Below are 141215 nucleotides of genomic sequence, written 5' to 3' on the forward strand. Positions count from 1 at the left end.
CTGCAAAAAAGCTGATACAAACAAAAGTTTTCGGTTCTTTTTTATGTAAATTTACATGACAGGTAGTATTTGTTTCTTGCTTTATAGTAACACATAAAATTCATACCCTAGTGGCCCTGTAATTTAATTTGGTTCTGTTATGTGTTGTATCGTAACAACCGACTAGGTTTACGGTTGTCTGTCTATTTGCTTAGACTAGGGGTATTATATCAATTCGTTTGTTCGTTGGTATGAACATATTTCAGTAGCCCAGTTTAACTGTGTTAATAAAAATATTGGTGAAAACAATTGTTTAAATTTTAGTAACTTTCCTTCGTCGAAAGTCTGGCCGTCTGACAGCCTTTAAGCGCAACGCCTAAGTCGGAAGTCGCCAGGCTAAAAATAATTCATCTATTAAAATATTAACAACTTATGCATTTTTGTTATTTGGCTTTGTATCATGGTAGTCAGTGTACAATTTTGCACTTTTATAGCTATAATTACATGTATGTAGTTATTTAATATGTTTGGGGTCACTAAAGACGTGGATATAGGAATTACTGTGTAGGCAGAAGTCTTAATTTTTTTAAATAGGACTTTAGTTGGTTATTTTTAGGGTTTGAATGTTGGTTGCATTATCTGAGGTTTATTTCTGATTGTCCAATATGGCAAAAGTGCACCTGTGCCAGGTTGGAAAGTAAGGCCTGTTTTACATTTTACCCCTCAGCCGGGCGCATTTAGTGTAAAATCAACGTAAAATGCGGTCAGCCGCGAAAAATCGCTTAAACGCGCAAAACTTTCGTCGCGCTAACGGTTTTCAGTAAAGTACTACATTTTTAGCTGTGCAAATTTTACAAATAAGGTGATTACAGCCGCATAAATTTGGACGAAAATGTTATTACAGCCGCGCAATTTCAAGCTGCAAAATCCAAAGTTTGACCAATCCTGTACCCTTATAAAATAAAACAACACCTCAATTTTTTATAAAGTGAACAAGGAGGTGCACCTTTGATGCATCCAGTCATCCTGATTTTTGTGGTCATTCTCCCGCAAGATCGGTAGAACAACACTTCTATTTGTCATACCAAATGTTTATATTTTAGCAGGCATATTTGGTTACCTTAATGCTGGACTAGTGAAGCTCAACATTTTGCTAAGATGCGTGTCCCTCTTTGTTTAATTTATTTGGGAGGTTAATTAACAATGAAAACATAAACAGCATCATGAACCGGTATGTGCAAATGAAGCCCCTTGGTGATGGGACATATGGTTCTGTCATTTTGGGAAGAAGCAACGAAACTGGAGAAATGGTGGCCATCAAAAAGTGAGATAATGTACCATCTGAGCAACATGCATGTAGTGCTTAGAAACAACTGTCATTTGATGACCTCAAATTACATTCACTGGTTGTTTAATGTTTCTGCCACCGCTGTACTTGCAAATCTTAAAAAAAGATGGATCAAGTTTGTTTTATGTTCATATTGTCTGTATTGATGTATATTATTGTTGTGGATTAGCGGCGCTGAACTTTCAAAGGTTCAGGGTGATTTTTTTGAACCAGTACAAATGCTTACTAATCACCAACAAAACCTAACAGCACTCGTGATGAAACTCGATTTTGCGCTTCTGCATATTATTATTGAAACAATGCGACAGGTCTTGCGAACTTTTAGCAGAACAAATTGTTGTTTGTCAAAGTGAATGTGCCTGGTTCTGCAAAAATAAATTAAGTTATAGTGACAATTTACTCTGCTCAAAATAAAAAAATGGCCCATGCGATGTCTGATGCTAGAAAAATGCCCCAAACATACTCCCTATACCCAATTTTCAATATATTTTGCTGACTAAGGTATATACTTTTTTACCGTTTTTTACTATGATCTACCTAAACTATATAGGCTCTGTAGTTACATTGTCTTTAAAGTACTGCATGCTCAATCGTATAAGTGGAAGTTTAATAAAAAATAGAGAATCCAGGCAAATGAATCATCTACACCTTGGGTTGTGTATGGTTGTGCATTGTCACAAAAATCGCATTAAGACTTATGATAGGTGATGCTTTCCTAAATGTTGACAGGGACATTATCTGGTATGGCAGTAGAGTGTGTAGGAAAAAATAAATGTTTAGGGCTGCTTGAACAAGATATTGGATACTTTCTGATGAACAAAATCACATGTTCTATTTGTTTCCTGCATTTCAACAAGATAATTAATTATGTTATTTCTGACCAATGAGCATTTCTACTGCTGTGTCTTTAAATACCTTTGTAAATTTTATACTAGAAAATTCCTATTATTATTTCAATATGATGTGGTATGTAAATGTTACAAAATTTCAGAAAATTCATCATGTATTTCTAAGTTTGTTTCAGTTTGCATGCTCTTTTCTAACTGAATCGCATAAAGTACATCGGAAGTCATCACAGCTTCAGAAGGGCAGCATTTTTCGAACACTTATGTGTTTGCATCTTTCATTGAATTGCATTTACTTTTTTTTTATTTTTGTTAAATCCATTATTGCACTCACATGTTTGGTAACTTATATTAAATGTATTTGTGTGCAAACAGTTTAGCAGTTGAATATGTAAATCTGAAACTGAATTGGCCATACATTTTTCCGAGACAGCTTTGGGCTCGGAATATTCCATAGAAATTCTTCTGAAAACAACATGTCAGCAGTGGCCATGCAGACACAAACCAAATTGCCTGTAGGGCCTATTCCGAACTTTCCACAACTGGCTAAAAGCAAGGGCCTATCACGTTATGAATTTATTAAGCAGCTTGGTGATGGTACTTTTGGTGCCGTGCATTTGTATCGCACAAAGGACACAAATGAAATGGTTGCCATCAAATTGTAAGTTGAGAGTTTCAAGTGTGTTTAAATGTTCCCTTTATGGCATTACAATTTAGGTAAAAAAAATTTTGCTTACAAAATTTAACACACAGCGATAAACTTTGTTGGATGTAATTTGTTAGTAATACTTACATAATGTTATTGTAAATATATTTATAAACATTTATTAAAATCCACCTACGGCTAAGTTAACATAAAAAATGCAAAAATTGCGACTTCTTGCCTAAAGGGAACAATGTTGGCCTGATTTTTTAAGTTGAAATTGAATTTCAAACAATTTAGTTTTGTTCAACCATTCGTTTATTGTCATAATGTGTGCTGTTATTGGGGTTTTAAATATTTTACGTTAATTTCTTACATCTAATTTATTTTTTCCTGTATTGTGTTAACTATTGCATCAAAAAAGTAGTTTGCATGTTTACTAATTGTAGTGTGGTATCTAGTTGGCTTTTAATTAGTGTGTCTATATTTTTTCTTGAGATTCATAGCCTAACCTTAACTCATACTTGATTTGTATTGCTTTGGTTTTAATTTTTTTGTGTTGCAAATGGTGAGTTTTGATTTATCATTGGCTATTGAAGTTACAATGGGTTAAAGGATAACCCACTATATATGTTTGATGCAGAATGAAGAAAAAGTTCTATAACTGGGAAGAGTGTGTTAATTTGCGGGAAGTTCGGTCACTAAAGAAACTCAATCACATTAATGTTGTCAAACTTAAGGAAGTTATAAGAGAAGATAACCAACTTTACTTTGTGTTTGAGTACATGAAGGAGAACCTATACCAATTAATGAAGGGCAGGTATGTTTCTTTAATGTTTTAGTACCATGTAGAATTAGAACCAAAATGTTCTAAGCAAAACTGATATTAATCGAGTTAAAACAAATTATTTTTAGTAAAAGCCGTTTCCCTTCAATGGACTTCAATGGACGATTTTATTTTTGGTTAAACAGGTTTCTCAATGTTCCTTTAGTATTTTTCATTGAAAACTGGCAGATACCGGTTCTCAATATTGTTCTAGTAAACTGTTTAATTTCCAGTTTACTAAAATCAAACCAAGAAAGTTTATAAAATTATTTGTCAAATATTCTCATGATTTATTGATCAACAACGTATATAGTAAATAAAACATGACTAAGTGAGTTTCCATGGAATTTTGAACAGGTGTATTTTTTGCCTAGGGCTTGTCCTTTGAGGCGTTTGTATGGTTCCAATTTCATTGCGGACGCATAGTGTTTGTGTATGATAAGCTTTTGTTTCCATTAAGTTTATCAGGGCTATTCATTTCACCAGACAGAGAACAAAAGGCCATAATATGTCAATTGTGCACTTGTAAAAATAATAGCTATCTCTTGAACTAAAGACAATGCTATGCCCTCGAGAATAATAACGGTTGATTTCTGAAAGGTCGATGTAATTGTAATTTATAATTGTTTGATGTTTTATCACAGCTGTTTTATTGTTTCTAGTTTCCAGTTGTACCTTTTTATAATTTATAATACTTCACATATATAGTCACAAAAGTGCAAAATTATACACTGACTACCATGATATTTTATAACTCTTCATATATATTGTAAGTCTGTAAATTTCTTACATTTCTTAATATTCCTTTGTATTTTTGTTTAAAATTTGTTTAGTATATGCCTCACTTGTTCTAAGATTATAAAGCACTGTGTTATTATTGCCTAAGAATGGGTCGTTGTTTTCTCATTAATTATTCATGATGCATCAATTCACTCACACACACGCACTGCTCTCCCACCAAAACATGTTTAAAAATATAAGGTTAGACCCTTTCTACCCTGACCTTAAGGTAGACCGAACCAGTATAATAAAATATGTATGTGTTTTTAAGCATACTCCCAATCTCTTGTCTAATGTTTAAGCTTTACATTTTTTATTACATCTTTGCTATGATATTTAAAATGTTTTATGTTAATAGTTCTTGGTAGGCTTTAAGCTTTAAAATGCCCTGCACTTTTTATCATAGTAGGGTAAAGTATATTTCATAAACCTATATTTAGGGTTAAGTACTGGTAATCCTACTGCGTCTTCACACTAATATGACCAATGAGCTATTTTTTATATCTTTTTAGTAGTCTCTAATGTTTTTACCTTGGTATATATGACATAAATATTTTTAACAAATTTTAAGAAGTTTGATATAGAATATATACCTATTTAAATCCTATTCCGCTTACCTCAATTCAAAAGTCACAACTTATTTGCTTTGCGTCGTCGCATTTCTATTATTTGAGAGACCCGTGTTTGCAGTTGCTAAGGCTCTTAAGTGTGTTTGTCTTGTGGCGGTGACAGATTTGTCATCAAACAATGGTCAATGTCAGCTTAGAATATTACTGATTTTTTCTTGCAAAACAGGATCACAATGTTGTTGTTTATTTTTCTAATTTAATAGAAGTATTTTCATAAGTTGGAACTCAATTTAGATACAACATCTTCAACTGAAAAATTCACCTTGTTCTTATCATCAACACTTTATGTTGTTTCAGGGACAAATACCTTCCAGAACCTTCAATCAGAAACATGGTATACCAAGTACTACAGGGTATGGCTTTCATGCATAAACATGGCTTCTTCCATCGCGATATGAAGCCTGAAAATCTGCTGTGCATGGGCCCTGAACTGGTGAAAATTGCCGATTTTGGCCTTGCAAGAGAAATTCGTTCCAAGCCCCCTTATACAGATTATGTCTCAACTAGATGGTAATTTTTTTGTAATTGATATAAATTTCATTGCTTTACCCCTGAATGTTTTTTATCGGTTGCCAAAAATATGTATGTTTAATTTGAGGCATCCTGGTGGGAACATAGTTGAAATAAATAGTAAAGCATTCAGGCATTATTACATTTTCAAAGTTTAAATTAAAGCTTATAATTTATGAATTTGTGTTATTATGATCCATCTCTATACAGTAACAATAAATTCCTTGCTCTAAAAAGTTAAGAGCTCACAACTTGATAAACCTTTGGCACACACCCCAAATTTTAAAACAGATTGCCTTCTGTTATGTTTTAGGTATCGAGCCCCAGAAGTTCTTTTAAGATCATCCAACTACAGCTCTCCAATTGACATCTGGGCAATAGGTTGTATCATTGCTGAGCTGTACACCCTAAAACCTCTATTTCCTGGCACTTCTGAAATGGATGAAATCTTTAAACTCTGTCAAATCCTCGGCCCACCAACCAAGGTATAGTGCACGTATCTCATATTTGTATACCTCATATTTGCAGTATTGTTTAAGAAAAATAACAATATGCTGTTAACTAAAATTTAAAGTGATATGTGATCTACCAGTAATAAAAAAATCAATTTTATAACTAATGGAATATCTATTGTTTTCGCAAATAAATGACGATATGAATAATATGTGTCTGAACGTTTGTGCTTTGACCTTACCAGACACTTATCTCATATTTGTATACCTCATATTTGCAGTATTGTTTGCAAGGAAAATAACAAAAGGTGTTAATTAATTAAACTTGATGTTTTTGTTTGTGCTTTGTAAATTACCAGTAAAAAAGAACAATTTAATAACTTGGCATTGGAATATCTATTGTTATCTAAAATAAATGACAATATGTAGAATATGTTTCTGAACGTTTGTGCTTTGGCCTTCCCAGACTGACTGGCCCGAAGGCCACAATCTTGCCAACCAGATGAATTTCCGGTGGCCACAGGTGACTGGAGCCAGTCTCAAAGCAAAAGTTCACAATGCCAGTCCCGAGGCGCTCCAGTTGATTGTTGACATGCTCCAATGGAACCCAAAGAAACGGCCCACTGCTAGCCAAGTGAGTCCAATGTCGCTGAGCACTATGCTGTTGGTTTAAGGTATTGATTTTTTCTCAGAAAAATGTATAAGATAAATCCGGAAAACAGCCATTAGGCATTTACAGAATGATTAAAATTGAACGCACGATTTGTTATTAGATTACAGAGCATCAGCCATTGCTATTATAAAAACAAACACATAAAAAGGTGCATGTTACTAGAGTTAATAATTTCAGAAAATAAAATCTTCTACTATATGCCAAAAGTCATGAACAAACATCGATTTTTGTTACACATCACATTTATGCCGAAATGGTGCGCTTATCACCTATGATTAAAATTATGGACATGCCAGTCAACGCCTACAAAACACGGCCGTTGTTTTTTACCAGGCACTCCGCTATCCTTACTTCAGCGTCAACCAGGACCTGGGTCCAAAAATAACGCAACAACAAGCGCTGCATAAGCTCTACGAGCAGAAGCAATTCGGTAACATCAGCCCGCCTGCGCTACCGGCTGCCACCCAGGAACAACCTCCTTCCCTTGATGTGAGAAAGCGCGTTTCACCCGCGCAGCCGGCGGTTCCAAAGCACCAACAGAAACCTCATCCTTCAATTCATAAGGCCGCCGAGCCCGCAAGGGAAAACGGCGACGCCAGACACAGGCCCAACGGTATCCGCAAATCTTTACCCCCTGCTAACAAGTGGAATCCCAAGCCGCCGCCGCCGAAAGTCACCGATGACCTCGACGACGATTTCAATTTAGATTTCTCGCTGGAACTCGACAAGTTTCCATCCAAGGAGAGCGCTGCCCCAAAGTCGAAACACGCCCCCGAAAAGCCAGCCGAGCACAAGCACGCAACGAACTTGGCCGACCCGGACGGCTTCCTGCAAGAGCACAAGCAGCAAGACGCCAAGCTTCCCGGCGACGCGAAAGTCAAGTCGCGCCCACATCGGCCCACGCACCTCTCCACGTTCAAAAGCCTGCTGGACGACGACGAGGTCGACTCGATCATCGGCAGCGGTAGTCCGCCGAGGATGCTGCATCGCGGCGCCTCGATCGAGCGAAAGGACAGCAGTGGAAGCCGGGACACCAGTGCAATGAGGTTCCGCTCCAGCGTCGCCAAACACGCCACCTACTCGCGGCTGCCAAACCCCGGCGCCGCCAAGCCCGTGGCCAACGGCGGAGTGCACGGAATGGCGCTTAAGAGCAACAAACCACCTGCTAGAGCGGGCGGCTACCATCACAACTCCGGAACGAACTACGATCCTTTCTCGTTCGACTCCGACTCAAACCGAAACAACAATAACAGCGGGTTCGATTTTAATCACAACCCCCACGCCCACGTCCACAAACCACCGATGGGCCGACGCCCCTTGGGTCAGCGAAACGCCCACTGGCACGACACCTTCTCGGACAATAAGGCAAGTGAGCCGCTGCCACCCCTCGGAAAACAGTTGCACCATATGGATGAAAGGTAAATACTACAATTTATACCAATTATTGAGATGTGTACAGCTTTATGGGTTGAGTGTCGTGTTTTGTTTATTTATTATTCTGTGATAAGGTCTACATTTAATTGTTTAGGTTAGAGCTATCCCCATTGGTTAACTTTCAATCGAACACGTGTTATTAGTGAAATATTGCATTGTTGTATTGTGTCTGTTTGCTTGCCACCCCCGTATATAAATAAATGTACATTCCAATTCCTAGGTTTTTGCTTTGCCGAATTATTTTCGGCGATCTTAACGCACAATATCTTCGCAGCTCGACCAAGACAGACAGCATAGGCAGCAAGCCAAGCGGGCGCAGAAGATGGGTGACGGTGCCCGGGGTTAACAACAAGTTAACTTCTCTTGAAGATTTCGGCCTCGACATCAAACGACCACCTAACGCGAGGTTCGGCGGTAAAAAGAAGGGAGACAATATGGACTACCTGTTCGGGTTAGAAAGAAGCTATACGTTTTTTTTTCATTTTAGAGAATACGAAATCCCAGTCGCGCGATTCATAGATTTTAAATTTGTTTTCGAGAATTTTTTGTGCTTGTTGAAACGCATGGACAATTGGAATTCAATGCCAAGGTTTTCGTAACAATTTAATTAAAAAATTTAAGTCGATAATATCAAAATATTTCCGTGTTTTATCGTTTAAAAAGTATTTGTCGATTATACGTAAAGTTCTGGCTGTTATGGTTTTGTCGAAATTGTTTTTCTGTGTAAAAATGAAAAAAATTGGGATTTAAACAGCACCGACTCGCATTTTAGCGTAATTTCGAGAGCACAAGTTCTGATTAAAGTGCGGGCGGTTTGTTTCGTACGTTTAAATTGGTAAAACTTCGCTCCGCAGAAGTCCCGAGTCCAAGTACGCGCCAAGGCAGCGAGACAGTGGAGTTCCGTCGTCCAAAGTTTCACCCCAGCGTCTGTCTGGCAAAAAGAACTACTACTTGTCCAGTAAGTCGTCGGCCGTTTTCGAGTTGTGATAGGGCCCGTATACAAAGGCTATGGATGTTGTTTTTACGCGTCTCGCGAATGATGCGCGCCTCATTTTTTGTGTGTATTGTAGGCTTGAAAATGAAAGGCAACGAGGGCAGCGCCTGGACCAAACAAAGCACTTACCAGTCACCGTACAAACAAGGTTGGTGACAGGATTAAGTTTGCCGAAAGTAACTCGGGATTGCGCCGGTTTACCGAAAAGCCTATTTTTGTCTTTTTGATTAATTTTCTTAATAATTTCTGTTCTTTGTTAGGTGCCACACAATAAGAAACCGTTACAAAAGCGTAGCCTTTCGACCTTTTGTGTTTACTAAGATTATTATAATACGCGTCGCGCAAGTCTCAAAATATTAAAATTAAACAGGTTTTTGACTCATTTGTTTGTCCGAGCTTCTGTGTTTTTTCCTTTTCTCTTTTCAATCCACATCTATGTGCATCAGCGATTCTAATATTTCTTTGCCCATCGTCCTGTAGTAACACAAACGAAGGAGTATTCCGTCGGTGCACCTTACTTACCGTCCTTTGCTACCAAAAAAGAAGTGGGATCAGCTGGGCAGCGAATTCAGCTCCCCGTGGCTCCTGCAACCAGTAAGTTGCACCTCTTTCTCTTTTAAATATTGTAATGTGTACATGTTTTTTTTTAGGTTTGGCTTTAGTGATCACTAAAAGTTTTAGGGGATATCTTTTTCACGTTTTAAGAGTCCGACATTTCATCATACCCCGGGACACACCGTTTTTCAGTTTTTAAATTCGCTATTTCATCATTCACAGAACTGTAGCTACAGCTATATTTTGGGAGACCTTTAGAGATTTGGTCTTTTTTAACACCATAAAAAGCACTGACTGCGTATATAAAAAAAAACGACTAACCATAAGCGGAAATCTAAAGTAGTTAACGCACCCCATCAGATGTTTGGATTTATTTTGTGCCAAAAATATTATTAATTCTCGCTCCACATTATTCCTTGTTATTTATGTAATGCTATTACATTTAAAGTCATCAATGTTTATTTAAAATTCACTGCCACGCCCTAAGACAATCCCTTGCCAATCAATATAGCTTTTGTTGGATGGCCGTGTGTTTTTCGCTCACATGCAAATACCCGCCATTTCGCGGCATTACAAGATTCGTTTTAAAAGAAACACATTTTAGATCTTGCCATCCTTTTAAACACTTACGTCACCGGGTCTCCGAGTGTTCGCGTTACACCTTAAAGCAAACCCTAGCGCCGGCCTTTGTTCAGCTTTGGTGACGCACATGGCCCAACCCCAATTAAAACCGCAGCGACGCTAAAGCTCCGTACCTTCCTTTTTTCCAGGCTTCAGCACGTGGAAATCCCGCGCTATGGGCTCCCAACTTCAGCCGGCCGTGACCAACAAGACGAGTCCACCTACTATGCGACCTCAGGCCGTCAACGACCATATCGGCCGGACCGATTGGAAAGCCAAGTGAGTGACCTAAAAATCATTTCTCAACCGCATTGCTCGGCCGTGCACCGAGATTAATCGCAGATTAACTTGATGTGCTTTAGTTGATTCGCGTGTTCCCGTTTGGCACTTGAGTAGCCAATCGTAGTCCAGCTTTAGCACTTTTATGTCGCTAGGTAATGAATTTTTAAGTCGCAGGAAATGAGACCCAATATGCGTCGACTACTCTTTTCGAGTGGCCACGTATACTAACCCATCACAACTTTAAAAAATCGCGCCTGTTTAATACTTATCCTTAATTTTTCATTCGGTTAGGAAAAATGGCAGAACAAAGTAGACCTCAAAATAAAAATTCTACCGAGTACATTCAAAGTATCATACTTTAAGCCATGCTGGCTAAAGTAACACAGTCACTGTTTTTGAATATACGCGAGTGTGCGCTGTTCGTCAAAGGCAAAAAGGGATCAGTGGACCAGTATTTAAAGCAATTACTTTTTAAACCACTTGAGCGCATGTTATAATCGGATCACTTGCGTTGAATGACCTTAATTATTTTCGATTGTCCCATACCAGTGGTATACACTGTAGTATAGTATTTGACCGTTTCTCCATGAGGGTGACATCGTTGTTTTTGTTTGCAAACCACGTAGCCATTGCTGATTAACAATTCGCAATGATGATTTGGACGACATTTAAGTAGAACGTCGAGTTATTGTAATGTGGCGTCACGTTCAAGGCATCATTGTAGTTCGTCGACCTTTTGTCTTATTTGTGAGTTGTGACACACGCGCGCACCACGGTTGTCTGAGTGGCAACCTGGGTTTTGGCCAGCTGGGCACTTAACTAAAGGGCAGACGTCGTCATTTTGAAGTGCCCTTAATTTGCAGTATTCTCCTGTTTGAAATCCCACGCTAATCTTGGTATTTTCATGAAATATATACAATGCTTAAACGTACGCCCTTAAAATAATGCGAGTTTGTGAAATTACATATGTCTGTTGCCAGTGGTTCTTAACCTTTTTAGCTTACGGACCGTAAAACTTTCAAAACAAGTTTTGCGGACCGGTGAACCTTCAAACATCAAGTCGACCCAAAATGTAATTACGACGAAAGTATATGCAACTTAAAAGCAAAAAATGGAAACGTCAATTTAATAAGCAATTTGCTTCTGTCTTTTTAAAATCATACGTGTTTTACATGGTTCATTGAAGTTTTTCACCTACAACTGGTTTTAAAGCTTATGACTTAAACGAGTTGTAGCCTACTACAACACTTGCACCATTGTGACGAACAATAAAGTCCAAAGTAGACCATAACTCTATGTTGCGTCACAATGCAGCAAATTACGGAACTAGCGAAGTTCTACATTTGATGGACAAGGTTTTAACATCTTACAACTAAGATAAAACATTGTAATATATTTGGCGGACCGGCAGGAAAGTTGGTGCGGACCGGCGGTTGGGAACCACTGTGTTATACCATACGTGTACTGTACAACTGTACATATACAATACACTAAAAAGGCTCATCAAATTATCGCGTTGGTGCCTATTGTGCAATTGTGCCGTTTTGCATGTTTTATTTAACAGTCGTTTTGTTTTGATATTTTCAGGTATGGAGGTCCAAGGTAGAATTTGACCTTGGCAACACCTAAAGCACTTGAACGACGCACGAAACACTGTTCCTGTTTTGTTTTTCTGTAACGAATTTTAAACACATTTTCTGCAATTCTGTGTTTGTGTGACGCAGTTGCTGAAGCGTGACCATCGGCTACTGTATTCTTTATTGTATTTTTTCTTCTTTTTCTCATTTTCGCGACATTGTGAAGCGTTTTTTTTAAATGTAGCTGTAGCAAGTTTTTTTGCTTCTATTTTGCGTCGATACACTTTCTTCAGCACAATCCCTTTTACAATCTCTTGTACTGTTTTTTGACGGCGCTGCAAGATTTTTTCTACGGCACCTTTATCTTTTAAAAAAGGTTGCTGGGTTTCGTTCAAAATCCGATTACATTTACCGCAAATAGTATTACATTGCATTTTAAAACCTTTATTTATCGTTACTGGTTCAACCCTGCAATTGGTCTGAAGCTTAAATAAATATAATTAATATTTTTTTATCGCTCGATATCGTTTTGTAATAAAGCAACTTATTAGTCATCTGGTGTTATTTGCAGTGTTCTAAAGAATTATACCAGACAAGTTTATCCTTTTTAACAAATGGCAGGTTGCAGTTCAAGTCATTGCCATATCAGTTCAAATCCAGGTCACATCATTAGCATCAAAAATCTTAAAAAAAAAGTATAAATGCGTTTTATTCCTAACGAGTTTTCGCACAGCAAACACCAAGCCGGATTAAAAGAGAATGTATTTAATCAAAGCACCCTAATAAGTCCTAATAATAAGAGTCATTCAGTAAATAACCTACTCCAAGACAAGTTATGTGTCAAAATGAATTGAATGATTTTTGCCTGTAAGATTTAAGTCGGGGTTGCACAGCCTGCAGCCGTTGATTATAGCTTTTGCGGCCGTAAACGTGTTTTGGGAAAATGCAAATGTTGGCGGCGGTAGTGCCCACTTAATGCGGAAATTGGGATTTTGAAACAGGTTTAAAATTAGGCAGGGTTTTTATGCCAGGCAGAGATCCATTGCTGGTCATCAGGCTAAGAGCTTGTCCCATAAAAACTATATTCTTCACCAACTTATATTATATAAATATTTTTTTCGTGCTTCGCGCAAACTTCTATCTCCCTTTATTTTTTTGGCCGTTTCAAGTAAATCTGATCATTTTAAAGGCGCTATGTATTATGTAGAATGTTGCGCCACCTAACCAACAAAATCTATAGAGTAGAATTTCTGTTAAATCAGAACCTAAACGCCTGTATTTTTAACAATATGAGATCAAAGGCCCATTCCAGATTTCTTTTTTTAAATTAATTGTTTTATGACGTCAAGTTATGACTTAACCTTCATCTACTGGCGGCCGTGAGGAAAATAAAGACTGTCAATATGGTCGTCAACAGCTACAAGGTTGTGCACCCTGACTAAAGTCAAGGAATTTGAAAACGCTGGGCTACTTAAGTCCAATCATTTTTTTTTAGATTAGATTTTAAATTTATTTCGGAACAACGGTACCGGTACATGCATGCAAAATTTGAAATAATAAAGAAGCGTCCCTAGTTCCCAGGGGGCGACGAAAGATTGTTAAGTCATCTGGTGGCTGCCCCCTGGCTGTGATTCAATTCAAGTTCATTATTTTTTCATATAAAAGAAAGAAAATACGAACCAGATAGGCTACATTACAAAAAGACTATTCGTAAATACAAAACCAAATACATTATATTAAACACAATTAGCGTTACATTTGAAAACTTATTAAACATTTTACTGGTACGCAGCGCGCCCACTGTGGAAAGATATAGTTAAATAGATTTGAAACTGTTTCGGCACAACGGTATATAGGCTTACATGCAAAAACTAAAAACTCGTCCGTAGATTTCAGGGGACGGCTAAGCATTTTTACAAGAAAAAAAGAAAACGAAACAAGATACTTTACAAAAAGAACTATTCGTAAGTACATCCAGCTGGCGACCGGTGCGCTCGCAGAAGCCAAAATGCATTCTATTAAACACAATTAGCGTTACGTTTGAAAACCTATTTAAACACTTTACTGGTACGCCGCCGAGCCCACGGCGAATGGATAGATAAATAGATTCATAATTCTTTCGGAACAACGGTATATAGGCCTATATACAAACACAAACAAAGCGTCCGTAGACCCCAGGGGACGGCTAAGCATTTTTACAAGGAAAAAGAAACATTTAACTATTAAGGTCAAGCCTCAATTTTAACGAAACGTCACTGGTTTATAAAGTCTAACCAAAACAATAGTCCACAGTAGTTTGAATTTAAAACAATTTTAAAGATTGCGAAATACTGAATTTTTAGTACAGATTATTGCTCAAAATTTGGTGTTACTGTCTAGAAAAGTAGTTTACGATTGCGGCACGCAAACGTGTGCATAGAAACCACTGTTTTATGGTGTTAAATAAATTGAGTTAAAGCAGTTAATGCACAGGCTCGCAGCTTTTGTATTCGCAAAATTAAAAAATGCGCTGAATAAAAATAGGTTTAAAAGACAGTGTAGCCCAAACCGTATTCAGTGATGACCAAACGTAAAACTTGTATAACCCGAAAGATACTCCAACGTTCCTTGGATCCCTTTTTAATGTTGAAAACATACGCATACGAAAAAGACATGCAAGGCTTTTCCACACTATCCATTAGACATTTGCTTATATTCAATCTACCCACCTCCTCGTCATATAAAACAGATAGTTGTCTATAGTTGTACAACAGCTTTAAACTGCCATTTAGGTCCAGATGAAATGATACAAGTGTATCCTTCAGCTTCATGGATCCCAGGGCTTCCTTACCTACTTTATGAACTTAATGCCCAGCACTTCTTAACCTTTTATGCGTTTCCTATATTAAAGAGCTGCTCACATTTAGTGCCCCCATGATTATAGCTTTTGAAAAAAATGCCTTATGGAGCGTCCCAAGGAAAACCTTTGAAGTCATAATGAAAACCTCGATTTTTAGATAAACTGTCTAATTAATGTATGCTCGTGCGCCAAAGGGGGCGATCTTTGGGTCACCGTTAAGAAACGCTGTATTAACCAGTTTAACTTGGCCACTTGGAATCTTGCGAATAGAATGTTTAATACCGCACATAAACAAATTCGACAAGTTTATAATGAGGTCAGAATAAGCTCAGCAGATCAACCTCCTTACTAAAAACACGCCAAGCAACTTCTAACGAACTCCTTCCCTGTTGCGGTTCGAAAAGCAAGACACAAAAAAGTAAAACGCGATTACAGTGGAAACCTGAGACAAAGGCAGCGAGGAATCAGAAAAACGAAAGTAAATAAAACACGAAACGTGCAATAAAAAGACAAGAAAGGGAATCAGGTCAGGGAGAGCTCTTCCCGGGACTTGAAGAGTAGCGCGGCGTTGTAGATTTTAATGGCGGGACCGAGTTTGATTTTCAGCTGCTTGGTGAGGTCGTCCTGTGTGAGAAGGAGCAGCGCGTCGCCGTCAATCTCGTCGCGGACGAAGGCGTCGATGTTGCCGGCGCTGTCGGTCAGGACGCCCACGAACGTCGCGGTGGTCTTAATGTCCCACTTGGACACGTCGCTGGCGCGTAGCGAATCGACGCCGGGCAGCAGCTGGACCACCTGTTCCCAACACTCTGGCAGCGGGGTCTGGGTGTGGGGGTAAACTGGGGCGGGAAGGGGGGTGTGGTTTACCGGTGCGTGTTCGCTGGACAGCCGCAAAGACTTTTGTCGCGAGATGGACTTGCGCGACGCGGCTGCCATCTTACCATTTCCGTTCGGGAGTGCGCTGATCTTCCGCGGGCGACCCCTCTTTGGTTTGCGGCTGACGCCCGTCAGTTGACCTACGACAGGCGCGCGCGATGAATTGTCCTTGAGGTGGTCCTGGGTCGGAGGCTTTCCCTCGTCGGAGGAGTTGCCGCTGAGGCTGAACCGGTTAAGCGGCAGCTCGCGGGCAAGGTTCTGCGGCGAGTAGGGACAGCCGTGCTCGCTGAAGTGCTTCTTGTGGTAGAAGTGCTCGCGCGACAAGTTAACGTGACCCAGACCGTAGCAGCCCGGTATCGTGCAGCCCTTGCGTAGCGACGAGCCGGTGAAGTCCCGCGCGTCGATGGGCGGTTGCAGCAGGTGCCCAGTTTTTAAACACCAGGTGGGCGGATGCAGGTCCAGGCTGTCGGCGTCCATCCAGTAATCGAAGAGCTCACTCCATCCGTCAAATCGCACCTTGACACGGCACTCATCGGTGTCGACAATGCTTGCCACACGTACAAGAATCGGGTTGCGTAGGTCGACAACCTCCAGCTTCATCCCTGGAGTGAACAGGTCGCTGGGGTGGTAGGCGGACGCGAAGCTCTCAGATCGAGCAGCGCGCGACTTTGTATTAGCCAGGTACTTCGGCCAGGAGAAGGGCCATTGCGTGTCGTAGTTGGGTGGCGACGAGAGCTCCTTGCCGTGCTGCGTACACCAGCCGAGCGGGTGCAGGAAGGGCGAGTTGTCGCGCGCCCAGAAGTCGTACTCGCTCTGCCAGCCGTCAAAGTGAACCAGCACGCACTCGCCGACGGCGTCCACCACAGTAGCCACGCAGGTCAGCTCGCTGTGCTGGCGATCGACCGCCTCCAGCTTGTCGCCGATACGGAAGCGCGTCGCGTTCTCGAAGATGGCGGGCGCGAACATAGCGTCGGGCGTGGCGGCCGGGTGGAAGCGGCGAAACTCATTCGGCGTCAAGGGCGTCTCGTCGTTCCGCGGCGACACGAGCGACAAATGACGGCCGGTGCGCTCGCAGAAACCGCAGGGAAAGAGCAGCGGAGAGTCGGCGTTCACCCACTGGTCGTAGCACGCGTATTCTCCGTCGATGTGCAGGCGAAGGCGGTAGCCTTGGATTTGTGCGATGCGCATGCGGCAAATGTGCGACTGGTGCGCGGCGTCCACCGCTTCCACGAACCAGCCCACCTTGAAAGGGTTGGGGCGCGTCGGGAACGCGGGCCGGCCAGTGGTCTCCTGAAACACGGCGTCCGGAATCGGCGCGGCTCCCTCGCGCTCCAGGTACTGACGCCAGGAGAACTTTTTGCTCGGCGCCGCGATGATGCCTTGAGCGTTGCTATTGTTGTCACTCTGTTGTTGCTGTTGCTGGGCGCCCGTTGTCTTGGTGACGGCGGCGGTCGAGTGCGCATGCGCGTTCGGAAGTCGAATGGTCATCTTCAGGTCGCCGGCAACTGAAAGATCGTATGCAGAAAAATATTATATATACGTCGAGATTTGTAATTGCGATTACGTTTCAGGTAGAAACAGTAAATTTATTTAGTTGTATAAGTGAAGTATATAAACACTGCTAAGACTGTAAATTAAATTATAAACCTTTCAAGTGAATGAAAGATGCACACAGATATGTGTGTTAACAACTGTGATCTAGCCCTTCTGAAGCCGTTTTGACCAACGATTACGGCTTACGTATCATTAGTACATCGAAAGCCATTGCACACTCACCGAATCTGTCGATCAATGATGCAAGCCGAGCAGACTAGAAAAACAACTAGCCTGCAGTAACCGTGGCTCTACCAACTGAGCTACACAGGCTCAGAGAGGAGAGAGTCGAAACAACCATATGCCCTTTCATTGATTGACAGATTCGGTCGATGGCTTTTCGGTGTACCTCTTGAAGTGCTTTTACTTAAAACTAAGTTTTAAAATAGGGCGATGTTGCTGTTACAAAAAAGAGCAATGTCGTTACCAAGTAAGAAGCCTTGGTTCAAAACTTCAAATTAACAAAAACACAAAACATAAAGTACAAATCGCGTGCGCAAACACAACAAACCGACTTTTCATTGCAAGACAAAACAGAATGGCTTACCTGAAACTTCGGGATTGGGCGCGGCTTCGTCGTCGTCGTCCGTGGACTCGCTGCGCGGAGTCGAAAATGCGCAAGTGACCGGCGCACCTGAGAGCCTCCGCTGCTTGGTGGCCGACGTCAAGAGGAGAAGTTTTTCCTCGCCGCCTACGCCACTCCTGAGCGCCCCCTCGTGGCGACGCTTGGCGCCGTTGTGCGCGCTCCGCTCGACGCAAGGGTCGCTGCACCTCGACATTTCGCTGTCGGTGTTTGGTTTGTTAGTCGCGGCGCCTGGTGGGATGTCGTTCGATTTTGCGACGTGGGGTTGCAGCCGATTAGTTTCTGTTTCTGTTTCTTTCGCTGGAGAAGCCGCGCTCGAAAAGGGCTGCTGCACAATGGCGACGGCCACGGTTGAAGCGTCTTTGGCCGGCTGCAAACCGAATTCTTGCGGCACGATGGCAGACGGTTTTGAATCTAATTGTCTGGGCGGCGTTTGCTCAGTTTCAGGCGACGGCTCATTGAAGCCTGGATTTTCACATAACGTTTTTAACAAGTATCTATGAATTGTATAAAAAATATTTTAGAGCAAGGCACAGCGTTATGAATCTTTTGTTGGCGCAGGGTTGCCACACACTTTTATGAAACAAATTAAGCAAATAAATATTATGATTTCAAAGCCTTAAAATTGAATTACTTAACGTATTTTTAATTCAATTCGAAAACAAAAAAACGATTAATGCCATAGTCAACACAATAACAAGTAGTTTGAAAAATAAGGCTTGTTCTTAACATGTAACTTACGATAGACATGAAAAAATTTAATGACTAGCTATTGAAAGACTGTTGAACTTCTTATTCAAGAATTTTCTTCAGGGCAAAAGATATTTTAATTCGCAAATTGATTTAAAAGATAATTAAATACCATTGAAGATTTAAGACTTTGTGGTAACCTTATTGGGCAGCCTCCAATTATCGCAAAAAACCAGCTGGTTTTGAAAGCACCCTGGACTTTGATCTTACCGTTGCAAGTGTCCGCGGTTGTTAAAGAGACGTCTCGCACATTTGTTGTGGGGTCACTTTGTAGATTGTCAGTTGAACGAAATTGCCCTTCATCCTCGAGGATCTTAATTAAAACTTGATTTTTTGTAAATAGTCACCCACAAGGTTGGGGGTTTAGTATTACAAAAAAAGTGTTTTTGTTTCGTTTGACTTTTCCAAGTTGCAAGAAATACGTTTTTTTACACTTAAAATTCAATAAGAAGTACTAAAACTTGCTGTTACAAGTTTGTTACTAAAACTTGCTGTACAGATTGTTATCTCTTGATTATTTTACTGGAAGAGCATCCAATGGAAATTGGGAGGTTTACTTCAGTTGGTTACACCGACGGCTTCTAATATTGATTACGGTGAAATTTAACAACAGATGAGAGTAGTCGCTATTTGGTCTTATAAATGACGTTTAGCCGAAAACACTTCACTTTGGAACTTTATCTGCGACTATTATGCGCTGGTGTCGTGAGCTATTTTAGAAGCCTCGCGCGAGGGTGTGCGCGTATAGATGGCTTCTGCCTAGTCTAGAAATGATAATAGTGAGCAATGCAATGCAATTTGTATGCAAATAAAATCATAATTGATGACAGAGATATTTAAAGCGATGTAAGCCAGTCAGTTAAACGGGTGGGCAAATATGATGCAAACCGAAGGAACGCGTCTGATAGTAAGCACACACCTAACGCACTAAACTAGGGTTACTCAACCGTGGCCCGCGGCCCGACTGGGGGGCACGGAGCGGTTGTTGAAGGGTCGAAGGAATAACTCTCTAGCAAGGTATTGCAAAACCAAAGTGTTATTTAATTTCAAATTTGCCAGTTAACTTAAATTTGAGGTATTTATTATGACTGTAAACCTTTCTTGTAACATTTTATTACACACTAGACCAGTGGTTCTCAAACTTTTTTAAAAAAATTACGCAACGGTCCCCTAGCAATATTTTATTTTGCTCACGGTCCCCTTAAAAATATACACAAAATAACACGTTGTTTTGAATGGTTTCAAATGGGACGGGTGCTATTGCAGTCTTAGATATAGGCTTGTTGATACCGTTTTTAGTATTGTAACGCTAACGAAATCACTTTATTTGAGCGAAGCAATCACGATAAGTTTTAAAACCGTGACACACGGCAGCGCAGCAAGCTGTAAAAAACGTAATTCTTATTAGAACAAAGCAATACTATGGCATCACAATGCACAATTTAACTCAAAGCATGCAATCACGTGAATGGACAACTAATCTTAGATTGCGACGACGCTAACACGTTGGAATTACGTTAGCGTAATGTCACTTTGCGCGTTAAGGTCGAGACAGAGTATGGCGTTCCTTTGTTTTTACCCACAATTAGGCCTATGTACGACATCGATGTATAGCATTGTTATTATTATTGTGTTTGTTAAGCTTGGTTTGGAAAAGTAAGTTGGCTGACAATTATACTTATATCTCGCTTTATAACCAATAATTTAAAAATTACTTGTGGCAATTGAGCATGTAACCGAAAGGTAATGTTGCACGATTGACAAACTGTTTGAAAATTTACAGAGCATCGCACAGCGCGATTAATATTTGTAATCTTGTAACTTTAGCAAAACTGTGACGACGCCCGCTTGAGATACGCTACTTTCTCTCATAGAAAGAGACAATTTTTTTCTGTCTGGGAGGAGTTTCTTTCTATTTTACACTCTCGCCCGGAGTCTTGCTGACGAAGGAGCAGTATGAGCGACGTTGCTCTGTCTGTCTCTTTTTTTTCATGTCAGCGACCGAGCGGCGAACATGTGTGGTCGACCGGCCGACAAACTTTCTCATTTATATAGTAGATTTTTCTGACACGTTCTTTGATTCGTCAGTAGGGGTGTTTAATGTGGAACATTACATCCTTTTTATTAATTTATCGCGGAAAATCGCGAGTGACGCGAAAGTATGTATAGAGAGTTCAAGAACAAGCTGTGTAATGACTAACTAAGCTAATTTAAATTAAAATGACTAATTTCTTAAATTCATAGAAAGTAAGTGTACTTATTAGTTCATTAATGGCTGTATTTGTTACTAACGCGAATAAGTAAAACACGTGAAATCACGTTAAATGCAATGCTAGGTACTACAGCCACGAGGGTTGAGTGCATTTTAAAGGAAGACACAAAACATAAAAGGTTAAAATAAAACCACTGCACTAGACATTATACGTACCTCGTTATTATGGAATATCGGTTCAGACTGATGGGCCTGCTCCTCGCCCGACATCACTTCCAGTTCTCCGCTGGGGTTGAGGCGAAACTGCAAGGAAATGATCGTCAGTTCATTTGTTTTCAACCGACGGTGTCGAATTGCGTCCACACACTGTGGTAGGTGAACACGCGACCAACTCAGAACGCAGTTTGTGGTATTGTAAGTTTCTGTCTGAAGCGCGAACCGAAACAGGACACGAAACGCAAGTGCCTAGTTTGCCATTGTTAAATAATTGCACCAGTATCGCTGGTTGTACAACCCTCCTTTGAAAATTTGTAATAATATTTTATAATTTAATTTTAGTCGGCTTCAACCAATTTGACCTTGTTATCACATAATTACGCAGTTTACCCTGGCAATATTAAAAGTGTTAGAAGGCAACACAACAATGAATGAAATCAGATTAGACTTAGAACATTTGACTTTAACAGGCTACATTGGAAATACTTAAAACTGGGTTTCTTAACCTTTTTCACGCGGAAAAATGTTTAGTTTGCGTGGACCGGTGTCAAGCATGAATTTTTTCAGAGATGACATCATATAATAAGACTTAAGAAACCTGTTGTTTACTGTTAACACATGCAAATATGAAACTCAAGCAAAAATATGAAACAAATATAGTCTATGTACATGCAGGGACCCGATTGCATTCCAGTGCCTTCCTGCCAAATATCTGTAGTGTGGATGCTTTTCCAAACTATGCGAGTAGTATTATTTTGGTGCCAGTGATGTCATTTGGTGTGAAATATACAGCATATTACCATAAAATGCATTTCTGGCATATAATTATTACAAAATTTTAACACACAATTGAGGGCCTAAAAATTATTCGCAAAGATCTTTGGCGGCCACATAAATTTATGGAATGCAGTCAGACCGAGAGAAGGTTAAGCTTTATATTTTTAAATTTAACTCTTTACTTTGGAAAAATTTAGTTCATTATAAATTTTCCACCAATGAATAAATTAGGCCTTTGTGAAACCACAAACAATAGTCCCTGGACCCTATTTTAGGAATCCAAGCTTTTTGCTATTTGCCATATAAAAATTTTCCCCTGATGAACTTGTTATTTTTATATTATTAAATTCCATATGCTATATTACTTCAATAAGCAATTTCTAAACAACATGTAAGTTGTGAAGTGACAAAGTAGTTGTTAAATCTAATTAATTTGTATAATTTAAACAAATGATTAGTATCTTGATTTGCCAGCAATGTAACCAGCCTAAATGTTAACAAACTATAGATAAACATTCCAGGACTGTGTCACATTTATTATATATGCTCCTGCCAAGTTAACATCAAATAAAAATAGATACAAAGATACAATCCTTTATTCAACTTTAAACTACACATTTTGTCTAAAACAATCATAACCTGTAAATCACTGCCTGGAAGACTAGCAATGCCATCTTGCCAAGCAAGACCCAATGCTGTGGAGTCGAGACCTTCCATGTCACGATGTTCAGGGACTGCAGTGCTACTGTGATCGTCAGTTGACAAATTTGTTTCTGGGTAGTTGTACATTGACATGGTGTTCTACAAATGTCATTGGAATAGTTAGGAATCTATACATAATAATTACAGCATACCATAACATCAATTGTAAATTGTGTTGGTGACTAACCACTGAACAACTAAACACAACTCACAATAAGCCGTTAGAAAATTTAATAAAACAAATCATAATAAACAAGCATATATAAGCACACAGTAAGTCTGTGATCGACTAACATGTAGCCACACTCATAGTATAGATCAGGGGTGACGAACATGTGGCCCGCAAAAGAATTTTGTGTGGCCCGCGAAGCATTCGGATGAGGACAAGGCAGTCTTAAAGTTTCTTTGACCAGCTTCTACTCTTTGCGATGCGATATCAAAAGCTGATAGCCGAATTAAATAATCAGCGGTTCTTAACCGGGGGCGCGCCCCCTGGCCAAGCAATTCCTATTCTTTCTTTCAGGTTTCTTCAATTTCAATTATCTTGTGGAGACAATTTCCTCACAACACGTTTTTTAGAATCCGCTCGATGAAAATCAATGTGCCGAGCACAGTCATTTGTTGTGTGCCCATTGCTAAAAGCCTCCTAAATTGCAATTTAGCCAATTCAAGGAAATCAAAACCCAATTTTTTTCGCTTTGCGCGACCAGCAATATGCTTAACTATTTTCAGATTGTCTCAGTGATATTAATCAAAAAATGCCGAATTGCTTTTTGTAAGGGCATAGAAAAATTACAAAAGGGGGGCGTGGCTAAAAAAAGGTTAAGAACCACTGGCGTATATCATGCAGGGATCGTAGAAACTGTTGTGTAAATCCATACAGTAACCATTAATTCAAGATTCAACTGCTTATTCATTGTTGTGTCATAAAGTATACTAATAATAATGAAATTTAACACCATGAGCCTGTTGCTGCTTCAGTACATTGCAGTAGTAACTAGTTGAGTGTAAGCTTAGCTTGCCATTGAACATTTTTTTATGATTTTAACAGGTTTTATAGCATGAGTTAAAAGCTGTGTGGCCCGCTTACTCAGCGGTAACTGACAAAGAGGCCCGCGACAGCAAATAGGTTCGTCACCCCTGGTATAGATTAACTGTCATTGAGTCTGTGTTCCTAAAATACTTCCAGGAATAAAACTTCTATTTTTAACTCAATCCATCGAAACATTCCCGGGTGGAACCCTAATTGAGACACAAAAATCTGAAAAAAATATGGACCATGTAATTCTGTTTAGGACACAATTAAACGTAAGAATTAGTTCATAAATCCAATGCAAATGGGTATTGATGGATTTTACAGCAATGCACTGTAGAATTGCAATGTCACACATTTATCTATCTTTAACTAAAATATGGTTAGCATAAATGTCAATTCAACACACATTTATTAGATATTTAAACCTACCAAACATTCACCATCTTTGTTTTCCAATTCATTTAAAGGGATTGCATCAGGAGATAAGCAAACAACACTGGCCTGATTATCTAGTGACATACTTATAACTGCAGATTTTAACCATTACTCTAGACACAACTATTGGAATAAAATATATCATAGAGTTAGTACTTTTAAGATAGTTCTTTAAAACAGTACAACTATGCACTGTGTAATAACACAATTGGTAAAATAGAACAAGTTAGAGTAAGAAATCCATGTTTGGATAACCTTCATGCGCTAAATTTTATTGAATTTTTAGGTAATTATAAATCAACATAGCTGTTATAATTTAGAGATAGAGCGATATTTCGGTTTACCGATAATATAGGCCGATATTTTGCTTCTACCGATATATTGGTATCAGTAAATTTTGGCCGATATTTTACTATAAAAATATGATATACTTTTTCCTTAAAATCAAATAAATTTCCAAATTTTGTTAGAAGAATTTGTTGGGCAACTATCGTTTTGTTTAGCATCATGCAAAGTTAATATGCAAAATATTATTTTTATACATATATATATTATACATACTAAAATTTTATTTGATTTCCCTAGGCTTTAATTAATTCAAATTTTGACTATATTATAGGTACAAATAATCGGTATCGATATCGGGTATCGGCTGGCAAAAACGTAAAAATCGGGTATCGGTATCGGTCAGAAAAAGTGTTATCGGTCGATCTCGGGTTATAATATGTAGTTAAGAAGGCATATCACGTCAAGCAACAATACTAGAAATCCAATTGTTAACTATAGTCTAACTCTAAAATGACTGAACTTATTGACAACAATTAAGAATTTGCAACACGTTTCATAAACAGTTTGAGACAAAATTCTGCATATATTGCTAAACGCACAAGTTATGACGAAATCATAAATTGTTTCTTTATAAATGAAACGTAACGAACAAAACCGCAATCCCGTCAATCGCACATTTTGCGATGTTACAATTGTTCTTTTCAAGACTTGTCGGACGCCATTTTGTATCTCGAATAAGTTGCGTGTTTCAAAGGATTGCTGTAGCTGGAGTCCAAAATCATTCGTGAGGCGGAGCAAACAAAGATGAACGACCTTGATTTACTTACACACCTGCTGGTCCCACTTCCAAAATTAAGTTCAAGTCAAAAAGCTGCCGTAGAAAAAGTAAGACTGTTTTGTATAACCTATAATTTTTATTTTCAGTTAGGCTAAGTGTTTTGTAAAAGTGTAATGGTAATTCAAGAAGCAGGGCCTGTCTTACAATATTTTAATTTAGGCCAAAAAATATGCTATGGAGCAAAGTATCAAGGACATTTTACTCAAACAAACAATCCAGCACCAACAGCAACAGATGAATTCTTTGCAAGTAATTATAGCATGTTGTTATTATTTCTCCAGAAAAAAAAAAATTATTTCTCCAGAAAAAAAACAACTAATGGCATTCATTTTTCTAGACTTCAGCACAAAAGCAACGTGCTTTGGCAATCATGTGTCGAGTTTATGTTGGTTCCATTTACTATGATGTCAAGGAAGAAATGGTGCGTGATGCATTTGCTCCTTTTGGACCCATTAAAAGCATTGATATGTCATATGACCCCATCACTCATAAACACAAGGTTTGTTATTATTGAGTTACAGTAAAAAGGTTTGGCGCTGGTCTAGAATCCTTCCACAATTATTAAATCAACACACAATATTTGGGTTAGGGTGTGAGTTAGTGTTTGGGTGTGGGTGGGTCAAGTACTATTATATTAATTATTTAATAATAACATTTGACCCACCCTAACCCAAAACGCTAGCCCTAACCAAAATATTGTGGGTTTTGGTAGAATTGTAGACCAGCGCCAAGTTTGATAAAAAAGTTTGATCCAAATTTATAGGTTTTTAGTATATGGAAATACATCTAAATGGCCAAAGATTTTTTTTAAGGGATACTGTTTCATTGATTACGAAATTCCAGAAGCTGCCCATGTGGCAACTGAACATATGCAGACTAGTCAACTTGCAGGTTAGCCAATGCTTTTTTAAATGGTTGCATTTAATATATAAACATATTTGATGTTTGCTATTACAGGTCGTTCAATTAAAGTGGGTCGACCAAGTAACATCGGCCAAGCACAACCAATAATCAATCAGTTAGCTGAAGAATCAAAGCATTATAACAGGTAAATCTTAATAAAGTAAAAAAAGTGCCTTTATTGAGATTGTACAGAAAACTGTGAGCTAACCACTGGGCCACATTTCAGAGTGTATGTGTCATCAATTCATCCAGACTTGGAAGAGGCAGATTTGCGTTCCGTATTTGAAGCGTTTGGTAAAATATCTAATTGTAGACTGGACCGAGATGCGTTGAGCCGCCGACACAGAGGATATGCATTCATTGGTTAGCAGCACAATATTTTAAATGTTTAAAATCCAGGTGAATGTTTTTAAATTTTAATGATTGTCAAATCGCAGAATATGAGAAGCTCCAGTCAGCACTGGATGCTATCTCCAGCATGAACATGTTTGATTTAGGAGGTCAATACTTGCGAGTCGGAAAAGCCATAACACCCCCGAACACCCATTTTGAATTGGTAAATAAGTAAATTTAAAGGAAAATAGTCTGACAAGTTCCTGTTTTAACATTTTGTCTTATTTAAAGCATGCAACACCAAGCAATGCATCCTCGTCAATGCCGGCAGCTGCTGCCGTTGCTGCAGCGGCAGCCACATCAAAAATCTTGGCTCAGGAAGCAGCAAAACCCCTACTACTTTCCCAGCACATTGTTTCAAACACATTGCCAGGCAAGTGCTATATAAACTTACTTAATACGTCAAACTTGTTTTTGTTTATAGATTGTAAATACAAGTTACAGCATCGTTAAATAATTTTTTTGTTGTGCAATATGCGCCATATTTACATCATTTAAATCAATTGTGTTAAAAAGTTTTTAAAAAATCTTAAGCATTTTTTGGTTGTTTATTCAGGTTTCAATAAAGTTGGTCATGCAAATGGAGGTTCAAATTTAATGATGCAACAATCACTTGCTCCTACAGCTGTAATGGCTGCCAATCAAGCTGGGGTGGTAACTGGTATGTTTCTAAACATTTAAATATATGCAAACAACCCTGAACCATATTTACATAGGCGGTAAATCTCAATTGGCAGATTTTATTATTTTCTAATCCAATTCTTCATTTTGTGTTTCTTTACTGTTTGTTTATTGTGTGATCCAAATTCCTGTCCCCTAAATCTCCCACAACTCCAAAACCAACCTGAATTCCACCCAAACCACCCTTAATCCAAATGATTCCACCCCTTCCAGTATCCCTAAAGCACCTCCATTACTTACCTGTTCAAAGTGCAGTCGGCAGCTGAAAACGTCTCTCAGCTAGTAAGTGCCGTCGTGGTGGTAGCCTTTTTATTTTATCTGCATCTTCCAGCACCTAGAGACGCATTCGTTAAACCTATAAACTAACAGGCGTAACCCCAGCAAGCGGGGCCAGCGGTTTTCACAGCACACAGGCTCCTGCCAAAACAACGACTCCACAGGTGGTTCAATGTAATGTACAACTATAATCTGGTGTCAATTTAATTCTTTAAATGGCTATGCAAAATATAAGTACCACATTTCAATAATGAAAATATAAAAAAGTAACGTGTTACGTAAATGAATACGTTTTGGCTAAATTAATGTTGTTATGAACTTCTAATTTCCTTATATAAATTGTATACTTACACTTTATTGTGTGTTGAGTTTTAATCAGTGACCTGCTGTGTCTAACAGTTACTTTAATTTCACTAATACGTCGGTAAATGCGGAAGCGTGGGTTGTCTATTACATTTAGCAATCCAGTTTAAACGGTTGGCAACTTTGCCGTTTCCACAGAGTCGAGTCATGGCGTTGCACAACATGGTTCAAGTTCAAGACATCGATGAGGATCTTGAGGGTGAAGTAACCGAGGAATGTGGAAAATTCGGCGCCGTCGAAAAAGTTATAATATACCAAGAGAAACAGGTAGGGGCCGTTTCTCTGTTAAAACTTATTGCAATTTGCCTCAACTCAAACCTCGCCTGTTGTGACTCAAAAGTCCCAAAGGAAATAGGTAATTTTGTTTCCGCATATACCCTGGTGCCCGTCAATCAATTCTGCCTAATACGAGCTTGCTATCACCTTTAACCTTGAGTTTGTATTTGTCGCTGAAATTAAATGAAATAAATTATCCCTCCCTGTTTGTTGGTTAACAGTGTTTTTTCTCAGGATATGTTCAAATTTCTCGCTAAGAATAAATTATTTCGAACTCCTCTGTTAAAAAAATATAGGTGGATGTTGTTTATTCATGTTCCGTTACGCAGTATGTACCACGCCATTTTCATAAGGAAATGTGGTTCGCGCTAATGTGCCTGTTGGTGCCAGCGTACTTAGATGTTGTACAATTTGCTTATTTGTATTGGAAGTTACGAAATCCGTGATCTTAGATTTCGAAAGACTCTGGTACATCGTATTTTCAAAATCGCAAGGAGAAAATCAAACTTATGTTTCAATAAAAAATGTTATATGATGCTCTTGTGTAGCAATGCTGATCAAGCACGATTTTACAAGCGGTCTAAATTTGAAATTCGTCGCCTTACCACACGAGCACTATTATATATTTTCTTCATTAACGAAAACCTAACGTTTTCTTGTGTAACTATCATCGTCTAACGTTACACAAACCGTCGCACGTGACAACAATGTAGTAAGTTTTGCCCGACCGCGAAAGAAAAACAACCGAAACTGTTGGCAAACCGAAAACCAAAGTGACGCGCTAATGTTCTATTCTTTCGTCACAAGGGCGAAGAGGATGACGCTGAAGTGCTCGTGAAGATCTTCGTCGAGTTTGCGGCCAACGAGGAATGCGACAAGGCGGTGACGGCGCTTAACGGAAGGTGGTTTGGCGGAAATCGCGTCACGGCCATTCACTACCCGCTCCAGCGCTACCTCGCCAACGACCTGAGTGCCTAAACTATGCTGCAAATGTCTGTAAATGTTGTCGTTTTAAAGCTGCTAAAACAATCAACACTCACGTCAAGGGCACGACAAACACATTGTTTTAAAACTAATATGCGAAATTGCGAAGTTTGCGAGACCTGTTACGTTTTGTTGGTAATAAGTATGCACTGGTGCAAAAAAACTACCTGGGATTTTGAAAGTTCGGCGCCTATGAATGCAAGGCATGAGTGTTGATAAAATGTTGCAATTTCGTGTGAGATCCAGTATCTGGACATAATTATACGCTCGATTTTATATGAAAAAAACACAGTTTTGCTGCCGGAATGGTCTGTTGGATTGTCACTGCCAGCCTAGGCCTTATTTTGAAATGTAAATTTTAAAGCCAGTTTTGTAGAAAAAATACTGATCTACATTGACACAGTTGCTCAACGCGGTATTTAAAAAAACTGGGACATTTGGCGGTGTAATGGTCTTAGTTTTACTTTGGTTCAGGGGCGACGATTATGTCAGGTTTTTAAAAGAATACCGTGACTTTTAATTATTTTTTTTATTCAAATAATATACTGTTTTAGGGGCAGGAAAGGACATTGGGTATTTTATTGTTTCAAGTTTTTTCAAATCGCCTTTGCAATCAAAAGTCCTAAAATTCGATTTAAACTTTTTATTGCACGAAGCCGTTACATAGGCTCTCTAGTCTCTACCTACCCATACACTTCAATAGACTGTAAAATCGTGACGATGCCTGATTTCGCGTCAGCTTATTTAATGGAAATTATAATGACATACCAAGGGGCGTTAAGCACCTATTAATGAATCGTTAGTTCTCACAGCATAGCAAGGTCAAGTCATATTTCCTTACAAAAATAAAATGTAGACATTTGTTTCTCCTTGCTGCAAATGTATAACCCTAATTTGTAAAAAAAAACGGCTGTACCTAACAACGGCAAATGTTACACCACCACAATATGAGAACAGTGTACTTAAAAAAGTTATCAATTTAATTTAATACAAACACCAAAATGCAGGTATAAGTCATAAGATAAAAAATTTCCATTCTTGCAATGCTTCTTGTATGAAACCTATGCAGGTAATTATATCCTCATTTTGGGAAATACATTTAAATAAGCCTAAATATTGTATGTAGCTAGTTCAACATATATAAGTTTTAAATTTGTATCATGCCTGATAACAAAAAAACGTAATAGGTCCAACAACAATAATATCGGTTAAACCACCATAAATAACATATGTCAACAAAGAACACTCCTGCAAATAATGAATGCAAAAGTATCTCATTAGGTTTATCATATACCAAAATCTATTCATTTCAGTTAAAGGGGTTTAACACAATAAAAAGTACAGTTATACACAGAACAGCAAAAGAATTGAGTTAAACACAAAGAAAAAATAGAGATAGGGGCCTAGGAGCCAGCGGGTGATCCATTATCTGGTTTGGTAAATAACAACACATGCGACATGCATATTGGTAAGGTGGATGAAAAATTATTAGCAATCTAGAAAGTTGGCAGCCATCAACAACTCCAATGCGATTTCTGGTGTAATGCAGAATTCTGGTATCTCTGTTGAACTGTTGGTGTATCGCACTTTGTAGATAAAATATTGGCAAACCTTTGCAAGTACATGTGACCTACGCAAGAACAAAAATGTATTACATTTAAAAAGATAACCTTAGGCCACAAGACAATTTGAAATAGTTACATCCTAAAAATATTGAACATACCTTCTACAGTGTTGAAAACGAATACCTATACTATGTTGGATACCAAGGTAAAATTGACCTCATTAGTCATTAGTAAAGCACATGAGTACAAAAGTTCTGTCAGACCCTAGTTCCGTGTTTCTCAGCCTTTTATGGCTAGCGGCATCCCTACAAGATTTTTCCGCAGGTAATTCACTATAATGTCACAATAAAGGAACTAGAACAACACACAAACTCTACACAACGTAGGAAGTTATAATTGGATTTATTCCACTCTAATATTTACGTTGTTAGAGTTGAGCAAAAATCAGATTCTCAAATATCTCTGGGCACCCTTGAACATTAGAAATGGCACCCCAGTTGAAAACCACTATTCTAGCTACTTGCAGTCGGCATTGTGGTCCAAAATAACATAGTATAAAGTCTATTGCAAACAATATAACACTATGTGTGTTTTTGACCTCATAGCTCCAATATTTTATTTTGTTTTTGTTGCAAAGTTTTGCTAGTACAAGATTATTAGCATCAACTCAAAACCAGTTATCACTGTGCTCTAAATCAGTGTTACACAAACTTTTGCCACTTGCGGCACACCTCAAAAAATATATCCAAAATGACGATAAATACTTGGCTAACTGTCCAATACAACGGATGGAGGAAAGACTGGGTATGGTTGAATGAGGCAGAGGTGCACACACACAAAAAATATTTCTGGTTTACTATAGAAATGGATCAATATGCAGGCTATTGGAAAAACATATTCCCTGGTAAAAGTTTTGGGTTTGTATCTGTTATCATCTGCCTCACAAAATAATCATAATGATACTAATTCCATAAGAGTTTTAACAGAATCCTTAAAAAAGCTGGTATTCGTATATTACCTATAATTGTAATGTGATTTTAAATAGTTTTAAGTATATATAAATTTAAAGTTTCATTCAGTAAATGAACAAAAAGTGTTCAAATTAATTACAAATTTTAAGTTTATTGGTTTTGAGGAGTGACAATGAAAGTGTTCGACATGTTTATTTTAAAGCTGTATATTAGTAAACGATATTTAAATTTATTAAGTGAATAAATAAACAATACTTTAATTTTAGCTGTGTAGGAATATGATAGTTTTATTTTTGTGTGGAAAATAATTTGTCCTATTTATAATAATTCACCTCCAGGGGTATTGAAAACCTAATCCTAATTTTTTAATGTTTAAAATGCAGTCAAACAACAAGGTTTAATGTTTCCTAATATTGACCAAAACCGTGCATAACTTTTGTAGTTTGTCTAAAAGAACAAAAATATTTGACTGCTAAAAGTCAGATATAAATGCTGTGAGTCGTTGTCTAATGGACCATCAGCAAGCAACAAATTCATTTTGTCTGAATGAAAAGTATAAAAATTCTAAAAGGTCCAGAAAGACTTGTGCACATAGCCATTCAGTTCTTTAAAGGGGTTTTCTATAGCAAATACAAATTACTCTTGGTATATTTAATAGTACTGTTATGGGGCATCAGGAAAACACACTTTAATGATAATTGTTAGAACAGCTTGGCTTTATAAATTATTCAAAAGCCTAGATGATAAATTTAATGACACCTTAAGCATCTGAAGGTGAGTGCTGTATGATGTACACTATTTTAAAGATGGCAGCACTGTAGGTTTGAACAATCTTAACATTAACAGACAAATTAATTTCCTGTACTAACTGATGTAAGTTAATTTTTTCATGGGCTATGTCTAGACTAGATGCCAGAAATGCAAAAAAAAAAAACGAAGTCAAGATTTGTATTAACATATAATTACATGAGCATCACACTTACGGGATTTCCCGAAAAGTAACTTCATTGGTTTCATTTTCTGCAAATTGACCTGGACCGCTCAACATTGATTTGATTGTTCCAGATGTCAGTGCATAATCTCTTTTGACAATAAACTCATGACCATCTGATGAGACCAACCTCACATACATCGAGTCAGCCCCTTCACACCCACCAAACTCCTCATCTAGTAACAAAAACATTAATATAATAGACATAATCCAGGTGAGAAAGTAAGGCCTGATAAATCCCTCACGCAGTTTCTCACTCGGTCGCATTCATAGCCGCATGTTCACATAAAATGCAGTCAGCGGCGAAAAATCACTCAAACGAGCAAAACTTTTGTTGCACTAACAGTTTTTGGTAGAGTACTCAATTTTCAGCCGCGCAAATTTTACAAATAACGTAAGCCGATGTTTTGGATAAACAAATATTAACAAAAATTGATTCCTATATATACTGTGGTTTCAAATCTTTAGATATGGAATATCATTTTCAGATATTCAACTTTGATTATAAAAAAGTAACACAAATATATATATTTCTATGAAAAGTTTAAGCAACAATATTAGGAATATTTATTTGTCTATAAGCACATATTTAACATCCACAAATGTCAGTTACTCCCTCTATGTTTTCAATACTAAACGGAAAACATGCAAAAGAGTTATTTTTAATTACCTTGTTTTTCTTCAGCCATTTCCTAGAATAATATATTTAAATTCCAAGGCAGCAAACCTACGTGTCATCAGCCACCTGAAACAAAATATGTTTGGTTTAACTGTTTGTGGTGACTATAAATTAGACGGATTAAACCAAACATAAAACAACGAAAAACAAGTAAACGTAAATTTTTCAGGAGCTGGTCTTCTGGGTCTAGAATCCTACCACATTTTTCTTAGAGTTAGCGTTTGGGTAGGTCAAATATTATTTAATCCAACATATTTATGCCGCCCTTGCAATTTCAACTTTGACAACTCGTTTCGTTAGTGTTAAAATAAATGTGGTGGGATTCTAGACCAGCGCTGTTATTCTTTATACCTTGACTACTGTATATGTAAGACTGTCGATTGTTAAACACTATTAGGCTCAAAGGTTAATGATATAAGGCAGCAAAACAACCAATCCATAGTGCATGAGATGGAAAGAAAACGCGAACAAATAACTGGCCACAAGTAGTCGTGGTTGCTCAAGTAACGAACTTACAAATCCAGGGCAGTAGAATCTTTTGCAACGACAAATCAATCAAACGGCAACCTGCAATAATTCTATTTTAGGAAATTATCATACTAAATTTTGGGTGCAAAATGATGGATCAGACAGATGGGTTAATGATCTAAAAAATATATAAAAGTCAGATAGAAATTAATTTATCCGCTACAATTTAACGTTTTTAATTTATTTTAGGTTTTCAATTTTTCAAAATATACTTTACTTCAAGTTACGAGTTTACTTTCAGGACAATTCATAATTTCCGGTTTTCATTCTGTTCGACCATAATTGTTTTAAAACAGGCATGCAAAAGTACGGTTTAGGATGGAATTAAAATGTCTTATATTGTAAGCAGAGATCGAGTCGAACGAGTCGGTTCTGGGTCGATTTTTCTCGAAACGTAACCGAAAGTGAACTGTTTTTTGTAAGATTTTAAGGAACCGAAAATTTTGAAAGAACCTGAATTCCTTACCCAAATACGAACCTGTTAAAAAAGCACACTCCAGCATGACGGTACAACATATTTATTTTTATGAGTTAATTTAGGCTACACCTTGTTCAAACTTGGCGCAGTTTGAAAACCATTTCGAAAAACTAATTGTAATTAATAAATGATAAAGAACAGGGTATATAATTACCAGAGACAATGCTGAAAGTATGTTGGCTACTCAGGGGATACAAATTGTATTTCCCGGCAACTGAAAAAAATGTGACATAGTCTACGCCGCAATATTGCGAAATTTGATGAAAAAACAAATGCACATTCATATGAATAAAACGCACCATATTTAAAAAAAATCCTTGAACCTAATCCGAACTTGAACCGGAAAATTTAAACGGTTCGATTTCGTGATTAGGAAGTCATAATAATCAAAGCAAGGCCTACGCAAAAAATATTTAAAAACTGAAATAATTTTTTTCTAAGTTTAGTGATAATTTTTAAAAGACGGAATTCCGAGTGAAGTCTTTGTAAAAATAACTTAATTAGTCCAAACAACTGTGTCGTTGGTCCAATTTGAAAAGTCCCAGTCCAAATCAATCTTAGATAAAGTCCACTACAGACAAGTCATTGACATAAAGTAAACGTTAATTCCTAAAATTGGCAACTCGATCGTCCAATTAATTATGAGCAATAATTCAACCGCAACACACACAAAACAGACTAGGCCTATTTACGTTCATTTTAAAGTCTTTTGTCGTAAAGACTTTAACCATTTCAACTAAGTCAGGTCATTTGTAGATTTCTACTTTGACCTGATGAAACACGGTTGTGAGAATTTTTTTTATATAATTTGTTGTTAAACAGTGCAATTATTTCCAGATTATAAAACAGGTACCCTTCAGAAATATTCTTTGTCTAGTCTGGACCAATCTGCAACTCAAATATATTCGTCATACATTTAAGGACAGCGCCGAATATGTTTCGCATAAGAAAAAGTGTTATTGCATTAAAACTGGCGAACCTTAATATAAACCCAAAGGCTAAAGTGCTGCACAAATACCACATTAAAAGTTTTCACAAAACGCCTCGAAGCACATTACGAGTTTATCTTGTAAAATGGGCATGACCTTTTTAGAGATGACGTCACAATCTCAAGTCACAAAGTTACGTAACAAAGTAACATCTAAACGTGGCGTCATAAAAACTAACCTGAAGAACACCACACAGTTTGTTTATTTTGAAGTTTTTTTGCATTTGCGTAGTTATACAAAATATTCCAAAATACTAAATTTCGGGGTGCATTACCATGCACGTGTCCCCTCCTCTTTCTTGGATCCACCCCTGATAATAGCATATGTTAATATTTGTGATTGGTTTGTTCACTACCGAAGCCCATGTAAATATCCTAAAACAATTCCTAATAATATGCCTTGATTATCCGAGTCACATAAATTAATTATTTGCGATCAAGAAACTCCACTTTTATTCAGGGTGTCGAACCGTATGACTGGTTCGGGTTCAAGGATTTTTTAGAAATACGGCTCAGTTTCGGTTTCGAGCAATTTTATATTTCCGGTTCAGCTCCGGTTCGACCATCGTTATTTCAAAACCGGTACATAACGTTCCGGTTCGGATACAATATAACAGGTGTTCCCAACCGGGGGTACGAGATTGAACATCAAGGGGTACGAAGATCCTTGGACATCAGAGCAGCTTTTTAAGCAGATTTCACAGTACAGTTTTATTTTGGAATTGTAAAGGATATGCTATTACAGGGGTCGACAACCTACGGCCCGCGGGCCGGATCCGGCCCGCCGATGTAATTCATCCGGCCCGCCGCCTCTTTGGCAAATTAGACACGAGTCTATTTCACATACTTTTTGACTATTTTAACTACGTAATTGCGAAAAATTTTCCCGCTTCGCGCGAATGTTAATTCTACGTCAGCTTTGTTTACGTTTTGATGCTGCCTTTTCAGCTAGATCAGCGATTCTTCACTGTTGCGCTGTGGAAGGCTGCCAAGTACGTAGCGTAAAATGGGAAAAAGTTTTAATAAATATTGGATATATATTTTTTAACATTTTTCTATTTTCGGCAATGTAATGAAAACTTGCAAAAAAATTTAAAAGAAATACCGGTATACCAAAAAAATCGCGCTCGCTTCGCTCTCCAGCTGCGCTTTGTCTTCAAACAATTAACAAACACTGGCGAGCTATACATTAACTTTAATGTTATCGCGTTCCCTCAAAGTAGTTTTATTACAGTTTTCATTCTCTTTGCATCAACACTTTACTGCCACTGTAAAATGTAATAATTAAACACGTTTTTAAGGGCAAAAATATCCAAGGCCTGCCTGGTTCACAGTTGTTCTAACGTTTTAATAACACAATTCGTAGTTATCATTTTGTGCGGCCCGCAAAGACCTTTTTAAGTTTGGTTTTGGCCCGCGACTAGAAAAAGGTTGCCGACCCCTGTGCTGTTACAATCGTTGTTTCAAAAAAAGCGACCAACTACAAAAAATGTTGTTATTTAGTACGAAACCTCAATGTCTTAATTTAGCCTATAACAGTGCGTTTTTTTAACTGTGGGTGATTTACGTGTCGTCTTGAGTATAATCGAACCATCGTTTAAGCGAATTTTATCAATGAAGCAGCAAAAACAAATATCTCACTGAGAAACGACAAACAAAACAACCGACATTAAATTTTTTCCGATTTTTGCATTTTTTAGTGAAATACCGGTTTAACTTTCAATTGAGCTATAAAAGCAATGCAGCCTAATTTAACAATATAAATCTGAAAAATTCCATCAGAATTTTTTGGGGGTACGAAGAACGCTCTGACCTGACGAAGGGGTATGAGCAGCAAAAAGGTTGGGAACCCCTGCAATATAAGTTGCGTTAAATTAACGACATATAAAAAGTCTTTGGTTAAATCTAAAAATGTAAAAAAGTGGGTCAATTATTGTGGAGCATAATCTTTGAATTGTAAGTAATTTTATCTAAGTTATGTGACGTATTATAAAACCAGCAACTCATTATTGAAATATACGAAAACTAAAAAATCAACGTTATATTTAATCAATAATAATATTTTTTTCATAAAATTTCGAATGCTGGAGTGAACCGCTTTTTGGTTCGGGTTCTCAGCTTCGGGTTTCGGAAGGTTCAGGTTCTTTCAAAATATGCGGTTCAGTTCCGGTCCGGCTCCTTTAAATCTTACAAAAAACGGTTCAGGTTTGGTTACGGCTCTGAAAAAATTGACCTAAAACCGGTTCATGAAGTTCCGGTTCGGTTTAGGTTCAATTCGCTGCTTTTATGTTTTATTACATTTCTGCTGTTGCCTGGCGACATCAGTTCAAATTGGGTTTTACCCTAAACTACAACCAGACTGCTTGTTTGGAATGCTGATCAAGAATATTTTTAGTTTGTTCACGCCATTTATTTAATTTTTCACATAGCGTTCTAATTGTAGTTTTACTTTAAACGCTAACTGAAATAATTGTACTAATTGTGTGCGCTTAATTTCAATTAACTGCATTTCGAAATGTTTTGGAGGGTTGACATTTGTTTTTGTTTCCAATCGTAAGTAACCAAACGTAAGTTGGCAACCGTGAAAAACGACAACATGAATTACACATTATTAAAAACAATGCAAACAAATACAAAATTAATGCGCAATACTTTTTGTTACATTTTAATTTTATATTTACTTTTTTATTTTTAAAACTAAACAGCAATCGTAAAATCTATGCAAACAATTTAAAATGTTTGGGTCTTCTGGCCCATGGGCTGCGTATGGCTTTAGAGAGATTGAAAAAGATGATGAAGATGATAAACATGCCAGTCCTATTATGGAACTGGGATTTGAAGAAACACAAAACAGGCACAAGTAAATTTAACATGTAAACTTTAGTCAGATTATGATGTTTGCATGTTATGCTGTAAACATCAAATTGTTTGATGAATTTATAAATAAACTGAGCATTTAAATATTAATCAAGTTTCAAGTACATATCTAATAATCACTCTAAACAAACTTTTATTTGTTTATAAACTAATTATATTATTAAGAGGCCACCGTCAGTTGGCGCCAAATCCACGACTGGAAAGGCAAAAAGAAAGAGTTCTTGGGGCAACAGTGAAACGAATGATATCACAGCGGATTCAGCTACAACGTGACCTCCTTCGTGGCCTCAATAAGGACTACGTCAGTTCTGTTTTTCATAAAGATCATTTGCTAGACCCGGAATACCTGGAATTGCAAAGTTTAAATGAAGGTATAATGACAGCTGAATATTGTTTGAAAAATTGTTTTATCTCTCTGTGTTCTGCAGGGACTATTAAAAGTGATCAAGATGATGCCTCTCTTATTAGTTACTCAAGGTTGCCAATGCGAAGCAATAAGGAGCACACAGTTTTAAAGACAAAAACTCATGCAGTAAATAGGTATATACAAATGAAGTTATAGATTAAACCTAACAATATAGAGAGTCTACTGATGCTATGTATCAAATAAATACAATTGTTTGTGAAATACTGTTTAAGTAACAATAAGAGTTAGTAAATAATACCAAGATGCTTGTAAGGGTTCGACCAAGAAGTGCAGTTACCTTCAGTAGGCTCCCAAATCAACCAAGAAGAAATTCACCCAACTTCCGTCGAGCTATTCAATCAACAAAAGGCAAGCAGTTAAATATAAATATAAGTAAATGAGTTAAAAATATGTATATATATATTTGCTTAAAATGGCATAAAACAAGCCCCAAATTTAAACAAAATTTGGGAAAATCAAACATTTTTGCATTTTCATAGAAAAATTTGGGCACAAAAGATAGCATGACCTCAAACCACTCTTAATCCAACTTTGCAGGAAATTTAATAATAATTGCATGGATATCATATTATTTTTAATAAAGCGAACAGAATGACCAATCAAGCCAAACATTTAATATGTTCTTGTTTATATTATATTAGCTTACACAGTTAAGGGGGACTGCTTGTACCTCTGTTTAATGATAACAATACTTAAAAAGCACCTATAACTTTTTTTATAAATTAAGGAGATCCAAGTGCTAGAGTACAAAGTGCCCCTGCAGGAAGAAGAAGAAAGCCATCACCAAAAAGGGCAAATGAAGAAAATGAAGCCTTAAAAGACATGCTAAGGTTCAGTTTTATTTAATACTGGTATTAAATACACCTAACATTTTATGTATCTTCATGAAATATGTGGTCATTAATGTTATTATAGTTAAGTAAAAAGTATTACTAAATATTACATTATTAGTTTGGTATTAGGGAAACTGTCAATAAATAATCATTCTTTTTTTTCAGTTTGCACATCCTCTATTTATAATTTCTTTACATATAGACTTAAAGGCAAAACTAGGCTTGCATATATATTTCTTTCTAAAAACAGTTAAAAATTATTATAATTTTAGACATACTCGCAGTGGATGTGAGTTTTGCCCAGTTGACTGTCGTCAAGTATCTAACAGTGCTTGGAGACCAACATCATCTACTGGCTTACAAGCTGTGTCTGGACCTAACCATTATCAGTATTACAATTATGATCGCTACATCAAATATCAGAGACCAAAATCTGCTATTGGACAGGTCTGATAAATTAGCTTATCTGGTTGAAATTTCTTTATTGACGATTTGTTAACTTTGTCTAATAGCGCCGTGAGTACCTGGAACGTACAGGAAGGTCAAGACAAGTGACACCCAAATTCACCAACATTGTTTCTTCATGTCGATTTCACCCAAAAGAAAGAAAAACGTAGCCTCATACTTTAAGGACCTTTTAAGTTGTCACTGTTTGAATATGTAATCTATTTTACAATGATACCATGCATTGCAGGAGTCCAGACAACAGATCACTTAGATCAGGTTCATCCCCCGAGAGGCCACACACAATAGATGCGTGGACTGAAGACACACAATTGGTAAAAAAGGTTATGGTTTCTGTCCAAGTATGCCATAAAATACACAAAAATACCTAGAATAGTGTTATTAAACAGTTTTTAATGGGGGCCACAAAATAACTTTTAATTTGTGTGGACCAGGGTTAATACGATATTTTAAAAAATGACCTCCTTATGTTTTCGATCCAATTAATCTGAAACTGAAAATACAAAAAGAGTGCACCAAAGTGATTTTTTTAACTCGAAAAAAATACTCCATTTTTCAAATCATACGCTAAGATTTTAATTGGACATTAATGGGAATCCTAAAAAAAATTCCACATACCCCTAAGGGCTAGATCAGTGGTTATTGACCTTTCATTCTTTCAGGGCCCATTTTCATTGCACAAAAATTCTGTGGCTCAATAAATTTTATGAAAGAAAAAACTTTAAAATAGGTTTAGAACTGAAACAACACAACCTATTTCAAAACAGAATATATATACATATATTTTTTTTAATATTTACTTAATAAATTTGCATTTTATATACATTCCTTCTCAATTTCTCCGTAGGAATTATTCCTGTAAAATTAGGTGTAGGTACTCAAATGAAACTAAATTCTTCAATAAATCTTGTTTTGTCAATTTGGTTTGTGGCCCACCTCAAAATATTTTCATGGCACACCAGTAGGTTGAGAACCACTCGGCTAGAAAGACTCCAGTTTAAAACTCTTTGACCTAGAGGAAATCTATCCAGGGCATTTACATAATTACATAAATTTCCTCGACAGGGTTACCATATACTACATACAGAACGTATACTACATGTTGCACTTTTTTACATCCTACTTAATATACGGATATTATTAAGGTATTTTTGCAAACTGATGAATGACATGGTAATTTACACCTTTCAATACTTTCGCAGAATATATACACAGAGAAAGATGGAAAATCAAGTGAAGATGAAAAAAGCCAAGAGGAAGAGGCAGGATTGGACGAGTGGCCAGAAGAAACTTATGGTAAGACAAATAATTTCTTTTCAACGGCTTGTAGAATCAATGTAAAAATCTCAGCAAAGGTTGCTCAGTAAACACATACCTTGTTTATGCAGATGATGAGCATTTCAACACAGACATGCGCATTCAAGCAGAGGCAGCATATGACCAAGCCAAAATTGATGAATTACAACCAAAGCAGCAAGACACAGTCACGAGAGTGCCAGTATGAGAATTGATTAACTCGCTGGTTACACTTTTTAGCAAACTAAATATAAGTTAAAAGTATTTAGGCTACTGCTCAGTACCGATGTATTTTCGTTTGATTAGATCACAAACTACTTTTGTGATGAACGCTGATAGTAAATATATTATACCTTACGCTGTTTCACTGCCTTGTAACGTACTATTACCTGAATTATGATCAACTGAAAGTTAAATAAAAAAGGACCACCATTTGACCTTTTGTCACTTGTGTTTACGACCGACCATGTGGACAAAGCAAATACAACTTTTTCAGAGAATAGTTTAACTTTACTGGTGCCAAACATGTGTGATTGATTCTCACTCCCTTTATAAAGTCTGGGCAAACATGATAGCATTTTGTTTGAAATCACTGTGGTCAACCACTCCTATCTCCACCGTTGTTGAAAAGTGTTATGTAGTTTGAATAAAACTGCTTAATGTTACGGGTCTTCTTCAGAAACTAAATAGGTAGTTAGTGCACTTCACACTCACAGTTCCTGTTCGTTAAGGCTTAGAGCAGAAAAAGAAAGAGTTATTTTTAAAACTGCAACTGTTGTGTTACTTGTAGACACCAACACCCATATCATCAAGATCTCCATCTCCGACTGAAAATAGTAAGTTCTCACAAGTTTAATATAAATGTTTACAATACTGGATGGTGTATAAATTAAGAATGCTGTTTTTGTGTACAGGCGCTGAACTTGGAAAGCTGTTCGAGACTGTTCCCAAAGTTAGTAAATATTGGTACTTTTGTGAAACAGTGTGTAAAATAGTGAATTGGTATACCTACCAAATATTTAAAGTACAGTACGTTTGTTTTTGCCAATATTAAAACTTGTTTATTTTTTATAATATTGAACGTTAAAATGAAATGTTTTATTTTTGTATTTATTTATCCAATTGCACTCTTGAATATCACAATATTCGAGTTAAATTTATTACATTATATTTTGTTGAAATTCCTGATTACAGCAAGCTGTTCACTTTTCTTTTGATCTCACAGCACATCGTTAGTCGCAAAAACATTTTATCCCGTTCTCTACTTGTCAGCACACTGACATGTTGACTGGGAGAGTGACCGGTAGCAACAACGAAGATGCTCTATCCGAACAGCCACCAGATGCAGAGGATTGTTCAATGATTAGGGTCGAAATCAGGACGCCGCCTCCCCTTCCGGTCCGACGAATACCAACACCTGAGGTTCAGACCGTCGATATTGTAGAACCGCGACAAGAACTCGTTATACACGACCCAGAAGATGACTATTATTTTGAAAGGGTAAAATTACCGACATGCAATACAAGCTGATAGTTTTTGCCAGGCATCTTTTATTTGCAAATGTATTTTTCATTTCCTTTTCAGGGGTCAGAAGATGGAGAAGATTCGTTATTGGTTGAAGGTCAGTCAAAGGACATTTTTTTAATTTAAAATCGGACGTTTTTCGTGGATTTCAATCGCCATGTTTAGGTTTAAATTATTTTTTTTCTAACCCAGATGTTGACGACAACGTTGAAGATAAAAATAGGGAGGAATCAGACTTTGAAATTCAATTTAAGTGCCCCCCAGAGGAATTTGACAGGTTGTGCCTTGTTTTACCTTAAAAACATATTTTCAATGTGACCCAAATTCAACTGCCAATCATCCAGATATAAAGTTATGAATTTGTATAGATTGCTCCCGCGGCAATAAGGCCACACGAACGTTCATTTTTTTTTATGATTTACGTATTTTTAAAGATGTGATATTTTTTACTTGATAATTAAACCAACTTGTAATAAAAAATCCTTCAATCAACTTTTAATAAAATTATAATTTACAAATCTAACTTTTTTCAAAATTACAATGTTTACAATAACCGAAACGATCTATTCTAGTACCCTCGAAAATAAAATTAGAATTTACAATTCTATTTTTTGTCAATATTCTGAAACGCAAAATCTGCCAACATATCCTCTTTACCATTACAGTGCCCCAGTTTCCATCTTAAAAACACCATCAATACAAAGAGAACGAAGTCTATCATCCAGAGTAACGTTTCAGTTTCCAGAGAAAGACAAGAAAATACAAAGCGAAGATGAATCGGACGATATTGTGCCAGTTAGTGTAACCGCAAAAAGTGAAGAAATTGAGGGGAACAGTGAAAATAAAGAAGATGAGGTAATGCTTTGCCAAAGTTGTGTAAGTCATATACTTTTCCCTTGTAATAACTAAGGATAGGGTTCTACAATACCCATACGGTTTTACTAAGTCCATGTAAACAATAGAGTTTCCCAATAGTTAAACTAGCGTTTCTCAACCGGTGCGCCATGGAAGGCTGCCAGGTGCGCCGCGAGCAAAAGGAAAAAAATAATGTATAGGACTTATTATATAAAACATATACTTTTTACGTTCCTATTGAGCTTAGCTCATTGATTCCACAAGCCTTTCAAGTAAAACCGCAAAAGGAGCTACAAAGCAACAATATCTAAATCAGATAATTAATCTATAATAGGCTACCATAAGTAGGCTTATTAAGACCACCGACATAATAACGCAATTTCGCATTAATAACCACGACAGAATAAGACCTAAACATGTCGAAATAAGTTCAAAATTAATCGGAATAAGACTTAAATGACAAAATAACGTTTTTAGTCTTAAAGGCTTGAGTCCCTTAAAAAACTGCAGGCAATTTAAGAGAAATACAGGTACACCTCAAAAATTTCGCGTTCGCTTCGGACGCAAAGTGCGCCGCCACGTTTTCATACGTCTCTAGGTAAAAAAGTAAAAAAAAGTAAAAAAGGTTAAGAAACACTGAGTTAAACAGTAATAATCGTCCCGAAAAAACAAACAAAAAAAATCAACTGTAGAAAATCGCATAAAAATTTCTATAAAGGTCTTGTAAATAAAAGCGTGGACCCCTTTACACGCGTAAAAAACGACCATACATTTTTATTTTCAAATAACCAAACGCTTTCCTGCAAAACTGACCAGGTCCCGTTTCTTCCGATTGAAGTCAAAGAGGAGGAACCCGACGTTCCGGCAGAGGAACCGGAGCCGGAGCCCGTTAGGCAGGCCACACCTTCGCCAGAACCAACTCTGCCGAAAGTTACTAACGTCCGACCGCTGATCAGCAAACAACAGACTGTGGTGGGTTTGCGTTGCTGTCGGCGAAAGTTTTCGTCCGCTTATGTGTAAGAGGCTGTCGTCAATTTGGATGACCCTCAAACGCCACTTTCGTGCTCCTGCAGTGGGGTACAGCTGCGTTACTGCGCCCTAAGTGTTGTCACGAGTGCCCACCTAACTTGTAGTACAGTTTCTAACCCAGCGTCGCTGTGCTGAATATTGAAGGTTGGAAACGGTTATTGCCGCGTAGTTTGTTTTGACAAAGAACTTTCATGGGACGTAATACATTTATTTTCAAAGAAAATCATGATAATTTATTTTGTTAAACATAGTGCTTTTTTATGGTAAAATATTGGTTTATAATGTTAGGCTATAAAGCATTGACAACAGAACTTATTTAAAGACTCTAATAGGAGAGGTACATATGTGAGTAAATAATTTACCGCTTTTGGAGTTTACTGACCTTCTGATGTAAGGTACAGGCGAGTGTCCGATGCTACACTATGCTCACTTAGCTGTGTCAACAAAACCGCGTAATCCTACTTCAAATGCAAGAAGGCATAGATCAGTCAGGAACCGAAAGAGGGTGCTCTTCCCTTTAAAATATTCGTAGACATTTTGTCCAGTACAGCTTAGTCAAAAAGGCCACTGAGCGTGTCACTGGCCATTTAAAATGGTAAATGTTAGTATTAGAGTAAGACATTCCTGATGGGCTTGGTGATTTAAAAACGTTAGCATTTTTAATTGTTATGCACTCCTGAGTTTTTGAACTTTTCCATTAGTTACACATTTACTTACGTTCTTTATTTTTGTACGTGTTTTAAGGTTATAGAGACGCCCAAAAAGGTTGAAGTTCAACCTCCAGTCCTTCTTTACGAAGAACCTACTGATGAAGCTATTCGCAAGCTTTTGCAAAATCCTGATTTAGGCGACTTCACCGTTCCAGCAAGCATTACAAAGGCAATTCAATCGGCCGTTCCTAAAAAGAAGAAATCCAAAGGTTCTTTAAAAGGAAAAAAGAAAAAGAAACGTGGAAAGAAAAAGAAGGTTGAGAAAGTAAACAAAAAAGAAGAAGAATCTCTGTTTTCGTATGATCCCAAAGTAAGAATTTTGTTGAAATAACCTAAAAAACTCATTTATTAAGAAAGCGTATTTTCAAAAAAGTGTGCTAGAGCTATTTTACTGCTTTAGATTACATACTTTTTAAATTTAAAAGGGGTTATTTTGTGTTTGGGAGTACGTGTTTTATTCCGATATCCGACATTCCAGGCAAAATGTATAATTCTACAAGTTCCAAAACAAAATACCGTCGTCGCTACAGTCGAAAAACGAAAATTAAACGTACGAAGCTGATGGTTTTAATTCGATAGGTCACGGTTGGTCATAGCATTGTTAAATCTTGTTAATTCCGTTTGTTTACTTGCCATTTTCTGATAAATATATCTTTCAAGGCCAAATACACTGCGTTGAATGGCCAACAATGACAAAAGTTCATATCGATTTATTTCGCTTTCGGGACGGCACTGATACCACTGAAGTATCTGACAAATATCTATAATACAACTTGACAGTGGGTTTTGGCTCCGATATGTTAATGTAGAAAAGCCCAAGTCATATTGCAATAATAACCACCAAATGCGCATTGGATTATAGCTAACACCAGTTTAATATTTATTTTGAGGGTAATTTGGCGGGTATGTTTTCGCATGTTGTATAGACTTATGAGCATATTGGATAAGAAACCTCGTTTTTCATATCGTAGGACAACAAATTCAATGATCTGCGCTGCTTTTACCAATATCGGTTTCGGCAATTGGTTGAATTATGAACGACTGTGCTTTCTTTAGGCACTAGATCCTGTTGAAATGGCACGGCAAAATGCTAGAAGTAGACAAAGGGACAAATCGGACCTGATCGGCGTCATGGCTTCCGTCAAGGAGTTTGAGGAGGTTTGTGTTTCTTTTTTCGTTTCCTTTGACTTTGCCAGCAGGTAAACGGCTTGTGGTCCAGCCAGTGTATTTGACTCGGCACCACCCTGTTTGTTTTGCCTATTGTATGACTGAAATACAAGTGCCACTCGCGAACGTGACATTTTAAGCCTGTTGCGCCTTCATTTTATACTTTTGGCATTTTAGTCTTGTCAATCGTCAAGGTTGTTCGATTTCGCTGGTTTGTTTGACAAACTAACTGACTCATCTAAAACCTTTTATCAGCTCTGCGTTTACCAGGGATAGCCGTGCGTATTGTTATTGTGGCCTATTTGTTTTTCAAAACATTTTCCGTTCAAATATTATTCTATCACTTAGCCGTTGAATGTCTGTTACAAGATGGTTTTGTTGCCCAGACAAAGGACGACAGGGTTTATTGGTTTAGTGGAAGCCCGGCTTTAGGGGCAAATGATAGTTTGGGACTCGGAGACGCTGCCCGATAGGCAGTGAGATTGTGGCGGTTTTAGAGATCGAGCTGTCACAATAGTTCGGTCGCTTATTCGTGTCGGATTACGCTTTTGAGGTATGAAAGATGGCTTCTTGGAAGCTCAGAGAAGAAGTAAGAATATGGTGTAAAATCGAGTAACGGTATAAAGTGCTAAAGTAATATATCGAGAGAAAGTTGAAACACCCTTAGGCAATTTAATTTTAATATTTCTTAAATAAGTTTTGTCATGGGTTCGACATTAATGGAATTCTCGATGTATTTTTGCAATTTTAGTTGTTGAGCCAACCAGCCAGGTTTAAATTTGATATTGATTTTTGAGCTAATCAAATAGGCTCAGTTGTATTTTATTCATATTCAATAACATCAGGATTGTATTTTATTTTTAGAGAATGAAAAACAAGCCATGGCTTTTTGGACGAATGGCTCTTTCCAAGCAAGTGTGCAGATTCTGGCTTCCAATGGATTTACGAGAGCTAGAGGGTTGGTAATTTTGAAACACAAAATGCTGTTTAAAAATTATTTTATTTTGAAATTTTGTAAGTGGCTAAATTATTATTCCATTGAAATAGCTTTTTAACTGTACTGCAGCAAATAATACAATGTATAGTTAATATTTAACTAGTTAACACCATTTAACTAGTTAACATATGTTTTAGATGTTAGTCCTTCCCAATACCTGTCGCAGTATTGCTTCGTTTGCAAGAGAAGAAACAAATTGTACACTAAAGCCTTCGAAAACCAACTGCTAAAACGAAAAAGCAAAGACAATTTAATCGAAAGCAACAAGACGACGTTGGACGTGAAGGTGACTTGCTTAAGTTATGCTGGAACTCTCTGCATTCTTCAATTTTTATTAAGTCTCCCATATCAACATACCGCTTCATTTTAGTCTATCTTTCATAAGAGGGAATAAATTGTTTACTGCAAGTAAAAATGCATATACAAACAAAATAAACATAATTACAAAAGCGAAGCATGTTAGCTTGGGGGGATATAGCATTTCTTTTCAGAGATTACGTCACAAAATTACTTTAAACCGTGACGTCACCATATCACATATTAACGTATCGTCTTAAAAAAGCAACCTTAGGAAAACACAACGTTCGTTTATTTTGTGAAACTTTTGGATTTGAGATTGTTACCTTAAACACAAAAGTTACATTACAAAGATTTTCACGACTCGCGCAAAGCGAAAAAAATGCCATTTTATCGTTGTATTTGCCAAAACCTGCATTTGCGAGGGTGCGATGAGACGCATGACGCCTTTGGACTAAAATCATATGTTCAAAATGGGCAAAGATATATTATAAACCGGATGAATATAAGTGTGCAGAATTCAGCTACCTAAATCAAACGCTGATTTCAGGAAACGGCGAAGGCGCTGCAGCAGGTGCACGCGGGATGCATCAGCGACGAGCAGATCGAATTTCTGCGGGACCTGGTATGCCTGGACACCCGTGAGGACGCCCAGTTCGTGTCCCGGGCAAACTGCAAGCTTTTTGCGGCGCTGTGCGGCTTCAGCGAGCGGCTCTTCTATTCCCATTTCGTGTAAGTTGACTGCCGCACAAAAACGCAACGTTGGGCTTATGCCCAGACTTTTATTATTTTGTTTATTTAAAATAATAATCGTAGCTGAGGAGTGGCCACTTCTGTACTCTTAGACTCAAATTCCTAAAGTATTTTTTTATTAATTCTGCAGTTTTATGGCGTGTGATTAACGCAAACGCAGTAAAGGTAATCGAGCGCAAAAAACGGCAGAGCATCAAACTATCACTTGTCTAACCCTGGTATATTGTCTTAAATTGTCTCCTTATAAATTAGGACACACCTGTTATACTCTAATTTGGTTTAATTTTATTGCACAGATTAACAGAAAGTTCATTGTTATAGTCAAAACTAATTAATTTTTCTACGGAAAATGGACCGTATTTCGCCCGGGTCTAATCTATAGGTCACTCATATAGACCGACTTGGGACTGAAAGTACGCAAATATATGTGGCCCGTGACATGCTTTGGTTGTAGACCCGCGACAATATATTCGTACGAGTAGTTCTATGGCCCATTTAATAAATAAGATATGTTATTCGAACAGTCAATTTGTCGAGCGTTTATAATCCGCATTCATATATTTGGCCCGTGGGTAGGGATATTCAATATGGAACATTAGGTTTCAAATCTAGAATACCGAATAAAAAATATCGAATCCAAGTATATTTTTTTAATAATTATCTAACTTTTATTTTTTGGGGTTTGGGGAATTAATTATAATATACTTCGAAACACGCCATTCGCGTATGTACTACTATAGCCGCAACTAACTGCGGTAAAACAAAGAAATTATATGGGTTTCAATTACCCGATATAAACTGCAAATTGAATACGAATCGAAAACTAGATTGAAGACGAGATTTAAATCGAAGGATTCGATATTCTATTTCGAACAAACCTAGCGGGGGTGACCCGGATACACATATGATGCCCGTCGGTTGAAAAGTTGCCCTTTCCAGGTCTAGTCTAGAATCTATTTTTATATGACCAAACAGCAATCGATTTTAATTGGAATGTGTTTCTTACTGGTAGAATAAAATATTTCTGGTTAACACAGAACGGAGGATACGGAAGAGAGCGAGAACTCTCACCGGAAGCGAATCGAAGCCGCTGATTTCGACGGACTCGACTGGCGCCTTCGTGACGTCAAGGTCAGCCCGGAACTGCGAAGGTTTCTCTTCACGCTGTAGATGCAGTAGTGAACCACGGGAGACTTTCAATAAGTACTAGGCACATTTCATGACAGGCGTAACTCGTGTGCGTTTGGACGAAAGTATCGTAGTCAAAGCTCGCTTTCGCCGCGTTTATTGTTGCTAGTTTGCTGTTCAACAGTCGATGGTGTTCGTCGTATTTTCGCTTGCACACAGTCATGTTAATAGCTGGGATTGCTGGAAGTATGTTGCACAGGTTATGTCAATTACCTTTTATACGTCGTGGCATATAAATACACAAATCGCCTATAAAGTTTTTGATGTCGAAAAATAAATGCATGCTTGTAAAATGGTGCGTACAAATTACGAATGTTATTTTGACCTGCGCAAAGCATTGTGAGCAGTAGCGTCTTTATATTTATAATAATTATAATTTAGGTAATACCTACTAAAGTTTGTGCCTTTTGATAGGCGCGATTCCACTTAAACGGCTCTTACGGGTAGCTTTTAAAGACAGGATTAATATTTTAGATCCAATCGGCGCTTGTTAATTTAACTTGTTAACGTTTAAAAATGTCCGCTATCATCCATCTTGAAATAACCATTACAATTATATCCTTGACAAACAGTTTTAAGGCCACTTTTCAATGTTACAGTGGGATGACAGTTAATTTCACAATAAGCCCAACACACGAGCAATCCGTCACGCCTTTTTAATGGCATCACATTTTATATTATCATTTTTGTACCGTTTTTGTTGCAGAGAGCTGAAATTTACTTTACTTTTTAAGTTGTTATAGTGACAATTGGGTTAATAGAATAACCATTCTATGCACCGCACCGTAAAGATAACAACGCTCTACATTGACGATTTTTCATTTATCATATACTCATTTCGTATGCAGTGTAATGTGATGCCGGTGCTCTAGATTTCATAAGTTAATAAACATTATACATTTCTTTGTTGCATGGGTTTTACTTTTACCACAATGCATTTTTTACAGCGAATGTTAAATGAATTTTTTTTTTTTTTTTTATTAGGTTATTCAGTGTTTCGCAAACAGAGGCATAAATAATAAAGGATCTTTACACACCACGCTTGTGATTATAAAAGCCCGACTCCAAATAGAGTAAAGTCCAGATATTTCGCCAAAAATTACAACCAACCTAAATTATTTCAACTATTTCATTACCAAAAACAAACTTACAAATTTGACATGTCAAGTGTCATAAACTGCGAAGTTTGCTTCGATTCTGATATAATCAGACAGAACCACTTGTGATATTAGGTAAATACGTGCGATTGAGGCAAAAACCTGAAATGACATTGAAATAAGATACTCTTGGGACATTTGTATTTAATTAGTCGATGGCCGCGCACAGCTTAAAAAAAACATCTCCCGAACGAAAAAAAAGTATACACAGCACACCAACAAAGCGAGAGGAATCAACAAAGTCAAAAAACAAACGGGAAAACGCGCCTGGAAAAACTTGCAGCATACTCACAAACTATGTTGACCACTACTATACAGGAGGCTTAAACTCACACAGGCACGAAGTTAGGTGGAACAATTGGAGGTACTGGCAGATTGCAAAGCACAAAGATTGTTTGTCTTTTGGCAGCGCGACGTTCAAGTAAGGGAAAATTTGATATTTGCGGCAGCCGTGCTGGTCAAAATAACAAGAGTGTTGAAATCAGGGCAGCGGTGTCGGATTCGGGACTCGACGGAGTCGGTTTGTTTTGCTGGAGTCGGACTCGAGTAAGACCACGAAAAACTACCAGTCGCATGCGCAGTACCAACTGTTAAAACTGATATTACCGCCAACTGTAATTGTAAAGGCGGAATAGCATTTGATGGATATTTTCCAACCATGTATTGTGAGTGGATAAATTATAAGACTTCCTTAAGAGAAGATTGCTGAAAATTCACCTTGATTTAATTACGTAAAAGGGTGGAATAAAGGCTGTGGGATCGCAGCCGTACTTGGAATTCGACGAAATCGCACATTTGGTCAGAGTCGGACTCGGGGTATTTTTAACCGACTCCGCAGCCCTGGTTAAAATGACATGCAACTAAGATTAGACTAATCAGGTGATTTACCAGTGTAAAGGTGCATTTACACACTAAGTTGGAAAAAACCACGAGTTTGCGCTTATAGTACAACTGCGCTGAGAAAACGCTACATCAAGTTAGGCTGTATTATGGAGGCCCTCTTTTTTGCCTTTTTTTCGCGCATACGCAATTGTCTACAAGTTAGAACAACTCAATACTCCGCTTTGGTAAAACAATACAACAAATTGACTATTTCGTTTGTTGACGTCTGTTGTGTCTTACAAAAGTAGTAACGATGTTGTGTACCTCGAGATTTTTTCGTAGATTAAATAAGTATTTGTAAATTTTGCTAACATTTGCTTCGGTACTGTGACGAGTAGATGAAATGAAAAAATAAATGAATCATACACTAAATTATGTTTTCCTTTTTTTTTAAATTAGTTAAATGCTTGTTATAAAGCACACGACTCAAAGCCGTGCCTCCCAACCAGTGGGTCGCGAGCCGCGAAGCATTTCTAAATTTTACACTTGTTTTATTAGATCATGGAATTACTGCATTACCATTAGGTAACATTTATGCAACAATATCACGATAACGTAACAATTAGATGTTTTGTGTCGCATTAACTATTTCAGTATGTACGCCAGTAGTAAAGATGCAGGTTTTATGTAAATACATTTGTTTGGCCATATCTCTTTGTGGGTCGCACAATAAAACTTGCTTTAAAAGTGGGTCGCAAACTAAAAAAGGTTGGGAAGCACCGACTTAAAGGGTCTTTTCGAGACAGCAAGTAGAAACAGAGCGTTTAACAACCTAGTACAATCTTTGGGTGACGTTGCAACTGATCACTTGTCATAGAAACGATTTTCAATCTCCGACAATGTGACCTGAATATATTACACCTTAAGACAAAAAAAACAATTGCAAAAAAACAAACGCATAAGGTAAACTGATAGAATCTATTACGACGGCACGTTGACGAATTTTGCTTGCTTTTGGTAGCAGTAATTTGCTCGCATTGTCGACAAAGTTGGAAATCACATAACAACTCCAGAATCGCTTCTGTGCACGCCCTTTAAGAACGCGCTAACACTTTCTCCAAGATCCTATATAAAACAAACCGACAGATTAATTCGAAAATCTTACGACAAATAGTTCTTGCATTATACTGCTGTATTCCGCCAGCTGTCGTGACCGTCCCAAAAAAAAAAAAAATATTCACAACAAGTTCTAAAATGGGTTGTGCAAAATTTATAACGACACGCCAAGGCAATAGAAAATACTATACTGACAATTATATCGCTTATCTAAATTACAATGTATATAGTGTGCATTGGAGTCCAACATGCTTGTCTGTATGCCTATTCGTAACACAAACAACCAATGATAAAAATATCTCGTAGCAAACTTATGACGTAGCAGACTATTTAAGAACCCCTGCTGTTATTCAAAACCGCTATACAGTGAAGACGAATTAATTACTTTCCTTACTGAAGAATATACATTTGACATCATTAACTCTAGTAAAAATTACAAAGGCGTCTTTAAAGGTGCCGATGGCCCAAAACTTACTTTAGTAAGTTGAGTCTTGTCGTAGTCGCGCCTGTGCAGATAAACGCATCTTGTCAGAATGGAATGCAACTTCTCAAGTTCAGCTACGCAACAGGAAGATGTAACCTGGAGGAAAAACGGCGTTGTTCGTTTGCTTAATGCAGTATCTCTCGGCCTTTTATGGCTATTTTTTACCCCTCAGAAATAATAAATAGATTGCGGCCGCACGACTTCAAGATTTTTTCGTAAGTAAGTTACTAGAATGATACAATAAACGGAACTGGAACAACACACACCAACTCTACATAACGTAGGAAGTTATACTTGGATTTATTCCAGTCTAATCTTACACAAAAAATTGTAAGACTAAAAAAAATTTATATTCCTAAAAGATTCCCAAATATGTCGCGGCACCCATGAAGTTTTGAAATGGCTACAAAAAGTGCCGCGGCACCCCGGTTGAGAACCACTGGCTAAATGTGTTAAACTGAGGATTTTTTAGTGATCTAGGACAAGGGCCGACCAATATTTGGCAATACGAGTCTCATGACAAAGTGTTATTTATTGATGTTTTCTTTGCAAAATATTATATGCCACGGCCAAATTGCCAATTTAAGCATTTTTTTACAATGTTTTGGCATCAGCCACTTCAAAAGTCTTTCATGCTAAACAACACTATTAAGTTTTAAAACTGGACATAAACTACCCATAATGTATCGAGTGAGAAATTTTCATTATTTACCGCCACTGTGTGTGTGAGCAGTTCTTTTAACTTCTGGTTGTCCACCACGAGGGGGGGTGGCGGGGTGACGACACTAGAGGTTCTTGTCCGAGAGCGCAACGTCATCGGTCGTGAAGTGACGCCATCATCTTTTTCTGCTTTGTTGTTATGATGTTCGTCTGAAATACGATTAATAGACATTGACATTTCGATTAAAGACGACGCAACCATTTGATCTGCGTAGGATTAAACTGAAAGCCTAGAATATCAACTTTTTTGGTAGCAACGTTAAGCTGGCCTTACCTAGAGCGTTTGCCAATATTGCCACTTCGTGTGAACGTTTAGGAATTGACACTATTTAGTTTTAACGACGATGTTAAGCTTTTCTAAGCAATTTTCCCAATAGTTTTCCATGATTTAATTTAATAGGGTTTTCAGTCACAGTTTTGAAAATCCCTCCAATTTTCCTCAATTTATCTAAGAACAACTGTTCACGTTCATGGACTTATTTACCATACGAAAGTGGGCAAAAATACCCGAAGAAACGTACTAATGATAAAAAATAACTTTTTGTCAAATATATGCAGCTCGTGTTTATAATTTTGAGTTAAAAATAGGCAAAACATAAAAAAAACTTGGAAAGCTGCATTTCTAAACCAACCCGCATGCCCATTGCACGTTTCCCAGTTGGTCTCCATTGCGTCCGCGCCGTTCGACGTCGGCTCGGTTTTGGTTATTTCCGGACGACTCGTCTCAAGCTCCTGATCGCCAAGAGCATTCTCTTTAACTGCGTCATCCACATTTTCACCCCCAGGAGCCAAATCTTCTTTTCCATCCGACATCTTCTCCTCTTTAATCTCGCTCACTGTAGGAGCATCCATGCTGTCCTCTTCGGAGAGATCCTTGATCGGTTGATCGACGGACAAACAATCACCGACCTCGTCCGCAGCGGTGCTGCCCTCTGGTGGAGGAACCGTGCTCTCCTCCAGCGAGCTGAACTCCGCATCACCCGTTTCTGCTTCGCTCATCTCGTCGAAGAGTACGTCGCGTTCGGGATCCGGCGTCGTCGCTTCGGGCGTCGCTCCGTCGTTTGTGACGTTGTGGTCGTCGTTTGTGACGTCTGCATCCTCCGAGATCGCATCTTGCTTTGAGTCCTCCGATGTCGTCAGGCCATTGCTAAGCGACTCGGCTTCCTCCTCCTCTTGGTGATTGTCTTTGTTTTCTTCCTGATCCTTGTCGTTCTCCGGTTCCTCCTTGTCCTCCGTTGTGTCAAGCTGAGTTAAAATATTTGTGTTGATAAATATAAAGCAAACTGAACTAAGAGGGTTTGTGGTTGTGGTATATTTGACAGGGGCTGTATAGTATATGTATTTTTGGGGGTTAGTTTTCATGGGTGGTTTGGAAGTGTCGATGGGCTGTTGTAAATAGTGTTGTTTACCAGGGTTACTTTAAAATACCATTCATTTTACTGTGGCATGTGGTTCAGTATATACGTTGCATGATTCATAACGTCCTAACTGTACTTGTTTCTGCAAGTAAAAACGGATATGGACCGAAAATTTCACGCATCAACTTATGGCTTAGATGCGAAAGGGATACTCGCAATGTTTCCCTCCATTCTACGATGGGTGTAGTAACTGCATCTTTATTTATTACCGCGACATTAAATTAAATAAAGACGAGGTAATTGTGGGAATGTTCTAAATATGAATTTGATAAATAGATTTTATGTAAATAATACGTTTTTACTGTGTCGTATTAGATATATGTATAGCTTTTTACTTATTTATGTTTCTTCCACCCTTATTAATTTCTGTTAAAAAGCCATGCCAAGCAGTACGGTGTTGGTACGTGCATGCCAAATAGCACCAATGGCGCAAAACTGGAAAGTGTCTCTATTTAAATTTTTACCTGAATCTTTCTCTTTTTGGTTCTGACAAATCCAAGCGCCCATCTCGAGCACTTCTTGCGCTTTCTTGACGAACGCCGCGCGCTAAATTCACCGTGCGGACGCCGATTTGAGTTAGATTTGCCTGTAAATTGAGGTTGACAACATTTGTAACCTCAGGGTGTTCACGGTATTCAATTGCAAAACTTGGTGTTTGATACCCTGATGAAGCGCTACAGTGCCAGGTGTTACGAGTGTACAGCGAACTTGTTTTGGCAAATTTATAACCCTTTTCTTTAACATTTTGACGTTGTTTCGTAAATTTCAAATACTTTTGAGTAAAGTCCATTGAAAAGCAATAAAATCAAATATTTTTAAACAAATCTGATTATTGCAACGCTTCCAGCCTAAAGTGGTAAAATTTGTGTTTTCTTGAAAAAAAAGAAGTTTTGGTCCATATTCTAAACAATTCTCAGCAAGACATGCTACTGACCAGACTTGGACAACTAGATTTATTTTAGCTTTTTAAAATAGATTAGAATTAGAATGAGATAATTTTAGTTTTCTCAAATTAATAATTTCTGTTTTGTGAAATTAGATTAGAATTAGAACTACCAAATACTTCAAAACAGAAATTATGACTAGAATTTGAACTAGAATTACAATTTTAATTATGTACAATCAATTTAATTTAATCGCAATTTATTCTTATAAGAAGAATGTGAATGGTAATTTTTTGTGTGCTATTTTTTACATGTTTTAGCATGGTATATGCTTTTTAGGTTGTAAAAATCACCTAGCAGTCGTTCTGACCAAAGGGTATTAATTTCGTGGACAAAGTAGCATTTTCGGTAAAATCTGAATTATATTATAACTAGAGTTAGAGCACACCAGCAAGTGACAAACTAGATTAGAATAAGAATTAACCTGATTTTGCTGTAATTCATTGAAACGAAAAACTAGAATTATTAAGTCTGCTACTGGCAATGACATACACACATACGAATACACACACAAGCTACCTGCGCTACCAGGGTCTTCCTGGGCAATGCCGGTCTTCTTGGGCGCGGGCAGAACCCGGTAAAAGCTTGGGGCGTACTTGGCCGGGTCGGCCTTGCGCCGTTTGCGCGCCTCCGTCACTTCGTTGCAGACCTTCTCGAAGTTCGGATCGAGGTCTTCCTCGATGATTGCGTGCGACATGTCCTTGAGGAGACAGGCCCGGTGCCGGATCGCCTTGTCTGGAATACGCGAAGGAAGCTGTGTTTTTTAAGCCATGACTAGGAGGTAGAATTCATTACAAAAAAATATGACATTTCGTGATGTTTTTTAAACAGAGGCTTTATAGCAAATAAAGTGGTTGCATTTTGAAACCTTTAAACTGCCACTTTGGGGTAAAAAATGTTTAGAAGGCACCGGACGTCACAGCCTACTATCAATAAAGCTGGCAGCACTAGTTCTAGTTTCTATATTATGTGTTCAGGACGGGCCTGATGGTCAAACAACAGCCAGCCTACCAAGCAATTTAATTTTGGGCTGCGGCTGATTTCACAGAACAATTTTCTAATCAAATATAAGCCTTTTAGTTTTCTGGCTTTTAATCAACAAATTAGATTTGTTAGGCACCCTCACCTATTCCCATTTTCACAAGCTTGTAAAAAAGACGTTTAACGCTTTCTTTTTTAAAAAATCATGCTTGATTTATGTGTATTTCAGAAACCCATTTTGACCCGACCTTCCAATACGATTTTCTTTCTCATTTGGCCCCTGACAAATATAATTGCCCGCCCCTGCTTTACACCTTTTAGTGTTCAACTCTGCCGATGACAGAGCACAGTGATAAATGTCCTACCTTCGGCGCAATGGTCCGGGTTGTACTCGAGTGCGTTGCTGCAGATGAGGTCTATGTCCTGCTGGAATTCCTTAACGTTATGGTACTTGTGCTGGTCGATTTTGGTCACCATGGTCGAGAGGTCCATCGGATTGGAGATCACGTCGGCATAGTCTGGCACCTCGTCAGGGTCGACAGGTTTTAAGAAAGCCTGCAATGAAAATATGGCCGCTTTGCGTTACGATTTCGAAAGGCGCCGCCTTAGTATCTTGTATTTTATCCCTGAATGCGTTAAATTTACTTGAGTTTTGCCTTGAATATATAGTGTTGCTACCAGGCATAGTAATATTAATAAAAACAACAGTTCTTCTGGCAATTGTTAGTCTTTACTAACGTTTCGGCATTCTATGCAAGTCGCCCTTGTCAAGGTGAATGACACCGAACGCTCGTACAATTTATGGAAAACACACAAAGGAAAAAATGCAAGAAAAACCTCGAATATTGACAATAGGCCTATTTGTATATAATTGTGTGGGAATTCACACATGTAGGTATAAAATGTAAATAGACCCGTTTTAACAAGCAGTTAGAAAAGCGTCATGTTACCTGTATAAACAAGGTTGTATATGAATTTTTATCTTTGCTAGAAGCGTCCTTTTCGAACAGTTATTCTTCTTATTCAATCTTATTTTTTCAAACATGTTATGGCAAAGTAAAATAGGAGTCGGTTGCTTTGTCATTGACTTGGCGATTTGCGGGACAGTGCTTTTGAAATGAATTACTAGCGCATCCCGTACAATTACTAATTATCCTTGTTACCTTAAACTGTCGAACGTCGAACGCGTAACTGATTAAAGTATATTTGCAAATCCCGGATTTGACCCAAATGTAAAAATGAATAAACACGGTTTAGCACCTACTTCGTCGTGTGACTTTTGACGTCCGTGTTTTGACTGTGTTTAAATAGTCCAGTAGAGGCGCGTCACTTACATCGCATAAACTACTGTTCTAAATTAATGTTGTTGTCTTTTCTTCTAACTCTCAAGCAACGATCAATTTACAAATATTCGGTTAAGCAGGCCGTTAAAAAATGATCCATTGGCCCTAACTGCAACTAAACGCTGTTGGATAAATACCTTGAAGCGTCGATCTTGCGCCAAACGCGTAAGCACGTCTCGGAGAAAGAGGCGCAAGCTTCTCATGGTGGATTCCTCCTGCTCTTCGATGCGCTTCAGTTCCTCTTTAGTGAGTTTGGTGGGAGCAGGCGGAGGAGCCTTCTCCAGGGCTTCCAGCTCTGCCACTGCGAATAAACGAATGAAGGTAATTAGACGTGCTATGGCAAAGACTTATACCTGACTTGCTATTTTATGAAAATGACTTTTTTATTTTATTAAACACTGCTTCTATAGTGGCGCGCTTTGCCCCGAACAGAAACGTGCCTCCTTTGTTGCTCATTTCAGACGCGACTTTGTTGTTGGTAAAACCTATTTTTGGTGCGGTTTAAGTCTCGTTATATATTTATTTTGTGATGATCATAGCATTTGATTCTATGTGAATAAGATATGAATCCACTTGTGTAAGCATTTGTGCTAGTAATAAATTTATGTACACTGATTACGACTTTGAGTTTCGGATCGAACTCATTACTTTTCATTGGTATTTAAAAATGACTGGCTTATAGCACTGATGGGTGTGAGTGATTTTCGTGTGTCGCTATGTTGCTTGCTGCTAACGCCACAAGTTAGTTTGGTGAAATTCCTCGTTACAGGTAGCTTGATTTTTTACGAAAAAGTTATTTAAGGCAAAACAGAAATACCAAGAGGTTGTAGCATTCACATCTAATCTATTAAGTCAATCAAGGCAAGTGTAAAGATCATTGCTAGTAAGCTTTATTTAATGTTTTATGAAAAAATGATAAGTGCTATTTTATTCAATTTATTTTGACAATTTTAGCAAGTTGCATTTTTTGCCCTTTTTTACTTAGACGACGGCTTTTTTTCAGCTAAACCCCAAATTGCTTCATATCAAATTAGAATGATTCGTCTATCTGGTCGTATTTCTATCTGGTCGTATATTTTTTTTAGCAATCTATCTGGTCATATTTTGTTAAATGTAAATCAAAGCAAAACAGAAATACAAAGAGGTTGTAACTTTCACATCTAGTCTATCAAATCAATTACGGAAAGTGCAAAAAACATAGAAAAATCACTGCTAGTAAGCTATATGTAATTGTTATGATAAAAATGATTAAGTGCTATTTTCAAAATTCATTTTGGCAATTTTAGCAAGTTGCATTTTTACAGTTTTTATTCTTCAGACGGCTGTTTTTCAGCTATATCCCAAAATGCTCAACATAAAATTAGAATTATTTGTCAGCAATCAACCTGGTTGTCTTTTGATGGCCGGCGGCCTGATCGCGTATTCCAAGAAAACAGGGGCGAAGAAGGCGTTCCTTTCATCCGCGCTCGGTCGCCTCGTCTCGTACAACTCAGTCCTGCTGTCGAAGAAGGCGGAAAAGGAAGACGGAACTTGATCGAACCGCTGGTCGACAGTTGCTGTGAAAATCCCAAGTAGGTTAAACCAGTGGCTACACAAGGGGAACCGGACCAGGGAGAAATGTGCTTTTAGCAACAAAACAAAACAGTCAACAAAATTTAAACTTCAGGACGACCAGGCTGTTATCTGACTTAAGCCTAACATAAGATGAACATTGTTGTATTCTGTAATATCTCTTGAAAGTAAACAGGATAGCGATCAGAAATTTTTACATATTACTCGAGGCAATCTAACTTAGGCAGCAATCAAAGTTTTATCAAAAAAAAATTATTTAAATATTAATATTTATGAAAAGCAAAAAAACAAAAAAGTTCAACAAAATTTAAACTTTCAGAATGACCAAGCCTAACATAAGATGAATACTGTTGTATTTCTGTAATATCTTTGGAAGTAAACAAGATATCGATCAAAGCAACCTAACTAAGTCAGCAATCAGACTTTTATCATAAAATGGTTTAAACAAAAGTGGGTACACAACACAAGGGAAATCGGAGTTGTCAGGGGGAAAAGTGCTTTTAGCAAAAAACAAAAGGGCCAACAAAATTTGAACTTTTAGAACGGCCAGACAGTTTGCTGACTGAAAAAGCTAACATACGAAATATGTTGTTTTATTTTTTAAGTCTTACGGATTTTAATAAAAATACCAAAGCCGTAATAAAAGTTCAAGTCAAGGTAAAACGCTTGCATTTTTACACTTTTGCCTTTATCTTGATAATGGAATGAGGTATTGCTGATACGGTTTTAAACAGCGAAATGTAGATTTTATTGAATCTTATAACTTATGAATTTTTATTGAAATTAATGAGAAAAAAAGTTTATGTGTTCCAAAGTTTTTAAAATTGTTACAAGATACTATCAAGCATATTTCACTTTGTCTATTTTAAAATTATCGTGGATGGACATGAGAAAACTTGTGATTCACAAACCTAGTAAATTTTTTTAAAAGAGCAATGATATATGCAGCTTTATAACGCACTAGAACGCCAAACTACTCATCTTGTTTTAGGTCCAAAAGTACACAATATGTTTTAGGTCCGCAATTAAATATTTTAAAATAGTGCGAGTATAACATGTTTTTTAAAGCACAGGGTGGTTAATTGTTCTGCTAGTCAGCTTATATGAAAGTCTGTCTCTTTTGCAGTCCCTCGAAAACCACAATGTACTTTATCACATTCAACCGTCCAAAGATCCGGAAACGGACCGCGGTCCGCCAGTAGAGAAGCACTGGCCCAAACTATCGGACTAGAAAACGAAATAGAAACCAGCTAACCGATGAGCAGCACAGGGGTGGAGGGCGGTAGGCTGTTGAGCAGGGAGTAGAATGTGCAGCGGACCGTTTCGCTGGCGGTGTTCCACCAGAGGGCAGCTCGCGGCAGGTAAACAATGCTGGGCGAGGTACGGAGGGCTTCGCGGAAAAGCTGCGTGAATAAAAAGCATTGGCTGGTGGTCTAACTCGCTTCGGAAATGTTTAATAAAGATTTGTAAAAGTCAGCACGGCTCGATGGGTGTTTGTCATACTAAATAGAAACTCTTCAGTTACCTATTTATTTTATCTGTCGTTTTTGGGACTGCGCATTACCTGATGAAGTCATCCTGTATAGGTCGACCAAACGTCGGCAAAAATAATTAAAGGTATCAATAGCATATTTAACAGCTAGTAATGAGTAGTTATTTTTCGGTTCATATAATGTAAAAATAACATTTCATAGAAACTCAGTTACTAATTCATTTTAGAAAATTGCTGTTAAATTTAAAACGGGGTGACTTAAAACCCTATTTAACTTTTTCGGTTATTGACATTCTTTTCCGTTCTTTATGCATAAACGGCGCATACTGCGGTGACACAGCGCTCGACACACTTCGGAGGCCCGCAAAATTACCGATGAACAACCCGATAAAACGTTTACAAAACATGGCCGAGGACACGACCTGTGTGTTTGCGACGCGAAAATCGGCCGAATGTAAATAGCAACAGTAGATCACCTGGGAGCACGCTTCCTCGGGCGACTGAGCCTGTAGCCCGTACATGGATGGAATGTCGAGCAAGTGAACGGTGACGCCCTCCAGGTCGTGAAGCAGCGCCGAGGCGAGGTGCTGGGTCTGGCCTTCGCCGGGACCGCCGCAAACCAGCAGCCGGGGACGGTGGACGGTCATCTCCCTGTCCAAGACATCATCACATAAAGCAAAAAGACCAAAATAAATTTAATTTATCTTCTTGAAAAACTTTTGCCTACAGCTCATAATTTTTTACCAGGTTGTTCTAAATGCACAGAGTGGAAATGCAGCTCTACTGCATTAAGCTTAAATTTACAATTGAAAAAACAAAAAATAGATATAAAAATAAAACAAAGCCACCATTAAACTTTAAGAACAAAGCCACTGTTTAAAGTTCACTTCAATTTAACCGTCTTCCCAAAGACAAAAAAAGCTATATTTAGTTATACGATAAAAGTATAGCTGGGGAGGAAAACTTAAGGTGACGCACAATCGGGTGCATATAAAAAAAAATAGCTCGCCAGGTTTTTCAATGGTAAACCCGTAAGCCCAGTTTCGTTTCGACAGACGTTCTTTTTTCACATTTATTTTTTTACTCATGACTCATGAGGTTTGTAAATTTTAAATCGGATTAAGGTAGGCTATCACCGAAAAAATGCATTATGTTGATTGGCAGTTGCTAGTCACCAACTCAGGTTAAAATAGAACATACAAATTTTCTTTGGAGAATCATTCTGTGAAGAACCCAATGTTAACAACTAAAGGGTTAAGACGTTACTTGGGCAATGCGCCTACATTTGGCGGTAAGAATGATAAAATAAAACAAGCCACATACCGTTAGACATTTTTATAGACAAAGGGCAATCCGAAACAGCAACAAAGCATATAAGTTACCTGTACGAGGCGAAAAACGACGGCACATTGGTTAGCGAGGAGGTAGAAAAGTTAAGGCCGTTTGTGCGAGGGGAAGACACCGGATGGGGGATCCCCATATCGGCGTCACTGTCCGAGTCTTCTTCAAGTAACGAAGCGTGGTCGGTGTTATCGCGACCGGAGTCAACTTCGGGTAAAGGACGGCGCTCGTGCTTTAAAAGCTTGGACATCCCTGGAAGAAAAGCGGACAAAAAAAATGGAGTCGCATTCTGCGTTCTTAAATACAAAAGTGTTTTTTATCAATCGTTCCGTTCCGTAAGATAGCAAGGGTTTACGCCGGTGGTTGTCAAACATTTTCCTCGTGACGCGCTTGTAAAAAATTGTTCATCTTGCGACGCGCCCACCAGCGATAGACATTTTAATAACTTTTATTTGTTTATTTGTGTATAAAACACGCATAAGATGCATAATTGCATATACTAAAATCAGAGCAAGGAATTCAATAACATAACTTCTCTGGCTTTTTTTTTAATTTTTTTTAATTGAGAAATGTTAAATTATGATCAACTAGTACACTTTGGTGTTAATAAGATATGTATACGCCAGGGAAGGATAGTTATCTGCAAGAATTTAATTACTGTAGTTGAGTTTCGATACGGAATCATTAAGTGACGCCCTTGAAAGATTAAAACGAAGAACCAGGGCGTCGTGAGTCGTGACGCACTGTTTGAAAACCTCTAGTCTTTAGGCAAAAAGCGCATTACAATGTTTCATTCAGTTTAGCTAAATTCAATTAGCTTCATTCTAAAAAGAGCAGCGCTACGCTTTACCACCTAAATCAATACGACAAGCACGGCTAATTCACGCATAAAGCCTACTTTTTGCCGGGGGGAATATAGAGGTGAGCTGTCTGACGAGCGCAAGCAAGCTGTTGATGAGAAGTGGGTGCAAAGATCTACTCAAGGCACGGGCGGGATTGTTGGTCGACCGCTGGGCTGTTGGCACGATGCTCTGCAAATCGCATGCAGAATCATATTCATTATTCTCTGTAGAAACGGTGGATTTAAAAGATTATGAATTTATGGTATAAAACTGAGTCGCTTGACGATTTAAAAAAAAAATAGTACAAATACCATTGGCGGCATATTCTAAACAAACAACTTAAGCTCTAGGCATAAAATAAACTCACAATAACTTTTTTGAAAGACTTTTCAATACACAAATCAATTCAACGACTTTTGGCCACACTAATAGCTAAAATGAGAATTAAATATAAAAATGTTTTATTACCATTTAAAACTTAGCTGAACTGCAAAACCGTTCGATATTATTTTTCAAATTTTACAAACAGCCTATTACAATTTTTTTTCGGCACCTTCATGGACTTGTAAAAGTCGACGGCAGTGATGTCGATGGAAGACACGTCGAGCTTCAGTTTGTCTTTCGAGAGATAGATCTGCGGATAACGGCGACGAAGTGCGACGATGGCTGCTTCCGTGCAAGCGGACTGAACGAAACATGATAATTGATTACGTTGCCAAAAGTCATAATATCGGGTGAAACATAAAATATTCAACTTTTTTATAATGTTACAGCAACCGTGGCTTAAAACATTACTACCATTCCTTCGCTTTATATGATTAATCTAAAGTGGGAAACTTTAACTAAAAAACTGGCAACAGTTACAGTAATTTTGGCAATGTCAACATGCACATAGTCCTTTAAAAGCGATACTTTTGTGCAGTAAGTAAGTTTACACTGGCTGTGTTTTTTTGCAAATAACAAAATGGGTGTCTTTTCGGTCAGCAGAGTGGTGTTAAAAGTCGTAAATAGTTACCTTAATGTCGGCCCCACAATATCCCACAGATTTCTCGGCCAGTTCATCAAGGAGACATGAAGAAAGTGGCGGAACCCATTTGCTCGTGTGGATGTTGAAAATAGTTCGTCGTGCCTAAAATTTTGAGATTATACCGACTTTCTTATACCAATTTTTTTTCTTTTTAGACCGGTTTTGAAAATTTACTTATTGTTTTGCGATTATGATATAATGATTAAACATTTTTTTAAAGTTTAGGGATTTTTGCCGACCTTCTGATCAGGAAGTGGAAACAAAAATTCACGATCAAATCTTCCTGGTCTTCGCAGAGCTGGATCAATTGAATCGATGCGGTTTGTAGCTCCTTTGTAAATTCATTAAAATACTGGTTATTGAAGGAAAAGAAATAGATTTTATTTGGTAATTATAATTTATAATTATTATATAAACAAATATCTTAAACCACTTTTCTGTAAAATTAAAACTAAGATGAAAGATGTTTTCGCAGATATGGAAAGCCAACAATAAATTGGAAACACACGAGAAAAGTTAAAAATGAACATAATAGAATAGAGCCAATTTAATAACCATCTACCGATAACAATGATTTCTCCTCTGCTGTCCAATCCGTCCATGAGAGCAAGGAGGGTGGACACAATGGAAGAATGGATCTGGTCTTGGCGTGACGATCGCACTGGAGCAAGCCCGTCGATCTCGTCAAAGAAGATTATGGCAGGTCGCATTTGGTATGCCTGATAACGCAATATCAACGAATATTCAGGGATAACATGTAGTTATAGTCTTAAAAACATGACCTTCTGGTATTACCTGGTCAAAAAGCAAGCGCAGTTGTCTTTCGGATTCTCCCACCCATTTGCTCAAGCAGTCCGCTCCCTTGCGCATAAAGAAAGCCACTTTTCGGCCTTCGATCGAACATTCATTAGCAAGTGCCCTTGCCATCAATGTTTTGCCAGTACCAGGTGGGCCGTAGAACAAGCAACCCCTGCATTAAGTCAACGGCTTTGTGGTGACAAAAAATACAAAATTAAACAGCACAACAGTTAGTCAAGAGAGTACTTACTATGAAGGTATGGATTCTTACCTTGGAGGGGAAATGTGAAACTTCTCAAAAACTTCAGGGTAGAGAAGTGGAAAAACAACCATCTCCTTAAGAGCTCTTATGTGCTTTTTGTGGCCACCGACAGAAGCGAACATTACCTTAAGAAAACATAAAAATAAATTAAGGCAAAAAACAAGAACTAAGTGAAATGTGGCACATGGATATCTTACAGATTTGTCAACCGCCATGGGATCAACATCAGCAAGTGAAGATCCGATCTTTCCTCTTTCTTTAGAGAAGCCGTGTTTTGCCAGGTCATTTTGTGAAAGGTTCATTGGCATGCATCTAAATTAAACATATTCATACACAATTCGGGTAGCGTTATTTAGTATTGACATAGATGAATTTAAATAATTTTTTTTTTAAATATGACATAATGAGAATTCTACACGTCTTCTAAGGCAGTGCTTCCCAACCTTTTTCAGTTCGCGACCCACTTTTAATGCAAGTTTTATTGTGCGACCCACAAGGAGATATGACCAAACAATTATAGTTACATAAAACCTGCATCTTTATTACTGGTGCACGTACTGAAATAGTTAATGTGACACAACACATCTAATTGTTACGTATTTGTGATATTAATGCAAAAATGTTACGTAAAGGTAATGCAATAATTTCCCGATCCAATAGGAAACTATAACATTGAGAAATGCTTCGCGACCCACCTGAAATGGCTTTGCGAACCACAAGCACTGTTTTTAGGGCGCTGAACATACATTTGAGTTTTACACATTTTTTTGAAGTACATACCTGCTTCTAGCCTTCATCATGCTCCGTTTTTTGCGCTTTTCAAACTTTGTCTCGTCATCAGAAGAAGATGTACTTCCACTGCTAGCACCCTTAAATATGCATTTATATGAAAATGTAACAGATCAGGAAGTTACATGGCCGTACATTAATTTTCAAAGGCTAATCTAAAAATACTGAATTTGTAAATTTAGTTAGCAGTGGAGCATAATGGTCGGAGATTTTAGTTAGACGTAGTAGGACTACCAAGCCCCATATAGAAGCGTACGAAAATGTTACCTATTTTTATGTTGGTTTTGACATTCTTACTGCGTCTAACTATTATTTTCCTTCATATTTACAAATAAGAATTACGACTCAAAAACCCACCACATATTGCACTATGTACAACTGTTCTTTGTACATTGACAAACGCACAGACAAACTTTTGACAGAAAAGGCAGCAAACGTAATTTTAAACGAACATAGAAATACCTGGGAGTTTGTCCTTCGACTGCTACGCCGTTGAAATGGACTGGCGGGGTGGTTTCGACGTGTGGTAATTGCTTTCCGCCGGACAGGAGACCTCGGGAGATGATCAAATAAACCAGGAGCTTGTCTACGTGGTTCACGTTGAAGTTCTGCCATGACCGTTCACAAACAAGGTTATAAGTACAAGTATGATTGTACAAGATATAAAAATGGACGAGTTTGACATTTGTCCTTTAAAGGTGACAGTTATTGTGCACAATTTTAGTATTACAGCCGTTGTATGCTTTTGTGATGAAAAAGAAGCTTTAAGAAGGTTATTGAAAGTCGTTAAGGCTCTTAGTTGTCTTGTTGTGACTAACATGACATAATTACATTGTAGTATGCAATAAGACAAATAAACTGGGTTTAGTTTCTTGCTAAAAAAATTGACATTGTTAAAGAATAACAGACATACATCCTATGATATCACAGCAGCAACACTTTTTTTCTGCGAGGAAAATTTTGACTTGTTCACAATCAATAATACAAAACACTTGCTGTTGAAAAAAGTTGCATTTGATTAACACAATTTCTACTTCAAAACTAAATAAAAAAATTGCAAATTTCACCTTGCACACATAATGTAAAACTTCTCATTTACTATGGAAAAGCTACTGATTAAATAAATTTACAGATAATTCTAATCAACAGCTCATACCGTATATTAATCTAAGAGGTTGCGCTCTATTTGTACGAAGTGAATATCTTCGGTCCATTTCTTCATCTTCATGATCATCATCTCCATCTGATTCAAAATTGCCAATAATTTATTTAACAAAAATGTTAATATTTACAGAAATAATAAGACAAAATATTTCAACCGGACAATAACAAGGTTTTTCAGGTAAGGTGAGACTTTGTGCCATAATTTGTTGACCAAAATAATAGCTAATAGCTGTTTTAACGCACAACTTATTTTATTTAATGTGATTTTTGGTTGGATCTTTTGCGCAATATTTCTGTCAAAGATTTTCATGTTTAGTGTTTTTTTTGTGCTTATGAATTCTAAGCAAGAGTGGGCCACTTGTGATGTAATTAGACTGTGACAAAAAACTGGTTGATAAGCAATGATTTGCAACTGTTCACTAACAAGTTGATGGCATGAATACAATAATAGACATGGAAAAGTTAAATATTAAACAAGTGAATTTAATATGAACAGAGAAATTATGACAAAATAGAAACTTAGCGACATGATATTATCTACCAATTGTGTATGTAGTTAATCCTATGTAACCTATAACCCAATTGTCTATGAGCATTAATTGTATAAGAATACAAGTCATTCCTGCCGTAAATACATGAGCCTAATACAAAGCCCCTTAGTTTGACTGAGTTTATTTTATAAAATTAGTATACAAAATTAACTTTATTACTGAAAGCAACTAGCACAAATAACCAAATACTAGCTTCTAATTACTAAAAATACAAACAGAGAGTGAACAAAAACAAAGCAAGAGCAAATCCTTATTAGCCCATGAAACGAACTAAACCACTTGATAGCAAGGAAAAAACAATTAGGGCTGAGCAAAGTAAACAATTAATAACATTTATTACAAAAACATTTTGTCTCTTACTTTCATCATCTTCTTCTTCTTCGTCCTCCTCTTGCTCCTCATCTTCCTGACAAACACTTGCATCTGGATCATCAACATCTTCCTCCTCAGTAGTGGTAACCTTCTTGTTTGTTGCCAATTCAAAGTCGTCGAAGAATCTCCGTGGTCGGCGCTTTCTATGACGCGCCTTGATGGTGGTGTAAATATCCGGCTGTTCTAGGTTCTGTAATAACATACAGAGAAAAATGGTTGAAAAAAACAACCTTAAGCCAAAAAAAGTTAAATTGGTCCAGAAATATACAAATGTCCCAAGGCAAACAGTAGTCGGTTTCCAAGCTGAAAAGAAAAAACCTATGACATTTAGCGGCTATTTTGTGATTCTGATTTTGAGAGATAAGTAATAAGTTGATTGAGAACCCGGTTGGTTGGCACTGGTTTCACCTTCACATATTTAAACTGAAAAGGATACAAAGTGTCTGATACTGACACCAGAGCTCTTGCCCAGTGAGATATCTCATTAGAATATTTTATTTAAATTATATCAATATTTTTTTAAAAACATAGCAAAGCAACACAATATTCAAAAATAAAGTTGTGTATAATTAAAAAAAATGTATCATTCTAAAGGTGAACGTAGTACCTCAGAATCATCAGGATCTTTTCCTTGACCAACCAATAAATCCCGTAATTCAGGATTTATTTTTCCTTTGGATTTGTGGCTTTCCTCATTGTAACTGGACCTAAACAAGATTCGATTGTCAAAAAAGTTTTAATATAACAAATAGGCTCTATTAGCTGAGAGTTGTAACGTCCATTTCAAATTTACTTTTTAACTTACATTAAATTTACAAATAAAGTCATAATTTTGGTTTGATTTTTTGATATGTATGTGCTAGTTATTTTTGTTGCATGTTAGTTGATGCGTCTACTCAAGTACGGAAATGTGTGATAACTGCTGCAGTGTACTTATAAGCAATAACGAGTTTCACTAAATTCAGTATAATTAATATAGATGGTTGTGTTATATTGTCAAATTATTAATTATTACACTACATTAGTATTGGTACTGAAAAATACTACTGTCTACGATACACAAAAGTAAGACATTGCTAGATCATAAATGTTTCTTTGATAGCAGTGGAGATTAAATTTACAACTATCTACATTAGTAGAAAATATCGATGAAGGGTTGCCTACTCAAAAATTTTGTGCTCTAGTTCCCCTTCAATACCACTCATGCTCAACTTTTCAAACACCGTCTTGCGATTACGACTGCTCCGGCGTGGTGATAATTTTGAGACTCGACCTGACAAAGATGATATGAGAGAGTTAAACAAAAAGCAGTACAAACCACACAATTATAAAGACACCAACTTCTTGATGATGATGCTGAAATAGTAGCAATTGCATCTTCTTCAGAACTTAATTCTTCATCAAGGCCTATTGATCTTAGGGACCTAGAGAGATCAGATTGGCTTAATATAAGGATATCATGTGAAGGTAACAGAAATAGGAAAATAAAAACATGTATACCATTGCTAAGATTATACATATAACATGCAAGAATATTGTGTTGTATTCCACTAAGTAAAGTTTGACAATCATGTGTCAGTTAAATATAATGTAATAGGCAACTTTATTAAAACATGTGCTTTTCTGCTTGTTTTTTCTCAAAATTTTAACCCTAATTACTAGTGGTATAAAAAGTAATAAAGCCCTCAATATGTGAGTTTTTTGTTGGTACTATGTGTATGTCGTTTGTAAAGATAAACGGATATTTGAATAAACAACTTTTAAGTATAACTTGGTCATGCATTGATTAATAATATATAAGTGCTAATTATATTAGCAGTCACCTTGTGTGATCATCTCTCTCTTTAGATTGTCTTGAATGTCTCAACTGTCTACAACACAAATTAAAAAAAAACTTTTGTAAATCGCTTATATATACATATATATGTATTAATTTATTTAATGTACCAAAAAGTAAGAATAAAACAAAAGTTACTTAAAGTAATTTTTTTAATGAAACATATGCAAAGTATTGTACTTTTTTGCCCAAAAAGGGGCAATAAAGTAAAAAAAAACACTCTCAAACCTTTTCTCAAGAGCTGAGCCATTAGAATAATGATCTTTGCTTCTATGCCTTTGTCTTGAGCTGCGTAACGTGTGATGGTAGTTGTAATCATTTTCATGCTGTAAACAAGTTACAAACAGAACAAGCATCAGGTTTTTAGGTCAATTTTTTAATTTGAGGATGTTCAGATTCAAATTTGGTTTCTGGCTCATTTTCCATTATGTTTTGCCTAAAACACAGTTCAATAAATTTAATGGAGTGAAAAAAATAAAAATCACTAATTTAAAAAAAGTCCCCTCTCAATAGTTGCCTTTGGTCCTAAAACTAAGTTTAAAAATGTTTTTTGGAAGTTGCCTTGAATACTCGGGTGACAACCCTGACACAAAGGTCATGTAGGGGTCAAATCCCATAAAAATGCCATAACTCTTTAACCTGTGGTGCTAGAGAGTTAGTTTTGATGCCAAAAGAAGCAGAATGTGCACTTTCCTATCTGTCCTAAAAGAACTATTTGTCCTAATTTCATTAGATATATGGTTATTTTCATAAAATGTCATTTTTGGTTCAAATATGAATAGGACATAGGATTATGCACAGTTTTACATCACAATAACATAATCACAACACAATAAATCAGCATAATGAGTATAAAATATCTCTAACCAATGAAACATACATTTGAGAGGTTTTAGATGAAGCACCAGCACAGGATGGTAACAGCAAACAAATACAAAATTGGGTTTCATAATATTAAATTAGCGTAGACGTTCTGCCAGTTTTATGCAGGGAGAAAATGGCATCAGCATGAGGACCTAAGATTGGAATTGATTTTTGGTATTGTATCCAGGGCTGGGGAGCCACCGTAAAATAGCATTAGCTCCCGCTCCAGCTCCGGAGCCATCAGGCACTTATTAAATGGCTCCGGCTCCAGCTCCGGAGTAGTAAAACTCATATCCTTTGGCTCCAGCTCCGGCTCCATATCCGGTGCCACCAGTCACTTATTCAATGACAAGTTTTAAAAATTGCTTTTGGCTAACTAACGTTGGAGATGGAACAAAATATAATTTCTTAGCTTTAGCACCACAAATTGAAAAATGGCTCCAGCTCCATAAAAATAATAAAAAGGGCTCCGGGTCCAGCTCCAGCTCCACAAAAATAATAAAAATGGCTCCCGCTCCAGTTCAACAAAAGTAATAAAAATGGCTCTGGCTCCAGAGAAAATGCTTAGCTCCGTGCTCCAGCTCCGGCTCCCCAGCCCTGATTGTATCGCTTCATCAGTTTTCGTGACCGAATCTTTAGCCTGGTCAGGCCGTCACGTCTTTCGAAGCAAGCTATTGCTGATTAAGATTCGGTTACAAGTTTCAAAACTTTTTCATGCTAAATCTTACTACAAACTTGTGGACTTAAATTCTGACCAAACCAATGAACCACCAGCAATTCGACACCTGACCAACCTTGATGTTGAAAAAATCAGAGAAGAAAGGCTCATTATGTGCCACCCATGCCACAATCAAGCTGTGGAGCGCCACATAAAGCTTGTTACCGAAGCTTCATCAGCAGTAGCGAGCTTCGACAGACGTGACGGCCTGACCAGGCTAAAGATTCGTTCACGAAAACTGATGAAGCGATAAAATACCAAAAATCAATTCCAATCTTAGGTCCTCATGCTGATGCCATTTTCTCCCTGCATAAAACTGGCAGAACGTCTACGCCGGTCATGTTCAAATGGCGGATCGCGATCCGGTTCCGGATCTTTTCAGCGTTTTGTGCGGATCTTCTAATGTAGTCTTAAAAAACAAACTTTCCACAGTGTTTTTATGTGAACCAATTGTCAGTGTTAATGAATTTTGCAAAAAATCAGCATAGAAAGAAACTCCCAAATGCTAATCTTTGTAAGCGTTTGAGGATATCAGTCAGCAACAGAAAATCCAAATTCGATGCTATTGTAAGACATAAAATGTCTGAAACAGGGGTTGGCAACCTACGACCAGCGGGCCGGATGCGCCCCGCCAATTGAATTCATTCGACCCGCCGCCTCTTTGACAAACTAGATACGATTCCATTTCAAATACTTTTTGACTATTTTAACTACGTAAGTGCGAAAAAATTTCCAGCTTCGTGCGAATCATACGCCCGGTTTGTTTTCGTTTTGATGCGGTCTTTTGAACTAGATCAGCGCTTTGTTACCGTTAATGGAAAACTTATTCAAAAATATTGGACATATGTATTTTTTAACATTTTGTATTTCTGGCAATGCAATAAAAACTTGAAAGAAATTTAAAAGAAATGCAGGTATACCTAAAAAAAATCGCGGTCGCTCCGCTCGCCCTGACTTAGAAAGGTTAACAAACACTAAACGAGATTAAGTATTAAAGTTATCGCGTTTACATAAATAAAGCACCATAAAAATTAAAGCGTGTCCAATATGTTTACTATTCCTATTTGGTGGATCATCATGTTGTCAGGTTTGGCTGTGTTGGATCATGGCAGAAATCATTTCAAAACCCCTGGTCTACGCTATTTTAATATTATGAAACCCAATTTTATATTTGTTTGCTGTTATCATCCTGTGCTGGTGCTTCATCTAAAACCTCTCAAATGTGTGTTTAATTGGTTAGAGATATTTTATACTCATTATGCTGATTTATTGTGTTGTGAATATGTTATTGTGATGTAAAACGGTGCATAATCCAATGTCTTATTCATATTTGAACCAAAAATGACATTTTATGAAAATAACCATATATCTAATGAAATTAGGACAAATAGTTCTTTTAGGACAGATAGGAAAGTGCACATTCTGCTTCTTTTGGCATCAAAACTAACTCTCTAGCACCACAGGTTAAAGAGTTATGGCATTTTTCTGGGATTTGACCCCTGCATGACCTTTGCGTCAGGGTTGTCACCTGAGTATTCGAGGCAACTTCCCAAAAATATTTTTAAACTTAGTTTTGGGACCAAAGGCAACTATTGAGAGGGGACTTTTTTTGAATTGGTGATTTTTATTTTTTTCACTCCACCCTACTCTGCAGACACACCAAATTTACCCTGCTAACTTTGCTAAAATCTGGACAGGCCCCGGAAACCTTGTGATGTTTGTGGGTAATAAAGCATCAGTCATCTATTTTACTTTTTCATGTTACTTGATTTTCTTAAAACCCCTACTCTACGCCATTTGAGGGATGGGATTTTGTCACACATCTACTATATAAATGGAAAAGTTTGTCGGCCGGTTGCCGGTCACCCGTCCACACATGTTTGCTTGTGTTTTAGGAAGACAGACAGAGCAACATTGTTTCATATTGCTCTTAAGCGAGTCGCCGGGCAAGTGGGTAAAATAGAAAGAAAGTCATGTGCTCCCAGACAGAAAAATGTTTGTTTCTTTCTACAAGAGAAAGTCACGCATCTCAAGCGAGCGCTGTCGCAAACCGGTCATGGGTAATTAATTTTTATTTTCAAGGCGTTTGATAATAGTTCTGGATTGATAAAGGTCGCTACATATCTTGTTGCAGTGTATAAAAAACTGTGTGAAAAGACTAATTTAATTTTAATGCATATAAGTGAGGGGACGGCCAGCGCTTGGGGGGTTTAAGAATAGGCTAAAAAACATAAAAAAAAAAAACATAACATGTAAATTTATTCGTACCGAACGTGTGCAACGTTCCAAAGAAAGACTTTAGAAGTTTAAAACATCTAGCACAGCGGTTCTCAACCAGTGGGCCATGGCTCACTGGTGGGCCATAACACATTAGAGGTGTACTACAGACCAATATAAAAAAGCTAGATTTAGTTTAATTTTTTCATTTGTGTCACTATATTTAATTTTACAAGAATAATGGCTTGGGGAGGAATAAAAAGAAATGTAAATTTATTGTTCAGCCGCAAGTATCTCACTAATGCACAGTTGAATAAATAATCTGTTTTGAAATAAGTTCTGCTGTGTGTTGTTGTTCTAAACCTATTTTACAGTTTTTTCTTTCATAAAATTATGTTTAACCACGCAAATTTAGGCAGAGTTTGAAAAATATCGCGTTTGTTGTAGCAGTTTGAACTAAATGATGGGTTTTCTTTCGTTGGACGTCGAACAAATACTGCTACCACATGGGACGTATACTTAACATACTTTGATTAAACATCACAAAACCTGTACGGATATCGTACAACAAGCTTTTCCAGCAATATTGTGATAGTGATTGAGGCAATACTGACACAGTTCGCAAAATATTGCGTTTATTGCAGCAGTTTAATAGTAAGCATTTGTTTTTTCAATCAGGATATTTCTCATGTTTAATGAAGTTTACAACCGGGAATACAAATTTTCTTAAATATCACGCTATTAACAAGTCTAAGTTTTACAATGAGATTAACAAGTCTAAGTTTTACAATGTTTTTATCAATTGAGACAAAATTCAGGTTAGTACAAATTATCGTGGTTATTGACTGTAGAAGTAGGTGTAATTAATTGTTTAACAGTTAGAATTAGAATAACTGGGAAATATTAAATTTAACCTACACAACGTCGGGCATTTCGTCTAGTATCCACTGATTTTTTTTTTTAAACAAATTGTTTGTTATGAAAACAAAAGTATTTCCTTTAACAGAGGAGAAAAGTATTTTTTTACAAAAATAAGAGTGTCCTTGCCTTTGATCTTCTACAGCCTACAGCAAGCTTGCCATTTGCCGAGAAAGTTAATATAATAGCGTAATCAGAGCTTAATTTTTATTCAACTGTGACATTGTTACAGCTTAGTTGTAAGCAAGACGCCTTAGGAGAGGCTTACCAAATTTCTAGTTGTATTACATCTTTCTCCACTGTTTATAAAAAATACTATGCTTTTCGTAATAAACAATTTGCTAAAAAATACTTTAGTGTATATATGTGATGCAGTAACTTACATCCCTCAAAATGGGGTAGAGTAGGGGTTCTAGGAATGCAATTTAAGATACATAAAACAGGAAGATATATGATGTTTTTATCAACTTTGTTTAGCATTTTTTAACAAAAAGTATCACGTTAGGAAAAATCCCTAATTTTAGCACAGGTTAATATCACCTTTAATAAGATGTCTGTGGTGGCCCTTAATGAGATACAATGTTTCCAAAAACTTATGAAACTAATTTTTATGGGACATATTATGGGAAGTCGAAAACCATAAATTTTCTAAAAAAAAATTCAAACATCTATAAAAAAAGCATGATATTATCTACAAAGCACAAAATATAGAGAATTTCTAAAAAAAAAAAAAACATTGATTTCCTAGATTGGAATGGTTGATATTAAGCGGCTTACAATTGTGCAGCTGTAATAAAGTTACTTTTAAAATACCTGAGCCTGTAAACTAATTACGCAACAACTAGGTATCAAACTTTTAAGTTTAAAGATTGATTAACTTAAGCCCAATACAGTCAACTAATTGATAAATCAATGGGGTACACATTCTATTAGTTAGGGTGCGGATAAGGATTTGGGTGGGTTATGTATTACAAGGCTAAATCCAATTTGCACTTTTCTCATAATTCAAATGAAAGTGGAAATGCACAGGACGAAACTTTTTTATCCAGGTGGTTTTGTCCCAGTCTGGAAAGTATGGCAGATCTCGATGAGATCTTGCGGGTGCACAGCCGAAAAAATCCGGGTGACCTGGTGCAATAAAGTGCACATCTGGTCTGTTTTCAAATTTCCGGATGGCACTTAATGAATTTCTCATGCACTGTGTATTGCATACATTGCACTGTAAACGTTTATATTTTTACATGTTTGGGGTGCAGTTCAAATTTTTTTCGTGGTAAACTTTTGAAAGGTTGAAAAAACTTGCGGGTGCACTTCCATACTTTCCAAGGTGGGTTTTATCATACCTGTGGTGCTGATGGTGATAGCAGTGGCCCCACACTTCTAGTAGGCCGACTTCTACTTTGCCTCAGGGACAAAAAGTCACTGTCATCATCGTCCTCATCACGAAAGCTGTTTTCGTGATTAGCCTTGGTGTCACTTTGCACCCCGCCAATAGAACTGCCACCTGTTCTTCGCCGAGTCAAAACCATCTTTTTTGAAACATCACAAAATTTTTAAGAAACATTTCAAAAACTTAGCTGTTTAATTGCAGATGGTAGTTGTTAATCGGCTATATTTATTTTTCTAATTTTTCACAATTTTGCGGCGCTTTTAACAAATTTTAAGTCAACCACACATGGCAAGTCGCCCCTCTTATGAACGCCATCACAGCCAGATAAAATAGCAGTAACCATATCGACTATAAGATTAGAAAGAAATAACTCGAAGGGTAACCAATAATTTTACAGCTATATCAGTGCTTTACAATTTAAATTTTTTTTAAGACAAAAATGTGTAAATACAAACAAACACAATCTTTACAGAAGAAATTCGTTCTGCCGCCTAACGAATTCGTTATAGCAAAACGAAAACTAATCATGAGAACAGTGTTTTTAAAAAAAGGTTTCAAGAAAAGGCTCTGTTGGTTTATCTAAAAAAAAAATTGTTTATAGAACAAAGTGCTATTATCAATCTGCTATATATTTCTCACCCGTTATTCAATACTTCAAATTAAACGTTAAATGTAATTAAATAATCGCATTTTCAAAGAAAATTTTAATTTACCGAAACTTAAAATATCAGAACATTATTTCTCAAAATCATTTTATAATAACCCAGTAGCATTTGTTAACTTTAAAAAAACTTTCTAACTTTGAAATTTATCCTATAACGGGAAATGGGCAAACATTGAAAAACATTGGCTTCAAGTGAATGTTGGGTAAAATTCCTCCAGAAGAAAACAAGTGATTTTGTCAAACAACATTGCATGTTTTATGTTCGGTTAAAAGGTGATTAACACCAGGGCCGGATTTACCAATAGGCTAGATAGGCTGAAGCCTAAGGCCTCAACGTCCCGCAAGGGCCTCGAAATTCGGTTTCGAAGTCGACAAAACTTGAGAAGTTTAAACCCTACCGTACCTAAAGTATATATATTTATTCAAGAGTAGAAAAGTCTATACACAACTGGTTTCAACCACGTTGTAAACCAGGGGTCGGCAAACTACGGCCGACGGGCTCTTTGACAAACTTAGCAAGTCCATTTCACATACTTTTTGACTATTTTTACTACTTAATTCGCGCTTCGCGCCAATGTTCGTTCTACGTCCGCTTTGTTTAGTGTTGATGCTGCGTTTTCAACTAGATCAGCGCTTTGCGCCGTGGAAGTGTACAAAGTGCAACGCGAAAAATCGGAAAACGTATTAAAATATTAGACATATATTTTTTAACTTTTTTATTTTTTTATTTTCGGCATTAATAAAAACTTGCAAGAAATTTAAAAGAAATACCAGTATACCAAAAAAATTGCGCTCGCTTCGCTCGCCAGGTGCATGCGCCTTAACTTGAAACAGTTAAGAAACACTGAGCTGATTAACTTTAAATGTCATCGCGTTCCCTCAAAGTAGTTTTATTTCACTTTTCATTCGTAGTATGGATGACGACGTGTGAACTTGAATTTTAAACTAAACAAACGCTTTTTGTCGCGCTTTGCGCAACACTTTACTGCCTCTGTTAAGTGCAAAAAATATCCAAGGGCCGCCTGATTCACAGTTGTTCTAACATTTCAAAAACATAATTCTTAGTTAACATTTTGTGCGGCCCGCACAGACCTTTCTGATTTTGGTTTTCGCCCGCGACTAGGAAAAGGTGTCCGACCCCTGTTGTAAACATTCATTATTACGTCGTTTGCATCTTAATAAGGAGGGCGCAATGCTAGGTCGTTTTCATAGGGTTATCAAAGTTCTTCAGAAATCTGAACCGTTATTAAGTACTTGTGCCGAATTGTACAATTCACTTGAAGGGATTTCTAAGGGAAATTCGAGATGGGTTTGAGTTTTGATCAGGAAGCAAAAGCAACCTTTCCGAACATTAACTGCAGAGATGTCACTACAGGAGACAAAGAAATGCACCTGACGCTTTAAGTGAACTTTCTGCAAAGGAAATGTTTAAAATAAATTCCGTTGTCCCTATGCTCGACGCACTTGAAGCCAATTTACGAAGAAGAGCTAATGTGTACAGTGACATTGCACACATGTTCCTCTTTCTTGCTAATCTGAAAGCAACTATGGTAGAAATTGTACGAGGCGTAGAACTTTTAAAGGAAGCGTGTCCGTAAGATGTTGACCTGAAACTTACTGATGAGCTTCTACAATTTCATTTGTACGTGCGACAAACACAAAACCAAGGGCTTACCAGTACAGAAGAGCAATCTATTTCTTTGTCTCATGGAAACGAGGAAAAAAATAAACACTGACTTTCCTAATGTGGAAGCAAAATTAAGTCTGTTTCTAAGATTAATGGTCACTATCTGCTCAGGAGAGAGATTTTTCTCAAGGTTCAAAAGCATCAAAAATAAACTGAAATCGACAATGTCTCAAGAAAGGTTGTCCGCACTGAGCATTTTGTGCATTGAGAGTGACAAACTTAAACAGACAAATTTTGATGAACTTTTGTATGATTTTGCTTTGACGAAAGCTAGAAAAAATTGTAGCCTATAGTCCTACTCTATTTGATGGCTGTAAAGCCTGTAACTATTTCTCATTGATCCTCATAAATAAACTTTACAAATATTGTAACGGTTGTTTGATCAAAGAAATTAAAATTAAAAGCAAAACAGCCTTAACTAAATTTGTATTATTTTATTTAAACATTTGCACCCATGAGTGTGGAAAATTAAAAGAACAAAGAGTTTAATCAGGTCATATTTTTAACATTAATCAATGACATGTGATGTTGTTTAGAGATAAATTCTGAGCTCAAAAATAGGGAGGGGCCTCACAAATGGAATAGCCCAGGGCCTCTCATGGTCTTAATCCAGTCCTGATTAACACATATTATGCTTTAGCAATGATTCTATAAATTTATATGAAGTAAAAATAACTTTTAGTTATATCATATTAGTTTCGTATGAACGCCTTTAGGTATGCTACATCTCCCGAAACTCATTATTAGAAACATGGCTGTACTTTGGTCAGTTTACCAGTACAATTGAAACTCCCCACTAGGTCTAAACATGTGTTTCCATACGCTTATACATTACCGGCGATCGTTAGATTAACGTTTTTGGAACGTGTAAATTACTCTTTTTTCTTTAAAACATGAATTTGTTTCACGTCTAACGTAGAATTACACCATTTTCGAACGGCAATGCATACAAAGGTCGTGCAGTTTCATACTGCGTTGTACGAAATTATAATTTAATGACGTAGGCTAGTCGCGATGCACACAAAACAATGCTAACGTCATTTCCGAAATCATTGATAACAACCCGAAAACGTTTACCCCTGCCAACATGTTTTGTGTATACGTGTTAACGTTTTGTATACGGAAATAAGCATCCGTATACCAATTTTACTGCTCACAATAGCAAAACAATAAGTGATGGTAAACCTAATAAAACCACCTAAGAACACATTCGCCAGAAAACTATATACATGGCCTAGTGATCGATGTTACAGCAAAAGCGTGTTTTTACAATTTAAGGTGGTACTCATTCTCGGGGCCAATGACATAAAACAAATTTAGCAGAATTATCTGTATTATTGTTGCATTAGGACCAACAATGTGCCTTTTGTGTAGGCCTACTGTAAACCGTGCGTAGTATGGTTAACAAAAATAGACTTAAGTCCCAGAGGCGTAGCGAGGGTATTTTGCGCCCGGGGACAAACTATAACTTTGGCGCCCTCTCCTCCATGTTTCATCTTATTTTCTATTAAATTAACGTAATATACTCTACTTCAGAAGGAAAACAATTCAAATTTTAGTAGAACAATGTAGGTATTTAAAGAAAAAGCGTTATACAAACTACATCATATGACTCACTCAGTCACTGTCAAACATGAAATCATTTACATAGTCTACAATAGATTTATTGTTCTTGATTTCACTGTCGCAATTAAACTGGTCAATCACGTCATCGAAATCTGTTGTTTCCAATATTTCTCTTTCAACGCTAAGAATAGCAAGATCACTGAGAAAATCTTGCCCCATTAATGCACGCAGATACGACGAAATAAGTTTTAATTTGCTGAACGACCGCTCACAACTTGCAATTGAAACTGCTATTGTTAACAGAATTTGTTGTGAAATTCGCAGATTGGGATATCCGTCATCCCCATAAAACACAATAAAACCAATAAACTCTAAAGGACTCCAAAAGGAGTTTCTGGTAGAATTTCAGTTCGATTACTAGCATTCGGCAATCACCAATTTCAATGAAAAGTTCGTTGCTATTGATGTTCGTGTCGTAGAAATTTGCAAAATCTGCACCATTTCGACGCATACTGCATCCTCGTCTGTGTCAGATAGAAGAGTCATCCAAATTTATTGTTTAGGTCTTTCAGTCGTGAAAAACGTGTTAACATCTCATGTTGAAGCCGATCAAATAGATTCTTTAAAACGCGCACAATTTCTTCTTCTGATAAAAGTCCTACATCTTTTGCTTTTTCTCCAGGCATTTTCTTATGTCGCCTGTCTCTTCTGTTTAGATGAATACACCAGATCAAGCATTCTGTTTGGGTCTGTTTTACAGCAGCTCGACTCAAACAATCACGAAACGAGTCTTGGGTTTTGGCGCAGATGTGTCTATTGCAGTTTTACGTATTTTTATTAATCTTGTCGACTATTTTCCATCTAATAGGTTTGTTTTTTGTCAGCGAAGTGCATCGAAGTAACAAACAAAAAGATATAATATTTGTGTTTTCCTATGGTGAAGAATTGACAGTGTTTGTGCTCATAAGGGTGCCAAGCAATTCTTAAGGGGGCGCGAGCTCTAATTCGATGTTTACCTTTATGTAGTGATTTGAATGGTTTAGTTTGGTGTTCATTCTGTTTTTTTATGATATACTGTACAATAAAATTACACGTGTAGATGACTGAAGACATTGTTCGTGGATTTGCGATTTGCGAGCTTTGCTACTAAATAATTTTTAGTAGTTTTTCAGTTGCTGGACTATGATTGCTACATTTTACGACCAATTACGACTATGTTTTGTCGGAACAATGGTATAGTTGTAATTGTTGTGCAATTGAGTTGGGCACCACTATACGCCTGTACAAACTCTGTTTTTGCCCAACTTTACGATTAAAACTTAAAAAAGGTCTCGTTTATTTACTTGTTTTGTTGACAATTGTTTTTAGCACAAAGTCTATGTGAGTACCATTGCATGTTTTGCGAAGATATAACGTGCATAGACGATATAACGGTCCTATACAAATTATAGTTTGGCTAACTTATTGATAAACGATAAATGTTATGCCCCTTTCCAACTATTTTATGTATGATAACAGGCTAAAAACATGCACGGAGACACGAACCTGTTTTTAGCTAATTCAACCAAAATGAAACTGAATATTTTTTCGCTACGCGCGACCAACGATACACTTTACTATTTTTTATGTTGTCTAACTAATATGCAATTCAAACATACCCAATTGGTTGTTGTAGGGGGGCGCAAAGCGCAGACAATTACCAAGGGGCGCGGTAATAAAGGTTAAAAAACACTGAGTTAGACGAAATTACCACCTGCACGCAGAATCAGTAGGCCTATCTTGGCTGCTGTGAATGGCTGACAACAGCATCAGTAAGGGTGGCGTATCAGATGACATCTGCCACAGCCGTTGGAGCGATCTTGCTTATGATCGTTTTTTGCTTGTCGTGAAAATTTTGTAAGCCTCATTTTGGCGCCCCTGTACCTTGGCGCCCGGGGACATATGTCCCCCCCCCGCACCCCCCTAGCTACGCCTCTGTTAAGTCCCAGCCAAGAGTCAAGTCAATGTCATGAGCTGCCCAAGTCATGTTTTTTTTTTGTCATTATCAGATAAAGTCGCCTCCAAATTAAATCATATATAAAAATTAAACAAATAACTAAAACTTTGGACTTACATTTTTGTAAAACGAATGAGCTATTTTGTTCACTGATTTTTGCAAGTATATATATTATGTATAATGATGCTAACGCTGTGGCCTGAATTTGACTTGATATTTGTTAAAAATGACTTGAGATGAGTCTCAATGTTGTTTTGCAATTGACTGGACTTGGTATGAAGTCATTCTAACATGATTTGTCTGCAACACTCGAATATAAAGTCAAACGGCAAACACCATACGCTAACGTCAGTATTAATCATTAATTTGAATTAGTATCACTATAATATAAGGGGCACGGTTGGTTGAATAAAAGTACAACGCAGATTAGTTGTGTTCATCGGTTAACGTTACAATAACAAAGTTTTAAGTTTCCAGCGACGCAGGGGTCGAGCATTCGACAACATTCCACTGTGGGCGTGTCGTGACGTAGGCTACTCTCTACGGCACTAGCAACATAGGTTTGTCGCCACTGAGTATTGTTTACGTTGAAAGCAATTCGAACAGTGCGTGTGGTGTGTAATGTGCGTTCGTGGTACAGCAACCTATTGCGGAAATGTCGTGCTAATAACTAATGGCAATGTGGCGTACTCTGTCGTAGGGTTCGGCGATTACCAATTTTATTTTGACGTAGTTTGTATTACATAGGCGGCTGGTAAACTGTTGACAAAAGACCTGTCAATGCAGCGTTTTATTGCTAAAACCTTTGTTCAAAGGGCACACAGGTTCTTTGCGCAGACGATCGTCCTGCCTATTATAAGGATAAGAAAGGAGAATTATTAGGTTACATAAATATAAGTTGCTGTTTTACTCGAGGTATTTTTTTTGAATTGCGTGGCCTACCTTTGTCAACCTGTACCTTAATCCTTGTCGAGCAATACTTTGTAGTAATAATACAATTAGCTTTTATTATATGTGTAAAAGCTTTTAGCGATTTGAAGCTTAACCTAGCTACTACAATCCTATATCACTTGTGTAAGCCTCATGTATGATGAAAGGCTTTATAATAAGAAAATGAAAAACTGTTAACCCGAGTGGAATACTTGGGCTGTGTGGATTTAATGTAATGTTTTTTGTAGGTAGGTTATTTCACATTATTTTTTACTTACCTTTGCATAAATAGGTGTAAGAAGATGAATTGCCTTGCTAATACATTATGAATAATCAAGGCACTATTGGCTTATTGCAAAATCTTCCTGGAAAAGTGTATATACAAAGATTTGTAGAAGTGATTTACAACATTACTGTGCTTTCATGTATTGCCAGACAAAGAAATCATTTACCAAACAAAAATAAAGGTAACTTTTTAAAACATGGTCTGCTAGTGACTTTTTTAAGTTATTTTAACTAGGCATTTAAATTCGAATACCTAGATATTCTTGTAGTACGATTTTGGCATAAAAACATTAAATCAGAAATAAAAATCCATGTAAGATTTTGCCCTGTGTTATTATTATATACATTTTGATGTGAAAGCAACAATTAAGTACAACACATATTTGATATCATGCATAACTATATATAAAAAAATCTGTTGATTCAAAAGTTCTAACTAAAATCCCTAAACTTTAAAACACATATATAAAATGAAGCAGCATGGATGTTAACTGTTTTTGAATCCTAAATGCTTTTCTACAACTAGAACTCATTGTTTGTTTGAAACCACAGTTCAATATTAATTTAGGCAAAGGGTGCCATAATATCATAATTCGCAAAAATATTACTTTAAACATATTTTTCCAAGTAAATGCAAACACAATTTTTCTAAAAACTTTTAAAATCAACAATTGTGAATTCAATACTTTGCATTCCTTATTTAGTTCAATTATCTCTAATAATAAAAACCTCCTTTAACTAGATTAGAACAGATTACTTTAGTGAGTTTTCCAAATGTAGATAATGATTGCAACAACAACAATTTCTTGGCTTCTTCTTTTGGCTCATCCTTGACTGAAAGGTTCACCTCATTTTTGCAAAATATCAATGCTCCAGTAAACCAATTAGAAACAATTATTTCAACATCAACGTCAAAATCTCCTCCTGATCATCAAAATGCTTGCCAACGTCTTGACCCAGATGACTTCTTTCATGCATGTAAGAATCAACAAGAGAATACGATTTCTTGTTGTGTGGAACCATACATTGAAAAAGGCTACATGCTTAACAACATGTCACTCCGGTATTTTTCGTTGTTTTATTTGCAAAATATTTGAAATATCTTTGCGGCTGTTAGTTATTTAAAAGCTGAATAATGTTTGTTAATATTTTTTGCTTTGTTTCATGTTAAGTATATTTTATTCCAGTTACTATTTGAAAGTGCTTTGGATGCCCAACAATGAAATGTTTAATGTGTGGACACATCTTATTCCATGTTTATACTTCATGTGGATGTTGCATGACTTCAATCAAGTAAGCAAATATAAAAATGCCCTAAATTATTTTTAAAATGTTTGTATTGACTTTAAATTATTATTTTTATTTTTTATTTATTAAATTTATTTTAGACAGTTGATTTGGTGAAGGCTTGGCCACTTCTTTTGGTCACAGTTTCTGCCATTTTTCTCACTGGTCTTAGTTCTCTTGCTCACATGTTTCATTCTAGGTATGGGCACTACAGTTTTCAGGAATGTTTATGGTCTCACACAATAAAGTAATTTGTTCCTGTTGGTTTTATTTCAGAACATGTTTTCATCACCGATGGTGGTTTCTAATTGATTATTTTGGAATCAGTAGTTTTGCATTTGGATCAACTGTGTCACATTTTTTTGCATGTTCAGAGGTTGCCTATTATCAAAAGTAAGCTATAAATATATAATATATTAGGGCCTAGGCCAACAGCTTTACGAGATTTTCAGGTAATAAAGTTAGATTTTATTGTCTAGTTTGTTATAAAAAAATATGTTAAACCTTTTATGTGCACATATACTGTACCATTAAAGAAAGAAAGTATTGACTTAAAAGGACATTAAGCTGTTTGGCAAATATTTGGTGCACTGGTAACCTGTTGTAACACATTTCTCCCAGGATTGGCTGTTACAACATTGTGGTATTTACAGCTATATGTTGGGCTGGCTATTTCTGCTGCACCATCTCAAAAGTCGGATTTGGCTCCAAGTCAGTAAAGATGGCTCGTAACCTAAAAGTTTGGTCCAATGCTGCTGGGTATTTTCATGGTTTGCTTCCTATTATGTACAGGTTTGTAAATTCAATCAATAAAAAAGTACTTCCATGAACAATCAATATATCAAACAAAAATTTTACTTACAACAGCAGTTGTTATAGGTTTACAAAAATATCAATACTGCTAATTGTTTTATAACTAAAACAATATAATATAGCTGTTTGATGCTTGAATAAAACCCTTAATTTTCAAAATTTTAGTCGTTACTTTCATTAGTTATTTGTACATTGTTCAGCATGAAATCCAGTCGTAATTTTTGACAAGTATTTAATCTATAAACTATTGGTTTCTGTACATATTCATTTTGTTGTGAGTCTGTCAGAAACGTCCAAGGTTGTTTTACAACCAATATGTGATTAACAGCAATTGATGGGAAGTCACAGCATTAAGTGATTTGTTGACTTTGATTTTTTTGACATTTAGAAAAGTTGTGAAGGCTTGAAGGCTTGCATACTATACATCAGTGGTTTTCAACCAGGGTTTCGCGGAACCTCAGGATTCCACTAGTACAGTCCAAGGGTTCCGCAATTTTTAAATTGTTTAGCTAATTGAGGTGTGTTTATTACACTGGGGTTCCTCGAGCCAGTGGAATGTTTCCATAGGGTTCCACTCCAGCAAAACGGTTGAAAAGCACTGCTATACATGCCACTAAACAAACAAAAATTTATTTTTACTATTAATGTTTTTTTAAGGTTTTCATCAGGGGAAGACCCAGCAATGTTCTACCACAAGTTGCAAGTTTTATTTATGACTCTTGCTCCGATATGGTATGCCTCTGATGTTCCACAAAAGTATTGGCCAGGAAAATTTGACATAATTGGTATGAATTTTTTGTCATTTAACAAACTGTAGGACTATTAAGAAAATTGACAGTACAGTGATTTTTTTAAGTTTAGCTGATTAGAAAACTTGGGCTTTCTTATTATTGAATTATTTCCATTTACACAATTTATGTATTTTTGCCAAACCCTATTAATTCTGTAAACTTTAAAATAAACTTTATTACACGCTGTACAAATAATATTGAATGTATTGTTTTGCATACAACACTTTTAATGTTTGTGGTAATTTTACTATACAATACTTTTGAGCCGCACAATTAGTAGACTATTATGATTTGTTTTCAAGTAACTAATAGGATGTTGCATGTATGTTTCCTGTTACCATACTGCCAAAAAGTTTGTGTTAATCATTTTGTTGTGCTTCATAGGTCATTCTCATCAAATATTTCACATATTTGGCGCATTGGCTTGCTATTTTAACATACAGGCTGTTTATATGGAAGTGACACATCCTTATGGACACTTTAGTGCTTTAAGTTTACAGGTAAATTAAATTATGTGCAACTATCTTCTGTTGTTATGCTATTAAGGTGTTTTAGTTTTGTGTGGCACAGTAAATATTCTGTTAAGTAGAATGAAGGGTATTTATGATTTAACATAAAACATTTTTCCATGGTAACAGAATTCACATGGTTTTACTTCATGATATTGCCTGAAAAAAATAAATTTCTTTAAAAATTCAATAAAACATAGGAATCCAAATTTTATGAACAACAACTAACCTTAAATTTTTAAGTTTGGTTGTAAATTTTAACAGTTTAACTTAACACACAGAAAACTATTATCCAGGAACAACATATATATAATTATATATATCATAAACACAATTTCCTCTCCATGTGACACTAATTGTATTATTATTAGGCATTTCTTGACATTTGATATTGCGTTTCTGTGCGGTAGGTTGAAAGCATACACTAGAATTCAAACCATTGTGAGTTGTGACTTACCCTTTCATTTGTAGGAAGATTACCCGACCCTGCAAACAATATGTTTCTTTGTGGTACTGCTAACTGCAACCTGCCTCACTTTGGTCACTTACTTGTCCAAGTATATTCCACCCTTTGAGGCATGTGCCGGGTCACAGCATTGCATCTGCTCCAGTTTCTGTTCATTCAGTGTTTTTGAGTTGTTGAGCGACAGAGCAGGGTATCGCTGTGGCAAAGAAAAGTGTCATTAAAGCAAACATCAAAGCTGACAGAAGGTTTGCTCCTAAAAGTTCTAGGTGACAGTGTAGCTTTATGAGCCGGTTAAAACTACTGTATTAACAACATACACTTGTTTTACAATTATATAATACTGCCAGTGATAGGCCTTTCCGTTTTAACATTTTATATTTTTATACCGAAAAATATTGTTTATTTTCAACAAACTATTGCTTTTAGCTGTCATTGCGTATTCCGTATAGGTTTACTGAACAAGTTTTATTTGTTTTAACAATTTTTATTTGTTTTGATAATTTTGGATTGTCGTATTAGGTTTTATATGCACTGCTGTGTGACAGGATGCATATACTACTATTTGATCATGCCTTAATTAAATAGATTATGCCTTTATTATGAGTTTTAAAATGTTGCCAAGATGTATATATAAGTGCCTAACTTTATGCTGTGGTACAAAATTTTTCGTTGAAGCTTCATGTTTTGTTATTGCGTCCATAAAACAAATTTCAAACAGAACAATTAGTGCAACGCCACTTAGTGTCTTTCGTATTTGACAATGCAATCTTACACATTTTGTATGCTTCCATAGGTATTATAGCGCAGACTATATTGTGTTATGCACGCTTTTTTATATGTACCTTTTATGCCTGTTTCAACTTTTGCTTTTTTGACAACAAACGTTACTCTCAAACCATGCTATGCAGCGACCCAAGCCCCCTTTAACTTCAAATAATATCACTCTTAGGCTTAATGATCATATATGTTATCAAAATTTCATATGACTGTACATCTTAGGTATGTGAATATGGTATTGGTTGAAAATCAAATTTCATATTTTTTCCTGTGTTAACTCACAATATTGACATTAATATAAGTGCCACTTAAAATTTGCAATTTATTTAACTAATCTATTATATAATTAATGCAGCCTTTTTGTTATTTAACTATATTAACACCTTGTCAATAAATAAAATTATTTGTTCGCCAAACGTTAAGGAACTATCATTTTAAGGAACTTAAATATTGGAAACAAATCATTACCAACAGTAAACTGTCCATATTTTTTCGTATGGTTTTGTTAATACCCTCAGGTTTACTATTTGCTTTATGAGTACTTCAAGTTTTTTGTTATTGATAATTCTATGTAGAGATTATTGTCATTTGTATTTTTCATTTGTTTCCTTTTGGACCCACCTTTTTACCACAATTATTTCTATTAAAGATTTCTCTTGTCTCCTGACAGACTGTACATCAGAAATTGTTAAGTTACCAGTAACCTAGTTTGTGTTTAACTTTTTTAAGTAACTTCTTTCCTGGTTAAGTAACTTGTTAAGAAATAAACTTTTGAAAGATAAATGCTCAAATATGTTCTGACTGGCACTGTACTTAAATTAATGTATTTTTTGCAGGTATATATAAATTAAACTATACGCGATTTTTATTTAATATTATATTAACAACACCTAACTTCGTTTTTCATTAAATGTACTTTTGAAAATGTTTTCCTTTTGTGCATTGTACTCCACAACAGATGTATTCTATAAAAATATATATGAAAAAGTTGTGCATGTTTTTTTTAATATAAAGCATTTAGCGATTAGAATGTGTAGGTGGTACGGGTTAGTATAGGCGCTGGCTCGAGCCGACGGTTGCCTAAGTCTTTTCGTTATTACACATGGAGTCAAAGGGCAGGCCGCAAAAATACCTGGAGAGTCACTGTACTCAGTTGATATTGCTCGTTGAATATATATTCACAAATCTCATTACACACGATGACGTTACGGTGATTCAAGAATCAAGCCGCTATAGTATAAAAGCAGTATCAAGTAGAATAAATCGCGAAACGCCAATAACGCTCGGTTCGGGTGCTGGTCACGTGCATTGTGAAGTCAGATAAGATAGAAAACTACTCCCCATCGCTACAGTGCACTCCAACCAATAAACAATCCAGACGTAGAAAGGGTTGATCATGAAAAAAAGATATCTGTAGAACCGATATCTGATCCCTTGCTGGTGCGTAAAAATGTGAAACACAAAAGAAAAAATTGTATGCAAAAAGTGACGAGCGAAATATATAGCGTATTATAAAAAAAATTATTTAGAACTCAACAGGGCAACGTTGTAAGGGTATTTTTATAATTTTTTGGGGTGGGAGAGATCGTTAAAAGATTTTTCTCTGCGATGAATGTATATAGAAACGATTTAAAATGCAATACATAAAGAAATAAATTTTCGGCTGTGGCTTCTATGACTTCAGCAACTCAAATGGGCAGCCAAAGGCTGTCTGTTTTGTAAACAAGAAGTAAGTTAATCGAACCCCTTTAGACACGAATAAAGTTCAGATGTTTGGGTTCGATTTTTCAGTAAAACGAAGTGAATTTATAATAGTAATCTAGATCCCAACTGGTGTAGATCTGAAGTATAGGAAACTCCGTGAAAATAGGTATACAAAGCTTGGGATGTTCTTATCGGGGACGTACATCTGGTCGAAAGGCTACGTATCGAATACCTTATCGCCAGCGATAAGATATTTCACTCGACATGTCATCCAAAGTCTAGGGCTCAGCGAAAGTGGTTCCTTAAATTAGGAAGAATTTCAGTGAAGGGTTGACGCTTAAAAACGCTGGTGTTGCAAAAAATGCAAAACTACACTCAGCTGCATTAAGCTGAGCTAGATTTTGACTTTGACCTAAAGGGTATTGGCTCTCGTCCTACAGGGGAATGTCGATGCAGCGTGAGATTTGAATCTCCAGCGGAGATTGATGTTTTCGTTGAAAATGAACGCAAACAAATGACGTTGCTTTATATTAGACGCAGGGATTCGGAATCTTGATGACGTATAAGCTTGCGAAAAGTGTGCCTTTTCACAAAGGTGTAATTTGTTTGTTTTTCAGGGGTTTGCTAAAGGCAAAAAATTTAAATAAATTGAAGAGCACAAACGAGAAAAATTGGTCAGAAAAATCGTAATCTGATTTCATGTGACGTTAATCACGACTTTTGGCCGGGTAGCGAACGTTGCGTCCCTTAATGTGGTCTGTTCCATCTATGGTGGTGAGTTGCTTACCCAGTGACATCTGTGAAAACGTAATAGTTATACGAGAGCTGTCTATAAACAGTTAGCGTAGGCGGTTTGTCAATGGATTACGTTGTCAGGTTTTCCATTTTTGCGCTTTGCAATCAATTCGTTCGTTTTGGTTTGATTCCTGGGTGGGTCACGGAGTGTATAGGATCTGATAAACGTGATGTCGAAACCCTTGCGGAATGTAAATCCCTGACACGGAGCGTGACGTGTTGCACCACAACTCCGTGTTCATGGATGGTGGCGTGCATTTGTGTCACGTGCGTTTGTGTAACAATTAACGGTGTTCAACCTGCGGCCGTATAATCATGTTTAGGTGGCTGTGCCCGTGCTGACATGAGTTAATGGGTAATATACTAAATGCAGATTAGAATTTTTTACGACTTTAGGGAGTGCAGTTAAATCAGTAAGCTAAGCTCTTTCGCTACATTCTCAGTGAGCAGATTTCTCATGTGCGCTACATAAGGTGATTTCATTGATTGGTTGATGCCTAAAGAAAACATTGCAGAAGATGAGTAGGCTAACAATCCGAATGGCGGTCATTTTTTGTTGCTAACGTCCAGACAGACATTAGCCTCCAATTGCTGGTCATCAGATTGGCTAAGACTCTAAGAGCATTGTGAGTAGGGGCGGATCACCTGGCCATGCCCTTCAAAAAAACTACATATTTCGCCATCTATTTTTACGTAAATGCAATTTTTTCGCGCTTCGAGCGACCTTCTTTAGTATGTTCAAGTAAATCCGTTCATATTTAAGGCGCTATATATTTATATTATAGCATGTTGCGCCGCGTTAGTAACCAGTCTGTCAAGTCCAATATCTGTTAAATTAGAACATAAATCCCTGCTTTTGATTTGCAAATCCCATTTCTTTCAAATTGAACGCTTTGGCAATTGCACAACGCATTGTTGTGCGCTTCTTGAGATTCAGTTGCATATTTACGCACGAGTTCGTTAGGGAACAACTTGTCTTTTTGAGATAAATGGTTTTATGATGTCACGGTGTGACTTTCTAGCGTCATTCCAAAGAAATTTTACTGGCAGCCGTGAGAAAAATAAAGACTAACAATGCGCCCGTGAACAGTCGAAAGGTTGTGCACCCCTGGTGTGTAGACATTTGCCAGTGCTCTTTTTCCAGTAGGGCTTTTAGTTCTGGGTCCGATTTTTGCGCTTCCCCGATGGATTTTCCAAGTCAATCGATTGTGTGTTGTGTTGAATATGATTTAGCGCGTTTCTAGGTAAGTGCTTGGCTACGAAGTTGTTCTTTCCCGCAATGTTCCATTGATTTGGCGAATTCCCGCGATGTAGAATTATCCGGTCCGCGTTTGACGTGAAGGCGTGGACAAGAGCAAGACGGTCAGTATAGACCAGGGATTCTTAAACTTTTTTTACCGCGGACCCCTAAAATATTTTTCTGCCTCGCACGGACCACAGGAGGCAAAAAAAATTCAAAATGACGTCACAGTCAAATATAGACTTCATAAATCTGCTGATTTCGGTCAAATGGATTCAAAATACATACAGTGCAAAACCGTTTTATTTTTGATCAAACTGTTTTCTATAAAAAAATGTTGACTTCCAAAAAAATATACACTAATATTCAAGTAGGTCTTCATGGACCCCCTTAACTAGTTCGCGGACCCCAGTTTAAGAACCCACGGTATAGACTATAGGATAGACAGTGGTCTCACTCTCTCCGGTGTAATATATAGCGTGTTTCACCGCTAGGTATATGCCAAGCAATTTGGGTCCAAACGCGGAGTACTTTTATTAAGTTTTGTTAAAGGCTTTGGAGAAAAATGCCAGAGGTTCCCATGGTTGATCCACGAATTGTTGTAGAACTGCGGCAAATCCTTGATTAGAAGCGTTGCTTGTTATCGGTTCGTCCAGCAGCGGATGACACAGTGAAACGGCGTCTGTTTTCGTCTTTGGAAGCTGTAAACGCATGCTTGTGTTCTTCGGTCCATAGGTTAGGACCTGTTTGTTCCTTTTCGTTTTAGCATTGCATTGCGCAGTTAGAGAGGAAACGGTTGAAGTATTGTTGGCTTTCCAACTGTTGTCGGAGTTGCCTTTCGTTTTAGGTTAACCGAGCATTCCTTTATATAGGATGGTTTTGTTTACATGCACAGGGCGCTTTCGCAACCCATTTGAACAAATAACGGGAGTTGTTTTATAATAGGCGTCTTGTGGTCTGTGATTGAGTCCAATTGCCGTCGCTTCTCGTTTGATTTTAAAAGTTTCTGTTCAATTCCTATATTCTCGGGTTCCAGTTGTTGTCTCCAGGGAGGTGTCTAATCTTTTGCTTGTCAGATTCTGGGACTTGTAGTTTGCTCTTCTTTCATTCTTGATATTTCTAACTGAAATTGGGAGTGCTTCTCCATGGTATTTCCTTCTGATTCATCATTGCTTTCGTTGCAGTTTTCGCTAATTTGACTGGTCCACATGAGCAATTCCTTGTGAAGCTGGTCCGACTTCTTTGCTCTTTCTGTAAGATCGTTCGTGTCTAGGCCGAATATTACTGCCCATTGACACTTTGCGAGTTCTTCTATAAATTTCCAGTTGACTTATTGTCTGATTTTCTCGGTCTTTAATTCATCTTCTTCTCATTTGATGCTGATGAGTCTTTGAGCGAAGTGTGTAAGTTCTTTCTACCTTTGCTTTGTTTTGTCCAATCTGTTCATTCCTGATTCATCCTCGAGGCCATAAGCTTCTAATGTTGCTTGTTTTAGTGTTTTGTACTTGTCAGTTCGTTGCCTTCCCACTTTCTTTATTTGTTGTGTAAGTGCCCAACATGAATCGAGGCATGGCTTTTTACAGTTTTTAGTATCGCTTTGTGTCGGTCAAAGATGACGCCCACACTGTCGAACCAATATTTTACTTATACTTTGCTCATGTCGGACACTTAATTAAAGTTATGTTTGCGTTTTCTCTTGCGCTAGAACGGATTCTCGTTGGCCTAAGACTTCCTTGACTTAATTCTTTCTTTAGATGACGATGAGGTGTAGTCACTCTCGTCACATGAGGTGTCTGCTTTTGGGAGGTCTGTTTCTCAGGCCTCAAATGATCTGGTTGACTGACTCCTTCTTTTAACAGTGAGCATTCAAAAAGTTGGGATGTTCTTAGTCGATTCTTCTGGTTTCCACATGGCCTGGTTACCTGTTTTTTTTTTAACTTTGTAGCCGCTCTAGTACAAACAGACTTGTGCTTGCACCTTCTTAATTTTCTTATCGCTCTGTATATTGGAGATTCTTTTCAAAAAACTGTTTTTTTGTCTACGAAGCCGCCTCCTTTCCGTTAATTAGATGACTGAGCGTTTGTTTTTGACATAGTGTGTGTGCGTGACAGTGTTGTAAACAAGTCATTTTGAAATAACTCAAGTCCAAGTCAACTCTTGCAAAAATAACAAGTCAAGTCCCAGACCAAGTCATCGGTTGCCCAAATCAAGTCATTATGAGAGCAAGTCAATTTCAAGTCATGTCATTGACATAAAAGTAAATTATTAAACTCTTAAGATAGATAAACTCGTCTGATTATAAGCAACAATTTAACTAAATAAAACACAAACGCAATTAAAGTGTTTAATGTGCAAAACTTGAGATAAATTTTAATGAAAAACACTTAATTTACTCCCAAGTTATTTGCCAAAATGACTTAAGTCCAAGTCAAGTCATCTGGCCAAAAGACTTCAGTCAAGTCAAGTCATTTTGGTCAAAGGACTTAAGTCAAGTCATTTGAAAACAGTGACTTAAGTCATTACAACACTGGTGTGTGACGCGTGTGTAAGGTGGGTAGTGGGGTAAATTGCAAAAAGTTTAGTTTAATTTGGTTCAGAGTTTGATTTCTGACAATCAACGGAGGGCTTGGTTAGCTGTAGTGTTTTTTTAGCCCGTTTCAATCTTACTAGTTTGTTGTCTAGTCGCGAAGAAATCGAACGTAATTCATGTTCTTTTCCTGGAGATGTGAGATCGTACGATGTCGGTTTAGTCGTTCTTAGTCCAAGTTATTCGTTGACGAAAGTCTTCGGGTCGCGCACTGCCTGTACACGGAAAAGCTAAAGAACGCTGGGGGCTACGCATGCTCCGTGGCTGTTTCGTATTCATCCTGGGGCTGTTGGAAGGGTGATGTATCTTCTTCCGGGTAAAAATGATTGACTCTCGCCCCTCTGGTACATCTTGGGTCAGATTACCCAATGAACCGTATGCTTCCCTGAGGTTTGCTTGTTTTTAGGTGCAGTTTTCAGTTCTCCGATACTTTCTTGAAAAAAGAAGAGGTCATCAGTTTAGCCAGTAGAAGGTAGTTTAGCCAGTAGAAGGTGTAGTTGCTATGGGTTAGTATAAACTGGTTCTGAAGGCTGCCTAAGTCTCTTACACGGCCTTATACACAGGCCTCCAAAGGGCAGCGCCGCTAGAACAACTTTTCCTTTTTTTACCTTCTTTAACTCCAGACAAAGTCACTTTACTCAGTGGATATTGCTCGTTGAGAATATATTCGCAATTCTCAGTACACACGTTTAAGCCGCCAGTATAAAAGCCGTAACATGTAAAATGAATCGCGAAACGCCGATAAAGCTCGGTTAAGTTGCTGTTCACGTACATTGTGGCGTCAAGTTGGGCAACGCAGTTTGGTAAGATTGAAAACTACTCCCCATCGCTCCATAACATGTGAGCACACTACGACATAGTATTGAGGGTATGCTGCCAGAAAGGAAAAAAGTAGTCCATCCGCATTGCTGGGAAATCGCTAGGTAGTGGTAGATGTTAAAAGTATTTATCCATGAAATGCAAACAGTATATAATATTTAACATATGGAATTTGTAATAAAGTAACATTTAGATTTACACGCAGAACATTAAAGCTTTATAATTCGCCCCCTGATCTACTTGACCCACACAGCGGGAGATTTTAACAGTTTTTGTCATCTACCATGCCTTGATTTATCAAGAGCTAATTTGTTTGCTCTTCCCCCCCAAACTGAGCCTATTGCATCAATTTCACTTTTGTAAGAATCGGTCAAACTAGATGCACTTGCAGTGTTTTTTATACTTTGTTTTATTGCTTGCAATACAGTACTCTCTGTATTCTCCAGCTCAAAGTTTAGTTGCAGCCAATTCAGTGCAGGGGTGGCTTCGCCAAAAGCACAATTCAGTGGAGATTGGTCTTTTGTTGATACACAATGAGAAATGACTGTATCATCGGCCAAACCAATTTTAACTGCTTGGTCAGATGATATCGCTTCAGCTGAGAACAGAATTTTCATTGTGTTCTGTTTTCCTATTATTGGCAGCAACCTGCTAACAGCACCCCAGCCAGGCACAAGCCCAATCTTCTTTTGAACAAACTGTGTGATGCTGCCTTTCTCCAACAACCTATGAAAACAGGTAAAATTAGCTAAATATACATTGGCTTTCATTTGAAACAATTTTATATAAATATAGTCTAAAAAAAATAGATCAAAATAAATAGAGTAATGATGGTGCTACTGGTTATGGGGTATAAAAAACAATAGTTGCAGGGTTAAGATTTGTAACTTGCTCGCTTGCCAATGTAAGTGGAATAAGCTCTGGGTGAGTGACGATTGATACTGATTCTTTTACCAAGTGTAATTTTGGCTGGCAAATACTGAGTAATACACAATCGCTTGTCTACCGGGTAAAAATTTCAATCAATATAAACCTAGGTATCCTTCATTTTTTAACCTAAAATCACAGGCAGTCATCAGCTCTGCTCCACCACCAAAAGCTTTTCCCTCCACCATTGCCACAGTTATTTGTGGAACTTGCGTAAGCATGTGCAATGTATTATGCATATACATACATAACTTTTGACCATCCTGAAAAAGTAAAATATTTTTTGGGATGGTAAAGAATTTTTAAATATCGACTTTGGTTAAGTTTTTTTTTGCTTAGTTTTTTTTAAAAAAAGTTTATAAATAAAACTTCTATAGGGAGCTGAAAAAATGATTGCTCTAAATTTAAAAACCTCCTAGTTTGAACAGGTTCTTATAAGTTTCGATCCACAGCATTCTGCTGTTCTTTTAACTCTTTTTCAATCTAAACATCAATTTTTGTCAGGAATACTTGCCTCAGGTTTCGAAAAAGCACGGATTGCAGCTATATCAGACCCGGAACAAAACATGTGCTCAGCTCCCAATACAACAACAGCTTTACCACTTTTCCAATGTTGCAATTGTTCAACAGCTTTTCTTAGCTGTATGACCATGTTACCTAAACATAGCCGCATTTATTCTTGGTAGTACTAAACATTCAACATAAACAAATAGTTTGCTGGGCAATATAGCACTAACATAGATAGTGGACCATTTACCTATTAAACCAATATTTTGGCGATATCAAATAAATATAATTAGAAAATGTTCGCGTTCTAAGTAGGCTTGAATGGAGATTTTGGTTTTGATCTCTTTACAGTAAGTATGTTGAAAAATTATGTGTTGATAAACATGCAAAATGTAAAATACATTTCATTAAATTACAAATGGAAGCACTACCATATACAAAATCACCAACAATTTTGATGTAGTAGCAATTGTAGCAAACACTAGACTTTATAGAATATCAATGTAGGGTTATTAGAAAAATTGTTAGGATACACAGATACCTGTAAATGCATTTCTTTTAGGAATGTTTTCTATACGAAGAACAGCAAGTCCATTAGGTTTTGTGTAAAGAACAACATCACCACCTGTAAAATGTATCAAGTTGTAGAAAACAAATAAGCAAAAGCAATCACAAAAGTTAAATATACCTTGTAATTTTGAAAGGGTGCTTTCAATAGTACTGTTGTTGTATCCATTTTCTCCATTATTGTGCACCCAACTTTTATTGGTATAACTTGCAGTACAGAATTGAGTTGTAGCAGATGTAGTTGGTTTTAAAATTGAAGTGAAGTACCGGATCATAATTTGAAAACAGGAAAGTCTGAAATATTGCAACACTAATGGAGCAATCTACCTAATAACATCTTTAAGGTATATGGTAAGTAAATCAAGTAATGCGATCAAATTCAACTTTTAAAACTATGCATTTAAGCATTTTTCGGAGCTCTTTCACTTATGTACGTGAAAATTAATAAAAAAAAACTTTCTTCAAATGCCGCTTACCACAACGCATATTGTTTGGGTTAGCGTTTGATTGAGGGTGGGTCAAGTTATTATTACCAATAAACATAATATTACTTGACCCACCCTCACCCAAACGCTAACCCGCACCCTAACCCAAACAATATGCGTTGTGGTATGCGATATTATTTCGTTTTGTTTTTTGCATAACTTTTCACGTACATAAGTGAAAGAGCGCCCATTTTTCTATGTTTCAGAAATTAATAGATTTTTTAAGCTTATATTTTGATTAAGATTTATTCGGATAAAACCGAATAAAACATTAGTTTAGATACAAAAGTGCTAACAGTCTGTGTTGAGATTTAAACCTAAGGCTATCCTACCATCTGTGAACTGTAACATACGGTAATCATAAAACACCCGAACCAGATTGAAAATACTAAACTCGGTTTGAACTTCGGGAAATCCCCGAATTTCTAACTTTGGAAGAGAAATCGAGAGTTTACGAGCTAGCTTCTAAAATATTAATTATTATTAGCCTGCAGTTGGCCTCAGTGCTTTGGAAGGGCAACATTTCTTATTCCAAAAACTTCAAAATATAAATATAAAGAATATAACGATTGTAAACAAATTATAAGTATATATATATATATATGTAGAAGCCATTTTGTCATATTGTGTTTACACAGAGAATTTTTGTTTTAATCGATGTGTCGTAACGGAAAATTTTCAGTAAAAATCTATGGCCTAAATTCTTTGTAACCATATGTAATGTTTACGTCACTCCTTGCAGCCAATGTGCAAACGATAAGCGGAAAGTTTTCGGTAAAATTCCGTTACGTAGATTTCTTGCAACGAATGCCTTGTTACACCAATTTTTATGCGTCAGAGCTGAATGTGATGTTACGTATATCCGTTTAATGTGAGCGCTTTGTTTTGAAATTCGCCTTATTGTCAACAATCCATTATTTTAGAATCGAACGCCAGTTACGTCACAATGTAGATCGAAGCGCTTTTGTTCAAGCCATATTTGGACAAAAATATTATTTCCGTCTATAAGAGTCGAGAGAAAAAGGTTTAGACCACGCCTTGTTGTCACGTGATTTATTATTGAAAATTGTAAGAATATCTACGTCAATATTTCCTGTGCATTTTAGAAATATTTTCGCCAATAAGTATAGTGACACAATCGAATAAAAAATAGTATCAACCAGTATCAACCAGTATCACCCAGTACTGCCTATAGAGAGAGAGAGGCTTTTACAGCTTTGACTGAAGACAGCAAAAATTGACTGTTCATGTATCTGAACTAAAGGAAAGAATTGGACCTGAATGGCCTCACGAAGACAGGCCATCTCAAATCTTGTAGGAGTGTGGTCGATTCATCTTGGCAATTATATAAGTGAAGACACATTTAAACCGACCCACACCCCCCACAAATTGGTGCCCCGAGTGAGGAACGAACCACCTGCAAACTACTTTCCCAAGAAGACTGAAGAAACGAAGCTCAAAGAAAAAATATGTGCCTTAATCTGTATGGACCACCTACAAACGGCCGCCTAAAAACTGTCATGTTTGGAACTTGCAAGAAGCCAGCTTTAGAAGAAATTAATCTCATCGAAAGATACGTGAAGAGACGCTCCATAGCGTCAGCAAAGCATTTGCTTGGAATTCGAAAGACGAAATATAAACAAGCGTTGCCGATAAAGACATCACCACCGTTTGGAATCATGGAAAACGAAACGGAATTATGGATTTCACAATAACTGATTCTGCCTAGTTTATCAGGTGAAAAATCTATTATCTTTTAAAATAAAAACAAAATTATATATATAATAAGTAAAAATATCGACTGAAAGGTCTGTAAATTGTTTTAATGCGACTTTCTATTAAACCATTATGTATCGCATTTCGCAAATTATGTATAGTCTATATCTATGAAGTCTAAGCTTAAACGTCGATCGCACGATCTTTTGATAAATGTTAAAAGAGCTTAATTTTTGTGCTTGGAGCTCAATAGTTTGAAATCAACGCGTTAAACTTGTGAATCACGACTTAATTTTGTTGTGCACGAAATAATTTCGTGTTAAATTTCCGAATTCTTTTAAACATTTGGTACGTTTTGGGTTTTTGTCTGTTTTTCTCTCATCACGCAGCCGCGTTTACACACGAGTTTAAACATCTCGTATCAAGCATAATGATTTATCCACACGCGAAACATTAGCTTTCAAGTCACAACTTTAGGAACACCCCATTTCCTGCCTTTTGTTGAAAGCAATAGTGAATAAGCAGCAATTTCAAAGCGTATTTTCTTGTGATGCGTCGTTATTTTAAAACTTACATTGAACGAATTGTGCAAACTAAAAAAAAAAAATGCAAATTTTTAAGGAAATGTTGCTCAATGTTAAAAATCAAAAGAATTTAATTTTGTATTGAATTGCAAAAGATGTGTAACGTGAGTAAATATATATTCTAGTAATTAATTGTCTCAAACTTTAAGTGTAACCTGTCGCGCCTATATATATATATAAGTATAGAAAATATGTGTGTCTATAACCAAAATGTTAATAACCTAAGTTTGAAGTGTTGCAATAAAAATGTTCAAGACATACGAACACACATCTGCCGAAAAATATTTCGCATTTTTCAGAATACAAAAGCACGTTGGACAGCGAAAGGTCACAGCACAGCGCAGCGCACAATGAATGGCTTTCCGGTGACGTCAAAATTACAACGCACCAAACAGGGAGTTTCCCCTGCTGCCGCACAGATCGCCTGAAAAGCTCAGTCCACAGCAATGCAATGGTGTGTCAAGCACACAACAATTTCGAGCAACTCAGCGAACGCTGACATCAAAGTCCTCGGTTGCTAATTCAGGCACCAAAGAGAAAACTTTCTCGAGGAATCAGGAATCTGACTAAAACAATTGCGCAAATGCGTTATGTGATCGAACAATTTTCGCGTCCACGTGTCCACACACATTTCACAAACAAATAACCAGCTTTTAATATGCAAGCTGTTCCAAAATCTAGCGTGGGAATATTTGTAGAAGCCATTTTGTCATATTGTGTTTACACAGAGAATTTTTGTTTTAATCGATGTGTCGTAACGGAAAATTTTCAGTAAAAACCTATGGCCTAAATTCTTTGTAACCATATGTAATGTTTACGTCACTCCTTGCAGCCAATGTGCAAACGATAAGCGGAAAGTTTTCGGTAAAATTCCGTTACGTAGATTTCTTGCAACGAATGCCTTGTTACACCAATTTTTATGCGTCAGAGCTGAATGTGATGTTACGTATATCCGTTTAATGTGAGCGCTTTGTTTTGAAATTCGCCTTATTGTCAACAATCCATTATTTTAGAATCGAACGCCAGTTACGTCACAATGTAGATCGAAGCGCTTTTGTTCAAGCCATATTTGGACAAAAATATTATTTCCGTCTATAAGAGTCGAGAGAAAAAGGTTTAGACCACGCCTTGTTGTCACGTGATTTATTATTGAAAATTGTAAGAATATCTACGTCAATATTTCCTGTGCATTTTAGAAATATTTTCGCCAATAAGTATAGTGACACAATCGAATAAAAAATAGTATCAACCAGTATCAACCAGTATCACCCAGTACTGCCTATAGAGAGAGAGAGGCTTTTACAGCTTTGACTGAAGACAGCAAAAATTGACTGTTCATGTATCTGAACTAAAGGAAAGAATTGGACCTGAATGGCCTCACGAAGACAGGCCATCTCAAATCTTGTAGGAGTGTGGTCGATTCATCTTGGCAATTATATAAGTGAAGACACATTTAAACCGACCCACACCCCCCACATATATATATATATACGGTATCTCGAAGTTAAACCACGGGCCAGATTGGAAACTTTGGATATTGCGCGGGGGAGATGTTTTGCAGCTGAAAAATGCGCGGCTAAAAATAAAATTTCGACTTGAACTTGCGCGGCTGAAAATAAACCACCAGGCTACCGAACGTTGTAAGTTGCGACATTATAATAAACTTACAGTTATACAGCGTTCATGGAATACTTAAATCACTGAGCAATTTTTGGTTGGTGTGCGGGCGCAGCTAAATGTTTATAAAGTTTGATAGTGTAGCATTTAATATGCAATATTACTCGATATTGCCTAATTTGACGTCACTAAACACGTGACCGTTGTCCACTGATGCGTGACCAAAACGCCGAACTGTGCGTTTTCAGCGTTTCGCAGGGAATTCTATATGATGCATTATATTATATACGTCTTATAGACTAGCGTTTAAAAATGTTATGCAACTTCAGTATGCGGCCCGCTAATTTTTTTTGTGCTTGTTGTGGCCTTTGTACCATTTTAGTTGTGCAGGCCTGATTTAAGGTGACACATTTTCGGTCATACACGAGTGATGAGTGAATAAACGTGACGTCAGTATTACAGGAGCCATACTAACGTTTCTATTACGTTAATATACTTAAATAGTAAAGTTTGTTAAAGCCCGTATTTATATTTTAGTAGTATTACTCATTTTTAGATAATTTAGTTCCATACAGAAGTTTGCGCGGATGAAGTTTTGCGCGTTTGCTCGAGTCAGATTTGCGCGGCTGAACACTTTTTCTATAAAATGCGCGACTGTGACCGCGGTTGAAGGTGCTGCTACGCGGGGGATAAATCAAACTTTCCAACCTGGACCACGGGTTCAACTTTTCGCTTTCGGCATACGTTCGGTTTGGGTTAAAGCTTTTTTCATAATCTGATTCATATCCGGCACCCGATCCGTTAGAAATTAGTGCATTTCTAAGCAAAAAGGTCTACGACAATTAGTGCATCCAAAGGATCAAAAAGTCCGACTTTTAAGGCCCGTTTACACTACAGCTGCACTGAGCGGAGCTGAGCTGCACTGGGCGTGAAATTGTTTTCACTACAGCTGCAGTGAGCTGCGCTGTGCGTAAAAATCGCGACAAAACTTAACGTTTTTCTATAGCTGCACTGGGCTTGAATTTAGCAAAGCGTGAAAATCGCTCCAAAGCGTTTTTTTTTTCAGCTGCACGGGGCTTGAGTTTAGCAAAGCGTAACTTTAAGCTAGCTGCAGCTGCTGCACCGGGCTTGAGTTTAGCAAAGCGTGAAACGCTCGCCACAATAGAATTTAAATGCAAATTACGCCTTGCTCAGCTCAGTGCAGCTGTAGTGTAAACGGGCCTTTAGACTTAGAGGTCTCGGACATGGCACTAATTTGACTTAACAATGTGCTTAAAAAGATTAAGTTTAATAATACTTGACCCACCTAAACCCAAACGCAAACCAGCACCCGAACCCAAATAATGTGCGTTGAATTAATAATTACATTAACGCTTTAGGCCCCAATATCTCATTTTGTGACGTAACAATCCTACATACCATGGACGAGACTATCTTATGCCCACCGAAAGTTTGTTTTTTTCCCCACAGCATACATTAACGCACTTTATTTGGGTTAGGGTGGGTCAAGTGTTATTAATGTCATCTCACACTTTTTTTAATCTTTTGTAAATTTTCAGCGATTATTTTCAATTTATCTACGCCGGGAGTTTACCTAAAGGTCCAAATTGGTGCATTGCCACGACCTCAAGGTCTAAAAGTCTAGAGTCTAGACTTTTCTGCCATTGGATGCCCTAATTGTCGTAGAATCGGTGGACGAAGCAATCAATAAGTATATGCCAAACGAAACGTTTTTTTTGACAAGTTTGAGTTCGGTTAAGGCAGTGCTTTCTCAACCTTTTATAGTTTGCAGCACCCCTCAAAAATAATAAATATTTTGCGCACCCCTTCAGGATTTTTCCGTAGGTAATTCACTAAAATGTCACATTAAACGGAACTGGAACAACACACGTCAACTCTACACAACCTAGCAAGTTGTAAATCGATTTAGGCTACTCCACTCTAATTTTACACATAAAATTGTAAGAGTTGAACAAAAATCAGATTCTTAAAGATTCTCAAATATCTCTCGGCACCCTTGGGCATTAGAAATGGGACCCCGGTTGAGAACCACTGGGTTAAGGTTTAGGCTACTTCAAAATATTATGTTCCGTTCCGGATTATGGTCCAAATCCCTCAAACTTACTTATAAAATACTGAAATATTAGTTAGGCTTTGTAACATGAGTGTTGGAATTCTCGTATCATGTTTAGCCTACTTCCGAACGTGTTGTGCGGTTTACGCGAGGGTTGTCTAAACGTAACAATAATCGCCTGGGTTGTACATTGACACTAAAATTAATTGTTTTCGACAAAATTTCTAAATTAACCGTTTAGATGTGCTTCGTGCAACTAATGGTGCCCATATAGAAGTGTATTAAATAAAGTAATGGTGTCAATAAAAACTTTATGAAATACTGATTAACATAAAACAAACCTCATTGCGATATCTCATCATTTCACTTTTTAATATTTTTTTCAAATTGTAAAGAGACTTAATGGACACCCTGGTATATTATTATTGTACGACTACGTTTACTGTTTTGTTTGCAAGTAGTTATTTAGCCTAGTTCACGACAGTATTTTAAAACGACTAACAAAAGGTTACCGGTACATATTTGCTCTGCAAACGTCGAAGTTAAAATTTGCTTTACATGTTCTAGGTCAGTGGTTCTCAAAGTTTTTTTCGTATTCCTCCCTTAATCACTTAAAACAATGTTAATTCCTCCCCAAAAAATCCCAAAAGGAATATTGCCAAAATTTCACACTATATAGATATAATGTGCAAGGTGCGTTTTTCTGATTCATCTCAGAGATAACAGTGAACATTACAAAAGTAGGGTACAAAGCGTTATTCATTGTTAATGTGAACCATGAGCTTCATGTTTAAAACAAAAAAACAATGAAAATTGAGGAGAAAAGCATGTCAGCGTTTGCAAATGTCGTTTTTTTGGTTAAAATATCTGTAATGGCACTAAAACCACATTCAACTTAATATGTAGTCGGAAATGGAAGAAGTGTTTGCTCTGCAACGGTTAATTTGGCATACTTAGCACAAACTTGTGGATCCAACCACATGTTTTTTATATGAATGATTTGGAAAAAGTCGCTCTCGAGCATTTGCTTTGGCATTTTGCAGAATTTAAAACATACACCGGATCTGGACAATCTTATGTTTTACCCTTTTACTTTACTTTTACGTATTACTTTTACCCTGCTTTTACAACCATGCTAAAACAAGCAAACAAACAAACAGTATAAAACAGAAACCTGGTGCTAGTGAACTTTACTTACTGTGACGAAACAATAGATATTGTAAACCAAACAGAGTCTATTATGACGTAGGTTTAACAAAGTTAAAGCAGCATTGCTTCAAATAAGGCTACTTTAAGTCGTATAGTATAAGTAGACGTTCCCATTTAAACTCTGAGCAGTTAGTTATGTGTTATAATTATCAAATAATAAAAAGTGAGCCATTTTCATCCACTTTCCTCCCCAATTCCACCCTGGAACAAATTTCCTTCCCAAAACTTAAAATATCCCCCAAAGTGAGCCAAGTGGCTCCCTTTGAGAACCACTGTTCTAGGTCTCTATGAAGTATATAGACTAAATTTTTATAGCGGACATTGACGACAACGTTAACTGATTGGTTGACATTGCCGACAATGACTTGATTATTGCTTTAATTGATAACTGGGTCTCTTTAGATTTTACAACGTACAGCCAAGTAAAGTATAATTATAATCTCAATGTAAGAACACTAATACATTTCGATTGATGTAGGTCAGGCCTATAATCTTGTGCATAATTGAATCAACTGTCGTCTGTGCCCTTAAAAAGGGAAAAAAACGTAAGCTATTTTTCAGTTTAGTTTTGTGATTGTATAGCAAACAATAAGGCGAGTTCAAAGCATTACGGTTAAGGTCACAGTTCGACCGCCACTTGGCCCCGAGCAAGTCTTAAAACATCTCAGCCAAACAAAACATTCAGCTATGCACATCGCGTATAAAACACCCGTTGTAAATTCCGTACATTTAAAAAATAGATACAGAAGGAAAATAAAAAACATATTGTTTTATAACTTTAAGCTTGAACATTACACCCTTGCAGTAAGCCGAATAGAATATAATGACGCGCGCGCTTCCTTTAATAGTCAATGCACTCGGCACTCTCAGTCTTGTACCACCAATCATAAATAGATTTAACGACGCGATGCCTCGTTGTCCGCCTGGCCACAACCAACAAATCATCGGCACTTGACCGGTACGGCCAGCCATTTGTTCTCGGTACATCTACTCCGTGCAGTGATCTACAAACGGAACACCAGAGGCCCGGAAATCTATCACGAGACCAGCCATGAGGATATATCGTCAACTTAAACTCGTCCCTCCACTTGAAATAAGTCTGATAGGCGCTATCATTTCTGTCGAGGTATCGGAGGTAGGCCGCCAGTGATTTGCGCGTCGGGAAGTCTTCGACGTGTATGAAGGAGTGCGGGGGTGCGATCCTTTCATAATCCTCGCGCCTTGATCCCCACACCACTGGCACCGTACCGGAGGCAAGGCCGTGCTCGAAAAACTTTTCGGTGATGTAGTCGCGGCAATGGTGTGAGTTTTCGAAGGCGAAGTAGAACTTGTATCGCGACACGAATCGCAGAAAATCGCGCGTGCCCCTTCGTAAGGAAACAGTCTTCGTGAAACATCTGCGAAAATCAAAAATATCAGGCGGTACGCATACTTTTTTTTTTTTAAATAAATAACTACTACATTGTCGTAATCTCGTCCTGCTCCACTCTCATCATGTGTTGTTCAATTGGTATAGACGGACAGTCTCTGTAGAGTTCGAACCTCTCCGCAGGCTAGTTGTGTTTCTAGCCTTGCCTTGCTATATAGCACTACAATCTGATTAGGTCCACAGATTTTGATAGTATAACCTTTCCGTATAGCTTACCGTTATTGTATTTTTATAAATCTGCGATAATCGTTGGTCATTACTTCTTTAACAGGAATTTCACGATACAGGTAAAGAAATAAACATATAGAGGTAACCTCACAAAATTATGTCACAATGTTACGGAAACCTACCGACCCAAAGCAGTTATTGGAAGACCTGCTTTTTTCAGTTCCTTATAAATGACCATTCTCTTTCGAGCGCCATCGGTGCCAGCACAATTACTGACTATCCAAAGACCAAACATTGATTTTGGGGTTTGAAATATATCTTCATTCTGAATCACATCTCTTCCAATAAACAGAACATCGCGGTATGTAACGGAAAATCCTGAATCACGTCTGAAATTAACAGTATGATTTATAATATACACATTTTTTTGTAAATATAATTCCAGAATGACCTGTAGCGATTAGAAAATACCTTTGACAAAGGCTTCGATATTTATAACATGCAACAATCTTGTAAAACACTTTAGACTTACTTTACGAAATACCTTAATTGCTTATATTAAGAAAACACTTCTACCTATTAGTTTAGCACCCACTTAATGCAACTTAAAAACAGCATTCTGTTAACCCTAAGAATGATTTCATTAAAAAGCATATTCAACAAGGAACCTGTAACCAATCGTGTCGTTAAGATAGCCTTTCTTAAGTTCTTCGAGATGTACGGCTTTTTCATGTTTCCACAATCTTGTAGATGCAGGAGACTCCATGTTGTGCCAGATGTATAATTGATCAGCTCTTCTGTTTTTAAAACATTACCATCACGTAATTTGGAACATTACCAAAATTAACTAAATGTGTTTCATAAAAAAGGGATAGGCCTAATTGTTTGTGCAACATTCTGTGGACGATTTTTCGTTGCTGGTATTTCAGACTTTATTTCGCGGAAAGATTTGTATTTTAACAAGCTTAAACTTTTTCCCGCTTGTTTACTATAGCGTTAGCAACTATTTCTTGCCGTCTGTTGCGGAAAATCATTAAAGTTCCAGTAAAATGAACTTGCTCGCGTACCCAAGAACGAAAACCCCTGCCTTATGTCCTAGGTTGCGAGTTTACACCTCAATGTAAGATGGATATTTTTAGCCTTTGTTAAGCTATTTATCGCGTAATAACCATGTCTTTTGTGCTTTAGATTTTGAGGTTCGTAAACTTTTTTAAACGCCGTTGCTTCTTTAAAATATTAGCTGGCCGAAATGATTTTAAAACAGGTTAAGATGTAACTTGTGCCGACATGTGACGACGCAATTCTGTGACGTCATCAGTTAAAAATAATTCGTGACCCCAAAACAAACATTCTAGATCCGGAACATGTTGTAACCGCTAATTGCAATTAGTTTATTTCCCTTGTCCAAATAGGTTATAAGGTATGTTCATTTATTTGCCCCTTATACAAGGTTTTCGAACTAAATTGTTAACTTGGCAATTTTTTATGTTAACTGTCATCGTCTTTTTGCATTAAAGAGCGTTTGCATAGCCAGTGTTATAATAGTCATGGTTTTTACCAACACAAACAATTTTGTTACATTTTGATTTTAGGTCAAAATTTCATTTTGTTTATGTGAACAAATAAAATGTGCATATTTAATAGTTCAGTCACCCTCCAAACTGACCTTTGACTGTTGGAAGGGGTAAGGTTTCGCTTCATACATTCATTGTTAAATATTATCGCTGCTGTGTCGGGGTGATTGGCCTTGAAAAAACAAAAATGCCTTTTTTATCACATTTCCACTTGTTATTTAACCCGTCCTCTACATGTATTTTGCAAATCGCCCATACATCGAATTTGCGGATAAGGAATAATAAACCATATATAGTCAATTAATTGCAAAATAACTTTTGAAGTAACGTACATCCCATTTGGGAAAAAGTACAAGAAACCATAGACATTTTAAATGATTCTTTTAGTTTGTTCAAACAAAGAAATAAGCAAGATTTGTAAAATGACAAATTCAAAGTCAGGTTACTTGCAAAATAACTTATTAAGTTACGTATGAGATACTAAATTCAAAATATGGGAAATCATATCATTTTAGCAATTAACTTACTAGCTTTCGATCAGTTGAAATTTCGCACCATCCACATCTGGAACGACTAGGTGGAGGTTTTATGCTGGTAGGGCACCAAAATAGAATTACCTGCGATATAAAACGTAGTAAAAGGTTTGCATTGTATTTTAGGTTGATAACTACCAACCACTTGCAGCGTGGAGTAGTTTGAGATTGCGACTAAAAGCGAAAAATAGAAGAAAATCAATAAAAAACAAATATTTGTAAAAAGCAGTAGCCTATACACAAAACCTGCAGAAGTTCAAAAGATAAATTTCATTTTTAAACCATAGCTCAAATTAATTTTCTATCGTTGCTATTTAAGAGATTTTTTGCAGCTGATCACTCAGTGTACCTTTCTTACTGTTTTCCCCCTCTTTAATGCTTTTTTCAAGGAAACTAGGTTCGAAACATTCGTAACACGAACATAATGTCGTTCATCATTGAATTGCAGGAACCATAAGGAAGCTAGCAACGCAATCAAAGTGACTGCAAATGCACAAAACAATCTAACTCTCATTTTCCAGACATCGTCTTGTACCGTTCTACCCTCTTGCGAAAATGACACGCAACAAAGGAAATACTAAAGTTACAACACCCACAATGACTACACCGAAATTAAAAAATCGCAAAGGAGTCAAACCATGTCAAATCAACACAAAAAAGTTACTTTTTTGACATGACCTTCTCAGAATCTAACAAAAATTGAAGTATATGTAAATGACCTTTATTTGAAGATGTGTGCCAATTTTTATTCTAGTCTGTTATGTATTTGCAAAGTTATTTAGGTTTTAAAAATATACATATTTTCCACTCGATGGCGCTGTTTCTGCATTAAATCAGCTATATCTTTGGATATACAAAAGCTAGATTAAAATGTAATGTATCCTTTGAAAGGTAATTTTGTGCCTTAAAGGCCTAAAAAGGATCTTTAAGGCATAAGTATCTGATATAACCCCTACATGGTAAACATTAAAAAAAATGTAACCGTTAAAACGAGCACTTCCGATACTTTTTTTTTACAATTTTTTTTCTTTAGGGTAAAGAGTTATATTTTTTTGGTAACTAACAGGAAAATGGGTATGGTGTTCTTTGCATTTATTGAATTATGGAAATTTATCTATAACATACATTGCCACGTTCTGAGTCATTTCTTTAGTTGACCTAATTAAATTGCAAGTACAAAACAAAACTCCACTCCACATTTCTGTAGACAAATTCTATTTTTTGCTTTACATATTTAAGACGTTACGCATTTTGTTGTTCTTTGCTGGTCATTAATAAATTCTTTTAGTGGCCGCTGATGGATAAACTTTAGTTAAAATGTTGTCATGAGGAACCACAAGTTCATCTTTGTTTGTTGGATACTTCAAAGATCTGAAAGTCTGGTTGTAGAAAAGTAACCATAACTTTATCTGATTTCTTTAATAGGACTAAAAAGCAGGAAAGCCACCATTGGTTGTTGTATTTGCAAGTAATAACCCCCCATTGGCTGATCCCAGTGTAATGAAACTGTTTTGAGTAATGTCAAATACAGACCTTTTATTAATCTAAACATGCAAAAAATTCAGACACCTTGATGTAAGTCTGGAAAGATTCCTCTGGAATAAAGCAGTAGTACTTTTGGGTTCCACAAATTGTAATAGCTAATTGATTTAAATCTCTTCTTAACTATGTACATTCTTCTTCTACTTCCTTTTTTAATACAAATGAAAAATTAATATTGCGGATATTTTATGTGGCCCAACCAGGCATCTCTCTTTAAATTTGTATACAATGTTTTTTTCAATTTTTGGCAGACTTGTCCGAGCAACCAATCTTTTAACAGTTCCACCCAACCCGCCACATGGTCCTTTGCCATGTAAAGTTGCTAAAAAATGCGATTTAACATATAAATTAAAGTCTTGTTGACGCATTAGATTTAGGAGAATTTTTCTGTTTTTATATTGTCCAGCAGCAACCATCTGTAAAGTACACTACTTTTTTAACAATTGGAATTTCATTTTTTTAAAAGTTTAAGCACTACAGATTAAAGAACTTTGTGATTTTCTACTTTAACAAAACCTTCAGAAACAGATAATGATGACAGTTTTTTTCTGGCACCAGATTAAAAGATTGATGTTCCAAACAGAAACTGAAGATAAATTTTTCTAACATATTTGATTATTTCTTATGTGCCTGCTGAATAGGTCACAGCAAGCTTTGTTATGATATGCGTAATGTTGTAAATACTTTGTTATATGACAACACACAGGTTGGTTTCCTTCTGGTTCCTGCAGTTTAATGATGAACGACATCCAGTTCGTGTTACGAATATTTTAAACCTAGTTTCTCTAAAACAAGCCTTGGACAAGACAAAAACCTCAAGAAAGGTACATAAAAACTTGTATATAGCACCAAGGATATAAAATAAGTTTGTCTATGATTTGACAATTAAAAGGATACACTAATTGCTTAGCTTTACACGGAGCAATTGCTATTGTGTTGAATTAGTTATACACAGAATCCAGCCAACGATTTTTGTTTGGGAAAGGCGAAGAAACAAATTATTTACAAATAACGTTACAAAGTTAGGTATATTAGCATTATGTCATTCAATTGGCATTCGTAAAAAAACTTGCCTTTGTTGGTCAAACTTATAGGCCGAATTGTGCAAGTTGATATTTAGTTTATATCTAAATAGATTTAGGCAAAAAAGGCAAAAAGCGTTCAGGCAAAATGCATTCCAGGGGGGCGCTTGCCCCCCCCTGGAATTTCAAAATGCGATTATTAGTATTATATTTAAGTGTAATATGTATATTAAGGTTAAACATATTATACATTATCCATTGCCTCCAGTGGCGTATCCAGGGGGCGCGAGTTCTTACCCTCTTTTTGTAAGTGATATTATCGTTTTTTGTTCGTTTTTGTCATGGTAAACTGTTTGAAGCGGCGTGCTTTTAAAGTAATTGGGTCACTCGTCTTGATCTAATGCGATACCAAGATCGAGTGCGACACGCCGTTTTTCGTATTTTGTTTGGCCGACCGTAAACGCTGGAAGTTTTTCTCTTTCGTTATTTGTTCAGGTTGACTGATTAGCAAGTGTGTATTCTATAATGGATAAGGCTAAGTCAAACCTTCTTTCTTTTTTTTCGCTAAAAAACGTCGAGTTATACGCAGTACGTTCCTCGCTGTTCGGTCTCTGCGCTAATATCCGATGTTAGTGTAACACCGTTTCATTTGTTTAACTGAAGCAGATTCTCAAAAAGCAGGTATAATGGTGACTGTCGTGCGCGTTTCAAAGACTCCATTTTTAAGTAATGATGGTTAACGCAAAATTATGCTCTTTAAGCATACTCTTAGACCACGTGCTAAGTGTGCAATGGACACGACTTATTTTCCCTTAACGGCGGCTTATAATTTAGCTGACTTGGCACACAGCTCGGCGCAATTGTTGCGCTAATCGTGGCATAATACCACCAGGAAAAAATGTTCTTCGTTTAGTATTGCAGGTGGTGAAGACAATTTTTTTAGCGCTCGTTCCGTTCATGGAAAAAAAATGCGCTGCTGATAGTCGAATTATGTGTGATTCTACCACAATTAATCACAGATATTTCACGGTCTTGTTTTTTTTTTTTTTTGCCTGAAGTTACCAATTTAGTGGGAACAGCGTATCTTGCCAATGGCCTTCTGTAAGTTTTAAATAAAAACTATATATCCGACGTCGCAAAACACGTCTCTAGACCTATCATATTTTCCTTCGTGCTCATTCTGTTTAGCCTAATACTAAACAAAATACAAAAGTTTTTTTTTGTCACCCCTGCGCTGTTACCAGGTGATCTTGTTTTGGTGCCCTTCAAAGAAGAAATTCAAAAAAATGAAAGAAGAGATAACTCCACTTAGTCGATCCAGATGTGGTTGGTGTGACATTTCAACAGACCGAAAGCTAGTAAGTTTAATATTCTGTGTAAGTTCATATTTTGTCTATGTATTTAGGGCAATGCGATAAATCTTTAAAATTACTTAATCGAATGAACAGTGGGTCGTACTAAGTATTTACATTCAGGTGAAAATAAGCAATTACGCTATTACATAAACATAGAAACTTCAAAAGATTTAGTTTTTTGCAAGTGAAGTGTTACCTTTATCTGTATTTTAGTATACTCAAATATTTATGGCTCTATGTACTTTACCCCAACTTAGCACAAACTTGTGGATCCAACCACATGTTTTTTATATGAATGATTTGGAAAAAGTCGCTCTCGAGCATTTGCTTTGGCATTTTGCAGAATTTAAAACATACACCGGATCTGGACAATCTTATGTTTTACCCTTTTACTTTACTTTTACGTATTACTTTTACCCTGCTTTTACAACCATGCTAAAACAAGCAAACAAACAAACAGTATAAAACAGAAACCTGGTGCTAGTGAACTTTACTTACTGTGACGAAACAATAGATATTGTAAACCAAACAGAGTCTATTATGACGTAGGTTTAACAAAGTTAAAGCAGCATTGCTTCAAATAAGGCTACTTTAAGTCGTATAGTATAAGTAGACGTTCCCATTTAAACTCTGAGCAGTTAGTTATGTGTTATAATTATCAAATAATAAAAAGTGAGCCATTTTCATCCACTTTCCTCCCCAATTCCACCCTGGAACAAATTTTCTTCCCAAAATTTAAAATTCCCCCCAAAGTGAGCCAAGTGGCTCCCTTTGAGAACCACTGTTCTAGGTCTCTATGAAGTATATAGACTAAATTTTTATAGCGGACATTGACGACAACGTTAACTGATTGGTTGACATTGCCGACAATGACTTGATTATTGCTTTAATTGATAACTGGGTCTCTTTAGATTTTACAACGTACAGCCAAGTAAAGTATAATTATAATCTCAATGTAAGAACACTAATACATTTCGATTGATGTAGGTCAGGCCTATAATCTTGTGCATAATTGAATCAACTGTCGTCTGTGCCCTTAAAAAGGGAAAAAAACGTAAGCTATTTTTCAGTTAAGTTTTGTGATTGTATAGCAAACAATAAGGCGAGTTCAAAGCATTACGGTTAAGGTCACAGTTCGACCGCCGCTTGGCCCCGAGCAAGTCTTAAAACATCTCAGCCAAACAAAACATTCAGCTATGCACATCGCGTATAAAACACCCGTTGTAAATTCCGTACATTTAAAAAATAGATACAGAAGGAAAATAAAAAACATATTGTTTTATAACTTTAAGCTTGAACATTACACCCTTGCAGTAAGCCGAATAGAATATAATGACGCGCGCGCTTCCTTTAATAGTCAATGCACTCGGCACTCTCAGTCTTGTACCACCAATCATAAATAGATTTAACGACGCGATGCCTCGTTGTCCGCCTGGCCACAACCAACAAATCATCGGCACTTGACCGGTACGGCCAGCCATTTGTTCTCGGTACATCTACTCCGTGCAGTGATCTACAAACGGAACACCAGAGGCCCGGAAATCTATCACGAGACCAGCCATGAGGATATATCGTCAACTTAAACTCGTCCCTCCACTTGAAATAAGTCTGATAAGCGCTATCATTTCTGTCGAGGTATCGGAGGTAGGCCGCCAGTGATTTGCGCGTCGGGAAGTCTTCGACGTGTATGAAGGAGTGCGGGGGTGCGATCCTTTCATAATCCTCGCGCCTTGATCCCCACACCACTGGCACCGTACCGGAGGCAAGGCCGTGCTCGAAAAACTTTTCGGTGATGTAGTCGCGGCAGTGGTGTGAGTTTTCGAAGGCGAAGTAGAACTTGTATCGCGACACGAATCGCAGAAAATCGCGCGTGCCCCTTCGTAAGGAAACAGTCTTCGTGAAACATCTGCGAAAATCAAAAATATCAGGCGGTACGCATACTTTTTTTTTTTTAAATAAATAACTACTACATTGTCGTAATCTCGTCCTGCTCCACTCTCATCATGTGTTGTTCAATTGGTATAGACGGACAGTCTCTGTAGAGTTCGAACCTCTCCGCAGGCTAGTTGTGTTTCTAGCCTTGCCTTGCTATATAGCACTACAATCTGATTAGGTCCACAGATTTTGATAGTATAACCTTTCCGTATAGCTTCCCGTTATTGTATTTTTATAAATCTGCGATAATCGTTGGTCATTACTTCTTTAACAGGAATTTCACGATACAGGTATAGAGGTAACCTCACAAAATTATGTCACAATGTTACGGAAACCTACCGACCCAAAGCAGTTATTGGAAGACCTGCTTTTTTCAGTTTCTTATAAATGACCATTCTCTTTCGAGCGCCATCGGTGCCAGCACAATTACTGACTATCCAAAGACCAAACATTGATTTTGGGGTTTGAAATATATCTTCATTCTGAATCACATCTCTTCCAATAAACAGAACATCGCGGTATGTAACGGAAAATCCTGAATCACGTCTGAAATTAACAGTATGATTTATAATATACACATTTTTTTGTAAATATAATTCCAGAATGACCTGTAGCGATTAGAAAATACCTTTGACAAAGGCTTCGATATTTATAACATGCAACAATCTTGTAAAACACTTTAGACTTACTTTACGAAATACCTTAATTGCTTATATTAAGAAAACACTTCTACCTATTAGTTTAGCACCCACTTAATGCAACTTAAAAACAGCATTCGGTTAACCCTAAGGATGATTTCATTAAAAAGCATATACAACAAAGAACCTGTAACCAATCGTGTCGTTAAAATAGCCTTTCTCAAATTCTTCGAGATGTATGGCTTTTTCATGTTTCCTTAATCTTGTAGATGCAGGAGACTCCATGTTGTGCCAGATGTATAATTGATCAGCTCTTCTGTTTTTAAAACATTACCATCACGTAATTTGGAACATTACCAAAATTAACTAAATGTGTTTCATAAAAAAAGGGATAGGCCTAATTGTTTGTGCAACATTCTGTGGACGATTTTTCGTTGCTGGTATTTCAGACTTTATTTCGCGGAAAGATTTGTATTTTAACAAGCTTAAACTTTTTCCCGCTTGTTTACTATAGCGTTAGCAACTATTTCTTGCAGTCTGTTGCGGAAAATCATTAAAGTTCCAGTAAAATGAACTTGCTCGCGTACCCAAGAACGAAAACCCCTGCCTTATGTCCTATAGGTTGCGAGTTTACACCTCAATGTAAGATGGATATTTTTAGCCTTTGTTAAGCTATTTATCGCGTAATAACCATGTCTTTTGTGCTTTAGATTTTGAGGTTCGTAAACTTTTTTAAACGCCGTTGCTTCTTTAAAATATTAGCTGGCCGAAATGATTTTAAAACAGGTTAAGATGTAACTTGTGCCGACATGTGACGACGCAATTCTGTGACGTCATCAGTTAAAAATAATTCGTGACCCCAAAACAAACATTCTAGATCCGGGGCATGTTGTAACCGCTAATTGCAATTAGTTTATTTCCCTTGTCCAAATAGGTTAGGTATGTTCATTTATTTGCCCCTTATACAAGGTTTTTGAACTAAATTGTTAACTTGGCAATTTTTTTATGTTAACTGTCATCGTCTTTTTGCATTAAAGAGCATTTGCATAGCCAGTGTTATAATAGTCATGGTTTTTACCAACACAAACAATTTTGTTACATTTTGATTTTAGGTCAAAATTTCATTTTGTTTATGTGAACAAATAAAATGTGCATATTTAATAGTTCAGTCACCCTCCAAACTGACCTTTGACTGTTGGAAGGGGTAAGGTTTCGCTTCATACATTCATTGTTAAATACTATCGCTGCTGTGTCGGGGTGATTGGCCTTGAAAAAACAAAAATGCCTTTTTTATCACATTTCCACTTGTTATTTAACCCGTCCTCTACATGTATTTTGCAAATCGCCCATACATCGAATTTGCGGATAAGGAATAATAAACCATAGTCACTTAATTGCAAAATAACTTTTGAAGTAACGTACATCCCATTTGGGAAAAAGTACAAGAAACCATAGACATTTTAAATGATTCTTTTAGTTTGTTCAAACAAAGAAATAAGCAAGATTTGTAAAATGACAAATTCAAAGTCAGGTTACTTGCAAAATAACTTATTAAGTTACGTATGAGATACTAAATTCAAAATATGGGAAATCATATCATTTTAGAAATGAACTTACTAGCTTTCGATCAGTTGAAATTTCGCACCATCCACATCTGGAACGACTAGGTGGAGGTTTTATGCTGGTAGGGCACCAAAATAGAATTACCTGGGATAGAAAACGTAGTAAAAGGTTTGCATTGTATTTTAGGTTGATAACTACCAACCACTTGCAGCGTGGAGTAGTTTGAGATTGCGACTAAAAGCGAAAAATAGAAGAAAATCAATAAAAAACAAATATTTGTAAAAAGCAGTAGCCTATACACAAAACCTGCAGAAGTTCAAAAGATAAATTTCATTTTTAAACCATAGCTCAAATTATGTTTCTATCGTTGCTATACAAGAGATTTTTTGCAGCTGATCACTCAGTGTACCTTTCTTACTGTTTTCCCCCTCTTTAATGCTTTTTTCAAGGAAACTAGGTTCGAAACATTCGTAACACGAACATAATGTCGTTCATCATTGAATTGCAGGAACCATAAGGAAGCTAGCAACGCAATCAAAGTGACTGCAAATGCACAAAACAATCTAACTCTCATTTTCCAGACATCGTCTTGTACCGTTCTACCCTCTTGCGAAAATGACACGCAACAAAGGAAATACTAAAGTTACAACACCCACAATGACTACACCGAAATTAAAAAATCGCAAAGGGAGAAGGGCATATGCTCTGAATTCCATCACAATTACCCATTCATTTTTCTCTCTCTCTTTCTCTTTTTTGTAAATCAATACTTTGATTCTAGATAAGTGCTCCGCAAGCGGTTTGGCGTGTGTAACTGCAAAATAATTTTCAATAACAGTTTACATGTGTTGGCGGTTCATGTTGAATCTGCCATTCATAGGCTTGTTAAAGTTTCTAGTAGATTTGGCTTTTGTAATGCAGACGAGCATTTATAATCTTAGAGCGGGGGTGTCCAACTCAAACATGCCGGCGTGCCAATTTTTATCTTATAACTTCTTCCCGTGCCAAAGTTTCGTAACTGAACCAGCCAGCTCTTTTTAATCATAAAAGCGTTTTTTTACCAAAAACAAGAACGTTTATTTAAACTTAAAAAAATGCGCATCACTACATCAAAGTGTCTCTCGGTGAGCTGACTTTTGTTTGTTCACACCAAGCTATATAATATTATGTGAATGTTAGCCTCCACACAGTATAATGTTACTATATCAAAAGTAATTGTTGGTTGTCGTGATTGTCGCCATTGTTTTATATTGTGAACAAACAATGGCAATTGGCTGTATAACAAAATTAGTATTTTCTAGCAATTGGCAAATTGAGCTTTTTTGGCAATTGACTAAACAACAATTTTAGTGTTTTTTGGGGAGGGCTTGCGTGCCATTTTTTATTAGATCGCGTGCCACATTTAGCACGCGTGCCGCTTGTTGGACACCCCTGTCTTAGAGACTTAGATTAACAGAAATACAGTTATTCATAATTTAGCACAAACAAACAATAATCCTGATCAAATTGGATTTTGCTTTTACATTTGCGACAAGGAAACATAGCCATAAGAAATGTACGTACCAACTTGTTAGGGATTGAAGGTTAACTTGGATATAAACATGCACAGCTAAATTTAAGTTTCAGTTAAAAGTTTATCTCCCCTGTTTACGTAATTGTTTTGCGTAATGGGCCTTTAACAGCTTAGAAAAGTGTATTTTGGGTGGCAACAAGTAAGGTTTGTCAGTCTAGTTCAGTGTTTCTTAACCTTTTTTACTTGGGGGCTCACCTTCGCGAGCGCGAAATTTTTGAGGTGTACCTGTATTTCTCTTAAATTGCTTGCCATTTTTTATTATATAGGCTTTATAGTTGCATATCTTTAAAGAGATCCAGCCTTGAGACCAAAATAAGAACAACGTCAACTTCGGAATAAAAGCCGGTTAGGAATAACGCGTAAAAATGACGAAATCGGAATCAGACCTAAATGGCCAAAATAAGGCCATACATACAACCTTTTATCTAACCCCAAACACCACCCATAATTATCAACTCCCCGAATATTTTTAACCCTAGCCTAATTGCTAACACCACCAACTACCGCCTATAAGCCCAAACAGAGGCAAAAAATCCGGGGCCAAAACAGCGGCGCCAAAATGTCGACAGAGCAAACAGCCAATGCCAGACATGTGTCCCCAAATCATCCCATACCCTTTACCAACAGTCCTGGGTGTAATTTGTTTTATTCCGATTAATTTGGAGCTTAATTCAACATGTTTAGGTTTTATCTAGACTATTTTAGATTTTATTCTGTCGTGGTCATTTATGCGAATTTGGCGTTATTATGTCGGTGGTCTTAGTATGGTATTATGGAGAACTGAATTAGATATTGTTGCTTTGTAGGTATTCATGCGTTTTCTACTTGAAAGTGCTGTGGAATCAATGAGCTAAGCTAATAGAAAAGTAAGAATACATGTTTTATTTATTAAACTATTTTTTTCCTTTTGCTCGCGGCGCACCTGCTGGCAGCCTTCCATGGCGCACCGGTTGAGACACGCTGGTCTAGTTTATAGTTTGTACAGCTAGTTGTTTCTTTCGTGTTTATTGCATAACTTCAAAAAACACTTGGTGGAAACTGTTATAACAAATATTTTGTGGTTACTCACACGTACCATGCATGGTTGCGCAGCACTTGTCTAGAAAGAAAATATTGCTAGCATTGAAAACCATGTGATTTCCACAATTAAAGAAAAGAGAGAGAGAGAGAGAGAGAGAGAGAAGCAGTAGGCTACTGTAATGAATTTCAGAGTGTATGCCTATTTCTTTTTGTAATTTTAAATTTCCGTCGTACAGATTGCGGCACTGTAACTATTTTCTTTGTTGGTGCAATTTGAGCAAGAGCGACAACGGTACAAGCCAATATGCCAGAAAAATGAACGTTAGGTTATTTTGTGTATTTGCAGCCACTTTAATTGCCTTGTTGGTTTCCTTCTGGTTCCTGCAGTTTAATGATGAACGACATCCAGTTCGTGTTACGAATATTTTAAACCTAGTTTCTCTAAAACAAGCCTTGGACAAGACAAAAACCTCGAGAAAGGTACATAAAAACTTGTATATATCACCAAGGATATAAAAGAAGTTTGTCTATGATTTGACAATTAAGAGTATACACTAATTGCTTAGCTTTGCATGGAGCAATTGCTATTGTGTTGAATTAGTTATACACAGAATCCAGTCCAGGATTTTTGTTTGGGAAAGGCGAAGAAACAAATTATTTACAAATAAAGTTACAAAGTTAGGTATTAGCATTATGTCATTTAATTGGCAGTCGTAAAAAACTTGCCTTTGTTGGTCAAACTTATAGGCCGAATTGTGCAAGTTGATATTTAGTTTATATCTAAATAGATTTATTGGGGGATGCGTTCAGGCAAAATGCAAAAAATAGTGCGTTTTAATTAACAAACTTTTAGTTCGTATACGTTTGCGAAACTAACAATCGTATATACGTTTGCGCCAAAGAGTATGTATAGTGAGGTAATCGTGTTAAATAATTACCATAGTAGCATGGGCGCCCGCACGGGGGGGGGGGGGCAAGGGGGGCACTTGCCCCCCCTGGAATTTCAAAATGCGATTATTAGTATTATATTCAAGTATAATATGTATATTAAGGTTAAACATATTATACATTATCCATTGCCTCCAGTGGCGTATCCAGGAGGCGCGAGTTCTTACCCTCTTTTTGTAAGTGATATTATCGTTTTTTGTTCGTTTTTGTCATACTAAACAAAATACAAAAGTTTTTTTTTGTCACCACTGCGCTGTTACCAGGTGATCTTGTTTTGGTGCCCTTCAAAGAAGAAATTCAAAAAAATGAAAGAAGAGATAACTCCACTTAGTCGATCCAGATGTGGTTGGTGTGACATTTCAACAGACCGAAAGCTAGTAAGTTTAATATTCTGTGTAAGTTCATATTTTGTCTATGTATTTAGGGCAATGCGATAAATCTTTAAAATTACTTAATCGAATGAACAGTGGGTCGTACTAAGTATTTACATTCAGGTGAAAATAAGCAATTACGCTATTACATAAACATAGAAACTTCAAAAGATTTAGTTTTTTGCAAGTGAAGTGTTACCTTTATCTGTATTTTAGTATACTCAAATATTTATGGCTCTATGTACTTTACCCCAACTGCGATGCAGCTGCAACATAGAAGTTATAATAGTGAACCTGACACAAAAACGTTGTTTTCGTTTAGGTCAATCACCCCGAAACAGGAGCGATAATTTTTAACAACAAATGTATGAAGCGAAACCTTACCCCTTCCACCAGTCAAAGGTACGTTTGGAGGGTGACTGAACCAGTTAATATACTTAACTTGGGTAATGTTATAGAGTTTTTTAAACTCCACGAAAGTCATATGTGTGGTATGAGTTTAAATTCACAACAACAACAAAACGAAAACAAAGTAGGGGAGGTGCGGGACCCATGGAACGGATTTGTTTTTTCGATAATATCTTTCGAATTACAACTTAAAAACACTCGCGGTTATTTTCTTTGGAGAGCTTACAGCTATGGATACCTACATGAAAACAATAATTTAAATCTGACATATCCTTCTAATTTTTTTTTTAAATATAAAAAACGTAACTTTTTGTTCCATCGGTTCCACCCCACAGGACCTATGGAACACCCCATGGGACCTATGGAAAAGAGAATGACTGCATCTAAAAACACTGCGCGAAGTATTCCTGAAGTGCATAACTACTCAGTTAATCGTGTAGAAACAATAGCACAAGAAAATGTATTTTCAGAAATAAAACAAAAACACAAGGAAAGAAGCATGAAATGCTAAAGTTATTTTTTTTATTTCTGTTATGATTTGCAACCCAGGTTTATGATATTAATTGTTTTTCTTTTTAGGAGAACATATCTGTAAATATAATAATTGTCAAATGTGCGACTTCGTCGAGTCCCGAGTCAGACTCTGACTCCAGAGCCTGTATTCCGCCAATTTACGTAACTAAATACGGTGGATATGCAGCACTTCAGTTACAGCTTACAGGGATGTCACATAATTCATCCACTCACAACAAATGGTTCGAAAATATCCACCATATGCTATTTAGCTATTACAAACAGCATTTGACGGCAATATCAGTTTTTGGTACTACGCTTGCGCACGTCAGACTCAGGACTCTGGTAATTTTACGTGGTCTTGCTCGAGTCCGACACCGCAGCCCTGGACGTCAGTGAACAACCCCTTATTAGATGTTCTTGTCTTAAAAGTTTGCATACTAATATCCTTAAAATCTAAGAATATGATCAAAAACTGATCGAGAGACCAATGGAACAGACTGTTCCAAAGGTCCTCTTATTGCCATTTTTAATAAAAACAATTGAAATATCAATCATTTCCAAAAGCACGCTGTAGAACTTTTTGGACAAACTTCTGTTCACAAAATCTCATTCCCACAACCAAAATCTTATTTAGTTCCCCCAACAGGGGGCGCAATATGCCAGTGTTCCATTGGTCCCGCACTTCCCCTACTCTTGTTTATAGTATTTACATCAATCTGGGTATTTGAAATGCTTGTAATGTTTCAAATGTTACAGAAGAGCTGATCAACTTTACATCTGGTACAACATTGAGCCTCCTGCCTATACAAGAGTGTGGAAAGATGAAAAAGCCATGCATCTGGAAGCATTTGAGGACGGCTACTTTAACGACACGATTGGTTACAGGTTGCTCGGTTGGATAGGATCTTAATAAAATCATCATTGCATGGTTAACTCAAAGTTTTGTTGAAATTTCACCAAAGGAGTTCTAAAATATAACGTAGAACCTTTTATCTCAAAGTACAACAACTTTGTAGTCAAATCAACAGAGTTAAATAAAATTAAAAAAAAATGCAACAGGAAACAGAAAAGCTGTCAAACTGCTCAATAAAGTCTTCGAACAAATATCAAATATGACGTCATTTATTGTTCTTATTGTATAGAATTTTGTTATATTTATGGGCTACAAAATTTCGTTTATAAATCTGTCTCATATTAAAGAATATATAGTAATGGAAACAAAAATGTCCATTGGACCAAAATAAGTAATCCAAGTTATGACGTCATTAGGATGTTTGTAAATTGACATTTTAAACTCCTTATTAATGATGATTTAGAAATAACGTTTCCCGTATATTTCAGGCGTGCGCTTTGTAAAATCCAGGCTTCTAATATGGTGAATATAGTTCTAGGGGGGACGTGGCTATGGCTCCTCCAAACTGTGTTTGTTTTTGGCCTATCTTGATTTTTAACTACGTAAATGCTCATTTTTCTCGTGGTCCGCGCACATCTGATGACGGTTTGGTATGTCTTGCCCATTTTAATAAGTTTTATCTAGCCCATAGGCGTCGTGCGTCTCATTGCACCAGCGAAAATGGAAATTTTGAAACTTCGCGATTCCAAAATGGAATTTTTGAAAACTGCGCGAATCCATAACATCTTTGTAATAAGGCTTTATTAAAAATAACACCTATCCAACACAAAACTTTAACAAATAAACTTACTGTGTAGTGCTCTTAACATTACTTCTTTAGGACGTCAAGTTTTGACGTAAGTGTGAAAACAAAAATCCTAGGTCCGCGCCTGTCTACGAGGCAAAATTTCTACAAAATGATATTACTTTTAAAGATGATTTATTGATTCTTTTAGAAACCTGAACCTAAATTGATAATAAAACTGTACTTTTACTCTAAACTATAGGATTTATATCCGCTAACCTATTTGTTCCTAATATTGTTCAGGCGACATACTGGTATACGTAGTGAATGATATCATAAATCATAACTAATACTTCACAGCGTTTAATATCTTCCGTGTAAATTGCTTTTTAAAATAGCCTATTGGTAAATTGCTGTTTCGATTCACTAATTTGGCTGTACATTTGTTATACGGATTAATTACCTTTAAAACTTCGCAGCATTTATTGTTGATTCCATCCTCCCAGGGCTTTCCTCTTTAAGGTTTATTTCTTTTTTATTTAATATGAATAAAATTTACAAGTAGTTTTTGCTCCATCATTTCGAACTTTGTTAACATTAGGCGTCTGCGTCAAATTAAATTTTGTTGAAAATCAATAGCGTTTTGTCAAAACACACACTTTTGCTTACAAAACAGTTTATAGTTCCGGGAAGCTTTTTTTAGCAAATTGCATACTTTTAATCATCCTTAGAATTATGGAAGGGGGTAGCCTATATTCGCTGCACTATGGTTTGTGGGTAAGGTGAAGCTGGTGCAAAATGTTCTAAAATCTAAATCATATCTGTTGATTTCAGACGTGATTCGGGTTTTTCCGTTACTTACCGCGAAGCTCTACTGATGGACAAAGTAATGACAGAGAATCAAGACATTTTGCAAATCCCAAAATCAATGTTTGGTCTTTGGGTAGTAAGCAATTGTGCTGTCACTGATGGCGCTCGAAAAAGAATGCTTATTTATAAGGAACTAAAGGAGGCAGGCCTTCCAATAACTGCATTGGGAAGGTATACGTTTTATCTTTTCACATTAAGCATCCCAAGGTTTTATTTAGCGAAGTTGCCCTTTATTACTGTGTCAAAATAATATTTTTGTCCGAATTATAGTGTTGTCATTGTATTAACAACCTACACTTTTATACGTTAATGTTGAACTGTGTAAATAGGTCTCAACATTATTTCGCAGATGTTTCGGGAAGCATATTTCTGTACCAAGGGGCACGCGCGACTTTCAGCGATTCGTGTCGCGCTACAAGTTCTACTTCGCCTTCGAAAACTCGCACCACTGCCGCGACTACATCACAGAAAAGTTTTTCGAGCACGGCCTTGCCTCCGGTACGGTGCCAGTGGTGTGGGGATCAAGGCGCGAGGATTATGAAAGGATCGCGCCCCCGCACTCCTTCATACACGTCGAAGACTTCCCGACGCGCAAATCACTGGCGGCCTACCTCCGATACCTCGACAGAAACGATAGCGCCTATCAGACTTATTTTAAATGGAGGGACGAGCTTAAGTTACAGATGGATTCCCCCGGGTGGTCTCGCGAAAACTTCCCACACCCCTTGTGTTCCGTTTGTAGATCTCTGCACGGAGTAGATGTACCGAGAACAAATGGCTGGCCGTACCGGCCAGATACCGATGGTTTGTTGGTTGTGGCCAGGAGGACGGTAAAGCATAGCGTTGTTCAATCTGTCTATGATTGGTGGTACAAGACTGAGAGTGCAGAGTGTATTGAATAATAAAAAAACATACATTATGCCATTAAGCACAGCCATTTATTCTAGTGATTTATATAAAAGTTCATAGAATTTTTTTCAACCGGGAGTGTTGTTTTTATGGTATTACCTATAATTTAATTTCAACTGACAAAAATGTTTTTTGATTAGCCTAGTGTTTAAAATGTTTTATTTTTATATTGTAAATATAACAACATTTTCCAACCGGTGCTCCGCAATTGAAGGTTGCTAGGAGCGATTCAAACAAATAGAACACTAATAATTTTTGTATTTCTACTTATCTGTAAGCTAAAATCATTTAGTATAGTACTTTAAACAAAGTGCAATTAAACTAAGGCAATTTTGTTTTTAAATGCTGTCACTTCGGCAACCTTTTTCAGTCGCGGGCCAAAATCAAAATCAGCAAGATATTGGCTGGCCGTACTAAATTTACCCAAGTAATATTGTTGTTAAAATGTGTTATTTTGAAGCAGTATATGATCCAGTATCTTAAAATTTTATAAAAGTTCTATTTTTACAAAAGGTGTTTTGAAAATGTTCTTGTTTAAAAATGTCCACCAAGATTCATGGTCACAAACCGAGAAAGATGTAATATATGTTACGAAGAAAAGCGCCATACGTTTATTTCATTAGTTGTTTTTTTGGTGTAATTTGAATAGGGCCGATATGCTCGTAAAAGTATGTCATATTTAAAACCTGCAAAGTATTCACACGAAAAATTACATTTATGTATGGACTGGGGGGGGGGAACTTTCATTGTTAAAAATGACATGTTATGTGTAACGCCATTGGGCTGATAAGATTCCCGCAAACAACGAAAAGCAAATGGCGTAAGTTCATAACTTTCAGTTTCTGACTGTTAATTCATTATTTCGGTCATATTTTCGGTCACTGTAAATTGAATATTTCAAGTTATTTGCATTGATTAGTCGTATTAAACGTATACAGTTATTAATATTACGTTTATTGTTTGTTTAGTAATTGATTATAAACTTTAAACTGAAACTTATTTGTGAATGTTTATATCCAGGTTAATCCTGGATCCCAACAAGTTGGTACGTACATTTTTTGTGGCAATTTGATTAGGATTATTATTTGTTTGTGATAATCAGCGTGGCCCAACTTATTTTCATAACTGGCCAAAAACATTTTTTTTATCTTGCAGGCAAATGGCAAATTATACATGGCAGTGCTTCTTAATCAAGTGAATGGTTCACCCAGGGTGAATAATTTTTTTGCAGGGGTGAATATAAGGGTGAACCGTCAGAAATGGATGATGACAACCTAAATCATTTTGTGCTGTTATATATAGACGAGATAGTTTTATCATATCACGAGACAAGGGTGAATGAAATCTAAAGATAGATGCTAGGGGTGAACAAAACTAAAAAAGTTACAAAATCCTCGTCTAATATTCAAGTAAATGTCAGTAATTGACTAATATCGCTCACACCCGTACTCTCATCTAAAGCAATTGAGAAGTATATCTGCATTTGTCCATTAAGATGTTCAACTTACAAGTATAACGTGTCGACTCAAATTGGCCACTCTCATTGCCATTGTCTGATGCGACAAAGACACGGTTTTAAACTTTTCTGCTACTTTTTCGTCGCCAAACACCTCTGCCATTTTTATTGCACATTTCCTAACTAATTCACCTTCTCGAAATGACTTCCCTTATTTTGCGAGGAGTGCAACTTCATATGAAGCTGCAAAGCTTGTTTATCCGCTGCTCACAAAACTAAACATCGCAGCCACTTCTTTCTTCAATGTTCTTGATGTTTTGCAATACGTTCTTTCTTTCATTACCGCCATATTTTTTATACTTATCATTGCTAAAAGCCTCATAATGGCGCTTAATGTTATACTCTTAAGGAGCTAAAACTGTTTTTTGGCAAACTAGACAAAGTGGTTTTCCTGAATTTTCTGCAAATAAATAATCTTCTTCCCATTTATTTTGAAATGATCTCTCCTTCTACCTTTCTTTTTTAACAAGTACTCATTACCTTGACCCTAAGGATTTGCAAAACTGGCAAGATTAAGTCTAGCTAGGACAACAAGGCGAGTAACTAAAAACAAAAAATATTTTTGAAAAAAGTGGTATTGTTGTGCATCACAAAGGATTTTTTTGTCAATTAAAAACAAAGAAACAAAAACGGCAGTGATAATTCTAGATTGAAGCAAAGCTAACTGTCAGTATGCGGGCCAAAATAGCGGAACTCGCGGGGCAGTTTTGGCCCGCGGGCCTGCAGTTGGACCACACTGTGCTAAATTATGAATATCTGTTTTTCTGTCGAACTAAGATTGTAAATGCTCGTCTGCAATGTCCGTGTATGATGTCATAAATGGATTTCGTTCGGTTGATTTTTCATTCAACAGAGAACTGTCACTTTCCAAAGACTCTTGCATTCTGTGTAGCTGCATAGTGCATATCCAGGACGGGCAAGATCGCCGCTTTTTACTGTCAAATGCAACAAAGACCAAAAATATTAATCCTTATTAGGATCTCATCACGGTGGCATGAACTCTTGACTTGTTTAGCACATTTCATATTAGGCTTTTGTATTAGAGGGCGCATCGAATTACGAGTGAAGTAACTTTTATAAAATGGGAACTATTGCAGAGGCGACAATCATACTGATTGAAACGGAGCAAAACATATTTGCCAACCAATGTTTGTTAAACTAGTGATTTCAGTTCCTGAAATGTTGTTCAAACTTCTCGTTAGTTCAAACTTTACATTTTATGACTCGTTAGTTCAAACTTTACATTTTATGATTTAAGGATTCGCGGTTTAGTGCTGTATTGCTTTTTGCCCTATAATTAAAGTTTAACGCAACCTGTGTGTGGATTTTATTAGTTCTTCTTCTGGCCGATTTAGTTCCAAATTTGGGCGGCAGAGCGTAAAGCTTTATAATTAAGGAAAGATAACCCGGTTTATTGTCTACGGTCAAGATGTATATGTCTGTCTAGGACTAGGTGTTTTTGTGTTAATAGCTTTGTAAAGCATTTAAAACTGTTATTAAAAATTATTTTGCCGTTACACCAGGCACACCGGTTGCGGAGCACTGATCTAGAATTAAAGTATTGATTTACAAAAAAGAGAAAGAGAGAGCAAGAAAGGAATGGGTGATTTTAATGAAAACCAGGGAGTCGAACCGTTTGACTTTTCCGGTTCAGGTTCGGTTTGGGTTCAAGGATTTTTTCGGAATCCGATTCAGTTCCGGTTTCGGTTTGAAGCAATTTAAGAGTTCCGGTTCAGCTCCGGTTCGACAATCGTTATTTCAAAACCGGTTCATAAAGTTCCGGTTTGGATACAATATAAGTTGCGTTAAATCTAAAAATATGGGTCAATAAATGTAGAGAATAATCTTTGAATTGTAAGTGAATTAATCTAAGTTACGTGACGTTTTAAAAAAACAGCAACTCATTAGGCCTATTGAGATATCTCAAAAATAAAAATCAACGTTTTATTTAGTCAATATTGTTATTTTTTTCATAAAATTTCGACCATAGCATAACTTGACTCTGTAAAATACAAGTTGTGACGTCATGCTGGAGTGAACCGCTTTTTTGACAGGTTCGGGTTTGGTTCAGGTTCAAGTTATTTTAAAATATTCGGTTCAGTTCCGGTTCGACTCCTTAAAATCTAACGAAAAACGGTTCAGGTTCGGTTACGGTTCGGAAAAAATTGACCCCAAACCGGTTCATAAAGTTCCTATGCGGTTCCGGGTCGACTCCCTGATGAAAACACATATAAAACATTTTTATATATTCACGTTGGGTCAAAATTTTTAATTTAAGGTAATTTATGATGCACTGGCGTTGTGTCGTAGATGTCGGATGGCATCCTATATTATGTGTTATTTTCGTTGCTACATTTCCATGATTTATCGCGTAATAACTCGTATGTCTTCTGTGCTTTAGGATTTGAGGTTCTTAAACTTAAAAAAGAGTAAGATATTTTTTTTCAGTTTAGTTTTGTGATTGTACAGCTCACAGTAAGTGTTTTTGTAAATCGAGGTCAAGGCGCCGAGCGGTTTTAAAAATATCCACGTCAGTCAAAACAATCAGCTATGCAAATCGCTTATAAAATACGTGACTAACGAAAAGTTGTAAATTTCGTACAGTTGAAAAATAAACACAGAAGGAAATTAAAAAATATTTTTTTTATCACTTTTTACCACAACATTACCCCATTGCAGTAAGAACATATGCCAAATAGAATGACGCGCGCGCTTCCTTCAATAGTCAATGCACTCTGCACTCTCGGTCTTGTACCACCAATCATAGACAGATTTAACAACGCGATGCTTTACCGTTCTCCTGGCCACAACCAACAAATTATCGGCATCTGGCCGGTACGGCCAGCCGTTTGAACTCGGTACATCTACTCCGTGCAGAGATCTACAAACGGAACACCAGGAATTCGGGAAGTGTTTGCGAGACGCGAGGGAATCCATCTGTAACTTAAGCTCGTCCCTCCATTTGAAATAAGTCTGATAGGCGCTATCGTTTCTGTCGAGGTATCGGAGGTAGGCCGCCAGTGATTTGCGCGTCGGGAAGTCTTCGACGTGTATGAAGGAGTGCGGGGGCGCGATCCTTTCATAATCCTCGCGCCTTGATCCCCACACCACTGGCACCGTACCGGAGGCAAGGCCGTGCTCGAAAAACTTTTCGGTGATGTAGTCGCGGCAGTGGTGCGAGTTTTCGAAGGCGAAGTAGAACTTGTAGCGCGACACAAATCGCAGAAAATCGCGCGTGCCCCTTCGTAAGGAAACAGGCTTCCTGAAACATCTGCGAAAAACAAAAAATCAGACGTAAAGGTATACGAGAGGATTTGTTCCATGTTATCGTAAATCTCAGCCTGCTCCACTCTTAGCCTGTGTTGTTCAGTTGGTAGGGACGGTACCTGTAGGAGTTCGAACCTCTCCGCAGACTAGCTGTGTTTTCTAGCTTTGCCTTGCTAGCACTACAAACCTCTTTAGGACCAAACTATTCGTATAGCTACCCGTCAGAGATAGATCATTTATATTTATTTAGTTCAATTGCAATTACAATTATAATCACAATTACTCCTTTAAATGTTTCCATCACACTAAAATTAAATTTACATTAAAAACTGTAATTAATGACACCAATTACAATTACAAATCCATTTTAATAATACTAAGATTTAGCCTATATTGCAATTTATTAGGTTTTCTATTGCTGCTGAAATATGGAAAAAAAGTTTAGGTCTCATCGGTTCCAAAAGAAAATAAACAACGTGGAACATTACTGAAACTTTAATTTTCTTAATATCAAAGTATTGAGCCAAAATTTTAGCAATTGCAATACAATTACAATTACACAGAATGAAAGTGCCTCAATTACATTACAATTACATTAAAAACTGTAATTAATTACATAAATTACAACTACAAACTACAATTGATGTAACTCTGGTAGTCTACACGTTACATTATTTATATATATATAAATATACGGCAATCGTTGGTCATTACTTCTTCAACAGGGATTTTAGGGCTTTGTTAAAGAAATAAACATCTTTAGTTAGACGTTACTTCACAGAATTACGTCACAATGTAACGGAAACCTACCGACCCAAAGCAGTTATTGGAAGGCCTGCTTTTTTCAGTTCTTTATAAATGACCATTCTCTTTCGAGCGCCATCGGTGTCAGCACAATTACTGACTATCCAAAGACCAAACATTGATTTTGGGGTTTGAAAAATATCTTCATTTTGAATCACATCCCTTACAATTAACGAAACATCGTGATATGTAACAGAAAACCCTGAATCACGTCTGAAAATAACAGTATGATTTATAACACAAAATAATTTATTTTTGCGATATGTTTCCACAATAACCCTAATGCAGCGGTTATAAAATATCTTTGTCGAAGGCTTTAATATTTATAAAGTACGCAACTTTTGTTAAAACTTTCACATATTTGGCAATACGTTAGCGAAAAGGGTGTAAATATTTTAAACAAAATAAGTTCAACAAATTTAGCTAAACGGGTTTCGCTCCTAAAGGTATATTAGATATTAAATGTAATTTTGGGGATGCATGTTCAAAACACATGTACAAATGTGATCATTATTTACACATACCTTGTGACTCATAAAAACCGTTCAGCCTAATTGTCAAGAGAACAACCCAATTATAAAAGGAGTAAATGTTTTTCATCTAAACAAGTGATTTTGTTAAAGTTACATGGTTATAGTTCTGTCATGAGAGCATATTTTCTAAATACTCCTGAAATCCTGCTAAACACTTAGACTTAGTTTACTAAATAACATTTGCTTACATTCAGATATAACTTCCACTTCTATTTTAGCATCCACTTAATGCAAATTATGCACAACATTCTGTTAACCATAACGATGATTTTATTAAAAGCCTATTTAACAAGGAACCTGTAACCAATTGTGTCGTTAAAATAGCCTTTCTCAAATTCTTCGAGATGTATGGCTTTTTCAGGTTTCCATGATCTCGTAGATGCAGGAGACTCCATGTTGTGCCAGATGTATAGTTGATCAGCTCTTCTGCAGCGTTTGAAACATTACCATCACGTCATTTGAAACATTACCAGCAGGGCATTTACCAAAATAAGCTAAACGTATTTCATGAAAAAAGTGATAATTGTGGGCGACTGTATTTTAATTTGTGGTTTACAGTACAATAGGTTGCAATTTACACTACGAAAAGTGCAATTGCAATACAAAAAGTTCAAATATAAAAATACCATATATCTAAATGCTGAATGTACCCTAATTATTAAGGGTAGAAATTCAGATTGTGCATTGATTTCTGTTTTGATGAGAGGGTTGCGTATTTAGCATATTCGTTGGCGCTCATAAAGATTTCTCTCTCAAAAATTGTTTATCCATGGACACAAAGGTTTATTTTCAATTAATTTTTTGAAACCTAACAAGACCAAAACTGCTGACGGTTTGCGGTGAGGTTAAAACGCATGTCGTATGTCAGGGGTTCCTAAACTTTTTTTAGCACATTTACGACTGATCTGTATGGTGTAGTACCTCTGTCCCAGCAAACACAAAACGTTATACAACCATTTTACAACGTTACCAATTGGTTGTAAAGTGGTAATACGTGGAAACACAACAGAGTAAATGTTATATCTTGATGTTGTTCTGTTTACGAAGGTAAAACTAATGTTCAAACGTTATTATAACGTAAACATGAAGTTTTTAAATAACCGAAAACTATACACGTTTATTTATGTATCGTTAAAACAAGCGTTTAAAAATCGTAAGTCCTGAACATTTATTAGGACGTTAACGTTTCCTTTTTTTATGACGTTTGTGCTACTTTAATAGGCAACATTTAAATGCAAATTATGTCAACGCTATGAACTTTATTAAGCAACATATAAACAGTAGTTTTTATTTTTATTTTATATAACGTTAAGAAAACGTAGCAAACCATAGGTTTACTAAAGACACCATTTAACGCATGTGATTTGACGTTAATGTTATAACAAAACGGTATGTAAACCTTAATAAGTAACTTTAAATGAATATAGCTTTGTTTTATTCGTAAATAACGTTAAATATCAGTACATTTTTAACAGAGTTATTTAAACGTCTGAGTGATTTGTGAATAAACTACAGTTACTTAAACGCCTATATGTAACTTATAAATTTATAAAGTAAAGTCACGCTTATATAACGTTTTACTTATTAACTTAGTTTACGTATATCGTTAACGTTAAAGTTTTGAAAAAAAAGTACGTTATGTAAACCTTGCTGAGTAATGTTTTAAAATGTAATATTATTTTGATTATAAATAACGCATAAAATCCGTACTCTTTTAACGGAGTTATTTAAACGTTTAAGTTGTGAATAAAATACCGTTAGCGAAACGTATACATGTAATTAATAAATGTATAAAATAAAGTCACTCTTACATAACGTTTTACTTGAACTTATTTTACGGATATAATTAAACGTTGGAGTTTTGACAAAAAAAAACGTTATTTATACCTTCATAGAAAACACTTAAATAGATTAGTTTCATTTTAACATATGATGAACTCTTAAAAACGTTTTGCTTATAAACCTATTTAACGTATATAATTAAACGTCTATGGTTTTGAAAAAATGCGTTATTTAAAGCGTTTCAACAAAGAGATAGATTTAAATCAGTTGTTCTCAACCTTTTTTATCTTACGGACCGGTAAAATTTCAAAACAAATTTTGCGGAATGGTGGACCTTCAAAAATCAAAATCAACCCAAAATGCAAATATCACAAAAGTATGCAACTCAAAAGCAAAGAATGGAAACTTAAATTCAATGAGTAATTTGCTGCTGTCTCTTTGATATCATACGTGTTATACGTGGTTCTATTAATGTTTTTTTTTTAATTTAAGACTTAAACGATCTGTAGCCTACTTTTAAACAGTTGGACACTTGCATTTGTGTCGTACGATAAAGTCCAAAGTAGACCATTAACTCTATGTTACGTCACAATGTTGCAAATTACGAAGTTGGCGAAGTTCTAAATTTGATGAATAAGCCTTTAGCATCTTGTATTTTGTCGTTGAGATTTAAGATTGTAATATATTTGGCGGACCGTCGGTTGAGAACCACTGATTTAAATCTCTTTGTTCCGATGTAACGTTTAGATATATTATGTAGCTTACTTTAATTTTGGGGCAATTACGTTTAGAATCCTAACGGTTGGAATCAAGTTAATTTAACATTTAGGGTGCGAAAAAAGCATTACCAAATTGATTGTTGGAAAAAATATACGTGCAATATAAATTGCATTTTTTCTTATTCAAGTGAACTTATTGGGCGTGTCAGTAACGTTGTGAAGCAAAATAAAAGCTCATTTTCTACAAAACAAGCACTAACGACTCCCGAGGAATTAGAGTCAACAAAAGAGCTTCAGTAATAAGAGCAATTGATTATCATCATCGTTAAAATCAAGCAACTTTCAGACTAGGACTAAAATAGGACTAATAGCTATACAATAGTCGGAATAAGTTCGAAATCGCAAAAGACCTTGCTTAAACCATCAGAATTAAACCTAAACGTACAGAATAAAATCTAAACAAATTTCACCTAACCAAAATTTAATTACTTACCCCCTAATAATTATAACCTCTCTCCAAACTCACCTTTGGCTGTTGGAAGGGGTAAGGTTTCGCTTCATACATTCGTTGTTAAATATTATCGCTGCTGTGTCGGGGTGACTGGCCTTAGAAAAACAAAAATGTTTTTTTATCACATTTCCACTTGTTAGTTAACCCGCCCTATACATGTATTTTGCAAAACGCCCAAACATCACATTTGCGAATAAAGTACAATAAATCATAGACATCTTGAATGATGGTTTTAGTTTATTGAAATAGAACTAAGCAAGATTAGACAAATTCAAAGTCAAGTTACTTGCAAAATAACTTCTTCAGTTACGTTTGTTGTTTATAAAATACTAAAATTAAAATATGCCAAACAAACCATTTTATCAAACTATAACTTACTAAATTTCGATCTGTCGAAATGTCGCACCGTCCACATCTGGAACGACTAGGTGGAGGTTTTATGAAGGTAGGGCACCAAAATAGAATTACCTGCGGTAGAAAAACGTAGTTAAAATTTTGAATTGTATTTTAGGTTAATAACTAATATTTAACAACCACTTGCAGGATGGGGTAGTTTGAGATTACGACTTGAGACGATTTAGCAAAATCTCTTTAAGTATACTTCTATTTTAGCAAAAGCACTATCGCTTCAGTAAAAAACGAGATATTGATGAAAGGCAGTCAACAAAACCTGCCAAAGTTAAAAAAAAAGCTTTCATTTCCAAACCATAGCCCAAATTAATTTTCTATCCTTGTACTTTACCCAAAATAGCTTATCATTTTGACTGTACCTTTCTGATGTTTTTTCCCCTCTTTAATGCTTTTTTCAAAGAAATTAGGTTTGAAACATTCTTAACACGAATAGAATGTAGTTTATCATTGAACTGCAGAAACCATAAGGAAGCTAGCAACGCAATCGAAGTGGCTGCAAATACACAAAACAACCTAACTCTCATTTTCCAAACATCGCCTTGTACCGTTCTACGCTCTTGCGCAAATGACACGCAACAAAAGAAATTCAAGCAAAGGTACAAAACCCTCAATGTCTACACCGGAATTAAAAAATTGCAAAGGGAGAAGGGCATATGCTCTGAATTCCATTACAATTACCCATTCATTTCTCGCACTCTTTTTCTCTTTTTTGTAAATCAATACTCTTTCATTCTAGATTCTAGAACAGGGCTCCGCAACCGATGTGCCGTTGTGTAACCGCCAAATACTTTTTAATAGCAGTTTTACATGAGTTCGTTCCGACCGACATACATCTTGACTGAAGGTAATATAACCTAGTTTGTCTTTCCTTAATAATAAAAACTTTTCGCTCGACCGCCCAAAGTGGTCATTTAAGCTAAAACGGCCAGAGACATATCAACACATAAGTTGTGTTCAAATATAATTTTAAGCAGAACCCCGAAAGCACTACAAAATACTGGGCGGCGAATCCCCAAATAACAATAAGACAAATTCCAAAAAAATAAATAATTTTGAACTAAATCGTTTGAACAGGGTTTTATTAATCAAAAAAAGCTCGTTTGGTAATTGTAATTCTTAACCAACGTTTCGGCAACCTATGCAAGTCGTCTTCGTCAGGGTGAATGACAACGAAAGCTCGTAGTACATACGGAAAACACACAATGGAAATAAAGTCAAGAAAATGATGCCACTATCAACACGATAAGAAAGCAGCGACTCTATAGTGGTTTAACAAGTGTTTGTAGCATGTCAAAAGCATCATGTCTGGTTTTATGTTCATGATGTTACCCTTCTTGTGAATGTTCCAAGATTCCAAAAACAATATTTTTCTGTAGTTCGACTCTCGTGCTATTGATTATATCGATGAGGCAAGAAAGTCAATTTGGTGGCCTTTGCATGGCTCGAAAGTGCTGACTTTTTTGCGTCGCTGTTCGCAACATCCCTTAGATTTCACCGATATACACCGAATTGCATTCCGCACAGGGGATCAAATACACAGCGCCCCGTTGTTCAAAGGGCTTTATTGTTTTGTATCCTGACAATTATTTAAATCTTGTAAAAGTGCCCATAGTGCAAAACAGGTTGCAGGATGTTGTGAGAGTTGACTTTAACCAAAATTTGACGAACCCAACTGATAGAAACGTTGATTGAGAGGTATGGTATTATATCAAACTGTTTTATACGTTTGAACAACAAAATTATTTTTTGGCACGCGACGAAAAAAGTTTGGATTTTTTTAACTAAATGGGCCGAATGTAGTTACATTGCATTTTCTTGCATTGCATTTTTCTCCGAATGTAGTTACATTGCAAGTACCATAATATGCTCGATTCGACTTCAGCGGAGAGAGATGTAAAAAATACAAACGAAGGTGTTATAACTTTTTCTTTTGGACTAAAGCGCTCCTGGCAACCTTCCATCGCGGTGCACCGGTTGGGAAATGTTTTTTTTATATATAAATAAGCAAAACATTGTTGAACACCAGATATTATAACCAAAGTACAATTTTTGTCACTTCCAACTAGATAAATGATTAAAAGTGTTTTACTCCATTCTTCTATGTGACCATTAAACCGGCAATTTTTAAATTGATAACTACGCAAAACTTATCCAGTTAAGCAATTTGTTCGCGCTTTGCAGTAATTAAAAAGCTATTAGTTTTGTGGCTTTGGTGTTGTGAGGTACACCCCTCCAACTTAAAACGAAGCCCTACCAATTTTCTCCAAACAAATAGAGGAAATTTTCAATGTAATTTTTATTTTGTTTTTCTACTTATAGTCAGATATACAAGTTGTTAGATATGGGCAGTTTTCGCACTGTTTATACCATTGAATTATACCTGATTGTGATTACATAAACACAAAACCCAGGGAAAATCTCAATGAAATTAAAAAAAAATATTCAAATAAATCGTTCTGCTTGACATTCTGTATGTTTTTAGTATTCAATACACTCTGCACTCTCAGTTTTATACCACCAATCATAGACAGATTTAACAACGCGATGCTTTACCGTCCGCCTGGCCACAACCAACAAACCATCGGTATCTGGTCGGTACGGCCAGCCATTTGATCTCGGTACATCTACTCCGTGCAGTGATCTACAAACGGAACAAATGGGGTGTGGGAAGTGTTTGCGAGACCACGCGGGAGAATCCATCTGTAACTTAAGCTCGTCCCTCCATTTGAAATAAGTCTGATAGGCGCTATCGTTTCTGTCGAGGTATCGGAGGTAGGCCGCCAGTGATTTGCGCGTCGGGAAGTCTTCGACATGTATGAAGGAGTGCGGGGGCGCGATCCTTTCATAATCCTCGCGCCTTGATCCCCACACCACTGGCACCGTACCGGAGGCAAGGCCGTGCTCGAAAAACTTTTCGGTTATGTAGTCGCGGCAGTGGTGCGAGTTTTCAAAGGCGAAGTAAAACTTGTAGCGCGACACGAAACGCTGAAAGTCGCGCGTGCCCCTTAGTACAGAAATATGCTTCCCGAAACATCTGCGAAAAAATGTTGAGACCTATTTACACAGTTCAACATTAACGTAAAAAATTGTAGGTTGTCAATGCAATGCAACACTATAATTTGAACAAAAATATTATTTTGACACAGTAATAAAGGGCAACTTCGCTAAATAAAACCTTGGGATGCTTAATGTGAAAAAATAAAACGTATACCTTCCCAATGCAGTTATTGGAAGGCCTGCCTCTTTTAGTTCCTTATAAATAAGCATTCTCTTTCGAGCACCATTAGTAACAGCACAATTGCTTACTACCCAAAGACCAAACATTGATTTTGGGATTTGCAAAATGTCTTGATTCTCTGTCATTACTTTGTCCATCAGTAGAGCTCCGCGGTAAGTAACGGAAAAACCCGAATCGCGTCTGAAATCAACATATATGATTTAGATTTTAGACGACTTATATATCAGCTGCACATTACCAACTAACCATAGTGCAGCGATTATAGACTACCCTTTTCTAGAAAGCTAACGATGTTTAAAAGTATGCAATTCGTTATAATTCCAAAAAATACGGGTTTGTAAATTTCCATAATAATCATTCTAAGCAAAAGTGAGCTGTTGACAAAAACCAATGTTTTAAACAGTAATTTAGCCGACGTATACGCCTAATGTAAACAAAGTGCTAAACTATGGAGCAAAATCGACTTTCTAATTTTATTCATATTATAAATACAAAAAAAAAAACCTAAAAGGATCAGCCGTGGAAGGATATCGAACCAACAATGAATGCTGGGAAGTTTTAAAGGTAATGTTAAAACCGTATTACAAATGATCAAACAACCATTTTAGTGAACCCAAACAGCAATTTACCGATAGGCTGTTACAAACGAAATGTACAAACAAGTTATTATTTTAAGAACACTACACAAATTGTTAGTTTGTTAAAGTTTTATGTTGCATAGGTGTTAGGCTACTTTTAATACAAAAGCTATAGGTATTACAAATAGTTTATCGATTCGCGCAGAGCGAAAAAACGCCTTAATGTCGTTTAAGTTATCAAAAAACAATTTTTTTGAAATGAGCATAGGCCTACTAAAATCGTAATCCGATTTGCGCGGACCGTGAAAACATTGAGCATCTAGTCTATATGTAGTTAAAATAGGCAAAATATACAGTTTGGAGGGGCCATGGTCACCTGGCCCCCTAGAACTATATTATATTCACCATAGAAGCCTGTATTTTTCGAAACACATGTCTGAAATATACAGGGAAACGTTAAGTTCAAATCATAATAATTATAAGGACTTAATTGATAAAAAAATGTCTATTTACAAACGTCATAATCTGGAATAATACATTTGGTTCAATTGACTTTTTTTTTTTTTTTTTTTCCACTTACGATTGAATTTTTGATATGACACAGATTTATATACGAAATTTGAAATTTTGTAGCCCATAAATATGAAAAAAATTAGACCATAAGAAACAATGTCATGTGCAGTGTTTTCTTTAAGGTGTTTTGGGGGACCGTTTTCTCCAGCGGTTTCCCAAATTTTGAACTTTCAACTTTTTGGTATTTAAATGAAACACTTGCGGTCTCTTAAAACTACTTAGCGGTCACCCAAACCAAACCTTAAAAAAAACCCTGGTCATGTGTGATATTTGTTCGAGAACTTCATTGAGCAGTCTTTAACAGCTGTTCGGTTTTCTGTTGCAACTTTGTTTAGTTTTAATTCACTCTGTTGATTAGTCAACAAAAATGTTGTGCTTTGACATAAAACCTTCTATACCTTATATTTTACCATTCCTTGGAAATTTTAACAAAACTTTTAGTTAAACATGTAATGATGATTGATTTTATTAAGATTCTATCCAACCGAGCAACCTGTAACCAATCGTGTCGTTAAAATAGCCTTTCTCAAATTCTTCCAGATGTATGGCTTTTTCATCTTTCCACACTCTTGTATAGGCAGGAGATTCCATGTTGTGCCAGATGTATAGTTGATCAGCTCTTCTGCAGCATTTGAAACTTACAATCATGGTAAATACCTAGGTGGATATGTAATAGGCCAGTAAACAAGGTGAAATAAGTGAAACAAATTGCAACAGAAGTTTTTTTTGTTGATTCATGACGAGAAAGGTTCCAGGAACTCGACCAAATAATGTCCCCGAAAAATGAATGTTTCCAACACGTCATAATGACGTCATTCATATTCCTTATAGTTTCAAAACTTTACAGTGCTTCTCACACCCGAGATGGGTCTCAAATTATAGAATATATTATTGTTAACAAAAAACTTAATTGGGTCAAACGATTAAATCAACTTATGACGTCGTTAAGGAGTCTTTAAGAAAAAATCCTGTGTTTACCGTAAAATTCGCACTAAGCGCAAGCACAAAACACTATTTTGTGATATTAGTACCACACATGATATGGCATCATTATGACATCACTGGTTAGAGTTAATCAATTAAAACTAAAGAAAATTACGCAATCACTTCTATTAATTTTTAAACATTTAAGGGCAATTTTAAGCACAACATGTATGTCATTAACAGTTGTTACTTATAGATTATCGTCCAATGTTTCTTTTTGGACAACAATATTTCTACAGGACATTCCCTTGCATTGACCGCATGCAAACGTACATTCAAATTATGCTTTCTGCACGTACATTTCACGGTTGATTATGTCGCTGTACAATTACATCGTATCGTCTTGAGGGGGCTCTGTAGAGCTGCTCTTATTTTGTCATAACATACTTTAAAGTTCCATTGATGTTTTCTATCCCCAGTCTTTTGGAATCAGGACAAAATCTCGATCTTGAACCTGAAAATACGTATGTATGCTATTGTAGCGATGATTCTTGTATGAGGCGCTCAAAGAAGTGGCCAAAGCATGTACCGCGTAACCACGATGAAAACGTACGCAAAAAAGGCAATTGTGCGCTTCGTCATCTGCAGTGTGGTAACTCGAGTGTGACATTAATTAGGTCACCCTCGAGCTGTTACGCGCCAGCAATTATGCTGAAGGGATACTGCGTGCATAGGGTCGCCACACTATGATGTTTTATAGCAGCGGGTGTGGGGTGCAAATGTTGAGGCACACTTTGTCAAAAACTGCGAGCTATCTTAAAGT

At 36.7% G+C, this 141215-nt stretch overlaps 13 protein-coding genes, 1 long non-coding RNA gene and 1 pseudogene across 15 annotated transcripts in view; 5 read left to right on the forward strand and 10 right to left on the reverse strand.

Moving 5' to 3' along the window:
• Positions 1–275: 275 nt before the first annotated feature.
• Positions 276–12684, forward strand: LOC146147134 (uncharacterized). Its single transcript, XM_083388650.1, has 12 exons — positions 276–2833; positions 3459–3635; positions 5348–5560; positions 5874–6045; positions 6479–6646; positions 7019–8103; positions 8394–8570; positions 8974–9077; positions 9190–9250; positions 9574–9707; positions 10439–10568; positions 12159–12684. The coding sequence occupies exons 1-12, from the start codon at positions 2649–2651 to the stop codon at positions 12175–12177; spliced, it is 2625 nt and encodes an 874-aa protein (XP_083244776.1). The 5' UTR covers positions 276–2648; the 3' UTR covers positions 12178–12684.
• Positions 12685–15509: 2825 nt separating this feature from the next.
• LOC146147135 (lethal(3)malignant brain tumor-like protein 4) lies at positions 15510–24288 on the reverse strand. Its single transcript, XM_083387925.1, has 6 exons — positions 24159–24288; positions 22631–22792; positions 21215–21301; positions 18997–19099; positions 18001–18501; positions 15510–17365 (listed from the first exon to the last, which is right to left on the reverse strand). The coding sequence occupies exons 1-6, from the start codon at positions 24246–24248 to the stop codon at positions 15510–15512; spliced, it is 2799 nt and encodes a 932-aa protein (XP_083244051.1). The 5' UTR covers positions 24249–24288.
• A 912-nt stretch (positions 24289–25200) lies between these two features.
• On the forward strand, positions 25201–29570 carry LOC146147136 (poly(U)-binding-splicing factor PUF60-like; annotated as a pseudogene). Its single transcript, XR_014494823.1, has 11 exons — positions 25201–25337; positions 25450–25539; positions 25628–25789; positions 26103–26338; positions 26420–26556; positions 26631–26749; positions 26818–26959; positions 27143–27247; positions 27637–27707; positions 28045–28173; positions 28990–29570. The product of XR_014494823.1 is annotated as a poly(U)-binding-splicing factor PUF60-like (transcript).
• A 539-nt stretch (positions 29571–30109) lies between these two features.
• Positions 30110–33520, reverse strand: LOC146147137 (elongin-C-like). Its single transcript, XM_083386959.1, has 3 exons — positions 33364–33520; positions 32686–32869; positions 30110–30796 (listed from the first exon to the last, which is right to left on the reverse strand). The coding sequence occupies exons 1-3, from the start codon at positions 33380–33382 to the stop codon at positions 30655–30657; spliced, it is 345 nt and encodes a 114-aa protein (XP_083243085.1). The 5' UTR covers positions 33383–33520; the 3' UTR covers positions 30110–30654.
• Positions 33521–38101: 4581 nt separating this feature from the next.
• On the forward strand, positions 38102–50681 carry LOC146147138 (uncharacterized). The gene is made up of 23 exons (XM_083387927.1): positions 38102–38226; positions 38409–38614; positions 38672–38783; positions 38924–39018; positions 39398–39500; positions 39776–39950; positions 40016–40116; positions 40198–40282; positions 41171–41264; positions 41357–41466; positions 42055–42100; positions 42179–42216; positions 42537–42764; positions 42849–42885; positions 42981–43065; positions 43454–43643; positions 44460–44615; positions 45417–45692; positions 46439–46546; positions 47414–47507; positions 47684–47832; positions 48394–48575; positions 49634–50681. The coding sequence occupies exons 1-23, from the start codon at positions 38102–38104 to the stop codon at positions 49764–49766; spliced, it is 2928 nt and encodes a 975-aa protein (XP_083244053.1). The 3' UTR covers positions 49767–50681.
• Positions 50682–51112: 431 nt separating this feature from the next.
• LOC146147139 (ATPase family AAA domain-containing protein 2-like) lies at positions 51113–70370 on the reverse strand. Its single transcript, XM_083387928.1, has 27 exons — positions 70321–70370; positions 70144–70252; positions 69587–69686; positions 68968–69169; positions 68049–68135; positions 67355–67500; positions 66884–66972; positions 66301–66415; positions 66113–66228; positions 65839–66013; positions 65606–65762; positions 65283–65374; positions 65032–65145; positions 64570–64701; positions 64073–64205; positions 63216–63426; positions 62310–62484; positions 61597–61744; positions 60155–60325; positions 58907–59070; positions 57792–57981; positions 56965–57180; positions 55966–56087; positions 54716–55328; positions 54076–54233; positions 53355–53459; positions 51113–52888 (listed from the first exon to the last, which is right to left on the reverse strand). The coding sequence occupies exons 2-27, from the start codon at positions 70182–70184 to the stop codon at positions 52820–52822; spliced, it is 4041 nt and encodes a 1346-aa protein (XP_083244054.1). The 5' UTR covers positions 70185–70252; positions 70321–70370; the 3' UTR covers positions 51113–52819.
• A 13692-nt stretch (positions 70371–84062) lies between these two features.
• LOC146147140 (membrane progestin receptor alpha-like) lies at positions 84063–89641 on the forward strand. The gene is made up of 9 exons (XM_083387372.1): positions 84063–84233; positions 84832–85114; positions 85239–85344; positions 85440–85537; positions 85615–85731; positions 85960–86130; positions 86809–86936; positions 87327–87442; positions 87923–89641. Exons 1-9 carry the CDS (start codon positions 84092–84094, stop codon positions 88136–88138), a joined length of 1377 nt encoding a protein of 458 aa, XP_083243498.1. The 5' UTR covers positions 84063–84091; the 3' UTR covers positions 88139–89641.
• A 6132-nt stretch (positions 89642–95773) lies between these two features.
• On the reverse strand, positions 95774–98161 carry LOC146147141 (ethylmalonyl-CoA decarboxylase-like). Its single transcript, XM_083387710.1, has 5 exons — positions 97962–98161; positions 97815–97898; positions 97281–97423; positions 96896–97029; positions 95774–96565 (listed from the first exon to the last, which is right to left on the reverse strand). The coding sequence occupies exons 1-5, from the start codon at positions 98113–98115 to the stop codon at positions 96115–96117; spliced, it is 966 nt and encodes a 321-aa protein (XP_083243836.1). The 5' UTR covers positions 98116–98161; the 3' UTR covers positions 95774–96114.
• An 8011-nt stretch (positions 98162–106172) lies between these two features.
• On the reverse strand, positions 106173–107508 carry LOC146147142 (glycoprotein 3-alpha-L-fucosyltransferase A-like). Its single transcript, XM_083387827.1, has 2 exons — positions 107305–107508; positions 106173–106922 (listed from the first exon to the last, which is right to left on the reverse strand). Exons 1-2 carry the CDS (start codon positions 107415–107417, stop codon positions 106367–106369), a joined length of 669 nt encoding a protein of 222 aa, XP_083243953.1. The 5' UTR covers positions 107418–107508; the 3' UTR covers positions 106173–106366.
• A 1320-nt stretch (positions 107509–108828) lies between these two features.
• Positions 108829–109626, reverse strand: LOC146147143 (uncharacterized). Its single transcript, XR_014494778.1, has 3 exons — positions 109579–109626; positions 109224–109313; positions 108829–108868 (listed from the first exon to the last, which is right to left on the reverse strand). It is a non-coding gene; the product is annotated as an uncharacterized LOC146147143 (long non-coding RNA).
• Positions 109627–114255: 4629 nt separating this feature from the next.
• Positions 114256–117846, reverse strand: LOC146147144 (4-galactosyl-N-acetylglucosaminide 3-alpha-L-fucosyltransferase FUT6-like). Its single transcript, XM_083388386.1, has 6 exons — positions 117694–117846; positions 117339–117428; positions 116908–116987; positions 115909–116037; positions 115423–115629; positions 114256–115054 (listed from the first exon to the last, which is right to left on the reverse strand). Exons 3-6 carry the CDS (start codon positions 116940–116942, stop codon positions 114499–114501), a joined length of 927 nt encoding a protein of 308 aa, XP_083244512.1. The 5' UTR covers positions 116943–116987; positions 117339–117428; positions 117694–117846; the 3' UTR covers positions 114256–114498.
• Positions 117847–120180: 2334 nt separating this feature from the next.
• LOC146147145 (4-galactosyl-N-acetylglucosaminide 3-alpha-L-fucosyltransferase FUT6-like) lies at positions 120181–126329 on the forward strand. Its single transcript, XM_083387753.1, has 6 exons — positions 120181–120357; positions 121089–121202; positions 121519–121598; positions 122877–123005; positions 124592–124798; positions 124977–126329. Exons 1-6 carry the CDS (start codon positions 120193–120195, stop codon positions 125527–125529), a joined length of 1248 nt encoding a protein of 415 aa, XP_083243879.1. The 5' UTR covers positions 120181–120192; the 3' UTR covers positions 125530–126329.
• Positions 126330–128087: 1758 nt separating this feature from the next.
• LOC146147146 (alpha-(1,3)-fucosyltransferase 7-like) lies at positions 128088–135633 on the reverse strand. Its single transcript, XM_083387519.1, has 6 exons — positions 135439–135633; positions 135047–135136; positions 134684–134763; positions 131954–132082; positions 131130–131336; positions 128088–130323 (listed from the first exon to the last, which is right to left on the reverse strand). Exons 1-6 carry the CDS (start codon positions 135601–135603, stop codon positions 129771–129773), a joined length of 1224 nt encoding a protein of 407 aa, XP_083243645.1. The 5' UTR covers positions 135604–135633; the 3' UTR covers positions 128088–129770.
• A 1795-nt stretch (positions 135634–137428) lies between these two features.
• LOC146147147 (glycoprotein 3-alpha-L-fucosyltransferase A-like) lies at positions 137429–138522 on the reverse strand. The gene is made up of 2 exons (XM_083388391.1): positions 138291–138522; positions 137429–138113 (listed from the first exon to the last, which is right to left on the reverse strand). Exons 1-2 carry the CDS (start codon positions 138452–138454, stop codon positions 137558–137560), a joined length of 720 nt encoding a protein of 239 aa, XP_083244517.1. The 5' UTR covers positions 138455–138522; the 3' UTR covers positions 137429–137557.
• A 1015-nt stretch (positions 138523–139537) lies between these two features.
• Positions 139538–141215, reverse strand: part of LOC146147148 (uncharacterized) — a 6388-nt gene continuing 4710 nt past the window's right edge. The window contains exon 4 of the mRNA XM_083388476.1: positions 139538–140090. Within this exon, the coding sequence (XP_083244602.1) occupies positions 139937–140090 (154 nt within the window). The 3' untranslated portion in view covers positions 139538–139936. The remainder of the gene's footprint in view (positions 140091–141215) is intronic.

The sequence above is a fragment of the Ascidiella aspersa genome, chromosome 4, assembly GCF_963924565.1.
Source record: "Ascidiella aspersa chromosome 4, kaAscAspe10.2, whole genome shotgun sequence".
Taxonomy (NCBI): Eukaryota; Metazoa; Chordata; class Ascidiacea; order Phlebobranchia; family Ascidiidae; genus Ascidiella; species Ascidiella aspersa.

What these genes read in the sequence shown, in the direction of transcription:
- LOC146147139 (XM_083387928.1), bottom strand. Translation starts at nt 70,184, where the DNA reads ATGAGTGGTATTGAAGGGGAACTAGAGCACAAAATTTTTGA. An exon ending in CCGAGGAAGCGTGCTCCCAG is followed by an intron (nt 61,745 to 62,309) that starts GTGATCTACTGT and finishes TTATTCACGCAG; the next exon opens with CTTTTCCGCGAAGCCCTCCG. An exon ending in CCCGGACCATTGCGCCGAAG is followed by an intron (nt 57,181 to 57,791) that starts GTAGGACATTTA and finishes CGCGTATTCCAG; the next exon opens with ACAAGGCGATCCGGCACCGG.
- LOC146147135 (XM_083387925.1), bottom strand. Translation starts at nt 24,248, where the DNA reads ATGTCACTAGATAATCAGGCCAGTGTTGTTTGCTTATCTCCTGATGCA. An exon ending in CGATATTCCATAATAACGAG is followed by an intron (nt 19,100 to 21,214) that starts GTACGTATAATG and finishes GTTTTAATTAAG; the next exon opens with ATCCTCGAGGATGAAGGGCA. An exon ending in AACCGCGGACACTTGCAACG is followed by an intron (nt 18,502 to 18,996) that starts GTAAGATCAAAG and finishes GTGAAAATCCAG; the next exon opens with GCTTCAATGAGCCGTCGCCT.
- LOC146147140 (XM_083387372.1), top strand. Translation starts at nt 84,092, where the DNA reads ATGAATAATCAAGGCACTATTGGCTTATTGCAAAATCTTCCTGGAAAA. An exon ending in TTTACCAAACAAAAATAAAG is followed by an intron (nt 84,234 to 84,831) that starts GTAACTTTTTAA and finishes TTCCAAATGTAG; the next exon opens with ATAATGATTGCAACAACAAC. An exon ending in GCTCACATGTTTCATTCTAG is followed by an intron (nt 85,538 to 85,614) that starts GTATGGGCACTA and finishes GTTTTATTTCAG; the next exon opens with AACATGTTTTCATCACCGAT.
- LOC146147145 (XM_083387753.1), top strand. Translation starts at nt 120,193, where the DNA reads ATGAACGTTAGGTTATTTTGTGTATTTGCAGCCACTTTAATTGCCTTG. An exon ending in ACCCCTTCCACCAGTCAAAG is followed by an intron (nt 121,599 to 122,876) that starts GTACGTTTGGAG and finishes CAAATGTTACAG; the next exon opens with AAGAGCTGATCAACTTTACA. An exon ending in CCAATAACTGCATTGGGAAG is followed by an intron (nt 124,799 to 124,976) that starts GTATACGTTTTA and finishes ATTATTTCGCAG; the next exon opens with ATGTTTCGGGAAGCATATTT.
- LOC146147137 (XM_083386959.1), bottom strand. An exon ending in GTTACTTTTCGGGAAATCCC is followed by an intron (nt 30,797 to 32,685) that starts GTAAGTGTGATG and finishes GTTCTTGCGTAG; the next exon opens with GTCACATGTACTTGCAAAGG.
- LOC146147144 (XM_083388386.1), bottom strand. Translation starts at nt 116,942, where the DNA reads ATGAAGCGAAACCTTACCCCTTCCAACAGTCAAAG. An exon ending in ACCCCTTCCAACAGTCAAAG is followed by an intron (nt 116,038 to 116,907) that starts GTCAGTTTGGAG and finishes TTTTAAAAACAG; the next exon opens with AAGAGCTGATCAATTATACA. An exon ending in CCAATAACTGCTTTGGGTCG is followed by an intron (nt 115,055 to 115,422) that starts GTAGGTTTCCGT and finishes TGATTTTCGCAG; the next exon opens with ATGTTTCACGAAGACTGTTT.
- LOC146147138 (XM_083387927.1), top strand. Translation starts at nt 38,102, where the DNA reads ATGTTTGGGTCTTCTGGCCCATGGGCTGCGTATGGCTTTAGAGAGATT. An exon ending in TGTTCGAGACTGTTCCCAAA is followed by an intron (nt 42,217 to 42,536) that starts GTTAGTAAATAT and finishes TCTACTTGTCAG; the next exon opens with CACACTGACATGTTGACTGG. An exon ending in AGGAGTTTGAGGAGGTTTGT is followed by an intron (nt 46,547 to 47,413) that starts GTTTCTTTTTTC and finishes TTTTATTTTTAG; the next exon opens with AGAATGAAAAACAAGCCATG.
- LOC146147141 (XM_083387710.1), bottom strand. Translation starts at nt 98,115, where the DNA reads ATGATCCGGTACTTCACTTCAATTTTAAAACCAACTACATCTGCTACA. An exon ending in CACCCTTTCAAAATTACAAG is followed by an intron (nt 97,899 to 97,961) that starts GTATATTTAACT and finishes TACATTTTACAG; the next exon opens with GTGGTGATGTTGTTCTTTAC. An exon ending in ATGACTGCCTGTGATTTTAG is followed by an intron (nt 96,566 to 96,895) that starts GTTAAAAAATGA and finishes CTGTTTTCATAG; the next exon opens with GTTGTTGGAGAAAGGCAGCA.
- LOC146147142 (XM_083387827.1), bottom strand. Translation starts at nt 107,417, where the DNA reads ATGTTTGGTCTTTGGATAGTCAGTAATTGTGCTGGCACCGATGGCGCT. An exon ending in CCAATAACTGCTTTGGGTCG is followed by an intron (nt 106,923 to 107,304) that starts GTAGGTTTCCGT and finishes TGATTTTCGCAG; the next exon opens with ATGTTTCACGAAGACTGTTT.
- LOC146147134 (XM_083388650.1), top strand. Translation starts at nt 2,649, where the DNA reads ATGTCAGCAGTGGCCATGCAGACACAAACCAAATTGCCTGTAGGGCCT. An exon ending in GATTATGTCTCAACTAGATG is followed by an intron (nt 5,561 to 5,873) that starts GTAATTTTTTTG and finishes GTTATGTTTTAG; the next exon opens with GTATCGAGCCCCAGAAGTTC. An exon ending in TCCTCGGCCCACCAACCAAG is followed by an intron (nt 6,046 to 6,478) that starts GTATAGTGCACG and finishes TGGCCTTCCCAG; the next exon opens with ACTGACTGGCCCGAAGGCCA.
- LOC146147146 (XM_083387519.1), bottom strand. Translation starts at nt 135,603, where the DNA reads ATGAGAGTTAGGTTGTTTTGTGTATTTGCAGCCACTTCGATTGCGTTG. An exon ending in ACCCCTTCCAACAGCCAAAG is followed by an intron (nt 132,083 to 134,683) that starts GTGAGTTTGGAG and finishes CAAACGCTGCAG; the next exon opens with AAGAGCTGATCAACTATACA. An exon ending in AACGACACAATTGGTTACAG is followed by an intron (nt 131,337 to 131,953) that starts GTTCCTTGTTAA and finishes TGTTATTTTCAG; the next exon opens with ACGTGATTCAGGGTTTTCTG.
- LOC146147147 (XM_083388391.1), bottom strand. Translation starts at nt 138,454, where the DNA reads ATGGACAAAGTAATGACAGAGAATCAAGACATTTTGCAAATCCCAAAA. An exon ending in CCAATAACTGCATTGGGAAG is followed by an intron (nt 138,114 to 138,290) that starts GTATACGTTTTA and finishes ATTTTTTCGCAG; the next exon opens with ATGTTTCGGGAAGCATATTT.